The sequence below is a fragment of the Chlorocebus sabaeus genome, chromosome 23 (assembly GCF_047675955.1).
Source record: "Chlorocebus sabaeus isolate Y175 chromosome 23, mChlSab1.0.hap1, whole genome shotgun sequence".
NCBI lineage: Eukaryota > Metazoa > Chordata > Mammalia > Primates > Cercopithecidae > Chlorocebus > Chlorocebus sabaeus.
In genome coordinates, this window is record NC_132926.1 from 81,100,716 (window position 1) to 81,244,894 (window position 144,179).

At 35.3% G+C, this 144,179-nt stretch overlaps 1 protein-coding gene across 1 annotated transcript; it reads left to right on the plus strand.

Annotated features, from left to right (window-relative positions):
- Positions 1 to 5,271: 5,271 nt before the first annotated feature.
- ST8SIA4 (ST8 alpha-N-acetyl-neuraminide alpha-2,8-sialyltransferase 4) lies at positions 5,272 to 107,855 on the plus strand. The gene is made up of 5 exons (XM_008014047.3): positions 5,272 to 5,772; positions 12,883 to 13,014; positions 22,576 to 22,833; positions 56,792 to 57,085; positions 102,858 to 107,855. The coding sequence occupies exons 1-5, from the start codon at positions 5,660 to 5,662 to the stop codon at positions 103,138 to 103,140; spliced, it is 1,080 nt and encodes a 359-aa protein (XP_008012238.1). The 5' UTR covers positions 5,272 to 5,659; the 3' UTR covers positions 103,141 to 107,855.
- The last annotated feature ends 36,324 nt before the right edge of the window (positions 107,856 to 144,179 follow it).

The following is a 144,179-nucleotide window of genomic DNA, read 5'->3' on the forward strand; positions in this document are numbered from 1 at the left end:
AAATATTATTGGTTCTTTTCCTCTGAAAAACAAAACAAAACAGAAAAAACTCTGAAGTATACACTATTTAACATTTCCATTATCAAAATATATATATATATATATATATATATATATATATACCATGAGTTCCTGCAAAGGGCAATTGGAATTTGAAATGAAACACAGTGTCAATTACATTAACTCATCAAACAATAAAATATTCAGGTATAAAACTAATTAAATATGTTAAGATCCACGTGAGGAAAGGTTAAAAAAAAAATCTAGTGAAATAAATTAAAGAACAGCTAAATAAACGGAGAGATAGCCCATACTCACAGCTAGAAATATTCAAACTGTCAAGATATCATTCCTTCCCAACATGATACGTGATTCAGTGAAAGCTCAATGAAAATCCCAATAAAATTTTCTTGGATAACAACGAACTCATTCCAAAGATTATACAGAAAGACAAAAGACCCAGAATAGCTAACACAATATTAAAGGAAAAAATAAAGTTGGAAGACTGATGCTACCCTATTCCAAGACTTACTATAAAGCTTCAGCAGTCAAGAGAGTGTGAGATTGGTGAAAGAATAGACAAATAGATCAATGGAACAAAATAGAAAGTCCAGAATAGACCACCCAATATATTTAACCTTTGTTTCTTTGACAAAGAAACAAAGACAATACAATGGAGAGAAGACAGCTTTTTCAACAAATGGTGCTGAAACAATTAGACATTGACATGATAAAAAATAATAATCTAGACACAAACTTTGCATGATTCACAAAACAACTCAAAACAGATTATAGACCTAAACAGAAAATGATAAAATGCCTAAAAGATAACATATCTGAAAAATCTAGTTTATCTTAGGTTTAGATTTTAAATAAACATCAAAGGAATCATCAATAAAATAAAAATTAATATGTTGGACTTCATTAAAATTAAAACCCTCTGCTCTGTGAAAGAAACTGTCAAGAGAATGAAAAGACAAGCCACAAACTGAGAGAAAATATTTTCAAAAAAGAGATGTGATAAAGAACTGTTATTCACAATATAGAAACAACTCTTAAAACTCAATATTAAGAAAATGAACAACCTGATTAAAACCTGAGCAAAAGTTCTGAACACACAACTTACCAAAGAAGATAAACATGTGTACATTGCTCAACATCATATAATATTAGGAAATTGCAAATTAAGACAACCATAACATAGGTAAGATACAACTACTACATGTTTAATATAATGGTCAAACTCTAAACCAATACAACAGCAAATGTTGGCAAGGATATGAAGCAACAAGGACTCTCATTCATTGCTGATGGGAATGCAAAATGGTGCACCCACCTTGGAAGCCACTTGGGCAGTGTCTTACAAAACTAGACATATTCTTACCATATAATCCAACGATCTTATTTCTTTCTATACACCCAAATGGGTTGAAAGTTTTGCATCTACACAGAAAACTGTACACATATGTTTAGAGCAGCCTTATTCATAATTGCCCAAACTTGAAAGCAATAAAGATGTCCTTCAGTAAGTGAATGGATAAACTTTGGTATATCCATACAGTGAATTTTATTTAGTGCTAAAATAAAATGAAATTTCAAGCCATGAAAAAAAAAAATCTGTTTTTTAAGCCATGAAAAAAAATGGAGCATATTACTAAGTCAAAGAATCCAATCAGAAAAAGCTACATACTGTATGATTCCAACTGTATGACACTTGAAAAGGCAAAACTATGGAGACAGTAAAAATATTAGGGAAGTCAGAGCCTGGGGTGAGGGGCAGTGAGAAAGAAGCATGAATAATCAGATCCCAGGGGATTTTGAGGGCAGTGACACTAATTTGTATTATACTATAATGGTGAATATATGTTCAGTATATATTTGGCAAAACCCATAAAATGTACACCAAAGATGAATCCTAATATGAACCATGTACTATAGGTGATAATATATATACATGTAGGTTCATTGAATGTAAAAAAAATGTACTGCTCTGATGAGGAATGTTGATAGGGAGGCTGTGAGTATGGGGAGAAGGTAGAGTTATATGGGAACTCTCTGTATTTTCTGTTCAATTTTGTTATACACCTTAATGTTTTTTTTTTTTTTTTTTTTTTTTTAAATAGTCTATTAAAAATGTCACGGGTCATTAAAAACTCCACCATGAGACTGCAAGTATCTATTCATTTCTTGCCAACTAGATTTGAGAATACAGCCAGCAATGAAAATATGAATTTACATTAAGTCAAAGGATAAAGTAGAATTTTAAAACCAGCTGCCATTACTCACATTATTTATTTATAGGCTATTGTATAATTGCAGAATTGTGCTGAATAAAGACAAATACATTCTCTTTATTGAAGAACTTACAATCCAAAGATCAAATGAAAATTTAGAAACAACCTTATTTGCTCAGGAACATCAAACTAAGCATTCTAATAGAAGAAGTTAATTCCAAAAGACTTCTTATGTGGACAAGATTTTTTATCCCATATTTATAATTTTTGCACCTACTTACATATTGAGAAAAACCATACTGTTCTCACTTTGGTCTAAGTGTTGGCCTGTATGTCTTCTTTTCAATTGGTAAATTATAATAGCTCTGTATTTAATGAGTCTAACAATATTAAACAAATGGCATTAAATTACACTCCAAACACTAAATAGCTTTAATTTGGGAAGAAGAATTCCTGGAGTCTCGCTGAACAATTATCAGTCATTCAGAATTGCTCAACGTAATATAAAAAGTTCTGTGCTTAAAAAATTCAGAAACAGCAGCATTATACAGTTGGAGAGCTCACTTCTTCTTCTTCTGGGCATTTACATTTGTCTTATGTGTTCCTATAACTAGTTCTTGGTTGCTTTAGTTTCCTTCTTTTCTTTTTCTGTTTGGGCTAAGTAAGTAGTTTCCCCTAATGTAATTTAAAGCTTAATACATAAATTAAACTCACTTTCCTCTTGAAGATTTTCTGTGGGTTTCTGGTTAGAGAATACAGCTCCACGCTCTGGAGCCATAGAATATTACGAGCACACCGAAGCTTTTGGACCAGCACTCTCCCTTACCACTTTCCGTTCTAACAGTACTGAGCCACTTCAAAGTTGCCCCAAAGCACCAGCGTTTTATTCCTCTCTGGAGCTGCGCATACTCTTTTTCCACTTGCAATGTTCTATCCTCCCTCTGCTTGGCTTAATCCCTTGTCAGCTTTGAAAACGGGTCTGTGTGTTCCCTTCGCCGGGAAACTCATCTTCGGGGCTTCAAAAGGCTTAAGCACTCCACGTGCTTCAACCCAGGAGCTTACTCAGATACCATGTATATTTCAAATGATGTTTCTGATTCATGGTGCCATACTGTAAATTATTATTTTAAAAGATGTCCCCCTTTGAGTGAGTAGGATTTGTGTCTGACTAGATGCTACGTTTTGTTCATCTTTGTGCTCCCATCCCCTCACACATTGCCTGCCCCATAACAATTGCGTAAGAAATAATTAGTTTAATGAAATGATACTTATTACTCTATCCCTGACACAGAGTGGTGTTTTACCTATAACCTAAAATATAGTTGTCTACTGTTTACAAATCAAAGTTTATCCTTGATAAATTAGCATCCTCACCACGCATCCCTATCCCACCCGACCCCTGCCCTCAGCCCCTGAACTCTTTGAACTTGAATAAGAAGCTGTTTTATTCTGGCAGTTTTTGCCAGAATAAAAGTGAGTCTAACAGAAGTCAGTCCAACGGAAATGCATTAATGCAGGCTGGATTTGCCTAGACATCAATAAACTCGAAATGCTCCCTGCGGGCCACTTGTAGTGTCAATAAAGGTTCGTAATTACTTGCTCCTTGGAGCATTTTTATTCCCGACCCCCGTTCGCTGTGCTGCGAGGATGAAACTCAAGATCTCACAAGTTCTTAACTTCCTAAACTCTAGAGGAAGTATGGTAAACACTGGAGGGAACTTCAGGTTTCTAAGCAAAGATGCTGGCAGTTTTCGTTGCTATTTTAAGCTGTCAGGCGACAAGCAACTCAGAATTCCCCTTCTTACTTCCGGCAGGAGGGAAGATTGGAATTGGGCCTCATCATTTCTGAGCATGAAAGACCGCTGAAGCTACTGTTTAACCTGAAGGAACGAGGAGTTCAACTGGAGAGAAACTCTGGCGACCAGGGAGCTGGGGATGGGCGCATATAGATGAGGGAAATCCTGGTTCCAATACCTTGTCTCATGCTAGAGGTGCCTCCCAACCTACCAGACCACATTAAAAACCGGGACCAAGGCGTGGTACTAACAGAGTAGCAAGCATCTCCTCCAGTGAGCGCAAGGACCAAAGGATGGAGGAGAGGTACTCAGAGTGAGAGCTCGAACACAGAACTCTTGAAAACTGTCCCTGCCACCCAGTACAAATATGAAAAATGGTAGGACGGAGGAGAGGTGACAATCAGAGGCTGTATATATATGTATATATAATTGAGACTTTTGGAGAGGACTTTGTTCTTCCTTCCTCCCCTCCCTTTTCTTTCCTTTCCTTCTTTCTTTCCTTCGTTTCTTGGTATCCAAATGTGTGTAGGTGTATTTGCGTTTAAAAGAGAGATCTGGTGGCTGCTTTTTTTTTCAGAACCCTGTTTCTTCGCAATGAAGTTTAAGCGGGACTGGAGTTTCCTTGACTTCTGCGTGAGGAGTTTCCAAATGAGAATTAAAGGGAGGAGCATAAATATCCATGAAGTTCCTAATGACACCTCTATCATCACTTGTTTCCTTCAGCATGCTGAACCAGGGTCGTCGTCCACCACCCATGCAGAGTGGGCTGATCGCCTAACAGGTTCATGCGTGTCTTTCCAGATTGAGCTGTTGGTGGAATAATAAAAGTCTTCTTCCTTCCATCCCCACCCCGGCACCCCGTTTCACTCCACCTCGGAGGGCTTGTTTTTGCGTGTGAGGGTGTGTGTTTAGCAAAAGCGATTGAAAGAAGGTACTCCTCTTGCAATCCACCCCTAGCTCTACCCGAAGCATTCCTCGGGCGGGACGCTTTTGTAATCTGTCCCCAGGCGAGGTGCCCTCTCACCTAGATGCGGATAGACTATCTTGGAGCCCCCAGGTCCAGAGAGCTGATGCTTTGATGTCCCAGGAGAGTGTGTGTGGCTCTGTGTGTACATGTGTGTGCGTATGTATGTATGTATATGTGTATGTGCGTGAGCTCGCAGGCGCGTAGCACTGTGAGCTTCCTCTCCCGGCACAGAGCAGGCAGCGCCGGGGACGTTACTCTCCAAGCAGCCTCCGCCCCCTTAGCCTGGTGATTGGCTTTGCGCAGCGTTTATCTCCTAGCAAGAGGGAAGGGCCAGTGACGCCCCCGAACCCAGCTGCAGAAGCTGCCGCCACCTCCAACGCACAAGGTGTCTCATCTGAAAAGAAACCTGAGCCCCAGGGAGGAGGCGCTGAGCGACCCTGGCAGAGCTGGCGCGGACGGGGCGAGAGGTCGCTGGGCAGCGCTCGAGGACAAGAGGGAGCTGGGCCACAGAAGACCCCAGCGATCTGATCCTGGGATCCCGGCTCCAAGCTCTCCTCGCATTTTACAGATTTCAGCCCCGCGACTATCTCCCCAAAACGGAGTCTTTATATCAAGAGAAGGTGCCGGAGCTGGGGCAACCAGGACTTTCCCGGGCACCCAAGATGCGCTCCATTAGGAAGAGGTGGACGATCTGCACAATAAGTCTGCTCCTGATCTTTTATAAGACAAAAGAAATAGCAAGAACTGAGGAGCACCAGGAGACGCAACTAATCGGGTAAATGCAAAGCTTCATTTCAGGATGTGACAAAAAGTCAAGCCATAAATGAAATGTGAATATAGAGGGTAGAGTGGTGGTTAGGATAGCATGTGTGTGTGTTTGAGCTTGCGTGTGGTTAGTGTCATGAATTAAACAACAAAGGCTGTTGTTGAGATGTGCGTGGTTCTCTAAGCTGTTCCCAGTATGAGTTCAACTTGCTCTGTGCGGTTGTGGTGACAGTTGTGTTGGCCCTGGGTGCTCTCACGCCAAAGGAGAAGTCACTGCAGAAGTGTCAACAAAGAACGTGTGCCCTTGTCCTTTTAATCTGTGGACAGAGAGAGATGTCTTTATTCACCAAACGGTTGCCTGTTTTATCTGTCCTATCACCTAAGGAGATACTGGAGATTGATGGTTTCTTGAAGGGCTGAAGCTAAAGCTTAGAAAGCAGGAAATAGGTATACTCTGTTTCTCTATTTTTTTTTTTTTCTTTTTGACGTTGGATAGATTAATGTAGTATAATTTGAGTTAGAAACTCCAGTACCACTAAGGATACTTCCTTATTTGTTCTTCTATGGGTAAAACGCATGGGCGTCATGGTTACAGTTTTAGAAAGAAACTGGGTACTGTAGCTTCACAGAGACGATATTTCTGCTATTTTTTTTTTTAGTTTCTCTAGATGAGTTCAGACTCTCCTCCGCCCCATTAAGTTCTCTAAATATCACACTTCCTTCCACCCGCTGGCCTCTGTGTCTTTGAAGTTTACCCAGGAGGTGGTGCAACTTTGTGTTGCTGACATAGCCTGGAAGCCTTTTTCTGAGGATGTGGACCTGATTGTCAACTCTATTCAAAGTCCTGTTTCGGAAGTCCTCCCTGTTCCGGTTTGGAGGCGTCCTCTATCAGAAACTACACACCAGCAGAGATGCCTGCCCAGTTTATATTTTTATCTGACACTGATTAAAACAAAACAGTCCTTGCGCGCGTGTGTGTGTGTGTTTGTGTGTGTGTGTGTGATGGGACTGCTAACACACACACATGCTCTTAAACTTCCTGCACTCCATTTCTTAATATTCCTGCTCCCTAGGTAATAAGCATTTATTTAAGTGAGCAAGATGCAGGTTTATCCTTACAGAAGGACTTGCTATTCTGTAGAAAACCGGGATAACAGTAGCACAGTCAATGAGGACTGGGAGAATGAAAAAGCTAGCAAGGAATGGACTGGAATGGTCGTTATGCATCAACGAATCTAAACATGGTCTATTCTGAGGGGGTAAAAGAGACCGGTATGAGGTCGTTTACACAAGACTGGGTGGCTTGAATATCCAATCTGGCTCAATTGTTAGAAAAGCAGGACTTTGGGCAGGGGCGTGGGCATCCCTTGCAGACCTGTGCTTGACAGGCAGACAAAGGGGTCTTTAGAAAGGTGATGAATGGGCGCGTGGGGCTCCGATGAGAGGCAGAGACAGAGCGTGAGGGTCGAGGCTCTTTGTTCCCTCCTGGGCGGTGGGCTAAGAAGATAAGCCTGATCTCAGACAAAGCGGCTAAGGCTCACTAGGGCTCCGAGGGTTCGGGCCCTTGGCTCGGACCCTGGAGAGCAGAAGTGGGCGGGGCGAGTGAGGAGAGGGTCGCCAGATACTGCCGAGGTGTCCGTCTCCAAGCCTCCCTAAACCGTGGCCAGGAAAAGGAGCGCGCCTCGAATCCCTGCGGGGGAAGTGGAGCCGGGACACTCCACATTGCACGGGTGTCATTTCTCCTGTGGCCTTTCCTGGACGTCGCCGACTGATGAAAGCAGCCCTAGGCGTTAGGCAGAGGAGGCGGGCACGGGCGCGGCAGTTGAGCTAGCCGGGCTGGGCTTTTGCCCGCATCCTTTTCAAGCTGAGGCAGTTTCCTCCCAGCTTGGCTGAGAAGGCGTTGGGGCAGGCGCTTGAGTTAACCAAACAGGAAGAGAGGCGCGCACCGGGGCTATCCCCCTGCTCCCAGAGCGCTGGCGGCGAGGGGGAAAGAATGAGTGAGAAGACAGGGGCAAGTCTTTATTGCAGGACTCAGGCCCCTTTCCTCCCTCCCCGCCCCCCCCCCCCCCCCCCCCCCCCACACACACACACCAAAGTCACTTTCAACGCTCAGTTCGCAAGTGGCTCCTCCTCCTTAATTAAAACCCGCAATGGCAGTCTGGTGGGGCGAGGCAGAGGGCTGACCGCGAACATCGCGCTTACATCCGTACCCTGTAGCGTCCTGGCTGCTTTGGCTCTTCCTGAGAGACCGAGACTGTGGATGGAGTTGGAGCTCCAGGAACAATGCGAGGACATCTAGGCTCCCTGAGCACTGTTTCCTTTTTCTCCAGGATGAAAGGTTCAGTGGAAAAGCTTGTGACTCGAGCTCGTTATTTCGTTTCAACTCCCAAATAGCACTTCTGGTAGAGGAGTTGACTCATGAAGCGATCTAATCATCTCATTGACTCTCTTTCTACCCAAGCCACGTGGAGAGGCCAGTTTTGAGTAAACTGGAATGGAGGTTCGACTCCAGATCCCAGTCCAGTATTCAAGTGAGGTAACCAAGGCAGTCTCTGGCCTTTGGGGGGCACTGCGAGCCTTGTGGCTTGGCAGCAGTTTCAAAGAATGGCCTTCCTTAGTCCTTGAATCTTGCGTCACCACCCCAGATTCATATTTAGCTTTTCTGCTACCATTTTTGCCATACACAGGCAGTTCCTTTATCCTTTCGACCCTTCCCCCGCAACTGAAGGTCCCATCTATAGTTACTATAGTCCCATCATTCCACGCAGATGGAAAAATAGAGAACCAGCACAACCTTCTCACCAACCATCCACACTCTCATATCTCCAAAGGAATACCTGTGGCATGTTTTGTTTTCTTTTGTTTTGTTTTTAAAATATATATATAAGGAATTGTTCCAGCATAGGTCAAGTAATGATTATTGAACATCTAAAATTCATGTTTCCTTCCACGAAAGCCTATTAGTTAATAAAGTTTAAGTCAAAGAGCAGTGAAGGCATTAAGTGGTGTGTTCTTGAGTAACTTTTCTTTCTTAATAGACCTCACAGTTGGCTTATGACTTAACTAGCTCTTTGTGCTCTTTTGGATATGGCTGGAAATGTGTTAATGTAAGGCTCCCACAGGTAAAATATGTAAGCATCCTCATTTAATGAGATAATATATTTGAAAGTGTAACATAGACTTTAATGTCACATAAATATTTGTTTTGTTAGTCCTTAAATCTTGCTACACACTTGCTACACACTATTTTTCTGGTTGACTACAAATGAGACTAACTAACTTTTCTTATTATCCAGAAATCTCCCTTATAATTTGAGTATGTACTTTAGGTTGTGTTACTAAGTAATCAACAATATTAGTTCTGAAACCTATGATAAAATTGAAAGTGGAAATAAGTATTTTTACTTAGAGTATTACCATTGACAGCAAAGTTAGTTCCAGTTTGTTCTAGGTTGAAACACAACCTCGTGAAATCTAGAATTTGCACTTTACTTCACATTTCACATTTCACAATTCTAATAAAACTCATAAGCAATAAATTAAGGTAGAACTTATCATCTTTATTTTTAGTTGTTTGACACTTAGGTAATAAAAATACAAAATGGCCTGCTGTGTGTGTTCAGGCTTAGTTGCATGCAAATTCTTTTCTTAAAATTTTTATATTAAAGAGGAAGTTTAACCTAGTCCAAAGGGAACAAATACATTCAAAAGCCAAGTCATGAAGAGTTTCAGTGGTGTGGAATACGGGGCTTTTGAGACCTAATGCCATGAAGTGAAATTAATCATATGTCTTACGTATTGCAAATCTATTAGAGTAACTTGTGGTGAAGCCTGGAAATATTTGTAGATACTAGGTTGCCTAAAAAGTGATTAATTCCTGCCACTGGTATCACATGGATGATTATCTTAGTGAATTTTTCTTTGCTCCATATAAGCAGGGATCCTTTGTATTATATTGATTTGTGCAGAGTGATTTCTTTGATGTGTTTTGCTCTTTTCCTTGTAAAAATACGTATTGAATCTTCTTGTAGATGATCCTATGCAATAAATGTTTTCAGTGCAGCTGTTCAAAAGTCATGTCTGATCTGGAATGAGAAATAAGTCGAGGGGTGGCAACATCCTTCGAGCTTCGCATTCATGGGAAGGAAGAGCCTTTTCTGAGACAGAATGCTACCAGGGTCATGAGTGAAACATCCCATGGGACCCATTTAACTTTATACAGAGAAATTTACCCTAGAGCTTCAGATTGTACTAAGTGGCCTTCTCCCACACTGAGTATAAGAAGTGTGACTAGTTGTAGATATTTTCATTCAAAATTCTTTCCAGTGATAAAAGTCTGAAATTTGGCTTATCACCAGCTCAATGAAAGAAATTCAAACAGCAGAGTAAGACGGTAGCATTTTATTCATAGAACACTGATTTAAACTTTTTAAATCTTGGATATTCTGAAAAGGTTTGGAACAACTGAAAACATCATAGCAAACATTCTGCCATGTAAAAATGTATCTGTGTTTACATGTCAATGAAGCAATCATCTATAGATTATCTATTTAATTAATTACTTAGTTTTTAGAGACAGGGACTTGTGATGTTACTCAGACTTGTCTCTTACTCCTAGGATCAAGTAATCCCCTCACCTCAGCCTCCTGAGTAGGCACTGCCCACCATACCCTGATTTTCCACACATCTTAAAGAGTGCAAGTCCATGTATATTTTTATTTCTCCTATGAAAATTTATTGGTGGTGAAAATAATTATTATAATGATATCAATCTGTGGTTAGAAAAAGATGACATTGATACATCAATTAATAAGGTGATGATTAGAAATATTTCTTATCCCCAGAAATAGTGATAGTTTGCACCTGAAACCATGTAGTCATATCTCCCAAAGTGTGAATGTTAGCTTCTGTGTATAGTCACATTTTTATTCATAAGAAGTTATTATCATTAGAAATATAATATAAAAATTGACTTCTAGGCCAATGGTCAGTAAAGCACATCCCGTGTTTCCTGGCATCCTAAATGCCCCCTGTAAAGCAATAATTATTTGCCATGCACAGGCATGCAAATGTATCATTTTCATCAGTAGGATAGTTTAAGATATTAATTTTTATAGAATTCTGAATTTCACAGGGAGTAGCAGCCTATGATGCTTTGAACTGCTTCAAATTTAAACTACATGTTTAAAAAGGAATGCAAACCAAAATACCAAACTATAAGGCTTCAATTACAGAACTCATCCAATAACTGTTACACAGGCAATGTTTCCATTGATACTAGGAGAGGATTGTGAAAAAAAAAAAAAAAAAAAAAAAACCCACAGATTTAGACTTTGTTATGGAGCAAATAGTCATGTTACTTTTTAACTATATTTTGACATTCTAAGAAGTAAAAGGTGATGTAAAGAAATAAATACAAATATTCAAAGGGCTATGGTTACTATTGGTATCCCATAAGAAGTAGTTTTTAGATTTTCTGAGTCTGGGTTTACATTTATAAAGTACAAGAAAATGGTCCATTGAATAATGAATGTATTCAGTTATAAATGTTCTAATGGCATGCATACTATTATAGGTATCTGCCAGCATCATCACTCCCACCACCATCTCAGCTAGTATCATGCCCCATGATATACTAGCTTGACACTATTGGTTGCAGAGAGGTAGTCTTTTTTTTTTTTTTTTTTTTTTTAATGTAAGAGAAAATGCCAGTAACAATGGCTACTGAATGAGTTTTCTGTCTATTATAATCTCTGTCTCTCCACCAACTGTCAGGGAAGTGACTCATTGTTGAGATGTTTTGAAATCGATGCAATTTTTGAAAAATTACTTTTGCATGCAGAGCCTTGCTTGATCCTCACAAAGCCATTGTATATTAGATAAAGTTACTGTAATTTTCAAGGTAAGGTAAGACCACTATGGCTTAGAAAGAGAGTAGAGTCCAGGAACTCAAGCAAGTCATAGAGTCACAAAGATGCCCAGATCACCTGATAGTCCAAGTTATTCTTGCTTCAAAACAGAAGCCCCTTCTATTATGCATATATACCTTCTGTAAAAATGAAATTACAGTCTTAGGAATCACAATTATACAGATGGAGGAGCACTGACAAAACATTCTGTCTCTGTTGTCTAAACAGAGCTAGTGAGTGACTAGTAGGAAACAGAGCTTATTTGTTTTATCATATTTTAATTGCCAAATAATAATTGTATATGTTTATGGGATACAAATGTGAAGTTTCTATACAAGTATACACTGTGTAGTGATAAGATCAGGCTAATTAGCATACCCATCACCTCAAAAGCATGTCATTTATTTGTGGTGTGAACATTTAAAATCTCCTGCAGCTACATAAAAATATACAATACAATATTATTAACTATAGTCACTGTGTTATGCAACAGAACTTATTCCTCCTGTCTAACTGTGAAATTTTGTACCTGTTGACCAATTTCTCCCCATTCCCCACTCCTTCTTCCCTATATTCTGTTCTCTACTTCCATAAGTTCCACTGTTTTAGAATCAACATGTAAGTGATATTAAAAGGTATTTGTCTCTCTGTTTTAGACTTATTCACTTCCCATAATGTCCTCTAGGTTCATTCATGTTGGCAGAAATGGCAGGATTTTTTTCTTTTTAAGGGCTGACTAGTACTCCATTGGTATATATAACCACATTTTCTTTGTCTATTCCTCTGTTAATGGACACATATATTATTTCTACATCTTGGCTATTGTGAAGAATGCTGCAATGAACTTGGGACTGCAAGCATCTCTTTGACATACTGATTTCAATTCCTTTGGGTATATGCCCAGAGGAGAGATTGCTGAATTATGTAATTCTGTCTTTATATTTGGTGATTATTTTTCTTCAAGTACCATATATATCATTTTTTATTCAGAAATTGTTTAATTTCAAAAATATTACCTGTAGATTCTTGTTCTGAGAGTCATATTCACTTAATCCTCATAACACCTTTCATCATGCTTGCATATTTCCTTCTAACTTGTAGGGGAAAAGGTATCTAAAATTCATCACCAGTATTAATTCAAATTGTGTACTGTGCTATATAGACAAAATGTTTCTTACTTTCACAAAGCTGGCAATTTTGTTTTGTTTCAGAGATGGTGAATTGTCTTTGAGTCGGTCACTTGTCAATAGCTCTGATAAAATCATTCGAAAGGCTGGCTCTTCAATCTTCCAGCACAATGTAGAAGGTTGGAAAATCAATTTCTCTTTGGTCCTAGAGATAAGGTGAGTTTCTTTACTAAGGCATAATAAATTTCACATCATGTCCTCAAATATGTTGGACTTAGCAAACTTATATTAAACACCTGATTTATGGTTTAAGTATGAATACTTAAATAAAATAATGAACCAGCTCTATTTAATGTTGTTCACTGAAGAATATGAAATCATAAAACTGAAATCATTACATAGTCAGAGATTTAAGGATGAATATGTGAGTTTTGAATATAGTGTCTTTATACGAGTGGAATACAATATTCATCAGAGTACTAACATTTAACATACTTCACTCAATTACTCAGGATGGACACATATATTAAGAATTATCTTTAACTTCCCTATTGAGTCTTCATTCTGCTTTTGGGTTTTCTCAACTAGTTGAAAATTGAGCCTATTACACTCCTCTTGTGCTGACGATTATAAATAAATTAGTCTTATCCTGTGAATGAGTACTTCTGTGTGGGCTCATGTTTTAAAAATTGGATAAAAATCAGAAAATAAGATTTCTAGATTACTGACTTCTTTGTAAGACTAGTCATTTTAGCTGAAACCCACTCTTGAAATCATACTCCATGCCTACATTTATCCAGTATGTAATTTTCTTCTGATATAAACCTGTTACTAATAAGAAAGGTAGGGTCACACCTTCTCAATTATGGAGGAAACAGGAAGATTGTTTTTTTCTCTATAGTTACATTGCATTACTATATTGGTTGGTACATTTGAATTAAAGCATTTCAGTAAACAAGAACTCACTAAAAGTGTGAAAGAACACATTTGTTATATAATAAAATAATCTCAAAGTCAATGAATAGTTCGCATTAACACAGATTTTATAGGTGTAGCTTAGTGACTAAGATATAAGGGGCTGATTAATTTTTGTGGGTTTCTACCTACTCATTTCTTGGATTATACCCACCTTTAGTGTAGATTATAAGAAACTTGAAGGAAGAGTCTACTAGTCTATTACACTCATCTTTAGAGTATGCACAGAAATTTCACACAATGTTTTGGAGCAAAGATAATTACAGCATGTTGAAATTTACTTGAACGAATGTCTGGAAATTTTAAAAATACGGGCATCAGGGAGATGTAGGAATAGTATTACTACTTTGGTTTAAAGGTTTGAAATTGACTGGAAAGGGAAACAGGAATCAAATCATGGCAATGTCAAGTGGTGTATATTTGTTTGCTTTTAGTTTGGTGGGAGCTTTCTATATTCATGTGCCTCCTACAAGAATGAATAGATAAGTAGAATCTGATGATAGAGCTCATAAATCAATGACTTCTGGGTAAAATATGGCCAGCAAGCAAAATTTATTTCCACTGGATAAAGAAAAAAGAAACCTTAAAGCCAATATTAAAAGCCAGGAGGTTTTTTAATAAAAGTACAGATTTCCATAAACTCTTGAGAAATTGAAAGATTTGAAAACTCTGAATCTGTACTCTTCCTAACATTTAGCTGGTTAAAGCTGACCCTAGCCATGGTCTCTCAAGTTTGACATTTTCATACTTGGAGCTCACATCTTTCATGATACCTGTCAAGTGCATTCTTCTCTGTCTCATATCCCCATCCTCATATTTGAATTTAGAAACCCTGTGAGAGATGAGATAATTATGAGGAAAAAGCCACAAGATGTGAGACGATGTGTGGTTACAAACACAGATATACTTTGGTTTAGAATGGTGTGAAGGTTCATGTTTCTTGAAGGTACATTGGAAAAAGAGAGAGAGAGGTGATTAAATAGCAAAAATTTGATCTGTAAGCAGAAAAATAACTTTCAAATTGGATGGGTTAGCAAGAAAGGGGCCAAATAAGGCTACAGAGATCTGGTAAAGAAATCTGATGGAAGAAAATAAAATAAAATATTGTAATAGTTTAACTAGCATATCTAGCCATGCTAAATAATGTGTCAGATAACAAAAAATCTATTAAGTAAATTAAATAAGTAATTGGCACTAGTTCAATTATTATATCTGGTAATGCCTTTCCTAATAGCTATATAAAAATCAAATACTATAAATATGCATGAGGCTTTATACATTTTGCTATTAATAACATATTCAAGTGAAGGGTAATAAACCTAAGTTGACCCAGAAGATTCATATTACAACTTTACAAACCAATGAGCATTGCATTCAGGTATTTGAGGGTGATCTATTTTCAATTATAATAGCTGATAATATGAATGAAATGTTAGTACTATATTTGTGTGCTTCTCCTTAACAGATTAAAGAAATAAACAATAAAACAATGAACAAATGTTGAATAATACATACAAGGTTGTCACTTTCTTGAAAGGAAAGGATAATTTGAAAAACCATTATTGTACAATGTACAAAGAGTTCATAAAAATTAGAATTGGCTATAGCAGAAATGACTAGTGAGTATTAATCAGTTTGACACCTGCAATAAAAAATTTAGAATATGAAAGTATCTGACTGTTGGCTTAGCTTTTGCAAATATTTTTAAAAGACATATTGAAAACTAATTATGGACCATTTATTACTATTATTATTATTATTATTATTATTTTATTTCTTCCTCACCTTTCTGGCATTTAAGAATTTCCATATCACTTTGGGTCAGTGATTGGCTGTGGGTAAATTTTAAAAATGTTTTCAAAATTCTACTTTTAAATTTTTGTTTATTTTAATTTATTTTCTATTTTACTTTAAGTTCCAGGATGTGTGCAGAACATGCAGGTTTGTTACATAGGTATATATGTGCCATGGTGGTTTGCTGCACCTATCAACCCATCATCTACGCTTTAAACCCTGCATGCATAAAGTATTTGTCCCAATGCTCTCCCTCCCCTTGTCCATCGCCTTACGACAGGCCCAGGTGTGTGATGGTCCCCTCCCTGTGTCCATGTGTTCTCATTGTTCAACTCCCACTTATGAGTGAGAACATAAAGACATTATTTCCAACCAATTTTTATCTTACATGATTCAACTATGATTATAAATCTTTCAAATTTAAAAATCTTATTAAACTTGTAATACTTTTATTATATTCCTAATTTTGTCCACATATTAAAATGTGAAAATAGTTCCTGATATATATTTTTTTACATTTGTAGATATGATTTTCATCCCTATTACTAGCCCCTTCATTCCCATATGCCTTATATTATTTTCATAAGCACACCAAGAATTGGTTCATATGTATTCATCAAACAACTGTACTTCTATGGAGTTGTCTATGAGAGATGGTTCCATGTGTTACTTCACTGTACTTTGAGGATTCAATATATATGGAGTTTATGCATTCTACAGCTAACTTTGCACTCAAAATAATTATCTTAGTTTTAAGGCTTGATATTATTGATAAAAGTTTGTTCTTTATTACTACAAGCTAAGAAATGACATATTTAAGATCCATTAGATGTTGTGAATAAATCTGTGAACATCGTACTGAGAGATTATACAGTCAGGTCCAACACTTGCAACTTGACTTTTTTTCCATATTTGGATTATTTATTTTCTTTTTTTGTTGTTGTTTTTTATATGTTGACTAGAAACCTCAAACAGTGCAAACATGAATTATGGATGTATAGAAACGTACAAATGTACACATCAGGACAGCTTTATCACATCAAAATTAGGAAACAATATTTCAGCTCTTAGTGTCATGATATATCAATGATCTGAAATACATAAAACTTGCAGGTTAACTAAACATAATTGCAAATTTATAGATGCTTAACTGACAAGAAAAATTTCCTTTTGCATATATAGATGTACTTTACAAAAAGGTATACATACAATGTGTATACCATCTTCCACTGGCTTTGATCAATAAGTTACCAGTAGAGTTAATCTCGGGTCACAAAGCTTATTAGTGGCAGTGTCAAGATTCAAGCCCAGACCTCCTGACTGAGGAACCAGGACCTTATAAATATTTTTTTTGTTAATAATATATTTTAGTACCCAAATGTATATTATTAAAATTTATCATTATGGAATAAATGATTCTCTTTGCTCTAAAATAACACAAGATATTTTTCATTCAACATTACCAAATGCTGGGCCAAATATCAAACGGCAGTCTAGGGTGTAAATTAAACTAAAAATGCTCTTCATCAAGTATTGTGGGACAATTTTGCCTTTTCATTTGTTGTGTTTAGGATTTTTTTTTTTTTTTTTTTTTTTTTTTTTTTTTTTGAGGGTACTAAGATGGCTTTCCCATAACTGCTAGGACTTAGAAATCCTAAACAATATACAGTTAAAGGTTTTATTTTTTCAGTGCTTTAAGGCAAGTTTCCTTGCAAAAATAATCTTTTGAAATAAACAAATAAACAAAATGTGTGTTCTCTCTGTTTTTTTGTAGGCATAATGAAACACTTGGCATTTTTTAATTTTACTTTTTATTTTCTTTTAGTGAACTGTGTCAGTACTAACTTAATTTACAGTGATTTTTCTTGTAGTCAGTGTCTAAAGTTTGCAAAAACTGATTCTTAATATATGTATCATAGCCTAATTTGCTTCTCAACTTGTGATACATTCCACCTATAAGATTTGTCACACAGCATTTTCTGATATAGTTAACAATGTCATTTAGATTAAATTATAGTTGCAACTGTGTGCTTATTATTGCCAAGAAACTTACAGAGAAGAGTGGCACTTGGTGATAGCTTAGCTATATTTAACTTTTCACAAGTGAAAACTTGTTACTAAACAATGTTTAGTAAATTCATTTTCTGGGATTCTGCACTTGCTATTTCAAGTGATAGGTGATGTTAAAAGGGAAGTTCCAGTTGAAAATTCAGTTAAAAGTTTCCGTGTAGAACTCTACTTGTTGTCAGTTCAACAGTCCAAACCAACCTCTCAGTTTAAGGCTGATATTGCCTAACAATAAATAATTTCTATGACTAAGATACTTAGTTTCACTGAAAATGAAACACATTTTCAGATTCCTTCAGTTATCTTTAACGTCAAAATAGTTACTCAATTTAGGTGTTTGCTTATCTTATGAAGCTTCAAAAGTTGCATTATGATCACAAAATGACAGTTAAAGACCTGTGAAGGGTCTTTTTTTGGTTTGTCTGTTCTTTTGAGTCATGCACAGAAAACACAACCCCCTGCTTTGAATATCGGGTAATAACTTTACCAGGAAAACTTGTACTGGTAAAGCATGCATATTAAGCATTAGCTTTTGTTGATTCATGTTTCTCTAGATAGAGCATAGATATTAAAGCCAGTTTTCTTTCTACCTCTCTCATTTCTCAAATAATTTTGTTTGACCTGCAGTTAAACAAAAATTTCTATCAATTGTCTTCTTAGCAAAAGCATATGTGTTCTCCTTGGTGACATGGTGTTGTTTCAGTTCAGTGTAAATACAGGAGTTTTCTGTGCTTCCAGTGACATTTAGCTAATTATATTTGAATGCATTTTTTTTTCATATTTATAATCTGAACAACAACTAGACTTAGCAAATTCACAAAGCTTTTAATTCTGCATTACATCTACAGTCTAAAAACTGTTTTCACTAGGAGATAAAAAGCTAACCTTTTCTTACCGTTTCCAGAAATTATTAAGCACTTAAGTCATAATATTATTCACTCATAGTAATTACTTTCAGTCTTTCTTGGAGCCTAGAAAAGGAATCTTAACTCAGATAACTTCCCATATGTAGAAGACCTAAAACAGAAACTAAAAGTTTGGTTCGGGAATAAGAAAAAAAAAATAAAACAAAAACAAAAACAAAAACAAAAAAACCCAGAGTCACTAAAGTTTACCTCTTTTACTTTTTACTTTGTAAAATAGCGAATTCTGAGTTTTGCCTAAACTTTTTGTGTTTTTATATTTTGATTAGTCTATGTGAGTTGGTAGTCATTTTTGTTTTGAAATCACTTTTACTATTTTTACTGCTTCAATTGAAAAAAATACTGGCGAGCCTATAACAACATTGGAAAAACACGTAATTAAAATCTGCATTTAGTAATTATTTATCTTATTAAGCATTAGTTTCTTCTAAGAGTTAGACAATATGATGTCTTTCAAAACTTTGCTTAACTCTTATAGTTCCCCTTTTAAATCATTTTTTCCTAAGAGTAAATAAAGTAAAGAGATTTAATTATACTCAGGAACCTTTTTTTTTTTTTTTTTTTTTTGAGACAGAGTCTCACTCTGCCGCCCAGGCTGGAGTGCAGTGGCGCGATCTCGGCTCACTGCAAGCTCCGCCTCTCGGGTTAACGCCATTCTCCTGCCTCAGCCTCCAGAGTAGCTGGGACTACAGGCACCCACCACTACGCCCGGCTAATTTTTTTGTATTTTTAGTACAGACGGGGTTTCACTGTGTTAGCCAGGATGGTCTCCATCTCCTGACCTCGTGATCTGCCCGCCTCAGCCTCCCAAAGTGCTGGGATTACAGGCGTGAGCCACCGCGCCTGGCTATACTCAGGAACTTAAAAGACATGTTTTACATTATTTTTGCAACTAACTTGTCTGTAACACAGCAAAGGTGCTGCTATTGGAAAGTCCCTTTTGATGTTAGTTGACTAGCACGTAAGTGTTAACTTTTTTGACCAAATAAGATAGATTTTCCCGTTTGGACTTCCAAGCTACAGAGTCTTGGAAATCCAAACCAGGACCACTAATCTACTCACTGTAAGCTTGCAAACATGCCACTTCTTGGGAGTGTACATCTTCAAATAGCTCTACAGCAACCCATTTAAATTATATTCAAAGAAAAACGATAACACCATCTAGCTTGATGATTTAACCACATCCGTGTAGTCCCTATTTTAGAGCCAGCCTTGTCATTTACACAGGAAATGAGAAATTTCTGTTGAAGTACAGGTGTCAGATATTAATTATTCACCAGACAAATAAGTGGTACTCAATAAATATATACAAAAGTCTCTGCATATTGACACTTTTGGTTCTAGTTGTTAACTTTTGTGAAAAATCATTAAGTGCTTGACATAAACACTTTTGCAGTTTCTATAATGCATAAGCCCTAGGGTTTCTTATTTAAAATATAATTATCTTCTTATATAACCTGGACTTTGTTAAGATAAACTGTTATGGTGTGTCAGTGGTATTTCTATCAAATTTTGTGATTTCATTTGTAGAGTATTATATAGGCTTTCCTGTACAAATTCTACTGCTTTTAACCTGATATTCAGAATATTTGGGAAAAAAAATCATAAAATTATTTTTTCAACTAGCTGATGGACATATTTCTTGTTTATAAAATCAGAGCAGAGTTTTTCAATCACTTGGTTTTCTAATTAGAACAAATATTAAACTGGAACCTATTTAGAGCAAATAAAAATAAAGACAACAAAAGAAAAGATATGAGTTACTTTCCTCCCTTCTTTGCTAATCATGCTTATGCCTTCTGAGTTAGAGAATTACTCTTTTGATGGAGTCAAGGGATGAGGTTATATTCTGCTCTCAGTAATAAAATTTACCAATTGTGATGAACTTAAAAAGTAAGAGCACTAGAGGAAAAAATGTGTCCATCATATCTTAAATGTTAAAATAATGTCATTATTGTTATTACTTTGAAAATATAAGCTTGCACTAACAGCATTTTAGTAAATAATATCCAATTTCTAACCTAGGTGTAGAGTTTTCTTAAATTGTTTCTTGCTGTTATTATGTTGTATATCCCCTATTATGTTGGATACCCCTGGAATCAAACAATTCCAGACTTTTGTAGACCAGGTTCATAATTTGAGCTAAACACAGCCCCCTGCTTTGAATATCAGGTAATAACTTGACCACATAGTAGGAAAACTTGTACTGGTAAAGCATGCATATTAAGCATTAGATTTTGTTGATTCATGTTTCTCTAGAGCTGAGATGTTAAAGCCATATATATATATATATATATATATATAATGAATATGTATATATACACATATATACATATATATACACGTGTGTGTGTGTGTATATATATATATACACATTTTTTTTTTCCTTAAAACCTACTAGGGTCCCGGACTCTTCCCTTCTCGTTAGTTCCAGGTATAAATAACCTCATCCAGTGATTTCTTCTGCTCACTGTTCTTAAGCCTTCGAACTCTCCTCTAAGTACTCTGACCTATCCTTCCCTCCTCTCAATTTAATGGCAGCTACCCTTAAGTCATTTGAATCTATGGACTTATATGGGAAGGCAATATCCCTTTTGCTGCCGGGATGGCTCCAATTTATAGTGGTATCTCTTGCTGATTGGGGTTACAGAAACATTTAAAAGGTCCCAATCAATAGACTCTCATACAGTTCAGATTACAGGCACTGCTAGATACGTATTCTCTTTTATCTCAGCCTGCAAGTTAGTTGGCTATTTTATGCCTGACTTCGCCTCTTTCAGTGCCTTGCTAAAAGGAGAAACTAACATAAACCAACATACAGACACATTTTAAACCATTATCCAAGAACAACATATTTATTAGATGTATGGCACAACTTCCCAATTATTGCAGACAGCATTTGTATCAGGTGCTTTTCTATATCATGCCAAGGATCATCAGTTCTCCAGCCAGCCATATATATGTATAGTATAATAATTATACATATATAGTATGTATATATATGTGTGTATATATATAAAAAATCATTTTCCATCATCTACCTAAGCATATGCATATATTTATGTTTATGTAGCTCTCAATCTGTTATCAATTTATATATTAGGTATGGGTTGGCTAAGTATCGACCAAAAAAGTAACTTTAAAATTTAGTGGCCAAACAAGTAGGAAATTTCTTTATTTCTCACATAAACTCACATGATCCACTCATATCCTATTTAATTAAGAAAACTAACTTGCATGACCCAGCTGAGCTCTACTTGGGTTTTGAGACTTGCTGAGCATCCATGTGACCAGGTAAAACTTAGAAGGTTCAAATATTAGAAGGAAAAAGAGAAGAAAGGAAACTAAGGAACAATTAGCTACCTCTGCCACACACAGTCCAATGTTCTATCTATTCATTTTGTCTTTGAAGTATCCATCTTACTTCCTGGACTCTTGATCTTAGAGAAAAAGTTGCATATATATTTATTGCTATAGTTTCAATTCTTCTTTAGATAATTATAATATACATATCATATGTATAAATGTATATAAGTTTGAGTTCATTCCTTTTAATAGCATTAACTGTGATACAATAAAAAACAATCTCAAATTATTTCTCTCCACCTTAACTAGATGATATTAAACAACATTTATGACTATCAAAATAGGCTGAAGCTAGCAGAATAACTATTCAAAGTCAAGTCATGGCAACTGTGTTCTACTTAATATACCAATTTTTCTATATATTTTGATAATTGGAGTACTTTTTATAACTCCACAAATAGATGTATATACTATATCTATGTACACAGTCATGAAGAATCTGTGCAAATTATTTTTTAAATTTTATTTCTTATAGAATCGACTTAATTCATTGGTTTAATCACCACCTAAGATTCATAGCTTGCCGATTTGGTAATCTAAGATTAATAGTTTGCCAATTTGTATTTTTTCTTATGTTACTTTTTAAATGACACCACCAGTTCTTGGATATGCTGATGGTAATATAAAAACTTTGCTTGTATTTCAAACACAGGAAGAACATACTTCGTTTCTTAGATGCAGAACGAGATGTCTCAGTGGTCAAGAGCAGTTTTAAGCCTGGTGATGTCATACACTATGTGCTTGATAGGCGCCGGACACTAAATATTTCTCATGATCTGCACAGCCTCCTACCTGAAGTTTCACCAATGAAGAATCGCAGGTTTAAGACCTGTGCTGTTGTTGGAAATTCTGGCATTTTGCTAGACAGTGAATGTGGAAAGGAGATTGACAGTCACAATTTTGTAATAAGGTGAGTTTTCTTCTGTTTTTTGAGATTGTAAGTTTTTCAAAGACATTTTACTTGGGGATGGAAAACTGTTAGAAAATTTTAAAGTACTACTAAAAGCTCAAACAAATATTTGTCTATGATATCCTTTTCTGTGTAACATTTAAATTACATTTACCCTGGAAGAGAATACTATAATTATTGCATAGTTGAAAGAAAAAGTGATCTCGTCACAGCAACAAGATTCACACAGCTTTTTTTGATGAGGGGGGAGGCAAATGGCAATTTTATTAAATTTAATATTCCACACAAACTTTTTTCTTAGTATCTCTTCTTCATATTCTATAGTTTTGTGTGATTGTATTTGGTGTATAAAGATTATCAATATTACTATGGAATGATGTAATAGATTTATGTTAATGTTACTTTTTATTAATAATTATCTAAGAGATAGTAAGAACATAGTTTAACAAGTTTATATTTGATATCCTGAGCCATATTTCTTTAATTTCTCTTTATATGTGATATTTGTGTATGTTAGTATATTTGAGTTTTATGGTTTTCTTACATAATTAAGCATGCATGTTTGTTTTTCATTAATGGTTAAAATACATTTGATGAATTGTGTGTTTGATTAATCTATTAACTGAAAAAACTCAACAGTAGAAATGGAATTATAATCACACCATAAATGTAAGCAGTTTTTAATGGTCAATTTTTATATCTGTACAGTTTTTTTTATTGTTTTAGTTCCTTAGAAAAATTAGCTAAATGAATGAAACATGGTTATTGAAATATGAAATAGTACAATTTAAAGATGGAAGAAAAGTATGCTGAGTTGACATGTTGAAAAAACCAGTCTCTTGAAGATATGCTGGAATACATTATTTTTGAATATTTTTTGAATATTTTTGAAATAAAGTCTTAAAAGGAAAGATAACTAATTATGTATGTATTAAATCATAAATAGGCAACTACTTTAAAAAAAAAAAGTCATGAAAAATTACACCCAAGCATTATCAAGTGAAGAAAATGCATAACAGCAAATAAAACTGCAAACATTTTTTTCTTATTATCTTCCCTTTTCTCTCTTGGGTGCAGGGTCAGAGATTAATGTGAAATCAATTTAGCCTCTTAAAACTTGAACTCTTACACTAATTAGACTATGAGAGAAACCTTGTGAACAAGTAGATATAAACAAAGACAATTGTATAAATTTGATGAGGGAATGGCAATGGAAGTGGAAATCAGGAGCTTCAAATGTTGAAGTCTATGCAAAGTATAGCTGTGAAAAAATGTAAGGCCTCTAGAATTTCTGATGTGTCTAAATCATAAGGCAGGTAAAATAAAGAAGTAACGATGTCAAGGCATAATAAAAATTATTGCAATGTAAGGATTTCAGCAATCACAATAGGGAATTTTGAAAGGTGATAATACTGAAGGAAAATAGAGTCTAAATGACTTCTTATTTCTGCATCCCTCTAAACTTTGACACTGGGGGCCAAGTTGTTAGATTTAGCCCCAGCTGTGACTCCGAAATGAATACTGCTTTTACATGTGGGTAACGTAATGGCCTGATGCCAGTAGTCCCCAAAGTTTACGTCATTTCCTTATTGCTTCCTGATCTGGCTTTGTTACTCCAGCTTCTATTGACTGGGATTTTGCATTATTCCAATTCCTAAACTACTGAGTTCTTATCTCATGTGGAATTGTGTGTCCAATAAGTAGGTTCCTACACTCTTTCTCTGTCTTAAGAGTGGCTGGTGACCAACCTTGCTTTATACTACCACCTTTCATTTTCACTTTTCCTGCCTTCAATTTCTAGAAGTTATACAGCCTGCCCTATATCTCACTTCCCTGTAATTGGCTATGGCAAGCCTATAGGTTTCCAGATTTCTGGGATGTGGTCAACCTGTGAATAAAATTCTGATCTCAAAAAATCTTTCTGTCCACCCCTCTTATTCTAAAATTGAAGACTATTTTCTCTTTCACTGGCCAAGCAACAACTGGCCACTTGATAGTATTGCTTTCACAATTCTACTACGGACTACTGGGCATTTAGATCACTACTAAGCTACTCCGGTGCTACCTCAGCAAAATGCCTAGAACTTGATATTGTACATATACTTTCTCTTCCTTTTATGTTTTAGGCACGTAATTTCATGCCTACTTTTTAGATTTAAAACCCTATAATCTGCCGTATATTAATGCACTCCAACTTCAATTTGGAATATTCTTTGATCATTCCTATAGTAACTCAACTCCAGTGATGTTCAGTAAACTGGTTTAACTGTTTTTACCCCATATTCTGTGGCTCCTAGATTCTTTATCTACCTTATTACTAACTATCAGATGAATTTGAATGTCTGTTCTTAGTTTCTTGTCTTCTATTATCAATCAACAGGTCTACTTTTCTAGCAGAATATCGTTAGCACTTCCTTAAGTGGTCCGTTTTCATGCTGTTTATAAGGGCATACCTGAGACTGGGAAGAAAAAGAGGTTGAATTGGACTTACAGTTCCACATGGCTGGGAGGCTTCAGAATCATGGTGGGAGGTAAAAGGCACTTCTTACATGGCATCAGCAAGAGAAAATGAGGGAGATGCAAAAGCAGAAACCCCTGATAAAACCATCAGATCTCGTAAGACTTGTTCACTACCATGAGAACAGTATGGGGAAAACTGTCCCCATTATTCAAATTATCTCCCACCAGTCTCTCCTACAATACATGGGGATTATGGGAGTACAATTTGAGACGAGATTTAGGTGGGGACACAGCCAAACCATATAATTCCACCCCAGCCCCTCCAAATCTCATGTCCTCACATTTCAAAACCAGTCATGCCTTCCCAACAGTCCCTCAAAGTCTTGACTGATTTCAGAATTAACCCAAAAGTCCACAGTCCAAAGTTCCATCTGAGACAAGGCAAGTCCCTTATGCCTATGAGCCTGTAAAATCAAAAGCAAGCTAGTTCCTAGATACGATGGGAGCACAGTTATTGGGTAAATACAGCCATTCTAAATGGGAGAAATTGGCCAAAGCAAAAAGGTTACAGGCCCATGCCAGTCCAAAATCCAGTGGGGCAGTCAAATTTTAAAGCTCCAAAATGATCTCCTTTGATGCCAGGTCTCACGTCTAGGTCACGCTGATGCAAGAGAGGGTTTCCCATGGTCTTGGGCAGCTCAGTCCCTGTGACTTTGCAGGATATACCCTCCCATCTAGTTTCTTTCACGTGCTAGCATTGAGTGCAGTTTTTCCAGGCAAAGGGTGCAAGCTGTCTGTGGATCTACAATTCTGGGGTCTGAAGGATGGTGGCCCTCTTCTCACAGCTCTGCTAGGCAGTGCCCCAGTAGGGATTGTGTAGTGGGGTGCTCCAACCTCACATTTCCCTTTCACACTGCCCTTGCAGAGGTTATCTATGAGCACCCCGCCCCTGCAGCAAACTTCTGCCTAGGCATCTAGGCATTTCCATACATTTTCAGAAATCTAGGCCCAGGTTCCCAAACCCGAATTCTTGAGTTCTGTGCACTCACAGGCTCAACATCAAACGGGAGCTGCAAAGGCTTGGGGCTTACACCCTCTGAAGCCACAGCCTGAGCTCTACATTGGCCCCTTTCAGCCATGACTGGAGCAGCTGGGATGCAGTGCACCAAGTCCTTAGGCTGCATACAGGGATCCTGGGCCCAGCCCATGATACCATTTTCTCCTAGGTCTCCAGGTCTGTGACGGGAGGGGCTGCTGTGAAGACCTCTGACATGCCTTGGAGACATTTTCCCCATTGTCTTAGGGATTAACATTCGGCTCCTCATTACTTATGAAAAACTCTGCAGCCAGCTTGAATTTCTCCCCAGAAAATGGGTTTTTCTTTTCCATCACATTGTCAGGCTGCAAATTTTCCAAACTTTTATTTTATTCAGTTTCCCTTATAAAACTGAGTGCCTTTAACACCACCCAAGTCACCTCTTGAATGCTTTACTGCTTAGAAATTTCTTCTGCCAGATACCCTAAATCATTTCTCTCAAGTTCAAAGTTCCACGAATCTCTAGGGCAGGGGCAAAATGCCACCAGTCTTTTTGCTAAAACGTAAAAAGAGTCACCTTTGCTCCAGTTCCCAACAAGTTCCTCATCTCCATCTGAGACCACCTCAGCCTGGACCTTATTATCCATATTGGTATCAGGCTTTTGGTCAATGCCATTCCACAAGTCTCTAGGAAGTTTCAAACTTTCCTACATTTTCCTGTCTTGTTCTGAGCCCTCCAGACTGTTCCAACCTCTGCCTGTTACACAGTTGCAAAGTAGCTTTCACATTTTGGGGTATTTTTTTCAGAAACACCTCACTCTACTGGTACTAATTTACTGTATTAGTTTGCATTCATGCTGCTGATAAAGACATACCCGAGACTGGGAAGAAAAAGAGGTCTAATTGGACTTACAATTCCACATGGCTGGAGAGACCTCAGAATCATGGCGGGAGGTGGAGATAGAAGGCCTTTCTTACATGATGGCGGCAAGAAAACCTGGGGAAGATGCAAAAGCGGAAACCCCTGATAAAACCATCAGATCTCATGAGACTGCTCGCTACCATGAGAACATTGTGGGTGAAACCACCCCCATGATTCAAATTATCTACCACCAGGACCCTCCAACAATACATGGGAATTATGGGAATACAATTCAAGATGAGATTTGGGTGGGGACCCAGCTAAACTATATCAAGTGAGAACCTCGTGGAGTCAACAGTTGTATTTTGACCTTATACTTTTTCTGCGTGCAATGTGTGCTTTACTTTCTTTCAAATTTCATGAGTATTATAAAATATATATACATCCAAACTTTAAAAGGTAAAATTCCTTGCCTAGATAACTAGTAATATTAACTAGTGTGAAAAAAATTCTTTTAAAGCTTTGAGAATAATGTTGAAATAGTTAACAAACTAGAATATTCTCTTATTGGTAGTTTCCAGGTGCTTTCTCTTCCCAGAGAACAGATGACCTCAGATGAACTAAAATGAGAGGTATTATATAAGAATGTACGCCACACAAAATACTAACTTTCTCAATTCAAAGTAGACTTATCTCTGTACTTTGTAATACAAGAGTTCTTTGACAACTCAGAGTTGATAAACTTAAAAAACAAGATAGGCTTGCTGTAGTTTTAATTTATATTTTTGACTTTGGAACATCACCGTGGATTTTTCAAACGCATTTCTGTAAATCTACAACCTACTTCAGTCTACCTCCCACTGTTGGTGACTTTCCTACATGAGTCTTACCTGCATACAAAATCGGAAATTTTAGAGTGGAGCAAGAATCTGCATCTTTGAAAAGCATATATATGGGGAGTTGACACTTAATTCACTGTAAGGTAGAAGTTTAGTGAATGTAGATATATGTGTTTTATGTATATCTAACTCACATAACTAAGTCTTAGAGTGTCAGATTCATATACACACCCACAGGCACATACAAATATCATATTTAATTATTGTATGGTAAACATGAATGAGAAAAATTGAAATTAGTATAAAAGTGCCTTGACCCGTTTTTCTTCTTAGCATTATATCACCAATTAATCAGCAAATTCTATAGATATTACCTTCAAAATATATCAGGAGTCAAATGATTTCTCATAACGTCCACTGCTGTCACCCTGGTAAAAGTCAACATCATCTCTTGATTAGAACTCTCCAATAGTTCATTAACTGATGTGCCTGGTTGCATTCTTGCTTCCTGTCCCCAAAGCCAAAGTCACTCTTTATCATAAAGCAGCTTCTTACCACACTCTATAAAGTACTAATATCTTGCCAGTAACAATAAATGAGGTAATCGGAAGCTTCAGGGACAGACGATGTTCCTGCCAGTCATTTTCCCTGAAACCCTCTTTCCCACATACCTATGGGTGGTTTTACTCCCCATTTGGGGGAAAGGATGACGGTCTATGCTTGTACAGAATATCCTCTGCAAGTCTTCCCTGACTGTAATATCAGAAATACCCCCTACCACTATCACCATCTTTCTCACTATCTCTTTACCCTTCCATTTATGTATTTATTTTTGCATTGTATGTTTATTTCTTTATTGTTTATCTTTTCGACTAGAATATGCAAGACAAGTTTTGCCTGCATTTAATCATTTTTTAATCTCAGACCCTGGCGAAGAGTCTGATATATTTATATATTCCATAAATATTTGCTAGAGGTAAGCAAGAAGGCTTGTAGTAAGAAAGGAAGACAGGGAGGGAAGGAGGAAGGAAGTAAAGGAGAGAGGGAGGGAGAGGAGCGAGAAAAGTGTTCTATCAAGGTCTTCCATCATCCATTCCACCTTGCATGAATGATAATCCCTTATATAAACTTCAGTATTACCATAATAATGTACTTGGTTGTCTGGGATGAGTGGCTGTCACATCATCTCATCCAAAACTACAGCTCATCTAGTCATCATCTCCTCTAAAACCTTAGGCGACCAAGTTTCAGAGCAAGATGCAAATTCTTCCTACAGTAGATGCAGAAGCTATCTTACTCTGTCTTTCATGGAGTAATCTTTCAAATATATATTTGGCATCTGTTGCTTGCCTTTTAGCCCACCATCTCACCAAGCAAAACATGAGGATCTCTGCTTTGCGTGCCTCTTCATTTTCTCATATTAACATATTTTTAAACTTACAGTATATAGTTATAATTCCAAATGTGTAGAATGGATCTTATGAAACAATTGGCATGAAGTTGAATTTACGTAAACTCAGTGTCTTACAACCTAGAGAAATGTTGTAGGGTAGAGGCTACTTTACATGTGCACATCTGAAATCTTTTTGTAACTAGTTTTGTTTTTCTAAATTATTGTCATCTCTATTATATTATTCCTTTAAAGACACAACATCTCTATTATTTCTTTAAAGATAAAACATTCCTTTATATTATATTTAAAGATGATAATAAACTTGAGGGCAAATATATTGGACTATATAAATTCAAAATTTATGAGTTTAATTTTCAAGAAAAAATTCTAAACCTTTCTCTATAAACTTGCAATGTAGAAATGAGTTGAATAGCCATAGAACTTACTGATTTGTGCTTGAAAATTAGTAAATAGCAGAGTACACTTAGAACTAGGAGTTTAGGAGTCTCCTGATATTTTTAGCAGCTATGATTATTTTAAAAAAATTATTTAATAAGAACTAAATAGTGACCAATTCAAGTTCATAATTGTATTCCGGACTTATCAAGAAGTATAGAAAGGTAAAGATAAGCATCTTAATGAAGGCACAGAAATTATCACCATGATCATTTTTGATTTTTTCTATATTTTTACTACTTTCCAAAAATAGAGGTTAGAATGTTGTAGATTGAATTACTTGCTAGGGCTATACTGTCTTTCATGGAGTAAGGGATTACAGATTTGGCATCTGTTGTTTGCATTTTGCCTTACCATCTCACCAAGCAAAACATGTGGTACTGCCTACCACATAATCTAATCTACAATATTCTACAACAAAATTTCTGATTTACCACAAAAAAATCAGATTTTCTAATGAACATTTTCGAATATATCTACATTTTAGAAACAATATCTACAGAAAAATCATCTTTTGTTACTTAATAGCTAGCTGAGAAATTCATTCACTTGAGTTTAATTTTATCATTTTATTATGAAATTGTATGTGATCACTTACTGTATTCTACAGTGTTTAATTGTGGAGATATTTGAAAACTTTTCTCAGTACCTATGAGCTGAAAAATATATTCCTCTATTGTAGGAAGCAATAAGCAAAACACTGATAGTTGGTCATTATTAAGTAGTTGATGTTTGTATCAAAGTTCAATTAGCACTTAAGAGTCATCATTACGAACAAAAAATGAGCAAAAGTAATGCCTGGGAATAAAAACTTTGCAGCCCGGCACAGTGGCTCATGTCTGTAATCCCAGCACTTTGGGAGGCTGAGGCAGGTGGATCACCTGAGGTCAGGAGTTCGAGACCAACCTCAGCCTGACCAACATGGAGAAATCACATCTCTTCTAAAAATACAAAATTAGCTAGGTGTGTTGGTGCATGCCTGTAATCCTAGCCACTTGGGAGGCTGAGGTACGAGAATCTCTTGAACCCGGGAGACTGATGCTGCGATCAGAGATCACTCCCTTGCACCCTTGTACTCCAGCCTAGGTAACAAGAGTGAAACTCCATTAAATAAATAAATAAATAAATAACTTTGTCACTTCTGAATAAAGATTGTCACTTCTTGCCAAGAGGCATGCAACCTCATTTTTCTCATTTTATTTATTAGGCTATTCCTAAGAATATATTCTTCAAACCATCAAGCCGAAAAATGAGGTGCTATATCTGGCAATATTAATGATGAACCAAACTCTCCCAGCGCCTAAACTCCCTGTAAGTTAGATCCTTTTCAAAGGTTCATTAATAGTCATTTGAATATCCGAAATCAAGTCATTATTTGAGGCATAGTAAAGACGGAAGAGTAAAACAGAATCCAATGCCAACCAGTTTTCCCAAAGACAGAAGTTAATTTCAGCTCACAAATGCCAATTTGTAATTGATAGGTGGAGAGTGTGACCGTAAGTAATTTAAATATAGAGTATATGAAACAAAAATCAAAGACTATTTTGGTAATAATTTTAATAATAGAGGCTCTCCAAAATCACTTGTAAGTGTTCAACCAATAGATTTTGGATTATTTCTTCTGGTACTACCTTTTCCCTTAGTATGATATCTATTTTCTATTTTGAAGGTCATATTGTGCTACCTCTTAACATTCTTAGATTTGTAATAACCCTTGAAAATACAAAATTCTAATCTGACCTATGAACATAAACAAACCAGTCACTTCATTGTGGACATGAGATCTTCAATGACCTGTTGTCATACCAGACTTCCATTCTTCCTTACAACTCTTGTTCTTCTTGCTGCCTTCTGATTCATTATTTGTGTAACAAATACATTTCCTCCCCCAAGTGTGTGTGTAGCCCTTTGTTACTACAAATGTGTCTCCTCTACCATAGAAGGTACGGAGAATTTTTGCTTCAAATTTAATCAATCCTCATTATTCTTTCTTGAAATAGTTTCCTAGCCACATTGAACCGGTTAAAATTATTACAAAATTTTAGTAATAATTTTTAGGATTCCTAGAATTTTTTATTATCCTGGAGATGTGTATATATCTGCGTAGCTGTAGACCCAATGGATTCATTGGATGGTTGGTTTTATAGTCTGTGTTTCCAGTTTTTGTTTCTTACTTTTCCTTTAACATAGTAAGTTTGTTGAAAGAGAGAGGGAGAGATAAATTATACCTGGTCTACTTGCAGTGGTCACTAATTAGTGCAGTAACTCCGTAAGGCTAAGATTTACCCAGGTATTATACTCAAGTTGACCTCTAACTTTATAAACCAAGATAGTCTCTTAATGGATGTTTGTATCATTAATTAATCAATTAGGTTAAATAATGGTTTTAGTGGGGTATTTCAAAAAAAGGGAGTCCTGGTCAATATCATTACATGATGCTTACAGTTAAAAAAAAAAAAAAAAAAAAAAAAAAAAAAAAAAAAAAAAAAAAAGATTAAAAATAGGAAAATAAATTAAAACTCAATTTTCATTGCCTACTGAGTGACTCAACATTGAACTAATTTCTAAAATTTAGGTCTCATATACATATATCCCTAAATAACAGAAAAATAATAATAAGAGTAAAATTCTTATTTCTTAACAAAAATGTCTAAAACCAAAATTTATGTAAGAATTTTAAATACACTGCAATCAATGTTTTTATATGTGAAACCCTAGAAACACCGAGTGTTTTTACGAGATTCCTTAAATAGCAAATGCCATGTTTCAAGGAAAGAAGATTGGCTAAGATAGAAAAACAAAGGAAGCCAGTCATTGACTAGGTTAAAGATATCTTCTTGTTCTACAGTCCCCTCTCATAAGAAAGGTTTGTAAAAAATGATAACATCCTTGTAATATTAAGATTTAATCATATGATTACAGACAAGCAAAATTTTGACAAATTTGGTTGGGCATTGATGTGCCATTTAAAATATACCATTTCTCACCTGCTTGAGAAAACAAGCAAATGGGAGCATAAGAGAAAATATTGTTTTGATATTATTCCTTAGACCTATCTCTTCAAAGATTGATAGGAATTCTGAATACTCTCAATGTGCTATCTTAAAACTGCAGAAAATGATGATTTTTCCCTATGGGATTCTGTACAAAAGAATGCTCATTTACATATATAATTCAACCTCTCATATTCTCTTTTTCATCTCTGGGATAATTTCTTTTATCTTTCAAATAACATCTGTATTTCTGGTATTAAGTACAGAGGAGTATAGTTTTAGGCTTTATATATTTGTTTTAATAACCTAATAAGAGAAAAATTCCAAATAATCTGTTGACTAATGCTACACTTCTAGTATCAATAGCAATGATGTGTGCAGAAGAAGGTAAACTATATGTGATTTTAAAATTGTAAAACACTAAAACACTACTTGATACTACTACTTTTAACATTAGTAAATTTAGAAACCTCTAGAACTAGTTCCCTAAAATTTGTCTCAACCAGAGTCCATTTTAGTGAAAAGTCTATCAACTGAAATACATTGGTTGTATATTTTTCTTGTAAACATTTAAAGAGAAAATTACCTGCTAAAAGATAAACATTGAGTTTATTTTATCAAAGGCACTAACACTTGTTACATTATTTTATCTATACAACAAAATTTCATGAGTACCAACCAAGAGCCAGTCATGAACAGTGCCCAATTACAGAAATGAACATCTACATTCATTCTTTTTGTTTTTTGCCATGAGGACTTTTCCCATTTATTTTATCTATTAATTTCAGGGGACTTTTAAGGTATTAATTAACATGTTAAATACGTTCTTCCAGAGGTCATCCTTAATACAAAACAAAACCTCCTAAAAGTTATGAAATTAGCTACATTATCTTGCAAGATACTCATATAATGAGTATTCTAATTCAAAGGATCTAGAATTTTACAACAAACTGATATAAATAAGAATGTAAAACAAAATCTATTATACAAAGTCAAGAGCAAAAAAATCAACTCTAGAGCAACTATAATAGCAATGAGATTTCTTATGTTATGTTGTTCAAGAGTATTACATTTATCCCATCTGTTTATACACCACAGAAGATGTCCATCTACCAATACAATGAATGCATCAAAACATTTGTAAATGACTACACCTTAATAGGGGACAAAGTCAAATACAAGCATCTGTTAAACATACGTTTAGCAGTAGAATATTATCTCTAAAAGAACCACGTTGAAAGATTTTCAGATCGGAATCTTTTAAAAATGGTTTGAAAATATTATCTTAGTTACACTGGAGAGTGTTTCTTTTTTAATTTTTTTTTTTATACATTCATTCTTAAAGGACAGCTGGTGCTGTGTCGGTTGAGGAATAATCACTACAATTCAGAGTCTCCAAAGACACATAATACATTTAAAATATTTGACTATGGCCAGGTTTATTATTTCCAATAATGCAGAGGGACTAATAGAATGTTTGAAAGAGAAGTTAAGGTATGCTTCCAATGCTGAATGAGGTGTTCCCACTCAGAACTTTATCTGAAGTCTCTGAGATATTTCAGGATAACTAATTAGGTTACTAATCTTTAGATATCACACATAATAAATTTTAAGAAGAAATCATTAGTAACTTTAGAGTTTTAATTAAGTGCCATCAGCTGTCTGACATTCTGCTACACACCAACCAGAACACCACCAACATCTACACACCTTATATGACTATAACAGATTATAACTATAAAATAACTATTAACAGATTCAGTCATCATCATAAGGGGCTGAAAAATATTCAACTGACTAAAACCATGGCGGTTTCTACCATACCTGTACTGTAGAATACTTTGACCCACTTTGAGATTTTACATACAGTTCATGGGATAGTCTATTACCATATCTGAGCTGAATTTAACTTAAATAACCCTTTTTAATATCACAAAAAGTGGAATAATAAGAGTAGAATTTTTATTAAGTTAAATAAAAACTGGTAAGCATTAGAAAAATTGTCCAATTGATATAATTTTTTTTAATTTTGTACTTGGATTGTCTAATGTGCTAAATATCATATAAACATAGAGATAGATAGATGATAAACAGAGATAACAGATAGAAGCTGGGCACAGTGGCTCATACCTGTTATCCCAGCACTTTGTGAGGCCTAGGTGGGAAGATTGCTTGATTCCAGGAGTTTGAGACCAGCCTTGGCAACATGATGAAACTCCATCTCTACAAAAAATTTAAAAATTAGCCAGGTGTAGTGGTATGTGCCTGTAGTCTTAGCTACTCGGGAGACTGAAGTGAGAGGATCACTTGACCCCAGGAGGTTGAGGCTACAGTGAGCCATGATGGTGCCCTACAAATTCCTTGCCTCAAGTTTACCCCCACCATGTATACTTATTTATCGAAAAGTGTGCTGTAAAATTTCAAGAACTGAGAGTTTGAAAGATTGCATATATCATTTATATATCACCATAGGTAAAGGAAAACAAGTTTAGAAAGATTCCCTCATACAATCTGTATAAATTGTCTTTTGAAACTTTTCTTAGGTTCTTTCTCTTTGAGTGGTTTTGAAATTAATGTAATAGTGCCTATCTTACATTAAGGAATTTAACGTATTGGTTGTGAAAATTGTTTTGAATTTTGCAAAGCAATCCTTAAAGTGCTTTTAAATTTTTTCTCTAGTTATCTTTCAAGTTTTTACATAATCTACTCTCATGAGTATCTACAAAAAAGCATATTCTAATATTTGTATTAGCTATACTCAATAAATTCACAACAGTGGTTTTCAATAAAAATATTCATATATTTCCTAACAGTGATTTTGAGTGATGACAAAGAGCAAAGTCTCATTTCATCGCTCCTAGTCTCCTCTTTCCCCACCTTTGTTGGAAAAGTGGTGGTAAATTCTTTCCTTTCTCTGGGCTAGCTGTGGATTGTAGAAACTCTCAAGCAGCACTTCAGTACTGGTTCCTCACAGAAAAGAAACCTTGTTTCCCCTTGGTAACAAGACAATCTGGCTCTGCACTGTCTTTGGTGTTACATGGTGGACTCTGAGGGAGGCAATGATTAACAATTGCAATTGGCACCTAATATTCTTTAACCATCAAATACCACTCCTTACTTTGTTTAAACAAAGATGCTAGAGGTAGTGAGTCTTTCTAGAGACAGTTAGTCAGAAATCAATTAAGAGCTACAAAACACTTTCTTTTGCCACTTTTGGCTAATTAGTTGGAATTTCTAACTTAAGTTTATTTACTTATTTCTTTCTGCTTACCTTTTCTCCATTCTGTCTTCTCATTTTCCCTCTAGATTAAATCAATATCTTCTATTTACTCCTTTTTAATTTCTTAACCAACATCTTCAGTCCCTTTCCTGCAACTTTTGCTCTCCTTGACTGCTTTCCTCCTAATTTCTTCTTGGTACATATTTTTTCCTTATAAATGAAAAACAGCAATAAGATATCAATTGAGAGGGCCACTTAAATATGTACGTATTTATGTAAGTAAATCCTTGCTACTCAAAGTGTGGTCTTAGATGACCAGCATTATCACCTGGAAGCTTGTTAGACCTACAGAATGTCAGAACTTGCACCTGGTCTGCTGACTCAGCGTGTGCATTTGATTACAGTGCCCAGGTGATTCTTATGTGCATTAAGGTTTGAGTTGTGCTGGCCTAAACAATATGCCTTAGGCACGTTGGAGCTCCCACTATATCTGATTTTTTTTTAGCCTATATCTTTAGGACCTAGCACCAAGAGTGGTACACTAAGGTTGGTCAACAGGTACAAAATTACAGTTAGACAGTTTAGTCCATTCTCACGTTGCTAATAATTAAATATCCAAGACTGGGTAATTTATAAAGAAAAGAGTCTTGACTCACAATTCCATATGGTTGGCAGGCCTCAGGAAACTTACAGTAATGGTGGAAAGCACCTCTTCACAGGGTGGCAGGAAAGAATGAGTGCCCAGCAAAGAGGGAAGCCCCTTATAAAACCATTAGATCTCTTGAGAAGTCACTCACTATCACAAGAACAGGATGGAGGAAACTCCCTCCATGAATCAACTATCTCTGTCTGGTTCCTCTCATGACACCTGAGGGTTATGAGAACTACAATTCAAGATGAGATTTGAGTTGGGAGACAGCTAAATCCTATCAGACAAAAAGGATAAATTATGGTGTCTATTACACAGTAGGATGACTATAGAAAGTTACAATGTATTGTATATTTCAAGATAGGTACAAGAAAAATTTTTGAATGTTATCACCAGAAAGAAATGGAAAAAATGTTTAAAGTGATGAATATGGTAATTACTTTGATTTGATTGTTATATAACCTACGCATGCATTGAAACATCACACTGCACCCTGTAAATATATAGGATTATTATGTGTCAATTATAAACAAAAAATAAAGAGTGAATACTTTTTTTAAAAAAGGAATATAACTGCCAAGAAAAACCTGATACATTGAGGTATATATAATTTATTTATTGAATGGATAAATGAATGAGAAAATTAATGTAGGAGTTGAGAAAATTTTGGTTTGTATCTGCTGCCAGAGTTTTTAACACACTGAATGTCAACATTAGTACATAAGAGAAAGCATATATAAAGATAATTTAAACCTTTACAAGAAAATACAGAACTATGAAGAGTGGTACAGTGAAATGTTCTAAAGATTAGGAATCAGAAAACCTGGGTTCCTATTAATTACTATAAATGTAATATTAGAAAACCATCAGTATTTTCACTGTTCAGTGAGGTCAATAATAATATGCCTGTTAACAGCAGAGTGATTTTCTCACTTATCAGATGAGAACATAGTAAAGAAAAGCGCAAACTGTAAAATCAAACTGATAATGAGTGATGCTAAAGGACGTCTTGTTTGAGTTCATTGTCATAGGTAAAACTTAAAATTGGCATTGCATTTTCTAACAGCCATGGCTAAAAGGGAAGCCTGATGACTAGAGATGCAAATTATCATTGTCTGATATGAATAAGAAGACAAACTTTCCCTGGTACAATGCTGGTACAATGCATTTTTATAACTCAATCAATTCTTTATTCTCCACTGGTGGATAATTTACAGCAAGCTTTAAATCACCTTCTTGACCTTCTTTGAATGCTAACTCTTTTACAAGAAAATAGACTTTTCTGGAACATAAAAAATATCTTTTCTTTTTCTACATGTTCACAATGAATGACCTTAAGGCTTTTTTTTTTATTTTTTTATTTTTTATTATACTTCAAGTTCTATAGTACATGTGCACCACGTGCAGGTTTGTTACATATGTATACTTGTGCCATGTTGGTGTGCTGTACCCATCAACTCGTCAGCACCCATCAACTCGTCATTTACATCAGGTATAACTCCCAATGCCATCCCTCCCTCCTCCCGCCTCCCCATAATAGGCCCCGGTATGTGATGTTCCCCTTCCAGAGTCCAGGTAATCTCATTGTTCAGTTCCCACCTATGAGTGAGAACATGCGGTGTTTGGTTTTCTGTTCTTGCGATAGTTTGCTGAGAATGATGGCTTCCAGCTGCATCCGTGTCCCCACAAAGGACACGAACTCATCCTTTTTTATGGCTGCATAGTATTCCATGGTGCATATGTGCCATATTTTCTTACTCCAGTCTGTCACTGATGGACATTTGGGATGATTCCAAGTCTTTCCTGTTGTGAATAGTGCCACAATAAACATACGTGTGCATGTGTCTTTATAGCAGCATGATTTATAATCCTTTGGGTATATACCAGGTAATGAGATGGCTGGGTCATACGGTACATCTAGTTCTAGATCCTTGAGAAATCGCCATACTGTTTTAAACAATGGTTGAACCAGCTTACAATCTCACCAACAGTGTAAAAATGTTCCTATTTCTCCACATACTCTCCAGCACCTGTTGTTTCCTGACTTTTTAATGATTGTCATTCTAACTGGTGTGAGATGGTATCTCATTGTGGTTTTGATTTGCATTTCTCTGATGGCCAGTGATGATGAGCAGTTTTTCATGTGTCTGTTGGCTGTATGAATGTCTTCTTTTGAGAAATGTCTGTTCATATCCTTTGCCCACTTTTTGATGGGGTTGTTTTTTTTTTTTTTTTTTCCCCTGGTAAATTTGTTTGAATTATTGGGAGGTTCTGGATATTAGCCCTTTGTCAGATGAGTAGATTGCAAAAATTTTCTCCCATTCTGTAGGTTGCCTGTTCACTCTGATAGTAGTTTCTTTTGCTGTGCAGAAGCTCTTTAGTTTAATTAGATCCCATTTGTCAAATTTTAGCTTTTGTTGTCGTTGCTTTTGGTGTTTTAGACACAAAGTCCTTGCCCAAGCCTATGTCCTGAATGGTATTACCTAGGTTTTATTCCAGGGTTTTTATAGTTTTAGGTCTGACATTTAAGTCTCTAATCCATCTTGAATTAATTTTCGTATAAGGAGTAAAGAAAGCATCCAGTTTCAGCTTTCTACTTATGGCTAGCCAATTTTCACAGCAGCATTTATTAAATAGGGAATCCTTTCCCCATTTCTTGCTTTTCTCAGGTTTGTCAAAGATCAGATGGCTGTAGATGTGTGGTATTATTTCTGAGGGCTCTGTTCTGTTCTATTGGTCTATATCTCTGTTTTGGTACCAGTACCATGCTGTTTTGGTTACTGTAGCCTTGTAGTAGAATTTGAAGTCAGGTAGCATGATGCCTCCAGCTTTGTTCTTTTGGGTTAGGATTGTCTTGGCAATGCAGGGTCTTTCTGGTTCCCTATGAACTTTAAAGCAGTTTTTTCCAATTTTGTGAAGAAAGTCATTGGTAGCTTAGGGGGATCGCATTGAATCTATAAATTACCTTGGGCAGTATGGCCATTTTCACAATATTGATTCTTCCTATCCATGAGCATGGCATGTTCTTCCATTTGTTTGTCCTCTTTTATTTCACTGAGCAGTGGTTTGTAGTTCTCCTTGAAGAGGTCCTTTACATCCCTTGTAAGTTGGATTCCTAGGTATTTTATTCTCTTTGAAGTTATTGTGAATGGAAGTTCATTCATGATTTGGCTCTCTGTTTCTCTGTTACTGGTGTATAAGAATGCTTGTGATTTTTGCACATTGATTTTGTGTCCTGAGACTTTGCTGAAGTTGTTTATCATCTTAAGGAGATTTTGGGCTGAGACAATGGAGTTTTCTAAATATACAATCATGTCATCTGCAAACAGGGACAATTTAACTTTTTTCCTAACTGAATACCCTTGATTTCTTTCTCTTGCCTGATTGCCCTAGCCAGAGCTTCCAACACTATGTTGAATAGGAGTGGTGAGAGAGGGCATCCCTGTCTTGTGCCAGTTTTCAAAGGGAATGCTTCCAGTTTTTGCCCATTCAGTATGATATTGGCTGTGGGTTTGTCATAAATAGCTCTTATGATTTTGAGATACGTTCCATCAATACCGAATTTATTGAGAGTTTTTAGCATGAAGGGCCGTTGAATTTTGTCAAAGGCCTTTTCTGCATCTATTGAGATAATCATGTGGTTTTTGTCTTTGGTTCTGTTTATATGCTGGATTATGTTTATTGATTTGTGTATGTTGAACCAGACTTGCATCCCAGGGATGAAGCCCACTTGATCATGGTGGATAAGCTTTTTGATGTGCTGCTGGATCCGGTTTGCCAGTATTTTATCGAGGATTTTTGCATCGATGTTCAACAGGGATATTGGTCTAAAATTCTCTTTTTTTGTTGTGTTTCTGCCAGGCTTTGGTATCAGGATGATGTTGGCTTCAAAAAATCAGTTAAGGAGGCTTCCCTCTTTTTCTATTGATTGGAATAGTTTCAGAAGGAATGGTACCAGCTCCTCCTTGTACCTCTGGTAGAATTCGGCTGTGAATCCATCTGGTCCCGGACTTTTTTTGGTTGGTAGGCTATTAATTATTGCCTCAATTTCAGAGCCTGCTATTGGTCTATTCAGGGATTCAACTTCTTCCTGGTTTAGTTTTGGGAGAGTGTAAGTGGCCAGGAAATTATCCATTTCTTCCAGGTTTTCTACTTTATTTGCATAGAGGTGTTTATAGTATTCTCTGATGGTAGTTTGTATTTCTGTGGGGTCAGTGGTGATATCCCCTTTATCATTTTTTATTGCATTTATTTGATTCTTCTCTCTTCTTTATTAGTCTTGCTAGCGGTCTATCAATTTTGTTGATCTTTTCAAAAAACCAGCTCCTGGATTCATTGAGTTTTTGGAGGGTTTTTTGTGTCTCTATCTCCTTCAGTTCTGCTCTGATCTTAGAAGGAGAAATAAAATCCTTTACAGACAAGCAAATGCTTAGAGATTTTGCAGCACTAGGCCTGCCCTAGGAGAGATCCTGAAGGAAGCACTAAACAAGCAAAGGAACAACTGGTCCCAGCCATTGCAAAAACATGCCAAAATGTAAAGACCATCGATGCTAGGAAGAAACTGCAACAACTAACAAGCAAAATAACCAGCTTATATCACAATGACAGGATCAAGTTCACACATAACAATATTTAACTTAAATGTAAATGGACTAAATGATCCAATTAAAAGACACAGACTGGCAAATTGGATAAAGAGTCAAGACCCATCAGTTTGCTGTATTTAGGAGACCCATCTCACATGCAGAGACACACATAGGCTCAAAATAAAGGGATGGAGGAAGATCTACCAAGCAAATGGAGAACAAGAAAAAGCAGGAGTTGCAATCCTAGTCTCTGATAAAACAGACTTTAAACCATCAAAGATCAAAAGAGACAAAGAAGGCCATTACATAATGGTAAAGGGATCAATTCAACAGGAAGAGATAACTATCCTAAATATATATGTGCCCAATATAGGAGCACCCGGATTCATAAAGCAAGTCCTTAGAGACTGACAAAGAGACTTAGACTCCCGTACAATAATAATGGAAGACTTTAACACCCCACTGTCAACATTAGACAGATCAACGAGACAGAAAGTTAACAAAGATATCCCGGAATTGAACTCAACTCTGCACCAAGCGGACCTAATAGACATCTACAGAACTCTACCCCAAATCAACGGAATATACATACTTCTCAGCACCACATCGCACCTTTTCTAAAATTGACCACATGGTTGGAAGTAAAGCACTCCTCAGCAAATGTAAAAGAGCAGAAATTATAACAAACTGTCTCTCAGACCACAGTGCAATCAAACTAGAACTCAGGACTAAGAAAATCAATCAAAATCTCTCAACTACATGGAAACTGAACAACCTGCTCCTGAATGACTACTGGGTACATAACGAAATAAAGGCAGAAATAAAGATGTTTTTGAAACCAATGAGAACAAAGATACAACATACCAGAATCTCTGGTACACATTTAAAGCAGTGTGTAGACAGAAATTTATAGCACTAAATGCCCACAAGAGAAAGCTAGAAAGATCTAAAATTGACATCCTAACATCACAATTAAAAGAACTAGAGAAGCAAGAGCAAACACATTCAAAAGCTAGCAGAAGGCAAGAAATAACTAAGATCAGGCCTTAAGGCTTTATCCTTCTATCTCACAGAGGATATGTATTTCCTTAACTCAAACAGCAAATAGCGAACAACTAAGTCCATGATAGAGAGCTAAGTCTAGGGCACTAGAATGATTTTTTAAAAAATTACTACTAAAAAAAATAACGACTTATAGTTTAGGAATAGTAACATTGCTTATCTAATATTTGCTACACACATTTTCTCCAGTAGTTTTGCTTAATACCTTGTTCATGTTTTTGATCTATGAAATTTTATAATTTGTATAAAACTAAATTGTGATTTTTGTTTATTGATTTTAAATGCAAAATTTGTGTTATATGTAGAAATATGATTTATATGTTGTTCTAATTATGATGTTTAAAATTTAACTTAAAACTACACATGAAATATGAAAAATAAATTGTGATGAGAGGTACAGTTCTTTATTTCTAATTATGTCACTCCTCACACAGACATTATTTTATCTACAAGTAAAAATTTTTAAAAATGGAAATGATGACCATAAACTATCTAAAATTTTAAAACGTTTTAAATTTTCACCCATTTTCTAAAGCAAAGATTGTAAACAATTTTTCATATATAAGTCTAACAAAGATTTTTAAAATGTTTACTAGTCAGTGAAAAGTTACATTGATGTTGGCACTCCCATAAAATGCATCTGGAAATGTAAACTGAAAACAGCTTTTCCAAAAATCAAGTTAATGATGTCTTCCAAAGTCTTATAAATAAAATTAAATCATTGTACATCTGAATGATTATTCAAAATGTGAAGAAGAGGAATCTGAGGCAATGGGACCTGTAAGCACACAGACAAATACTTTCCATGATCTTAAGATGAGACTATTCACAATAGCAAAGACTTGGAACCAGCCCAAATGTCCATCAATGATAGAAAGAATTAAGAAAATGTAGCACATATATACCATGGAATATTATGCAGCCATCAAATAGGATGAGTTTATGTCCTTTGTAGGGACATGGATGAAACTGGAAACCATCATTCTGAGCAAACTATCACACGGACAGAAAACCAAACACTGCATGTTCTTACTCATAGGTGGGAATTGAACAATGAGATCACTTGGACACAGGGTGGGGAGCATCACACACCAGGGCCAGTCATCGTGTGGGAGGGGGAGGGAGAGCATTAGGAAAAATACCTAAAGTAAATGACGAGTTGATGGGTGCAGCACACCAACATGGCACATGTATACATATGTAACAAACCTGCATGTTGTGCACGTGTACCCTAGAACTTAAAGTATAATAATAATAAAAAAAGATAAGACAGAATTTGAGACCACCCTCTTGTTAGGTTCATAATGAACGTTCAAGGGGAAATGCCAAGACATGCTGACTTTAAATGATGAAGGATCATTACATCATGTTAAGAATTTGCATGGAATCTTACAGTCCAAGAGGGACCGTTGGAGTTTGTTGTTGTGTTGGTTTGCTTTTTTGTTTGTTTGTTTGAGTTTTGTTGTCATTGTTATAAACAGAAGAGAAAAATACCGAGAAGTATAGAAACATGAGCATATTAACACTTGGAAAAACCATAATAATAAACAGATAAAAAAGTATATGAAAGAGAAGGCACCCTAAATGAGGAAGATATTAGAGGAGGAAAAAAGTGATGACATTCAGATCATAGCAGTAAGTAAGATGATAACACCTAGTGTCGATGGTATGATTGCTATTAATGTGAAATATTATCGTTATCATTCCTCTTTGACATGAAATGGACATTAGCAAATGGTCAGTAGGTCTATCCGTCCGCAGATTTTCAGAATACAGCTACAGTTTTTGGTTTAAAGTACTTGTTATTTTTCAACTATCATATTTATCTGTAAATAAGACATAGGTAAACAAAAAAATGTACTCCAAAGCCAAACACAGATACACTTGTCAGTGCCTATTGTTTCCAGTTATGTGTAATTATAACTTTCACCTTCCTTATAATTGTTCTCCACTTCTCCATGCAGGGCTTTATCAGAAAGTTCAGATACAAATATAAAGAGTAAGTTTTGACTTTTCAGATATCGTACTCTGATGAAGGAAATAAATTGTTACACTAACAATGTCCAAATTGCTTTATTAAAGGTACTCACAGAACTAGCCACTGATGATAAGGCAAAGGCAAGACATAAGCTCTCATTATTATTATGTGTAGCTTTACTAACTTATTAAAGATGTCAATCCCTAGACAAGTAACAAAATATGTCAGACTTTAATACATAGTAGAATATAGATAAGAGTAAGTACTTTTACACCAGAGCAGTGGAAACAATCAATTTGGCCTGGGAAATTAGGTAAAGCATTGAAATGGATATTAATCATTGATTTTTAAGAACAAATACGACTTTTTCAGGCTTAAGGCTAGGGTGTCTTAGGGAGGGAGGTAGTTTCAGGCAGAGACATCAACATAAATAAAGGAATACATATAAACAAAGACATAGGGAGTCTGATAATATTTGAATCTAAGATAGGCAATAGGATGTATAAAACAAAAATTCTGAGTAGGGGAGGGAATAGTTGTGGAAGATCCAATTTGGAATCTTGACTGAAACTAATGAAGATGTTTGGTTAGGTTCATAACATGATTAAATGTACATTGTAAACATCAAAACACTATCTCTGAAACAGAGAATTGATAAAATTGACAGTCCTTGTGGCAAGCAGCTGGTTACAGCAGTGTCTTTTAATATCTTTTCACAAAGATGATTAGTAATAGAATCGATTTTATATCATGATTTACTCCTCGTATTGTTTTCCCGACTGTGGCTACTAACCATGCACACATATATGGAAGTCTTCAACAAATTTTCTTAAAACGATGTTCAAGGAACACTGTCATTTTCTGTTATAATCCATTCTATCCTTTTTTACTCTTTCAAAATTAGCGATTAATGAGCACACAATTAATTCATGATCTACCAATGAATCTAGTTAATTGTTTGAAAAATAATAAGGACATTATTACAATACTAGTTCAAAGAAACATGGTGGTGCCTCAGCTGAGAATGTATCAGTAAGAACATAGAAGAGGAAATATATTCAGGGGAAATTCTGAGAGGAATTTTTAGGGCTTTGTAATGAATCAGATACAGAGGATAAGAACATTATGGGGATCAGGCATTACAACTAAGTCAAAGTATGAACCTGTTAAAATAGAGCTTGAGAATGATCCCCTTATAATAAGTATGGGGTAATAAATGTGAAATTGTCTTGGCATACCTTACGATATCAGAAATTGAAACATTCATTTTTATACACTCATAATATTTTTCCCGATGCTTGATTGGTATTAGAATGCCTACATATTTTGAGCATTAAATCGACTGTCTTTTTGGGACTCAGTATTGAATAAATAATATATAATAAGTTAAAAATAATTTTCAACCTTGGGTTATACTTTCAAAAAGATATTTATAAGAATGACAAGTGAATATGTTATTAAGGTTTTTTGTTTATTTAAACAAGAAAGTCAAATGTCAAAGTGACATTTCTGTGGCAATTTGATGATATAATCACTAAGAGTTAGATATTTTTCCTACAACCCCTCTAATGTACCCATTGTACATACTTTATCAACAGCATGAATTGCAAAGGGAAAAATTATAGTTTTTCTACCTTAGTTTTCTATCATGGGTCATTACAATAGCAACCATAGCAAATGTTGTTTCCTTCTTTTAAGTGTACAACATAATTTTAAAGGACTTAAGTACTATGCTGAATCAGTTCTTTTGTTAAACAGTAGTAACTGCTGCAACCACAGACCAATGGAGTAGTTTTCCTGATTATTTTGGCAAGAATGTGTCATGATACATATATCTTAAGAATTCTCACTTGGTTCCCCAATCCCTAATTTTAAATATTCTAATTAAAAACTTTTCTCAAAATTTTATTTTGTAATACACAGGGAATCTTTCAACAACTCATATTTTTTCCTTGCATTCCTTCAGGCAAATAAAAATTACACCTCTTTTTAATTACAAAGGCAGAATTTTGAGGGTATACCTAGTATTAATTCTATGTGCAATTTTAAGAAACATATTTATGATTCAAATATATTTTAGTCGACTACCATAAATACATTCATATTCACTTTCATGAAAAAAAGAAAATCACATGCTGATTCTTAATGGTCTGTGATAAATGGTGAAATTAATATGTCATATTTAAATTACTTTGACAATTCATGTAGTGTAACAGCAAGTTCCCAACAATGCTCATGAAGTTTAATGATGTATTTTTCACATCTATGTATATGTTTATTTGGCCCAGGTGTTAAAAAAAAGTTTGAGTGTAGAATCACATGTAGACTGCTTAGTTTTGAACCCTAGCTCTAGCTCTTACAAACCAATGACGTTAGTCTGGTCACCCATCCTCTATGTTTGTGCTTCAGGTTACTAATCTGTAAAGTATATGTAATTGTAGTACTATTTCTTTGTGTCCTTATGAGGTTTAAATGTTTAAATTTATGTCTATGTGTGTGTGTGAAATTTAGAAGAGGTCCTGGCATTTTTAAAGTCCTTTTCAAGTGTTAAAACAAAAAGATGTCTTCGTAACATTTCATTGAAGAAATTTTTTTGCATAGTAGTTATTTTTACTTACACAAACATCTTTCAGTTTACTCTTTGAAAGAAAATATGTGTGTTATATGTGATGGAAAAATGTGAACCTTAAATTAAACAGTTAATCAAGATATAGCACGTTTAACTTCAAATATTTCCATTCATTTTAGCAAATATTTTACACATCTTATTTCTTATTTCTCCTATGTTTTGGGCTTTGACTGATAGGCCCTGGAAACGTAAAGAGAAAAGAGATATGTCTAAGGAATCCATATTCTGGTAGAAGAAACTAACATAACTATGTAATTAATCCACAGTGTTACAAATTCAGTGAGAGACAGACAGACACTATGTTAACATTGTGCCAATGAACACAAGGCAGCACTTAGTAAAATCAGTGTTAAAATGACATAATCTAAGGCTTGGTTCTTAATTCTGAAGGCACTGAGAATTACTATTGGCCATGCCCATGTGTCCTCAAGCTTAAGGGACAAGCTTATGCTTTCTAAAGCAGACTGAGATTCCAGAACACTAGATTTTAAATTTCATTCACTGGAAGTCTCAACAAACAGAATTAGCATAATCAGTAAATGTGCAGGTATGATTGGAGGAGTATGAGACTAAAGATTATAAGACCATTTAAATTATAACAAAAATCTAAGCAAGGTATAACTAAAATTGGACAGTGGCAAAAAGCGTAAATAGGAAGTGTCATATTTGGGTGGTAAGAAGAGTATATATAAGGCAGAATTTGGTGACCAAGAAGATATGGGGAATACAATGGGGAGAAAGATATAAAGTCTCTGAGATGCTTGTATTTTGTTAACAGTAGAAGTAATAGTGACATAGTATTAGAAAATAAAGAAAAAACAAGAAGTTTATGGAAGAGAAAAGAGAACACTACAGGTAATGATTTTCATTGTAAACATGATGATTTGAAGTATCGTTGGGATAATAACTGAAGAGTTCAGTAACTGATTGAAACTCAGATAGGTGTTAGAGTTGGAGATAAAGATTTCCTTAACTATGCTAAGTGAAGGATGGGAGTAGTTGCGCTCCTGCAAGAGGTGAGGTATGAATTGAGAGATAATATGGCTAGTAACAAAAATCTAGAAAATGCCAACAAGGAAAAATTAAGAATAAGGAGTGATCAATTGGACATTTTTTGCCTTTTTTTAACTATTCAGTATCTGATAATTTCTTGTTATTTAAGGAGAACCTGTAATTATTTAGAAAGGGGACTTGTTATCCACTACAAAAGCAAAAATTGACCAATATTTTCATTTCTCTCTGCCTAGCAGCATGGGAACAGAAATGTGATCAAAACTAATTTAACCACATTTTCCTAATTATGACTTTGGCTGGTGAAATGTGGGATACGAAAACTGGGTTTATTGGAAGTTCAGAGTTCCCTGATAGTGAGAAATCACGGTGTCCCTGACAGGGACATAACCCATTGTTTGGGGGCTATGATCTTTTTAGTGATTCTGTGGTCTAGCCAGGTTTCCAATAAATCACTTTTTTTCTAAGTTAAGCCAGAATTGGTTTCTGGGAGTTGGGTATGGACAAGATAAGAACAGAAACAAAGGAAATAGACACTATGCAAATGTCACAAGAAGTCATATTAAATAACAAACATTATAATAGTTGGTTGCTTCGTGGGATGCAATTTTTAAAATATAGTATTCAGTTATATGTATGTTATGTCTCACTGATATTGCCATGTGCTTTGTACTTCATTTAATAAATGAGAGAACTTTACAAAATGATTACTGAACAGCTACTATGAGATACTTTGGCAGTGGGAATAAGTAATGAACCAGACAAGATAGCTCCCCGCATTTAGTAGAATCTGAATTTTGTTGCCATTTCAGAATTTGCTGTTGGCTTTTATAAATATATTGTGAAGTCCCAGATAAAGAACAGCAGTTAACACTTTACTCTCCGTTTTGCTTATTACAAGCAACTATGCATTGACAACCAGATGCCATTAGACTTTCTTTTTAATTGATAAAAGTATTTACAAATTGTTGTCTTTATGATGTCTTATCATTTTAATTTATTCTTTTTTGGTTCCTTTTACACTCTGCTCTATTTTTTTATCCTTTCTTGAAAAAAGAAGTGCTAACTTGTAATTAGTCATACCATTCAAGTCTCCAAGGAGAAAGTTGATAAATGCAAAGTTTTAGTTTGATTTAAAATGTGGATTCACAAGGAAGCACTCTGACTATAAGCACCTTTCCTGATTTTACAGATTTTTTTTCTGTTGGTATGCTGGAGTTAATAAACACAGTGTAAGACAGAGCTGTCCTTGCCGTTTGTCCTTAGCTGAAGTCCTGGGATATCTCTCTAATTTTAGGTCTTAGTTTAATCCATTGCTTTATATCAGAGAAGTTAATTGTGATTTTATATTACATTTAAATAAATTAAAGATACTAATAGCATTTTAGCGATCTCATAATATTTTGAGATAATGCTTCCAGTATCCTCTTATTATTTATTTTGAGACTTGAGTTCCAGTGCTAAAGAAGATTTTTTTCTTTCAGCAATAACATTTGTTTAGGTGTAGTTTTTCATACTGGGCACATTTCTTATAAGATGTAAATCTCTTGAAGAGAAAGAAGATACAAATTTACACATTTCAATATATTTATTTTAAAATTAAACTCAATGAGTGGTTTTTACTTCTCATTTTCACATAGAACCACTTTTTATTTTAGGAAAGAGAATATAGGCCACTGGTTTAATTGTAAAGAGTCTTGATTTGAATTCATGTGTTCTGAATTTTAGTACTGTACTTTTAAATGGCATCTCAGAAGTGTGTCATTTTTCTTCTTCCTTGCTTCCTTCTTCCCTCCCTCCTTTAGTGTGTGCACATCTACTATTAATTACTTAACCTTTTTTCCACATTTACATAGTAGGAAATCTCAGAATCAACCTTTTATTTTCCTTCACATTCTTTCCTATATCTGTTTTCTTTGGTGGCTTTTCAGAGGATTACAACCTTCTGTATATTCCTACCAGGCAGTGACTTTCTGCATGCTGGGATTATCGTCGTCTCCCACCCAAGACCCTACCTTTGGGGAGGAGTGTTTACAGAAGACTGAGGAAAGATGAAACCTTCACTTTAACCAATCAGACTTTCAGCCTAAACATAAGGTTCAACAAGGTGATGGTTCAACAAGGTTATCACCTTCACATATACAACTGAACTTGTGACCAAGTTCTTTGTATTTATTTTTTGATTCCTTTCCATTCTTAGGGATTAAGTGGTACACAATATTTAAGAGCACGAGCTTAAAATCTGCCTCTACTACTTACAAACTATGTAATCTTGGACATATTTCTTGCAACTCAGTTTCCTCATCATTGGAAAACAGCAATAGTGACTATCTCATTGGCTTATTGTGACAATCACATGTATTACATGCAAAGCACAGAGAATGCTTCCTGGCACATCACAAATGTTCAATAGAAGTTAGATATTCAGCCAGGTGGGGTGGCTCATGCCTGTAATCCCAGCTACTTGGGAGGCAGAGGCGGGTGGATCACCTGAGGTCAGGAGTTTAAGACCAGCATGACCAACATAGTGAAACCCCGTCTCTACTAAAAATACAAAAAAAATTTAAAAAACATAGCTGGGCGTGGTGGTGGGCACCTGTAATCCCAGCTACTTGGGTGGCTGAAGCAGGAGAATTGCTTGAACTCGGGAGGCGGAGGTTGCCCTGAGCCAATATTGCACCACTGCACTCCAACCGGGGTGACAGTGGGAGACTCCATCTCAAAATAAATAAAGAAATGAAGAAATAAATATTTTAAAAACGTAAGTATTCTTCCTAGAGCAATAATAAAAGATTTTTATTACCTTCTATGTGAATTATGTTGTTATGAAATTCTAACTGGAAGGCCTTATTCTCCTGAATACTTGAGTCATATTCCTCTTTTTAAGTACAATTGACCATGTCTATGGGTTTTAAAGTTTCCACACTGCCTATGGAGTCAAATTTGTTTCATCTAATATTTAAAATGTTTGCAGTCTGGCCCCATCAGTCATTCAAGTCTCAATTCCCAGGGGATCAAAAGTAAATTTCAGCCAAAATGGCTTACTAAATGTGTTATAAATAAAGTCTGGGCTTCCTTATGCTGTTGCTCAGAAAGATCTTATTTGACATGCCTTTAACTTACCTGTGTGCATTTCCAAAGATTTCTGATCATAATACATTGTAAAAGGAAAGAGTATGTGAAAGAAATTAATTAGCATAATCTAATATGTTTTATCCATCCAGGGCAAGAGAATTTTGAGAAGAATTTCAAATATTTTGTTTAATTTAATTTTCCCAGTACAATTTTCTATAAATCAGTTAGCCTGATTTATAGAAAAATTTGAATCTCTGAAATATTTTTGTCACTTATACTTGAATAAAGGAAAAAGTAAAAAAAAAAAAAAAAAAAAAAGTGCTATAAGCTTAGAGAAGTTAAGTAACTTGTTTAATGTGAACTCCATTGCCCACATTTTAGGTCTCCATTGCCCACGTGGTTACTAATGATCAGATAGCTAAGAATAGAAATGAAGCTAAGTATCTTTTATTTCTCAAAGTTTAAGCCAAATTTGGATAAATATGAGGTATATATTTAACATTTTTATTTAAATTAAACAATATATTTTTCCTTGGCATGGTTCCCCTTTCTCTCCCCTCCAAAATCTAAGCTATTCTGTAATATCTGTGCAGTTATAGCAAATTTGACCGATGTTTCCATTTTTGTTTCCACAGAAATGTGGGAATGACACAGTCTAACATATTTCTTGGTGTTCAGATCTTTGTTTGGTAGAAGGAATTTGATTATATTTTCATTCTGTGAATTTCTCTAGAAATTATGACACCGTTCTTCCCACCCTTGCCAGTAATGTTAACGAATCTGGGTTTGTGAAAAATTTCCTCTTCTGTTTAGTCATTTCATTATTTTCATGATGTGTATTGTTTGTATTTCTATCAAGTTAAGAATTTCATCAATTGGCATTGTTAAAAGCATAAAATGTGATATGTGTTTATATGTGTGTATTTTGTGTGCCTGTTCAGCATAATGAAATGCAAATGTTCAAGGTGATATTTCAACTTTATTTCTTATATTTTGTTTACTACATTATGGTATACCACAGGAAAGTCAACTTTTAATCCTATGGTTAATAGTTCAAAAGTCTTATCAATTAGTTATTTAATACTTTCTAGTAACATTTTGAAATCTTGTCTATCAAGAGATCTGAGGTATAGATATTATGCTTATGTTTTAGATGTTTAAAACCTTTTGTTTAATAACTGCTCAAAATTTGGGAAAGGTCCTGGCTGAATGGCCTTGAATAATATACCCGAGTCCTAGGAATCTGAGCTATAAAGCTAGGGCTAAATGATAAAACATTCTTTCTTCTACAGGAAGGTTTGTGTGAAGGATGAATTTATAGACATTTATCATATTTCTGAATGAAATCATATGTACAATAGTGTCAGTTAAAACTCTTGTCCTGGAATGATTACAAATTAGATGGTGCTTTTCCTTTATAACCTATATGCCCTTGGACATGTTTCTCAACCACTTTAGCCTTAGTTTCTCATCTAAAAGTGAAGTTAATACTACTTTTTACCTCAAAGCAAAATGAATGGTTTGAAGTCTATGTGGAGCCCACAACCTTTAAGACAGGAAAGTCAAAGAGACTGACAGGTCCCATGTGCCAGCTTTCCCTAGGAATTTTGATAAAGTAATCAGAAAGTCTAAGAAAAGATAGCTAACAGATTTTTGTTGTTGTTGTTGTTCCATTTGCTCCTCAAGCTGAGAAGCAAGATGGGAGTAAACAGGATCAACAAGCTTCCTCTAGGGGCAGAAAAGAGAAGACATTGGTTCCTATTTCACAGTGGATTGACAAAGGTGTTTCCGTAGGTAATAATGTTTTGGCTGAGGGATGTCAGTTAGCACAGGAAGCAATACACTGGGACTGGCCAAAAAAGACAAAGGATGATAATTATGTATTTGTAATTTGTCTGAATATTTAAAAAGGTGGGGAAAATTTGGTCTGTAATACACCTAGAATTGTTTTCTTCTTAATCTGTTTTGTGTGAAAGGATATAAGTGACAACCTCCAATTATCACAGAACACCATGTTTTACACCATATTTACTCCAGTTTTGAATGATGAGTTCTATACCTAGCACAGATACATAAAACACGTTGTAGAATTAAAAAATATTTTGCTAATGAATGAGCATTAACTTATTAAAACTACTACTAATATCTGTGAAGAATATATTTTGGATAGATTATGTCATTATTAAATAACATAAATAACTAAATAGCTAGAAAAAGATTTCTGAGCTTCTAGAGAAGTGTTTGCAAAACAAACTCTCAATAAATGCCTGTTGAATAAATCAAAGTGGGATCTCCCAGTTGCATATGTTACTGAACTATCATTTAAGGGAACTGCAGAGAATAATGGCCAATCCAAGAGAGATATTTTGCTAGGGAATTCTGTAATCTTGAGGTGCTCATACATGAAATAAATATTTATTCCCTTTGAATCCTAAAATAAATATTTTATATAACTTTTAAATTAACATGAAGGTAACTTCAATTCTGCATATAGGGATGAGAAGCCATCATGGAAGAAAATTCAGAGGCCTAGAATACAGTGGAGTTAGCTGCATTCCTGTAGGTGTTTAATCAATATTGGAGAATAAACACAAATAAATTGAGAACTGGAAAGTTTAGAGTAAATAAAGAGTATTGTTAATATAGCTAATTCTGTGTATATGTTTTCAACATGTCAAATACAAAATGTGCCCCAAAATTTAATTTGGGTAAAGAGAATATTGTTTGACTCTATTAAATGTTTATATGCACTCGACAATTTTGACTCACCAAAATCCACCATTTTAAAATTGGCCACTCTTCTGTTTTATGAGATCAAGAGTAACATGAGTATCATGTATTAGTCATAAATGAGACACATTCTGGCTAATTTTGAATATTATAACCTCTAATGAATTTTTTAAAAAGAAAAATGAAAATTTTGAGATTGCAAATATATATTCATAATCCTGATGAGTCAGCAGTTTTTCTGCTACTAATGTCTGGATGCTCAAAACAAGTCTACTGAATTGGTGAAGTGCATCACAGCTCTTTGGTTATTTTTGATTTTTTAATGCTTTCTTTTAAATATGTGGCATTCAGCTAATTCTATGACTAAAAATCTGACTCAATCACAGAGTTTTTAATTTACCAGCAACATGTGGACATTGTATTACTCTACTTACCGGGGAAAATGGATTCTTCCCCAGGAAAATGAACAAGCTGGATTGCTAAATCCAGAAATGGTTATATTTTATGAAGTGTCTTCTGTCTTGTTATTTTCTATACCTCAGTTACTATCCCGGACAAAGTCTAATTTGGCGCTGCTCAGATCCTCAAGACTCTGCACATGGATTTGTTACTTTTTGATCTCCAGTTGCTCTTTCAGTTAGCACCATACTCATTTAGAATTCATTAATTAAATCAAATATGTTGGTTTGTTTCCTAAATCAATCCTATTCTCCATACATATTCTTATTCCATTAGCTTCTTTTTGCTTTCAAAGTGAAAAGCATTTATCTTTCAACCTTCAGCTTTAATTCATGAGCATCTTACCACCTCGTGAGAAATTCATGGCCAGAAAATCAAGAGTGGGTATTGGAAAATATGGATAGGGGGTGGGATGTTTAAATATGTGACAAGAAAAAGTATAGAGTAATTGAGTGATTTTTTTCCTGAAGGGATAATTTAGCAGAATATATCATTTTTATTCTATTTAATTGGGATGGTTTTTACTAGATTTACTATTATAGTGAAAATAAAGTATAAATATTGATTTTTCTACAATTGGAATCCTCTGAAAAGAAATTACTGAGGGTTTGTTGTAGTGGAAAAAATATCCAAAGCCATTTCCCCAACAGGAACATGTTAATTGTAATGTTACAAGTATTCTCACTATTTTACCTAAAGAAGTGTCAGTAATAATGATGTCCAGAATATAATTTCTCCACAATTTCCAAATTTGTGTTATAACTAGCTTCATTAAGATTTTAGATTACTTTTAATATTTGTGTAGAGCACATTTTAGGACTTTAAAATGATCAAGTCCTTGATCTTCCTTGAGTTCCACAAGAAGGTGTTCACTTTGACAAGTATTCACATCAGCAAATCTTTTTCTGGTCAGTCCTGTTTGTAATATTCTTACCATAATGAGAATGAATAATATCTAATCACAATTAATGGTATGAATCATGAATAGAAACGAATATGTACTCTGTCATATAATATAGTGGATGTAATTAAAGATACCTAAATTGAAAAGATAATAATCTTTAAGCTATACTTTCTAAATAATATTATTGTGTTAATATTTTTCCCTCAGTAGCTAACTCTAAATAACATAGAATTTGAGATGAAATATATTTGTTGTTATAGCTACATATTGTCAGAGATCTAGGAATTAATAATATATGTTAATTAAGAGAGATAAGGAACGATATGTAAGACAGTATTTTTAATATCAGAACACATACTTGACTTTTTAATTAAAATGTTTAATAATTCGATTAATGTGACAAAGTACACAAGGAAAAGAAATGTAAGGAACTTTCATAATGTGACCAAACATTCAAAAATGCAGAAAAAGAAAATCACGTCCCTTGAAAGGCTGATAAAAATATTAAAAATAGTTTCATATTTTCATGAAACGTTTGATTGAATTGATTCAAACAACTTTTTCCCAATACAGTAAACCCTTGTTTATCAAAATCTAGTTTTTCTTTTGACAACTAAAACCTACCTTTTTAAAAGCAAGTTAAAATAATTTTTTTTAATGAAGTTATTTTTAAAATCAAGTATAAAAAGGTCTATGTGACCGATCAAAGAAGCAACAGAAATTGGTTAAAGGCCATATTCAAGGTGCTTTTCAAAGTTTTCTTCTAATATAAGAATGGAATCAGGTTATATGAATAACATCAGGCCCAAGCTCTTTTCAAAACCTTATGGCTCTAGTGGAGAAAACAGTACAACATATTCTGTTCTTTCCCTTCATATGCATTCCCCAGGGATGCATACGTCCAAAAAGAGAAAACAGATATTTTCAGGAGGTCCTAAAATAACAGGAAGGCTGATATTTGATCTTATAGTGAGAGTTTTTCTGTATTACTTAAAACCCCAGAAAATCACATTAAATATGATATCTCCACTCTTATTTTTCTTCCCCATTTAGACCTATAGAAAACAATTGTAAATATGTTTGTGTAAGACACTATAAGGAATTGTACTTTTCCCTTAACCTCAGAGTATAAGTAAAGCCAACTTTATCTCCTTAGACTTACAAAGTTGTTGAAATGACTTAAGTTTTACAAGTGGTGCAGATTAGAATGTCAAGTCCAATGTGTTTTATTTACTTGTAGAGCAGCATGTGGTTTAAATTGCCTACTGAATGGCCAAAGAACCCTTGTGAATTTACCATCATAAATTCTCTGATTACAAATTCAAATTGTGTGGTTTTATGAAGATAATAGCAAAGGGTATTCTTAGACAACAGGTTGAATTCACACAAGTGGCATTTTGAGCCCTGTACTGGGAGTGCACTTTTTTATTGCAAGCAGCATTCCCGCACGTGCGGAGAGTTACTGAAAATGCAATCTTACCAAGTAGATGATCTTTTGGTTTTCTTTTCACATGGTTAAAAAAATGCTCATTTCCCATTCTTCTTTTCATGAACATCATTTTACCAGTGAATATTTCTTTTTTTTTCATTTGTCCCATTAATTTCTTCCTCTTCAGGTGTAATCTAGCTCCTGTGGTGGAGTTTGCTGCAGATGTGGGAACTAAATCAGATTTTATTACCATGAATCCATCAGTTGTACAAAGAGCATTTGGAGGCTTTCGGAATGAGAGTGACAGAGAAAAATTTGTGCATAGACTTTCCATGCTGAATGACAGTGTCCTTTGGATTCCTGCTTTCATGGTCAAAGGAGGAGAGAAGCACGTGGAGTGGGTTAATGCATTAATCCTTAAGAATAAACTGAAAGTGCGAACTGCCTATCCATCATTGAGACTTATTCATGCTGTCAGAGGGTAAGTGACTGGAAAGGATCAGTTTGTCCTTGGCACAGTGGAACACATATAACTAAACATTTTCCCTAGACAAGAGTAAGCTTCAGTAAAATCTTCAAATGGATATAAGCTTCCATTATTTCATAATGGTTACTGTATTTACAAACTTGAAGTTTGTTTACATATGATATGATTTTAATTCATCTTCTTTTTTGAAAAAGCAAATTGTTGAAGCTGTCATTTATGTCTGTTCATGAACAAACTACTATTTTTTTTTTTATTTTTAGCACTAAAAAGTAATAAGAATTCATAGTAAAATTAATGGGTTTTGTGTAAGGAAACTACAACAGAAGTACTGAATGGCTAGTGGGCAATATTATGTAAGCATAAATGTTAGATATATTTAAGGAGCAATTAAGTCCCATCTGTAGCCAAGAGGCCTACTAGTGAGAAAGGAGGCTGGCTGAGATAAAATGCCTTAATGCTTCCCCCCAAAGTCACAGATGCTGTTTTAATGAATTAAGCCAACATTTCCCTTTTATTAACACAAGTTCAGAAAAAAGCATTAAAATATAAACTCTTGCTTAAAAGTGGCAAATGACCAAAAGGCCAAATTCACTGATGCACACATATAAGTATGTAAAGAAGATGAACCACAGATGAGAAATTATGTTTTTTTACTGGAAGTGTACTGAGTGTCAGATACTGTAGCTTCAAAAATGAAGAGCTGACCACTAACTTTAAAAAATGCATAGGCTTTATGGTACAAATAGAGGCATATACAATTCACTAGTGGCCTAATAGGGGAATATATTGTCAGCGGTATATAATTTGTCACTCAGGTTCACAAAGACACTTGGAAAGTAGATCAAACATTTGAACTGAACTTTAAAAACAGAATAGCCTGTAATCCCAGCACTTTGGGAGGCCGAGACGGGCGGATCACGAGGTCAGGAGATCGAGACCATCCTGGCTAACACAGTGAAACCCCGTCTCTACTAAAAAATACAAAAAACTAGCTGTGCGATGTGGCGGACGACTGTAGTCCCAGCTACTCGGGAGGCTGAGGCAGGAGAATGACGTGAACCCAGGAGGCGGAGCTTGCAGTGAGCTGAGATCCGGCCACTGCACTCCAGCCTGGGCAACAAAGTGAGACTCCATCTCAAAAAAAAAAAAAAAAGAAAGAAAGAAAAAAACAGAATAGCAATTGCCAGAGGGATAAAAGAAACAGAATAAGAAAACCAAACAGAAGGAAATGCTGTTACATTATTAGAGGGTACCAGGTCAAGGAAATGATGAAGTGCACAGTAAACATATGGAATAATGGAGCCTGTTGTGGAACACTGGAATACAAAGTTGGAAAGGTAACTTGGGATGTGGTTGAGAAGGGAATTGAGTTTATGCTGTAGGAAGCACAGTTAGATGTCTGAATTTAATAAGAAATCTTGTAACTGCAGACATTTATTTGGCAAGGACAAGAAAAATGCTAGAGGCATAAAAACCAATTAGGCTTTTGATCAATTTACTCATAAGATAATAAGGATGTAAGATAGAAGCAGTGCACTTGGGAAGGAAGGGCAGGTTCAGGGGGCCAATTAAATACAATGGATACAAGTCCTGAAAAAAAACAGGTTTCCAAGCCCAGACTTAAAAATAGTTTCTTATACTGTAACAGGAACTGGGCTAAGGTGTTTTTGTTTTGTTCCTGAGATAATTTCCTGCAAGGATTTACCATTTCCTGTTTAAATCTCTAGAGAGTTTCTTGTATTGTATTATTCTGCACACAATTACATTGCTTTGAGAGGGAATCTCACTCTGTCGCCCAGGCTGGAGTGTAGTGGCGCGATCTCGGCCCATTGCCAGCTCCGCCTCCCGGGTTCACGTCATTCTCCTGCCTCAGCCTAGGGAGTAGCTGGAACTACGCCCAGCTAATTTTTTGTATTTTTAGTAGAGACGGGGTTTCACCATGTTAGCCAGGATGGTCTTGACCTCCTGACCTCGTGATCCGCCCGCCTCAGCCTCCCAAAATGCTGGGATTACAGGCGTGAGCCACCGCGCCCTGCCGAAATTGCATTCTTATAATTACATCATGGTTATTCAACACACATTCTCTTGGTGTTCGACAGGAAGTTTCAACAAAGTAAGATAAAAATACGTGCATTTGGATAAGTAACTGGTTTTTGTTTGTTTGTTTTTTAAGTTACAAATATCCCTGGTAATTACAATTTGACTCTTAAAAAAAAGTACATTTTAAGAAAGTGTAACATTACAGTGCATTGTGTTAAGAACATGTCTGCTTTTGTCTGTTTGGGTATCATGTTATTCTGAAAAACACCTTAAAATGATAACTTTTCCATCTTAAACACACACAAACACACACACACACACACACTCACTCCAGTGATAGCAGATTAAGTTTTAGTAAGAAATACTCTGAAGTAAGCAGACTATGGAAAACTAATGAGAAAACTTAAGATTACTCTGAATTAGTACCTTTGTTTCCTAGATTTTGGTTTATATTTCTCAATCCAATACCAAAACCGAAGCATGAAATAAGAGGAGTGACTGCAATAGTGCATTTTCAATAAGTTAGAATCCAGATAGTGTTATATATGATTAACAGTGAATACACATGGGTTTTTACATATATTTTAAAGGTAAAAATTGCAGTTTCTTTCAGGAATTTAATAAGACTCCTATGTTTTGTCCTATTCACTTTTATAACCATTATAAATATAAACTACTTCACTAATTCCTAAGCATTTTATTCCAAAGAGCAACAAGGCTAAATTTCTTACCACTGGTGAAAGGAATGGTATGCTTTTTTTGGTTACTGTGAATTAGATATATTTTCTAAACTGATTTTGAATTCTGTAGAAATAACTTCTCTCTCCACCTTCCTTATCACAAGTCTACATATACCCTCTTAAAGGGTCAAATTATCACAAGTCTACATATACCCTCTTAAAGGGTCAAGGTATTGAGTTCTAAACTGTGGCCACGGATAATAAAAGGAGCCCTAGAGAGTCTTGTGACTTTTCTAATAGAATGGAAATTTGTACACATGGTGTACATGTGAAAGGCAATTTCATTTATGGATTTTATTGAAACTAGTACATTAATGTATGCAAGATAGTGTTTTGACATAATGTATGTAGTTTCTACTGGAACTGTAAATGAAAATAAGGAAGTATGAGCACTGATGAAACAAAAATGATTTATGTGATATGAAAGCAAAGGCAAACTCCCCAAAGAGCTACTCTTTAAGTAATTGTTTTACATCTCCTTTGACTTACCTCTCTGAAACCCTGTGGTTAATACAGTTCAGCAAAATAAGGAGTTTCATATCCTCTGTTGATTACTGGACTTGGTTGACCCTCATGAGCAATTAAAGCACCCAAGACGCAGAATTTAGGGTGTGTATAGTCATAATGTTAAAATGTGAAGGCTCTTCCAAGTACTGCAATTACAAATAAAAAGTTTAAGTGATTTGTAAAACAAGATTCTTGAACACAATGAGGATCATTTAGATAGTTTTCATACGGTCAGACATCATTACTTAACCATTTTGCCCTCTAAAAACTGTGATTCCTTACTAATTTTAAAATCCTATTTAATTTTAGATTTTTCTATAAGCTCTAAAAATGAAGCCGTCAGTCACAAAATTCAGATACTCTTAAGTATTGTTTTAATGTGTTGTAATTCTTCTGAAACCATATTCAGTAAAACAGAAGGAAAAGTTATATACATAGATTCATAATTTAAAAAGAATCTTGCAAAATAGTAAAAGAGTAATCTAATGGGGACAAATCAGATATATACATTACAAGTTTAAGAGAATGTATGAAAACATAAAATCGGTGTGGGATTGCCACTTTTTTATTGGTATTTCTTCAGAAGCCCCACGTGGTCTGCATTTTTCAAATTAACATTTTGTATATTTTTTTTTTAATAAAGAAAGGAATAATTTTGGGCCCAGTGCAGTGGCTCATGCCTGTGATCCCAATACTTTGGGAGGCCAAGGTGGGTGGATTACCTGAGGTCAGAAGTTCGAGACGAGCCTGGCCAACATGGCAAAACACTGCCTCTACTAAAAATACAAAAATTAGCCAGATATGGTGGCACACACCTGTAGTCCCCGCTACATGGCAGGCTGAGGCAGGAGAATCGCTTGAACCCAGGGAGGCAGAGGTTGCAGTGAGCCAAGCTCATGCTACTGCACTCCAGCCTGGGTGACACAGTGATTCTCCGTCTCAAAAAAAAAAAAAAAAAAGATTGGAGCAAATAAGATAGTAAGCATGAAGAGGGGATTTGGGGTCTTCAAAGTCATTTAAAAATTTGACTACAAAATGTAAAATAAAAGCTTCTTATTTATATCCAGCTAAGAAAATTATTAATATACAACTTAATATCTTAATAACCTGTTTAAATTAATGACAGTTTTATACAATATTTTAAAATATTATCTAAGACATAGCTCAAAATACATTTTTATAAAATGCTTAGAGACAGGTAAAAATTCCTATTTTACAGTTGCTTTAATTTGACTAGTAATAACCAAATGTAGTTTTTACATTGGTGGGATGATTATACTTAATTTTCTTACATTTAATATGGGAAAAAAACAAACATTACAGAAAGTGTATCCTCAGTTTCACTATCGAACTATGACAAATAATTTCATAAGAATCTTTCCAAAAAACATATAGATAGACAGATAGAGAAACATATTTTAAAATTATGTTTTATATGCACAAGCCTAAATATGTATTTATTGTAGTAGCTCTACAACTCGAATCATATGTACTCTTTTGCACTTTATTTTTTAAATTAACATGACATTTTCTTAACAACACATAAATACAGCTTTTTTTTTAAATAGCAAAGTATATTCCATCATATACTTTTCTATAATGTATTTAACCAATCTTGTTTGATGGACATTTGTATTCTCATTTGTTCTTGTTATATATAATTTTATTTTGTTATTAAAAATAAATTATAGGAAAAACGAGAGATAGGGAAAGGAAAGTAAATATACAATTCTGATTAGCTAATTTTATAAGCTAATAGTATATTTTAAAATATAAAATTAATATATGCTCACAATAGGCCAGGCATGGTGGCTCATGCCTGTAATCCCAGAACTTTGGAAGGCCAAGGCAGGTGGATCACTTGAGGTCAGAAGTTTGAGACCAGCCTGGCCAACATGGAGAAGCCCCATCTCTAATAAAAAATACAAAAATTAGCCAGGCCTGGTGGCACATGCCTGTAATCCCAGCTACTAGGGAAGCTGGGGCAAAAGAATCGCTTAAGGCCAGGAGAATCGCTTAAGGCCAGGAGGCAGAAGTTGCAATGAGTTGAGATATGCCACTGCACTCCACCCTGGGCAACAGTGTGAGATTCCATCTCAAAAAAAAAAAAAGTATGCTTACAATAATAATTCTGAACAAATAATTATATATAAACTAGTCTTATATTACCTTTTCAATTATAATATCCTGAAGTAACAACATTCAGAGAATGTATGAAAACATAAAATTGGTGTGGGATTGCCACTTTTTTATTGATATTTCTTCAGAAGCCCCATATAGTCTGCATTTTTCAAATTAACATTTTGTATTTTTTTTTTAAATAAAGAGTGGAGCATTTTGGGCCCAAAATTGCTCTTATTGATCTACTCTTTTTGTCTGTGTGTGTGTATATATACACACACACACACACATCTTATATATATACATCATACATGTATATACATCTACACAATATGCATTCATTTAGAATGTGTTTTTTTCCCACAAAAAAAGGGAATTTTAATAAACACAGACGTATGGATGGGTTTAAACCTAGTGAATACTGTATAATATGTTCCCTTCTGAAAATGTTATCTGTATTCAGATATTTTAATTTTAAACATTAATTGGTTTAAGCTTTTGATCTGTTGATATTCGAGTCTGGGAAAAAAAATGTTAAAATATTTACATTTGAATCCTTTGGCCCCTGCTAATTATTATGAACTATTATTAAAAGATTTAAACCAAAAATGAGATTTTTAATTCAATTACCTTAAAAATTTTGATGGCCCCTTAGTTTTTTTTTAATTTTTACTTTTTTTAAATTACTATAACAAAAGTAATATAGATATATTATTTTGCCACCACATTATAAGTACTAATTTGTTTTAATATGATGGGGGTTATCCTCTTATTAAATTAATAAGCTTCTACTTTGTATTAATCAAGATAAACACTTGGATTGAGTACTCACAGAAGATACTGATAAATGTATATAATATTCTGTGATGTCACCATCATAATAAATAATTCCAAAGTTATTTACCATTTTTAAGCTTACATCTTTCTCAAAAAAATTTTTAAAGATAATTCATTTCATATAGATTTTTAAAATTTTGATTCAATGAGTAGTATAGTTCAGTGCAAAAGTAGTTGTGGGTTTTGCTATTGAAAATAATGGCAAAAACCATGATTACTTTTGCACCAGCCTAACGCTTTTGGTTTTTGTTATTTATCTTTTAGTGGAGAATACATAACATACCTGTATACTTAAGAAAAAATAGAGTCTTTTGTAGTGATTGCAAAGCACTTGAGTATGTGTAAGATAAATGGGCTACATAAACTGCCTTAGATTTGCCTGGAATTAAAAATTGTTATTTTTATTTGAAATACTTGGTAAACATCTCATACCCTACAACAATGTTTTTTTGTTTGTTTTTTGTTTATCTTTGTTTTTTTGGTTTCTTTTTTGAGACAGAGTCTAGCTCTGATGCCCAGGCTGGAGTGCAGTGGTACAATATCGGCTCACTGCAACCTCTGCCTCTTGGCTGGGTTCACGCAATTCTTCTGCCTCAGCCTCCCTAGTTGCTGCTACTACAGGCATGCGACATCACGCCCGACTAATGTTCTTTTTTTTTTTTTTTTTTTTTTTTTTTAGTAGGGATGGGGTTTCACCATGTTGGCCAGGCTGCTCTCGAACTCCTAACCTCAGGCGATCCATCCACCTTGGCCTCCCAAAGTGCGAGGGTTACAGGCATGAGCCACTGAGCCCAGCCAGCAGTGTTTCTTAAATTCAAGCTCACATATGTATTTTGGAGGTTCTGTGAAAATGTTCTTGATTTTAAAGAGGATTTGAACAATTCTAAGAACACTGACTTAGAGAATTTTAAAGAATTTTGCAGAAATTTGATTTCCAAGGAAGACGAAAACAAACCTTTCCTATTCTGACTTTAGACAAGACTGTTTAATTCCTTTAGTGTCAGATTTATAACCATTAAAATATAGGTATTGATGTATATAATCGTATAGATTCCTTTGGGCTCTAAGAATCACTGGTTCTGAACTTTGATTGTCCTTACACATGGGAATATTCAAACTGTCACCAAAAAACCTCTTGTCCTTAATTAAACATTCTCAGGAATGTCTTCTCCATAACTTCCTAAAGAAGTTCATTAAATTTTTGATAATCATGATAATAAAGAGAGCTTTCTAAAATATTTCTTCTTTAGTCATTTTCTCTTGATATTTATTCTTTACATGTTTCAACACCACAATTAAGTTAACCCACCATCATCTAAATGTTTACTTGACAGCAAAAGAAATATGTTTAAGAAATATATATATTTGAAATATATAAGAAATATATATACACACATAGGCACACATAGATACACATTCATATATATATAAGCATGTATATATACCTAGGTAAATATTATATAAAAAGAACAGACAGACATTTTTATTGCTGAATTTGCCCTTTGTTTTATTTCTGCAATTATTAATTTTTTAAAAAATTCATAATTTTTTTGATAAATGTCAATTGTGGAAAACCTATTTCTGAACTAGTATTTATATATATGAAAAATAAAATTAGTATACATACATATTTACTATTATATCTATATACACACACTGTACAGACTTTACATATATAGTCTATATGTATTCTCGATATACTTTGTAAACACACACAAAACATATATCAATATATTATATATAATTCTATATATTTTCTTGCTATTTCTCTGTCTCTCTATATGCTATACAGAGTGTATATACTCTGTGTGTAGCTATGTTTATATTCTTTGTATATATACACACGGCATAAATAGATAGATATACTGTATATAATTGACACATACTAACAAAGTATAAAATATACAAATATATGTTTTATATAATTATATAATATGTAATAGTATACTCATAGTATATATGTTTATTATTCTATGCAAGTTACTTTGTTAGACATTTTGTATGTCAAACCTAGTGCCAATAATATATTGATTTTCTTGTAATAATGGTACATTACTAAATTTTATTCAACTGTAGTCACTTAGGATTTTCAGAAATCAGTTTTTCCATGCTTAATATATAGTAAAAATCCTCCCTTTTATATTTCTGTTGTTGATGTTTGACATGCCATCTTGAATTTATTTCTAGTAATTTCATCTTTTGTTTTTAAGTAGGTATTTTACATTATTACTTTAAGTGACTAAATAACTCTTTATTTCCTCATTCAGAATATAAGATAATAGTCTAATTGATTTACGTACTATATATGCAGTATCTTTTTTGCTTCATTAATTTTATTAAATAAAATTAAGGTGAACAAGAGGAAATCACTTAATGTACCCTCCCAGGGTTCCCAGGGTTTTGCTAGAACATTGATATTTTATTTTGGCATACCTTCCTAAACTACCTGTGCTCGCACTTTACGGCACGATGACCAACACCATAATTCTTAGCTAAATATAAGAGGGAAAAAATATGTCTTACAGATATCAAGTGACATATCTCTCTAACTTCTCATCTGGGTAGTTTTCACTCTGTTGAAAAATATTCAATGGTTATTAAAAGAATGAAAGCACACATTAGTTGCTTTGATAGAATATTTTTATGGTTTCTAACAAATAAACAGATTATATTTTCACACATCATCCATCAACTTTTTTTCAGCATTAAGACTAACAAAAATATCGTTTCTCAAATGTTAGTTGCTGCACTCATCTTTCAGATGCAAATATTCATTTTAAATGAATGTAAGGGTTAAAGTCTATATAAAATGAAGATGATCTTCTGCAGGATAACTTCATGTGAATGTCATGGGTTTGTAGAAGAATGTGAATCAGACCAGGCTCCCAATAGTCTTTAGCAAAACTATAGGCTAAAATACATCATCAATAGACCTCAGGAAATTGAGTTTATTAGTCATTCTAATGGATTGTTTTGGAGTATTCAAGCAACTCAAGTCACATAAGGAAAAGCAATTTTAAAAAACAGCTTTGAAAAGAGAATATTCACTCCATGTGCTTTCTGAAAATGGCTTACTTGTTTTAAAATTAGTCTTAGGCTAAAAATATTTCCATATGGTTTCTATTTTGACCTATGAGCAACACAGCTGTAATATTTCTTTATAAAACATGTGTCCTAGTTTAATGTTTTTGAGTAGCTAGATGCTGCATATTAGGTATTTTAAACCAAAGGAGATTTCCATGAAAGGATATTTCTTTCCTTACTGGTGGACTCTGATATGCACACTTCCGGAACTTCAGTGTTTCCTGATATTTTAATTTGGTTACCCTTCAGTCACAATGTTATTTCCTAGCAGGTCCTATTATTCATATTGCATTGTGTAATGTGGAAGTAAAAATAGTTTATGTCTGAGAAGATATTCCCAAGTGTGTGGCTCAAATTGGAACCTATGGAAAACAGCTTTCATTCTGCAGCTGACCAATATGCTTCCCAGTTCTGGTTATCTCTCATTGAGACTAAAAGGCTTTGCAAAATACCTAGAATTTCTGTGGAAGAGTAGTTAAGGTTTCATAGCACCCCTGTGACATTGGCATATTTTGGCTTTCCTTCTTGTTGTGTATTTTTCTCTCTTCTTCATATAGATCATTTTTTATTCCTTCAAGTCTCAATTTAAAGGTAAGTTTCAATTGGGCATCATTTCTCACTCTTGTTCCTTTTGGTGAGATTGACCTGGGTTTCTGCTCTCTGTATTCTCTTCTCTTTTGGAACATTCTTCAAAATGTATGAGTATTGTTTATTTTCAACTTTGTAGGTTTATTTTAAAGTTTTTCATAGCAAATATTGACTTATTCATCTCTGTAACTAAAAGAAACATGAATTCCCAGTATATGTTACGGTGGAGGTTGGGGCGCATGTGCAAAGGGGTGGAGAATAAAAATGGGCAAAGTTGTGCTGAAGTTAGACGTTGCAATTCGGTTCAGTTAGTTCTCTAGAGCAATTCAAATAAGCAGGGAACCAAACAGAATTGAAGAAGAGGTTTTTTTCATCAATCTGGGTAGCACTAGAAATTATTTTCACCAGGCAGTATTATGATGAAGAAGAGGGAAACTTTCAAGAAGGAAGGTTTGAATTCTAAATAGTGAGGACATAATCTGGATAGTTTGTTTTCCTGCAATTTATTATTAATCAAACTATGTATCAACTTGTGCCCTGAATCTACTAAATTATGAAATTAATGCTTACTAAATTTTACCTGCCTGTGGTGTTTGTTAGGGTAAAAATAGAAGAGCAAGTTCTGATAAGAAAAGTAGATGAATCATAATAATGAGGCATGACGTATGAAAGCATCCAGGCTGACCATCTATAAATTCATCCTGGCCACCTGAGAAAAGTACCCTAGATCTATAATTTAGTAACAGTTTTCTCTTGGGTGTTATCTTTCAAAATCTGCATAAATAAATCAGTCCATTAATTTTTAATATTAATTTATCATGGTGCTCTATAGAGGAAAAATGGTTACTCAAACATTTTAGCTGGGGAAATAAATTAATTGTCATTATTTTATAAATTCTAGGACTGAAATTTCATAATCAGAACAAAGCGCTATACTGCTATATTCACAAACTGCAGGGAAAGCTCAGTAATTTGTTCTATTACCTTTTACTTTCAAGGCTCAATCTTTTAATAAGTGATAGAAGGTGCACAAATAACCTCAGAAATTCCCTTGTTTCTTTGACTCTTCAGAAGAAAAGAACATTGATCAATATGCAAAATATACACTGAGTTAATTTGCATTAAGCTATTCTAATTTAAGTCAAGATGACTGGTCAATTATTGCATTCAGAGATTTCTTATATATAGTAAAATAATTAATATATTTTAACTATTAAATATTAAATACTTGGGAATTTAAAGTTAAATGCAAATATAAATTTTTAGACAGTGAACTAACTACTTCCTGAGTTTGTGGATAAAAGTTATCTAATCAAGTTTCCCATAAATCTTTGAAAACGTTACAGGTTCTTATCTTCTTGAAATGATACAAGTGTACTTTAGCTTGAGTGTAATAGTTTAGATTAGGTCTTTTGTTTTTATGTGATTGATCATGGTCAGTTAACTAACTCTAGTGTCTCATGTGGTTGATCATATAATCACAGCCTCAGCCCACAACTTCCAAATTATGGCTATTGCCATCGGTCAAGCCAGCTCAACATACAAGAAATAAGTTAGAGAATAAGGCAAAAGACTTGGGGCTTGACCACTAGAATTGCCATGTAGGAAACAAGATACTGGTACATTCTGCCAACCTTTTCAGAGACTAGTGTGCCACACCAGGTTCCTATTGGTAAGAGATCAAAGAAAGAGTCATTTCTGCTTCTTTTTCTCTTTGCTCTAAAACCTTACCCCCCAACCTGGATGAGTACATACATTGTAGCAGAATAAGTTTAAAGACTTTAGCTATAAAAATATTTTTAAAGTGGCTTTAACAATCATTTTCAGTGACTTGATTACATAAAGCCAAGTATTGGAGCCACATTCACCAGAGGCAAGCTGGAAGTTTTGTTTCTTAGTTTCCAGTTTGAGCCTAACACCTATGAGTGACTTCTCAGAAATAAGCCATTTACTTTTTCACATTCCATGGATAACATAAGTCAAAAAGAATATTCAGACCTACAAGAGAAGAATCACAAAATACAGCCCTAGTGAAGACCAGTATCCAGTGCAGGAAGTAAAATCAAAATGCAGTGGCCTGATTCTCATACCTCTGGCAGCCTCCCCACATCAATGTGCATCCCAAATAGCCAGGGTTATTCTGTGTTCCCCACTACTCTGTTGAATGAGATTTCTTGTTTATGTGTTAGTAGGTGAATGTGCTCTCCCTTCAAGATAGCACATTTATGATTGAGTATGGTTTTTTGAAGATTATATTTAAACATAATACATGGTGGTTGACATATGTGGGAAATATTGTTCAATAGTTTCTTTCAAGATCAATCAAATCACATTATATAAGATGCAAATTCTTACACACTACTTCCTCCAGATGGTCTTATGCTAGGGCTGTCACCTGGGGAGCATAAGTGAAAGCAAAGCTATAAAATGTTTCCTCAGTTCTTAAGGAAGGATACTTGCCATCATATCTTAGGAACTCTGGCCTTCTAGTGCAACATTGTGCCTATTTGTTGGCAAATTAGGGAGCCATCCAGATGGTACCATTTTTGTACATTCCATGAAGAATTCCTGTCCCTCTTAAGACCTTACTTCACTATAACTTGAAAGGCTTTACATCTCAGTGAGCACCACCTAAACTTCAAATACTGGAGAGAGAAAATAAAATGCTTAAATACCAAGTAAGGTGTAAATAACCGATAGCTAATTCATTCTTAGGGGCAAATAAGTTGTTGAGATTAAAAGAAGGGATTTATAAGGGCCCTGTGAACACACTTTGGGAATTTGCAGAGTAAGCAGTGGAAAATACGTTGGAGCAGCAGTATGGCTGACTTCCATTCCTCATGATAACGCATACACTGCATCTTCATTCAGGTGGATCATGGTTAGGCATCATAGTTAAGCTTGGTAACAAAAAATTGTAGGTGACAAATCATTGCACTGCATTGTGTAAATGCCTGCTGCTTTTTTTATTTTTACATGAGTTTTCAACACCAGACTTCATTTCTTCAGCAATGATATTGTTTAGCTATATCCTCTGGTTAAGTTTTCCTGGTGAGAATACAAGTCAAATGCTAGCATCTTAAGAACTCAATTATAAACACTCAGTTCTTACCTGCTTCCACTTTTAGCCTCCAAACCATCTTCCAGTGACCATGTTGATAGTTGAATGGAATATGTTACAGAGGGAGATTGTGCTGGCAGTTGCTACCTTTTTTCTAACTAAGAATAAACTGATTTTGTTTCAGACAGTATAAACTTTGATTGTCAACATCAAATTATTTTCATAATGAAAGTATGGTCTATATTGCTTGCCCTATTCTCTAATTCATCATTTAAAGTACACTCCTTTATGTACCTTTTGATGTCACTCTAGAGATGGTAAAATCAGTGGAAAACTATTTCTTTAAAAAATAAACAAAATAATAAAGTGATGATATAATAAAGTAATGAGGAATTCTTAGGTAAATAGCTTATATGGATTTCCCTTAAAAGTTATTGGCCTTTATAATAGGAGTTTCCTTGGCCTTTATACAAATTTCAGCAAACTTTGCCAATGTTCATTAAGCTAAGCTACAGCATCAAGCAACTGAGTTCAGCGTTAAAGCTCCCTTGTTTTAGATACTCAATAATATTTGCACCAGTTACAAACTTGGATGAAATTAAGTGCTAAAAGAATCATGTGACTGGATGTATCATAACATAATCTAGCATGGCACGGATTCTACTTTACACTTAATATATTTGATAATTTCATCTAATATAAACTAATTTTTTTTTCTTTTCACTGGTGAATCTTAAAGTAAAATCATTAGTTGCAGCTTAAGTTCTGATTCTGCATTTTATTCAAATGATGACCTTATTCCTCTCAGTAGAATTCAGTGAACTTTTTGCAAAAACTGTTTTATAGGCACATATAAAATCTACAATATGGCAAGCTAATCTTACACCAAAATATATGTTTCTCAATACTGCTTGAAAGAATTGTGCAGTCATTATAAATGTTAATAGTCCATAACTGAAAATAGTAAAAACGGGATGGTGTTGAGGGGGGATGTGGGCACGTTATCAAAATTTTCATCTTTGTTTTTGCTTAATAGTCAACATTTTTTTTTTTAAGGAACTTGATACTTTGTGGAATCCATCTGTGCTATAATCAAATAATCCATCAGCAGGTCTCCATTAATAAACGTCACTACCAGGAAGAATCAATGCTGCTAAAATTTTGTTGTTTGCTCAGATCACAATTATTTCTTCTCTTTCTGTTTTCTGTGGAACAGATGCATACACCAGAATTGCTGTCAGTTTCAAAATTAATAAGCTAATTATTTTATGAGAAATAACACAGAATATATAAATACAAATATTTTAGGAATGTACAAATTACAAATTCCTATCAGACGGAATAAGAGTGAAATACAGATATTTTTCATTAAAATAGTCTATTGAAGCAGTAAAATATTTGAAATCACACAATTCCACAACATTTTGAAAATATGAATAGAAGTATTCCTGCTATATCACTAAATTCCTTCTGTAAACACGTATAGAGTGCTGTACTGGGCTAGGTCTGAAGCTGCAAAAAAGAAAACAAAGTAGGGGCTTCCTCAAGCAACAAAACCAGCTTGGTAGCCAACAAGGTTACATAGGGAAGTGACAAGGTAGTTTTGGAATGCTAGGTCAAGGGATTTGGCAAATGCTTGGATGGGACATGTAATTAGTCACTGATTAGAGATTCACAGAAGAGATTCCAAACAGTATTAAAGATCAGCTAAAAGTATAGACTAAGAGTTTACAGAAATGTCTATCCACAAATTGTGTCAGAACTGTGTCATCAGTGGAGGGCGTCTAGGATTTTGATATCTTGAACAAATAATTGGACAAAACACACAAACAAAGCAAGGAATGAATGAAGCAACAAAAGCAGAGAATTATTGAAAATGAAAGTGCACTCCACAGGATGAGAGCGGGCCCAAGCGTAGGCGCTCAATAACTGGGTTACCAAATTTTCTAGTGTTTAAATACCCTCTAGAGGTTTCCATTGGTTACTTGTTGTATGCCGTGTGTAAATGAAGAGGATATTTCTTGTCATAGCTAAAGTGTTTCCATTTGATTTAGTTCTAAGGAGTCAATTGGAATGTGAATTGACCTTACGTTCCCTGCCTCCAGACCCTATCCTGCTGCCTCAGCTATATACTGCATAATCGACCTCTTTTGAAAGAAATAAACATAATGACTCCAATACCTACGGCTTGAATAAAAATTTCTATTGATCCCAATTTACAAAAGTTCCAGTTTACACAAAGCATCAGGTTCCCAACCATAATTTTACATACTCAACTTTATTCTAGAAGGGCATGGAAGGTAATAAGAGTAAACAGCTATGCAACTATTGAAATCAGTAACCTGTTTAGAAATTACCAACATGACAACAAAAATAAGTTCCAAATAGATTTGTGAACCTCTCTTCTTTCTTTGTTATGATGTACAGTAGGTTTTGCATTTCCCTTATTTTGGCTTTCTCATTTAACTTGGTGTGCACAGGAAATAAGCTTTTGGATGTCTTACTGTGACACTGAGTGTGATAATGAGGAGCCATACTGTGATTGCAAATGAATTAGGTGGGGGCCAGGGAAAGGGGTACTTACTAGAGAATAAAACACACAGAAACATTTTTTTTTTTGAAAAAACAAACTATTTTCATTTGTTTTTATTGTTTGGAATACATGTAATAAGAAAACTTTGGGGACTTTTTTTTTCTTACATTCTTAAGTAACCTAGAGACAAGAAAGTTATGAGAGAGAATGTAGGCTGAACTGGAAAAGACTCTATGGAAGACAAAAAGCTCCAAAAATGTTATGTTGCCCAAGCTAGTCAGCAGATAGTATAGGCATTCGCCTTCCTCTACAGTAACTTGTGTGTTAAGAAATGACTTTTCTTTATTCAAGCATTGTGAGTCATGAGGAAATCAACTTCTTGGGGGAATTTTGCAACTCGCTCAATGTTCTGACCCTTTTAATATTTAGGTATGATTGGGGATTTTCTAACCAAGCTGATGATGATATTAGGGAACATTTTCATAGCTTGTTTTTTAGTCCATTAGAACAACACGTTGAAAACTAGTTTCATGGTCTCCTTGAAAATTCCCCAACTTGTACCCTAAAGAAAACTCTAAAATAGCCATGTGCATATGTATGTATATACACGCATATGTATATACACACACACAGACACACACAAATATTTCATCAAACAACTGTATGTATTCTCTGCTCTGGATTTCTTTAAAATAGCACTACAATCTTCCTTAAAATAAGTAGAAAATACTCTAAAATGTTAAAAGGAAAGGGTGACAGGAAATTTATAATAACTTGGAAAAATCTAAACACATTTGAAAATTCTCCTTTCAGGTATTCGACAATGTTGCTGTGTCTCACTGATAAGACCAAAGAAGATATGACATAATATAAAAGTTTGGGATCAGGAATAGTTTTAAAAATACTCTGTATGAATTGAAAATATTAAAAGTATGTATTTTTATTTAAATATATGCATTTATTATATGTAGCTAATGCTTACATATGGAAAATATTTTCATGATTTTTTGACATAATCCAGTTAAATTCCTTATTTTATAAAGGAGACTGTTACAGCTCAGAGTCTCATTTGCTCAAAAATGGGCACTCAGTTTGTGGCACAGTTAGAGTTGCTAATTCGCTAATTCCAGGAGCAGCTCTCTTTCGACCAATCTCACTATCGAACAGTTTATCTTTATAATAGCATGGCAATATTTGTGCCATTTTATCATTTCTTTTTGATGTATGTTTTTTCAATATAATAACACCTATTGACCATTGTATGTATTGCCAAAATATTATTCAGAAAGTCAGTGCTTTCTATTTATATAAGTTATCACAGATCTTGAGCTGTTCTGTCTTGTGTTTCCTGGCCAGAGATAAAGAGAAGATTATTTTTCATAGACAAGAAGAGGAAACAACTAAATTAACTGCCTTTGTAGCTAAGGATTCAAAGCTCAAACTTCAGACCCAAGTTTTCAAATAATTCTAAAATAGAATTTCAATGGTTATTTTTTCAATTTAACAAAGCATAAATTTTATAGCTGAGCTTTGAAGCATTTCATTAAATTTAAGTTCATTTATCTGCTCAGGCTTTCAGCTGACATCTGCAGAGCAAAATCAAGATCTTTTCTGGCAAATTGATTGATGGTGTGCCGTATTATTTATAAGGCTCAAACTATGTACATTTGAAATATTTTAGTTTAAATGAAATTTGAAACAAGATATGAAACCTTGCAATATGCAGTTACCCAGAAAACAAGTGAAATTCATTTCATAACTAAATATAATTTTTTACATATTGTAAGTTGGCGAAAGTTTATAGAAAAATTTTTTAAAAGGCGGGTGTGGTGGCTCATGCCTGTAATTCCATCTCTTTGGGAGGCTAAGGTAGGAGGATTGCTTGAGGCCAGGAGTTTGAAATCAGACTTTTCATCATAGCAATCCCTCATCTCTACAAAAAAGAAAAAAAAAAATGTTCTGTTTTTAGTGCAAGTTTTGTCACTATGGCTTAAATAATTTTGCTAGGAAGTTTATAATGTGGATGTCATAGTGTCGGAAACTGAATGCCACCATTTTATGATTTGCTGAAATTACCCAATAGCAATTTTATTTTCTCTTGCACATATTTGCTAGTCTATTCAAAGCAAATATTCATGAAGCTATAGCAGAAGAAACTGCCAGAGAATAGCTTTTAAGTATCTACAGTGTTGATGACTTACAGTGAGTCTCTGGAATTCACAGAAACATTTTCATTATAAATTCAGATTAAATTAATTATATTCTTATAGATAAATAAGTAAATACTTGTAATACAGTGACTTTTAATTTGATTTTTAATTTAATAGGCTTTTTTTTCTCTAGTGCTCCAAATTTAATCAGTTCCTAATGTTTTGACTGGAATGAAAAAAATATACAATTTACATGCTACTTCTGGCCAAGATGTATTTTGGTTATGTTATTTGATGTGTATTTGTTAGCAATCTAAGTAATGTAACATTGGCCTTCATTAAAATCTCTGATTTCTTTCATTTATCTTATAAGAAGCACCATAGTGTAATTTCTGTTCCTTCTTCTGGTTGTAGAAGAGAGGTAGCAGACTCATGACTCACAATTTGACTTGGCCTACTGACCTGCTTAATAACACAGATATTTAAAAATGAAATTAACTGTCAACATCAATTATCATGAGATTTTTCAAAATACCTTTCAATATCTGGTGATTCTTTTAAAAGTCAGAATATCTGTCTGTCCTAGATCTCTATTTCTTCATGATTATGGTGAGGCAGAGCTAAATTGTGCTGTCTTCTATACTCTAGGCACTGATACCCTGTCCTTCACAGTCCCATGTACCGCTTTGTCTCATTCATCCCGATAACAAGCCTGATTCACTCATCCTAGTTGCTGGCTTTATCCAGCTCTCTAACCATTTGCTTCATTATTCTGCCTTTTGAGGGGAGAATGCGGTATGAACATATATGGTAATTGATTCAGACACTCTTAGAAGTGAAGACTGCATATTTCCCAATGAATATCTCATTTAAAAATAATGACATTAAGACATTCTTGGACAGATCAAGTGACTTACTAAGAGGACATATGCAATAGGTTGTTCTCAAATATACATCTTTCGGCATGAGTTTAAGAAACCAAATCTGAAATAGTTGCATAAAAGGAGGCAACATCTCACCAGTAGAGATTCCTTTCAGGCAGTGTGTGTTAGTAAATGTTTAACAACTAACTCTCCGGGAAAACAAACTGGATTTATAGCATTTGCTGATTTTCATAATGTAAATACTCCCACCATGTCCAATTTCAGACTAATGAGAAGATGACAAACAGCTCACAAAATTAAAAAAAAAAAAAAAAATTCACTGTGGCTCTGTGAATCAATAAGGGCCAGCTCCAGAATCCAGTAAGTCCAGAATGGACTTATGATTCAAGGAGATTCTTGTGTAAATTGAGTGAAGAAAACTACAGCTATTAACATTCAGGCTTATTAAATGAAATCATTTCTATCACATTGGCAACTCTATCAGAAATGTCTATCTCATGTATTAGAATATTTTATTTAAATTTTAACTGTCATCATAGTTTAGATTGGCCAATGCAATTGCACTGGCAACAGTGATATCTGTAAACACAAAGTCAATAGCTTTTATAGACTTCATCACTTCTGGTTTATTATACTAATCAAATATCAACATGTGTAATGGATACTTTATATAATAATACCTAAAGTGGAGTCTCTAAATGTTTTGGACAAAGAAAAAGTATTTAAGTTCTTCATCCTGCTATTGAGTTTGGACCGGCTAAATGCTTTTGAATAGCATTCAGATTTTATGGTGTGTGTCAGAAATGGATATTTACTCTAAATCTATTATTATTTTTCTAAATTTTCATTCTTTGTCTAAAACGTAAAAAAAATCCAGTAGTAATGACATAGCACAGTATATATATTCTAATTTCTCTATTATATATGCTTAAAAGCATTTTGACTTTACTTAAATGTTTTCATTTTATTCTGGAAACTTGGTAGTTATGACATTGGTTCTCACAGGTAAGAAATATGTTTACTTACATAATTGGAAAAAATTGATTTCTTAACTACTTAGCCTGAAAATGAGATGATATTAGTAAAGTGATTGCTGCTTATCTGAGGAAGTAAAATTATATCATTTCCTTTAGAATTTGTGATATAAGTTTTATACAAGAAACAGAAATAAGATTTAATTCTTGATAATACATGATTAAAATATGACAAATATTACATATACATGTATATATATGCACATTTGAGTATGTGTGTGTATATATATGTATGTGTATATTTGTGTGTGTATACATATTTCAGTTAGTATGTATATTCAGCTTATTATGCATTCAATTCTATTCCTAATTCCAGAACTGTAATGCAGGATTTTATTAAACTATTAATACAGATTATGATTAATTTTTAAATAGAAATAAGGTGTTTGGGTGTAAAGTATGCTCAACTTTTTAGGGGGAAAAACTCCTTTCACCTATGATGTTTTACTGTACTTCTCAGTGATTGACTTATAGAGCGTTTAAATTAAGAATTGAAATATAATGTCTCCCTCATTCCATAAATAAAGGAATCTCACCACTAAAGAGAATTACAACCAAATATTTTGCAACAGTACCTAAGAATATATAGGTTATCTTAATTTCTAGTTTTCTTAATTTAATATTGAGCATAATGGTTTTCTCAAAAGACTGATTTTGTGCTACTACATGAGCAAAATAAAACGGCAGATGTTTCATTTAAAACCTCTTAAATTCATTCTTATGGTTGAATGTCATTCTATTGCAACCACTGCATCTAAAATATTTCACCCTTTTTGCTGGAAGAAGACTTGCCCAGTGGTGCAGAACTATTAAATGTTACAGATAGAGAATCTGCATCATTTGTTTCCATTAACTGTCCTGTCTGGATGAAAAAAAAAAAAAATCCATAAAATGACAGATAAATGTAACATTTGACTTAAAGAAAGCAAAGAAAGATAAAATTTGCTGAAAAATATTCAAATAGTATTAAACACTAGTAAAAGATTTCTGCTGCTCACAGAACTTATACACCCCAATGACTTTACTTATTGTCTATGAAAAGACTGGCAAAATGGCTAAGTGTGTGTGCGTGTGTGAGTGTGTGTGTGTGTTGGGAAATTCACTTGGAACAGTTGTTGAAATCTGTCCTCTGCTGTTTATAGTTCCTCACCTATAATGTAAAGGAAACCATCCTTTTGCCCAACGATTTGGAGAGAGGACTTTGAATTTGAAGTGAACAGTGTATGAAAATAGAAAAGGGCATAAGAGAAAAGTAAAATAGTCTGTGCTCAAGTATTCTAGAATTATTCTTGAGAAAGAATTTGGAGCGGAAATGATGACATGAGACTGAGATTTAAAATGTCCTATTATTTTCTTCTATGTTCTTTCACAAATTTAGCGAGAGAGTATGGGTATGGAAAATAAAGCTGCAGTAGACAATCAATTCTAGATCTCTCTACTATTTAGCTACCTACCCATCTATCTACTATCTATTCTCTCATCTCTCTCTCTCTCTCTCTCTCCCCCCCTCTCTCTGTCTCTCTCTCTCTCTCTCTCTCTCTGTCTCAGAAACCAGTTCAATACTGGCTCCCTAAAGCACTTGTGACACTTATTGATGACTCAGGTTTTGCAAGTGGAAAGTAGAGCTAATGATCAGAATGTATCTTATTTCCCTTAGGTATTATGGTCTGTGTGTGTGTGTGTGTGTGTGTGTTTTAGCACTAATGAGAAAATTCCCTAGACTTCCTTTAGAGTTCCTATGAGTAAAGTCAATAGTGATAAGTGACGTGGGAGTATTTTAACCTGGAAATTGGAAAGTAAGTCTCCAAAGTATTATATTTTAACGTCAGTACCGAACAGTAGCAATTTTCTCTGATGGATTTTATTTTTTTCCAAGTTTCAGTCTGTGTTTTCTACCAAATCTAAATAAAAAATTGAATCTGGAAATGATAAAATAATGCTTTTAGAATTTAAAAATTATGAATAATTCAAGTTTATTGTTTAAATTTTGTTTTATTTAAAAAATATTTGTCCACCTGGAAGTTTTGAAATGATAACTTTAATTTGCCAAGTTGGAGAAGTCAACGTGGGATTTAACATTTGCTGTAGAAAAGTGAAAGTTAATTATTTCTAGGTTATACTTAGTAAGGAGTAGCATATATTTAGCTGAGAAAGCATGTGAACCTTCCTTTCTACATTCAATTTTAGGTTTCTTCTTTTTTATGTACTTTTATCCATTAGTAGTCTACCAAACCTAATGACAAATCTCAGAACAATGCAAAAAAAAAAAAAAAAAAAAAGAATTCTGCATTCAACCCTCTATCACATCTTATGATTTTAGCAATTTAATTTTAATATTTGAAATTAATTTAATCCATGTAAAAATGGAATGGCCAAATTAATAGTAATACTAGAGATCCAGCTCAACATGGTCTTTAGGGGCGCAGACTCTGGAGCCAGATTACTTTGTAATTCCCAGTTTCACATTTTACTAGTTCCATGACTTTGTGCCAATTAGTTATTATCATTCCTCATCTGTAAAATAAGATTATTAACAGTGCCTACTCAGGGCTACTGAGAAATCATTTGAGTTATATGCAAAGCGCTTAGAACAGTGCCTGGCACATTTTAAGTGCTAAACAAGGCTTATCTCTAATTAATGCATCACTGAAAAATAGATTCAGTAAATTCTCCTTTGGGTAATTAAGCAAAGTTCATTTCTCTCTCAAGGTATTTCTCTCTTTCCAGACAACTCTTCCCTTTCTGCAGGTTTATTTAAATTAATCACAGTTGTTCTAATAAAGTGTCTTGAAATACATACATGAATTTTGGTTAGAAAAACAAGTAGGAGACCTAGTGATCACATCTTATTATGCCTTACTTTGATTTCAGAAAATACTCTACTCAAAATATCTGCGTTTAGCTTCCTTTTTACTTCTATATCTCTCTCAATTTAGAATGAAGTCAACTGATGGTTATCTTTCTATTCTGGTGAATATTAATATTGAATGAATATGTCCAATGTATCCCCCAAAGTGGGGATGGGTCCATTCCAAACTTGGCAGTTGAAATAGCTGTATATTAATTATTGGTAAATATCTGTTGACTTCACTATGCTATTTCTGAAACAATAATTGGCAACCACAGCACCTATAATGATGTTTTTATATTTTAAACTTCATCTTAAGCTTTTCGCAGGAGTGACAAGTACAATCTCAGATGAAAAATTTGGTATGAATGAATATGAATTAGTGGAGAACCTTATTTTAACCATCAGTAATAGCAGTACTGTAAGAAGTTAACTTGCCAATGTTTATCTTTAATAGCATTGCATATTTTCAAATTTCAAGTAGCCACATTTACTTGGGCTGAAAAAAAAGGTTTTTAAAAATTGAATGGTTTTTCTCATGCATTTTCCTACTCATTTACCTACTTTCATGTGAGTATAACTTAATTTGTTTGTGTTAGAAAAAATGACAACCTCTTTCAAAATAAGTAGAGAATCATTCCTGGCTGTCAGAATGTCTCACAATTCCATGAAAAATTGATTAACTCTCCATATGATAATTCAAGGGAGAAGTGTCACTGTATAGCTAATCATGTGCCATTTACTAATAGATCTAAACTCATGGGTAGCTTTAGCATTTGTGATTGAAAATTTTGTTTACAAACAGAGAAAGAACAAATTAACATATTTTCTGGGATATAAAAATGCCACATCTATAATAACAAGAATATAAGCTGGAAGACATCTCAGCCCTAGTTCCTTGTTTATTTTTCATTTCACACATGTTTTATATTTCGAAAAAACAATAATCCAAGAAGGCTGGATGTGTTAGGCCATTCTTATGTTGCCATAAAAAGATAACTGAGGCTGGGTTATTTATTTATTTATTTATTTTTTTACGTTTTTTTGAGACGGAGTCTCGCTCTGTCGCCCAGGCTGGAGTGCAGTGGCCGGATCTCAGCTCACTGCAAGCTCCGCCTCCCGGGTTTACGCCATTCTCCTGCCTCAGCCTCCCGAGTAGCTGGGACTACAGGCGCCCGCCACCTCGCCCGGCTAGTTTTTTGTATTTTTTAGTAGAGACGGGTTTTCACCGTGTTAGCCAGGATGGTCTCGATCTCCTGACCTCGTGATCCGCCCGTCTCGGCCTCCCAAAGTGCTGGGATTACAGGCTTGAGCCACCGCGCCCGGCCGAGGCTGGGTAATTTAAAAATAAAAGAGATTTAATTGGTTCATGGTTCTGCAGGCTGTATAAGAATCACAGCACCAGCATCTGCTTGGCTTCTGGGGAGGTATCAGCAAGCTTACAATCATGACAAAAGGCAAAGTGGGGCAGGCTCTCACATGGCGAGAGCCGGAGCAAGAGAAAAGAGCTGGGAGATGGTACACGCTTTTAAACAATCATATCTTGCGAGAACCGACTCACCATTGCGCGGACAGCACCAAGCCATAAAAGATCCACCCACACGATCCAATCACTGCTCACAAGGCCCCACATCCAATATTGAGGATGACATCTCAACATGATATTTCCTAGGGACATAGATCCAAATTATATCGCTGAATCAATTTGATCAGTAGTGACAAGGGAAAAAATAATAAGCAATATTAAAGCTTTAGAAACTCAAAACTGTCAACATAAAATAAATACCATAATAATACGTTTTAGCAATTATATTTTAATGTCCCCATTCGATACCAAATTATAGGCATTATCATAGCTGAAAACATTTCTTTTTAATATGAGTTAAATCGTTATGAGATCACTGTATTTAATATTTAAAGTTTTACTAAATGCTAATTTCTAATTTCTAAGCATTCTGCTCTCTATACCCTACAACTCCTTTTGTCACTAAAGCGTTCTATGTTTTATTATTCTTTTATTCTTCTACCTGTCTAATTCTATTTAAAACGATCTCAGTAGTACATATCCATATATATTATATGTGTGTATATATAAGTGCATCTATTTTTAGATGGAATTTTATAGAAATAATGTCTTTTGATTATTATATTAGCACTCATTTGATTAAGATGATAACCCAATCTCTTCAATATCCTTTAATTCTTTCATTTACTTATTCAACAAATATTTATTGAACATATTCTAAGTGCCAGGCATTTTGCCATATCTGGGGTGCACATTTGGATTAAATAGATACAGTTGTTACCTCACTTGGATAATTAAATCATTACTAGGAAATTACAGTACAGTATGATAAGTGCAAGATGAGTGAGGAGTGGATGCTCTTGGAGAATCCCTTCTAGCAAAACTGAGTTAGGGGACTAATTAAAAGAAAAAGACCTGCTGATGAAATTGATATGTTTCAGGCAGAGAAAATTACATGTGCAAAACCAGATGCTTTTTTGTTGTGTAATATTAGTTAACACGCATGTAACACTGTGTGCCAATCATTATTGCAAGTGATTTTCACACTATGTAAACAGCCCTTTTAACATAGGTTTGTTATTACTCCTATTTTCCCCTTAAGAAAACTGAGGAATAAATTAGTTAAATAACTTGCCCAAGTTAACATAACCAGTAAAATTCAAGGCTGGGATCCAAGTAGCTTGGTTCCATCATCTGTACGTTTCCTGCTTCCTCTCAATTCCATACTGCTTTGTACAATAAAAATGCACAAAAAAAATTTGATTTATTATGCTAGGTATTCATTTTACAGCCGAATCAATTGCGTAAAATAATTTTAGAGACCAACTTACAATCGTTGAAATAATACAAAAACCCTGTGTGTCATCAATCATGAATTTGAACTCAGCAAGAAGGTTAGGAATTTACTTCACTTTAACGAAGATTTATTGTCTTCCTCTACATGCAGAACTCTGTGCTAGTTACCAGGCATGTAAAGATCAGTTAGTTTAATCTCTGCCCTCAAAGAGTTCACAATGTTTCCTGCAAAATAACATGTTAACCAATAAGAATTTATAAAACTTATGCCAAATGCAACCTACATGTGATATGAGGGTACAGAGTTTGCCTGATTCACCTTTGAATTTATAACACAATATCTATTACTTGACTAAAGACAGAATGAATGAATGAATGAACACAACAACATGCTGTAAAGGGAAGAATTACTTTTCTCGGGGTCAATCATGAGATACTTCATTAAAAGGAGGCATTTAGGGCCTGTAAGAGTGGATTGGATTTTCTCAATGGAAGGTGGTACAGTAGTAAAGTAGATGAAACTTGACACATAGAGGGGAAGAGGAGCAAAAGCAATAGAATAGACAAGTTAGAGCCCAGTAAGAACAACGAGAGAATGTCCTGAAGAGTTGGGTTGGCGTAAGTTTCTAGATAGTCTCGAATGATGTAACAGGAGCCTATAAGAACATTTTAGAGGTTAACTTGTTACACTTTGTGCAAACTAATGATGATCTAAGGCAGATTAATGAAAACAAGAAGATAAAGAAAGAGATATAGGTGGAAGTTAGCTAGGGTTGTATTAAGATTATGTTTTTAGAATGCTGCAATACATTTTAGTGCAGTAACCTACATTAACTGAAAAAGGGAGAGTCATACTTTGAAAATAAGAACAATCTCCTTCATTTCATTTATGGGCATAGCAAATTTCTCTTCTTATCATTGCAGTTTCTGTGGTCCAAAGCATGTTTGAAAATGAAACATCTGTGATACTGAAATATCTTCAATAAAAAAACATCTGTGATACAAAAATATCTTCAATTTTTTTTTAGAAATTGAGAAGGCTTCCCTCAGGCATATGTCCCAGATATACAGTATCACATCTTAGTTATAATTGCAAGCACTGTGGTGCCCCAATAGAACCTCCAAAAGAAAAACTAACCCATATGAATTTAACTAAAATAAATATAAATAATTAAATAAAACCTAAAGCATGAACTGATTTGTATCAAAGCTCCTGCTTTAACTGTCAATGAGCGGAGCACACTTAATCCATCCAAATATGAACTTTTTGTTACTGATATTTAGTATCTATGTAGAGAAAGATTAAAAATAGCATTTAAACTAAACTAGATTCTCTTTAGAATTCATAGGTAAGTTCCTTCCTTCTAAATATTTCCTAGAACCAATATTTTAAATAAAGTTATAGTTCTAGATTCTGGGAATATACTCAAGTATTTTTGACTTGCATACAATATGTAGATTCCCATCATTTCTCAATTCCTGTGTCACCTTTCCAGCCCCTCTCCCCATAACGCAAACCAACTGTGGAAAAGTTAGTTCAAGAGTTAGATAAGGAAAATTTAAAAAATAAATATTTTTGTTTTGAGCCCTCTGACCCTCAGAGATAATCAGACCAACTCATATAGGGGCATTTTAGCTCTATGCATTGGGCCTGATGGACAACATTTCAGTGGAGCAGAGACAGTGGAGAATGAAAGAAAAATTAATATCATGAAACAGGATGGAGATGAGAAAGTACTCTGAAGAAGAGTTGTGTCTCTGCATGAAAGAAAAACAATGGTCGTCATAATAATTCCATTTATTGAACATTTATTTTATCATTGAATCATCAGAAGTAGGTTTTATAAGTCTTTTTTTAAATGAAAAGAACTGTGCCTCCAAAAGAATTTTAAAAGATCTTGTTAAGAATCCAGATGGGAAGTTTTAGAATTGATAAATGTTTTATGTCTCAAGGTATAATTTTAGAATTTTTTATAGTTACATTTTGGAGATTATCTTGCTGTGGCACCTGCAAGGCATTTTATACAGTCCTTTTGTGGTCCGGTAAACGGGACCCTGGGCCTTAGTTACGGGATAGAGACTGTCAGTCATCCCAGGGTAAGGACTATGTTTTTTCTTGTCTGGGCTTGTTCACGAGTCAAGTACCTGGAGAACAGTAGTTCCTCAAAATTAAGTGGTCAATGGAGAACAGAACCAATAATGAAAAAAGAAATAATTCCAAAAGTTAATTTAGGTAAATAAATATAATTATATAATGTAACTAATTACCTCTTGCAAACCAGTTATTTCAATTTCAATTAATATTTTTGAAGAGAGTTGTCACTGGACATTTATTATAAGTCCTATACGTAGGTGTAATAGGATTTATTTTGAGAAGCTATAGGTCTAATTTTAAGAATGCACTGGTTATACTGTGCTTTACCAATTCTAAGTAAACATAATAAAACATAATATTTATATCTGAAGTCATATGCCAGTATAGTTACATAAATAGATATGATTACTGAATCTCCTATAGAAATTATTTGCTTGTATCCTTTAAAAATTAAGTTGAGTTGTACTTGCACACGTTTCTTGTGTATTTGTACATTTATGCACACACATACATGCACACACATAGACAAATATAATGCAACCATTCGAAAGAATATCTTTAAGTTATGCAATAATCAGTTGTCGTACCATTCTTGATGATGTGTCCTTGACTGCTTGCCTGAACTCATAAAGTTATTACGATATATTACCACCCAGAAATATTATAAGACATAAAATAAGTCTGTCGAGGGTTTATAGAGGTATTTTGAATTCAGAAGAATAAAATATTTGATGTATACGGATATTTGCTGCATATGGCAGTTTCTAACTTAGAAATGGATTGGGCTTTAAAAATTTGAAATCCAAATAGGAAACTATTGACTGTTTTATTCAACAATAAATACTACAGGACTAATTATGTGCTAGGCATTACTTAAAGCACTTTACAAATTTAACTTTATTTGGTCTCCATAACAGCTCTATAAGGTAAATATTATTTCCATTTTATTGACTATGAAATAAAGCACAATGAAGTCAAATAACTTACACAAGCTCACATAGTAAGTGGTAGCACTGGGCTTTGAAACTCATCAGTCTGGTTCCAGAGTCTGCACCTATAATTATTGCACAGAATGTCTTGTAAGTATTCCCTTTCACTTACTTGTCCCTTGTAACAGGTCTTCAACAGTTTTATAAGCGATTCCTAAAGTCTTAGAGTGAGCCACGTAAGTATTTTATCTTCAGTGTGGCCCATTTGTGATCAATGATTGCAAAAATAACATGACTATACTCTTAAAAATGAAACATAAATAATACATAAAGACTTCTTATCTCTTTATGTTGTTTAATTGTGCTTTGGAAAGATCCTTTCTCCTTACAGAAGAATATGTTGCTAGGTAGAAACGTTGTAGTAATTCTAAAGGATCTGAACATGTTCGAGGATTTCAGAGATTATACACAACAAGTAATTTATTATGTCTACTTTCTCTTTAATTTATGACTTTCCTTTCCCCATTATAGATATATCACTGTCAATATCCTATTTTTTCAACCTTTACTTTATTACTCTAAAACAGAATTCAGACAAAGGAAAAAAGTTCAAGTAAATGAAAAGATTTATCAAAGCATTTAGATAATAGTTGGGAAGAGTGAAGGGAAAAAACAGATCAAAGAATATATAGGTGCTTGTGTTTGAAAAAGGGTTGAATTTAAATTTCTAATCCATGAGAGACCAAAAGACAAAGAATCTTTAGTGATCAAACCAATAGATAATTATTTTGAAGGGAGAGAGAGTGCTGGGGAAGACTGCATGGCTCACACAGTTCTGTAGGGGCTCACGGGGTACTGTTCACTGGGATTCTCTTGGCAATTAGCCCAAGAGAGCAGAGCATGCCAGTGAGGTGAGAGCAAGCGTGAATACACACTGATGCTCCTATGCGCAGGATATTCATAGCTTATAGGTAATTGCCTGCGTCAGAATTCATAGTTATTTCATAGTGAGTCATTTGACAAGGTTTTGTTCTTTTCCTGGCTGTAGTAATTAAGCTAATGAAAATTCTTCTCAGTCTCAGACCTGCTAAGAAAATTTCCCAGGAATGTGGGCCATTGAAGAAAACAGAACTCTTCCCTTGTTTAATTAAGGAATAGTAGTTTACCTCTTTTGACTTGAACCAATGCTTGTTCAAGACTAAAGATTTTCCACATCCCACACAATCTTCTGATCCTCTTCTAGAATTCTAAGGCCTTTCTAACTAAATTTTCTAGAGGCGAAGTGCAGGTTTAGGCAAGGGAAGTAGCCCTAGAGATGTCTATGGGGTCCCACGAGTGAGGAATCTAGGGCAAAATCAACTTTTGGCCTGAGAGGAGACTTTTAGCAAAGACGTGATTAGAAATCTTAAATCCAACCTATGTTTCCATCTAACGGAAAAGCTTTTGATCCATAATGAGCCACTTGCAGGGATTTTCAAAGAGGTATTGCTTTTTGAGGTCTCAGAGAAGGAAAAGCGGAGCTTGGAGCCTGCAAAAAGCACATTGACCGTAAGGAATACTGGAAAGTTGCTTTCTCAGGCTGCTGTGAGTGAACGTTTTGGAAAGCTCTTGACTGGCACAAAAGAGGAACTCTGAAAGGCTGACAGAAATGTTCCTCATTTCAGCACGTATCAATTTATTGCTCATCAGCTCATTAGGGTTTTACACGGTGGTTGGTTTATGTGGGCCCCAGTGTGTAATGAACCCAAGAAGTGAAAACTCCCCCAGAACCCCAGGCTCTCCCAGGACAGGTAATTTACTTTTCCAGTGAATGGTAGTGGACTCATGTTTTGTAGTTGCAATCACAGGTTTGCTCTGATTAGTGAGATGTCCCAGAACTGTAAATTAGAGTGTTTTATTTTTGCTTCAGTACATACATTCTGTATATGCATAGATAAATGGATACAGAGATAGATTTCAGTTTGAAATTTGAATTACCTAACCAGTATTTATCAACAGTGTACAGTACTGATGTTGCACATGGCATCAGGGCAAAGTCCGACAAGAAAACATAGGAAATCCGTGATCTTAAAATGCACTTTGCCCTGTTCTTGTAGAGCTGCAGATTGTTGCTGTGAATGTCAATGCTCTTTAGGGAGGAACTAGCGTGACAAAGGTAAATCCTGGATTTCTTTGAGTTGCCTATGGCCACACGTGCTGCTTGTCTCTGAAGTCAGGGAGGGCCTGATTAAATACAGGGCCCACCCACTGTGAGAAAACACTCTGCCATCCCAGCTGCCATTCAGAATGTGAAATCCAGGATATGACCTGTCAAGATGAGCCACTTCAGCATATTGTGGCAATGCAGCTGTCACTGAGATACATAAGTCTCCAGAGAAAAGCATTCAAACTGTTTCCATGGTGGAATGAATACAAATGCATAGCAGCTCTAGTCGTATTTGAATGTGAGTTTTATCAGCAGGATGGTCCATAGTAAATACGCAGATGTATGCAAGTGACCCCAGTACCTCTTCTCATCTCTGATTGCTGAGCCTTTTCTGAAGTCATAATTCTCTTAGTTTATATCTGAGAGGGGCAGGGAACATTTGTAAGCCATACAGAGTTAAGATATACAGTTGTTGTTCCTTTTCCTCAATGAAGACAAAATTGTTATAGATTATCCAAGCTACTTCAATGACTCATCTGAAAAAGAGATGCTTTTACAACATAGATTTAAGTTATTTTATATTTATTTATTGATATTGAACTTATTCTCTTCAACATTCTGTCAAATGTATAGTGCTAGCAACACATTTATAATATCACTTCAAAACTTCTAACTTGTACCATTAGTATCAGGAGAAGCCCAGTAAATATAATTAGTTACTTTATAAGTATTTTTCTAATAAGGAACTAACGTATATCACCCCACAGGTGTGCCCAAATAGGTGGTAATAAAAACTTGGAGAGGAAATTTCCTTCCTATGGGATGTGTGTGTGTGTGTGTGTACATATATATATATATATCTGAATAGCAGACTGAATATATATATTTACATATGTGTTATATATGTTTACAGATATGATTTGATGTATTAATGTATTATATATAATTGTTTGTATAAATATAACATACAACACCTAACTTAGATGTTATATAACTATTTTGAATAGGACACTCATATGGATATTTACTTTATTTATTATAATTAAATGATATATTACCTAATGATACCCTGTAACAATTTGTTTCACTTGTTTTTTTCAGAAACTCTTGATTTTAATAATTCATTAATTTAACAAGTATATTCAAACTTGTTATGTGAAAATGTTAAGTATATAAGATTTCTAGTTTGTTTACATATAAATTTAGAACTTGCATATCCCAAAATACCCGAAAGCCATAACTGGACTACAGGATAAACTTCAGACCTTCACATTTGTCACTTCTTCACTGCACTGTGTGTTTTTTTTTTTGGCCCCAAGTACCTATCATATTCCCCAGATGGCTTAGCCATCATCACTGGCAGATTATGAATAATGTTTTACATCGAACAGATGTAAGCAATTTGTAATTTTTCCCCTTTCTGAACCAGCTTTGTTTTGATGAATCAAGTGGAAATTGAAACTTAAGTAGAACTTCTGTTTGAAAAGGAGCAATGTTTTCCCACATTGGCATATGTAGTCAGCTCTTAAATATAGACAAGAAACAACGAATAGGGGAACTGGCCAGGGTGTGTGGCAAGAAAAACTAGAAGATCATTACTTAGCATTGCTACATAGTTACAATTTCTTTATTCTATAGAACCACATCATTAAAAAAAAAAAAATTAAGTTGTTCCAAACCAACCAAAAGTTCATCAGGTTGCCTGTGTTTCTATCCAGTAAGAATATTCTTCAAAAGAACAGGAATTCTGGAAATACAGTAAGTGCTGGTGAAATGTTAAAAGAGAAAGAAATGAGCTATGCCCTTGACAAGGATGTGTTTGCTCTGCTGAATTTTATTTTATGTCATTATATAAATTATAGCTATATTTTTTGACCCTAATATAAGCAAGTCAAATTAAGCATTACTGGCAATTCAGTGTTAGGTTAAGCTCTCTACAGGCTACAAATTAGGTGAATAATCTCTCTACAAGCTACAGGTTAGGTAAATAATGACAAAAATATCTACCTAAGACAGACCTTAATTATATGGCTAGAAAAGGTACATTTATTTATGCATTGATATCCTATTCATAAATAATATATATTTTCCTTACAATAGCCAGTGGCGAGACCTAAAATGCCACTTAATGTCCAGAGTTCAGTCATGGTCCTGCGCTTTCAGAGCCTGTTTCTGACCTGATAATTCTTGCAGTAGAAAGAACGATCATACTGAGTATCCTTCGCTTTCTTTAAAGTCTATGAGAACAATCTGATTGGCAGTTTGTCTGGAATAAATCTGAATTATTGAATATTTGCAAATTTGAAAACTTCATATGTTACAGACAGAATTTGATGACAAAAATGGGAACTATCCAAGACAGACACTAATGCACTTCTTATTTCTGTGTTCATTACTTAATTTCAACATCACTGATATAGAAAGCTTAATGTTAATATATAAAATATAATTCAGTAGAATCATAGACCATCCTCAAAGTTTCTTTAACCCTTGCCTCCAAAATAAATAAATAAATAAATAAACATGAAATCTCATGTCTATCTTTAGTAATATTTGGAATTGCAAAATAAATTAAATAATATGATTTGAACCCAATCAAAACAACTGTATTTATTATACTTCTACTTATATCCCACTCTAGGAATCTGTATGTTTCTCTGACAGTGAATAATCACTGGTTCTAATAATCTGATAAAATCTCTTATTTTTATTGCTTTTCTTAGAGACAGAGTCTCATACTGTCACCCAAGCTGGAGTGCAGTGGCATGATAATAACTCACTGTAACCCCAATTTCCTGGGCCCAAGTTATCCTCCCACCTCTACCTCTCTAATAACTAAGACTTCAGATGTATGCCACTACTGCTGGTAACGTTTTTTTTTGTAAAGACAGGGTCTTTCTATGTTGCCCAGGCTGGTCTCACACCTTTGGCCTCCAGGACCCTCCCACTTCGACCTTCCAAAGTGATGTGATTGCAGGCATGAGCCACTGCGCCTGGCCTGAAGATCTTATTTACTAAGTCTTTTGTGTAGGCAGCCGTTGGAGGAACTCATTAGATGTATTTTCTTATTTGGTTAAGGAACTGAATGGGATGTCTTACCTTGCCCCTCACCCTTTTTTTTTCCTTTTTAGATACTGTTATTTAAAATTCCTTAGATATATAACAGAGTTCCTTAGTTCCTGAGTTTGCTTTGATACACAGTTGTTAGACCAAAAATAAAAAGCCTTTTTTTTTTTTTTTTCATGTCTGTTCAAAATGTAGGATCCTCTGGATATCCCTTAAAGAGTTCCCATAAATTTTATGGATTTGTAGCCTTCTTCCAAAGAATGAATTAAGATAGCAACTGAGATATCTCAGTTTTCTTTTTGTTAAGTAACCCCACTAGAGATTCAATGTGAAGTTTCTTAATATTTTAAAACTAATCTTTCCTCAATATTTTAATGCAGTTTATACTCTAGTACTCTATACATTCTTTATGAACGTGTATATACCCTAGATTCTTCTCTTGCCTTCTGCACTCTATATGTATTACATGCATTCTAGAAGTTTATACATGAAATTTGAGTCGTTATACAAAACAATATCATGTGAATGTACTAAAAGAGAAACAGATGGTCAAGAACACTGTACACTTCTTCGTAAACCAACTCCCACAGATTGCGTTTCTTCAGATTTTTTGCCCAAGTAGACCCAATCATCAATCAAACAAGTGATTTGAGAGGCTTTATTATGGAAATATTCCTCTTGAACAATAACAACAAAAAAAAGCCATTTCAATCACATTTTCATTGTAAAGAAAGTTATATTTAACTCTCTTTAAGTTTATTGTTATAGAGTCTCAGTTAATTATCTCTATCAACTTATATTCTTATTCAAAGTGTCGGTAAAAAAACTTTGTGACTCTCATTCTTGAATTTCTATTATACCAGTGTAACAGAAAGAAAACAAATTGTATGGGATAAATGTTTGTCTTAGGCAGTGCCTCTAAATTTAAATGAATTTCGTGATTGCTATATTGAGTTGAATTGCATAGTCCACATTCTAGATAGATACCACATGATCATTTTTCACTGCTTTCTAAAATTTATCAAATCCAAAAAAGTAACTATTAAAGTGTTTTGTTTCTTCATTTGTTTTGTTTTGTTTTACCGGATAATTTTCAAGTCCTGGTTGTATAATTCAGGCACTAATTCGTTAAATTATTTAAACAAAAATAAGAGTTAAATGAAACTGAACTTACATTTGTTAGTTGAGTGTTATATGAGCATGTATTACTGGAAAGAGACCCCATCTAGACCCCAAGAGAGGGTTCTTGGATCTCACATAAGAAAGATTCATGGCATGTCCGTAAAGTGAAAGCAAGTTTATTAAGAAAGTAAAGCAATATAAGAATGGCTGCTTCATAGGCAGAGCTGGTTGCCCTTTTTTAATTTTGTTTCTTGATTATATGCTAAATAAGGGGTGGATTATTCATATCTTCCCTTTTTAGACCATATAGGGTAACTTCCTGACATTGTCACGGCATTTGTAAACTGCCATGGCCCTTGTGGGAGTGTAGCAGTGAGAATGACCAGAGGTCACTTTCATCACCATCCTGGTTTTGGTGTTTTGTTTTGTTTTGTTTTCTCGCTCTTTTCGCCCCAGGCTGGAGTGCAGTGGTGCCATCTCGGCTCATTACAAGCTCCTCCTCCCGGGTTCACGCCATTCTCCCGCCTCAGCCTCCCCAGTAGCTGGGACTACAGGTGCCCGCCACCACGTCCAGCTAATGTTTTGTATTTTTAATAGAGACAGGGTTTCACATGTTAGCCAGGATAATACGCCCGCTTCGGCCTCCCAAAGTGCTGGGATTACAGGTTTTGGTGGGTTTTACCTGGTTTCTTTACTGCAAACTGTTTTATCAGCAAGGTTTTTATGATCTGTGTCTTGTGTTGACTTTCTGTCTCATCCTGTGACTTAGAATGCCTAATTGTCTAGGAATGTAGCCCAGTAGGTCTCAGTCTTATTTCACCGAACTCCTATTCAAGATGGAGTTGCTCTGGTTCTAACACTTGTACATAGGTAATGTGACCTGACTTTGTTAATGTGATTGCTTTGACATAATATATTACATTTCATTTACATATTGATACGTAATTTACAGTGAACTATTATTTGTATGGTATCATTCAATTCTTTCAGCATTCCTAAAGGGAAGAGGTTCTTGCCCAAATTTAGAGATCAGGAATCTGAAACACAGACATGACAAGGACTAGCCAAGGCTTAGAGCTTACACTCTGACGGCTGACTCCAATCTAAGTCCTAGGATTTTTCACTGTACCGAAGTTGTTCAATAGGAACATTAACATTATTTTAGAAACTTTCTCTATATTAATATTCTTGATTTTGGCAATCATTTTATAAATGCAGTTTATAAACTAAGTGATTCTGCCTAAAATGTGTTGAAGGTATCACCGTTGACTCAAACATAGTAAAGGAAGGAAAATTAACAATGGTTTGAATAGATTGACATTTCACCAAATAGGGATTAACATGTGGAGGGGAAAAACAATCCAGGTATTTATTGATATCTAACAAATGAAGCATATTTCATAGCATCTTATAGCCCTTTAAAGTTTCAGGGCTAAAAGTTGAAAGTTTTTCTCTAATTTTGTGGAGCAGAATTAAAACAGTGGCTTTGTAATATAATTCAAAACCCAAAGCCTGCCACCTTGACATTGTCTTAACATTATTCCTTCATGGAGGTTTTCCTCAGCTGGGAAGTTCCCTTTCTTATATGCTCATGGAAAGCCCTTATTTGAGTGTTCAGTTTATGCCAGGGACAAGGCAATTGTCTAAATGGGCAGTTCCTACAGTATCTGCCCTTTATGGCAGGAATAAAAATAGAGAATAAAGATTTATATTTGACTAACCTCCCCAAATGCTATTAGTTTGATACTTGCTGAGAATATTTTTAGGAACCACTTCAAATTTGCTTATGGCTATCTTAATTCTATTCATTTGCTGGGATTTGAGAACTCTGATCTTTGACTGATGTTTAGTTAGTGTACGTTGATAGCTGTTACATTATTCAATGGAATATAGATCACATTTGTTGGTCCTTACTTTTCTTGAAATTGATTTTAGCACAACTATCTGAGAGGTTAATTTAACCTGACTTATTGATGTAAACTGAGCATATCCACTTGTAAACAGTCCAAATCAAGCTAAAATAAGATCATCAGATCATTAGAAGAGTTGTTTATATTTTGTTGTCATAGTAAAATTAACTTTTATTGGGAAACTAACCTCACATAAGCTGGGGAATATGGAAGTATATTCTCTAAGTACCTCCTTGGACTCCATGTTAATGTAAAGAAAAAATGTGCATGGATAAACACCTAGATCATTATCGTCTCCCCTATCTAACCTGTTTTTACTGAGCTTTAGGATTACCTACACAACTACCACTCCTTGTATTTTAATGTTTTTTTTTTTTCTTGTAGGATTATATGTCCTGTGATTAATTATTGCACTGTTTCCTTTCAATCTTAGTAAGAAAAATGTACAGTTTCCATGGTTTTTGATTTTCAAACAGTAACCTGATCTCATAAGAGCACTTAAATGTTAACCTAATTTAACTCCTTCATCATGCTTCAGAAAACCATCCCTTTTCTATTTTTCTAGTATTTCACTTTTTGTACGTCACCACTTCTTCATTCTGGAAGTTTAGGTTATGAGTTTCAGTTTTTTCTCAGAAGGATTTAAAGTGAAGGTCATTGAAATAGTAATGGATTTAAAGAAAAGGCCATTAACATCTGTGGTTTGACATCTGTTTCATATTTTACTCTACCTCCAATTTGCCAGCTCAAGATTTTAGGCATTATCTTTGACAACTCCCCAAATATATTTTACTAATGCAGTTATAATCCATCTATTATATGATGTTTATTTTTAAAATTCTTCTTCACCAAAATCTAGCCCACATATGATTAGTTGAATCATATATGTAGTTTGGGAGACATATATTTTAATTCCATTCAACAATCTGACATGGTAAATAAAGTCTAGAATCTTCTCTATGGTTATTTTTGTTTAATTTTTCTCAATTTTCAGCAAGATTCCATTTTCCTGTGACTTAATTCTCTTACATTAGCTTTAGCTTTTAAATTGTAATGGGTCATTTTATAACTTTCAGATAATCAAACATTATCAAAACATCATGTTTTATAAAATGAATACAATTTTATATGTCAATTAAAATGAATAAATAAATTTGAAAGAAACATTACTTATGAATTTGTTAGGAGAAAAGATTATATGACCCTTAATTACGAGTATTACAGGAAAGTGGAAATTATATTGTAAGTTTTTCAGTAGGGATGATCTAATCAAATAGCTCCATGATGCGGTTGAAGAGAAATGCCGCATGTTATGTCAGATAAAGTATGGGTAGTTAGTATCTGCCAGCAAGATGTAAAGGCTAGACTTCTGCTATAGTTGAATGAGCTCTCTTGTTCCTTATTGTGAATTTCATACTGCTTTTGATCATATAGAAGTGAAAGTTTTAGATACAGTGAAACCATATTAAGATCCTCATTTTGTTGGTGAGTAAACTGAGTCCAAACATGTTTAAATGGTTTGCTCAAGATCACATCATTAACAAAGGTACATCAAAGCCGGGCTTCAGTTTTTCCAATATTTTCAAACTATTGAATATTGTAACTCAGGGATTAGCAAGTCATGAGAATGCTGTTTTATTAACACTACAATTCTCTAAAATACCAGCAAGAATAAATTAAATAAGCATGCACTAAGTACCAACTGTGTTTCCAGTATTGTGTTGAATATGAGTTTAAAATAAAAACATCATTTATCTCTTCTGTTTCTATTTTTATTAGATAAAGGTAAACATTTATATTAATAGGTAATGAAGCTATCTTTACAAAGATAGCTTCCTTACTCCACTTTCTCTCTTAATAAATGGTTTACTCTATTTTCTTTCTTCACAAATGGAATAAACAACTAATACCTGGAAATGTTTCTAAGTAATTTTTTAAATTGAATTTTGTTGGTTAAAACTCATGAAGCTGCAGGTCAGAAGGAATATTTTCTCTCTCTTCTGCAGTCTGCAGCATGCTGGAGCTTGCTTGTACTGGCTTGTAAGATCTCATTGCACCATCTCTTCCCAATTTAGTGTTCACTGATGTCAGGTTGGTAGCTTGAAATCAGCCATGATGGTAATATTTACACCACAGAAACTGACAAATGCTATATATCATTGAACTGTCTCCCGACACCCAGTGTCTGCTTTAAACATTCACCAAAATACCAATGTACAGCTTGTTGGCTGAGCAAAACTGGATAAGCTATTTTACTTATTGAGCCACAATTGCATCCTCTATGAAGTAGGGATGATAATATATTCTATTGCATATATTGTAACATTTTATGAGGATCATGTGAAAGTGGTTTGAAACTATATGGAGTAAAATTACTACTATCACAATAATGGGAGTTGTGTATTCATTAAATATGAGACAGTTGGCTGAACCAACATAATATAGGTAGATCTAGAATTTCTTAACATTGTATCTATACTTGATGTGACAATGTGCATAGACAGATAAAAAGAAGAGGGGTGAAATTCAGAGCTAAGGGCAAAGCCTTGTTTCTCTGATAGATGTCAGATAACATACATTGGTACTGAATAGAATTTAGTGATCATTGAGCATAAAGTAGTATCCCCATTCCTTTCCTCATGCCATGAGTCGTTTATGCCTCTGATGAGTTAAACTTATAAAGTGTGATAAAGTATTCTCTGTATGTATACTGTGAAGAGCTTCTGTAGAAAATATTTTCCACTTTCTCTTTCTCAGCTACTTGACACAGAGCTCTGAATACAAAGGGCACGTAGAAAAAAAATATTAACAATTGACCTCTTAAAGCTACAGACTTCTGCTTTCATTTTAATGATACTTCAAAATACCTTCAGAAGCATCATAAAACTCTGCAAGGAAATTCTTACCCTTTGGTACAATGTCGTTGCCTTTGTCATTTGCAATGTGGTTAAGTAAAATATATCGTGAAAGTACAAAATCGTCTTCTGACTTCAAGCACTTTTGAGAGTGTACATGGGAAAAGTGGGTCCTTTATACTAGTCCTCTTTTATTTACCTTTGAAAAAATATTTCCAAAAAGCTTCATACATAGAAAAAAATCACTATTGATACTGGCCTGTTAATCACCATAACACCATACAGATCATTATTTACTTTTTCCACCAATTAACTCCGTGTTGGAAATGATCCTAAGAACTTGCTATTCCAAGCTGAATGCTCTTAAGTAGCTAAAGAAAACAATTTTTTAAAGTTAAAATTAAAATAGTTATAGCCAGGTATATGTGAGCTTAAATTTTGGTCCTGTCATCTACACCTGATTATTTAGCCTTTCTCTCCCATCACCACCAAACCTCAGTGTCCTCATATATGACATAACATCTACTCACAGGTTTTTGGCAAGGATTAAATGAAAAAGGACCATATATAGAGCTCTTTACACTGTTTCTGGCCCATTATATACTCTCAATAAATTATTCTTATTGCTGCCTCTTAATAATTGCTTATCTTGTTACCCCAGGTTTACTCTTAGCTTGCCAAATCATGTTAAATATGTCTGTCTGTCCCTTTATTTACACACATTAGAACAAGATCTAAGATCTATCACTTATTGTCTGTCTGGCATACTATAAGGATTACTTCATGGCAGAGTGAATTATTTTCAGCAAGTTCAGTGCTGGAAGTTCTACTTTTATTTAAAGAATTTACTATCAACCCTGCTTTATCTGACAGCACAAGCCATTTCATAATCTTAAAAGGTATCAGGAACTGTGCCAAAATAATTTCAAAACAAAATTAACTTGCTTGTGCTTTACTGCAGACTAGAATACAATGAAAGGACTATTTTAACAGTAGGGAAGAAAACAGCAGATATTCCATTTCAATATGTCCAGGGATGACTGCTTTAAGTTCCATGTTATATAGTTGACACACATATACTCCTCATAAGAATGAATGGAAATATTGACACATGTGAATGATGGAATCTCAAAAAAACATACATTTATTTATTGTTCCATACATGATTTTTGATGGGAAAATTAATATCATCATAAATGGTCTCTGTTAGCTTTCTGGCGTGACTCTAGAGTTGAGAATGTGCAGATATGTTCTGCAAAGATTACTAATAGAAAGCCAATTATTTGGAGGGGCACGGTGGCTCATGCCTGTAATCCCAGCACTTTGGAATGCTGAGGCAGGCAGATCATGAGATCAGGAATTTGAGACCAGCCTGGCTAACATGATGAAACCCAGTCTCTACTAAAAATACAAAAAATAAAAATAAAAAAATAAAAAATAAATTAAAAAAAAAATTAGCTGGGTGTGGTAGTGGGTGTCTGTTATCCCAGCTACTTGGGAGACTAAGGCAGGAGAATCATTTGAACCCGAGAGGCGGAGATTGCAGTGAGCCAAGATCGCGCCATTGCACTCCAGCCTGGGTGACAGAGAGAGACTCTGTCTCAAAAAAACAAAACAAAACAAAAAGCCAATTATTTTATAATATCTCAAATTACTGTAGACTAGAAGAACCAAAAACCATTTTTTTAACCTGTGACATAGTCTTCCGGTGGAATCAAGCACAAATCTCAGTTATTGGAAGATAAATATGAGAGGAGAAATAGAAGAGCTCCTGAATTAAGAATATAAAGGTATATTTTGTTATACACTTCATCTCACATTCCAGATAGAAGAATTTCTGGGCTCATTAATGGAAACTTTGTTTATAATATAACATTAAATTACAACTGTTGGCACAGTGAAATTCCATCCTTGATATTCAAATTCTTCTAGAAATTATCACATTTGATTTTTTGAAGAAGACTAACATTTTAAGAGGGAAAAAACTATCATTATTAGGTTGGTATAAAATTAACTGCAGTTTTTACCATTACTTTCAATAGCAAAAACCACAATTACTTTTGCACCAATGTTATACTTCTAAAAATTTAGACTTCTTTATTTAAATATAAACACAAACTAATTTTCTTTGTCTGTCAATATACTGAATGTGAGCTCTCCTTAGTATCAATGTTGTTAATTATAGCATTGTTGTTCTAGAACTGTGGTTGCTTGAAATAATCAGGTATTTTGACTCATCAGGTGATTATTATCTGCTATTATTATGAGATACAATCTAAAATATTACTGGATTTAAAATCAGTAAGCATTTATTAGGTACCTTCTTTTCTCTGCAATGTACTACAACCTGAAGGAACGAGAGGGAACAAAATTGTGACGAGAAAGGAGACAAGGAATAAGAATGTTTCACACAATTTCATGGAGAGAGAAGATTTGAAACTACAATCGAATTTTATAGAGGAAACCCCAAAGCCATAAATTAAATGTTTGTTTCACAATTAAGGAAATATGTCCATTGAGGTTAAACGAGGTGACCACAATTGTCCAGCCAATAAGTAGTCACAGAAGTTTCCAAGAGAGAAGTGGGATTTGTGAGTGGGACTGAAGAATGATTGTTTTGGGATATGTTGAGAGCTAAGTAGTATCACTTATTAAATGTCAAGCTTTATATTCTTTTACCTTTACTGTCTCTTTTACAGCATCACCACATTTTATGTTAAATATTGTTAACTGGGCTCCAAGGAAGGGAAGCAGTTTTCTCAAGTACTTATAAACATATCACAGATTCAAAGCTGCATCTACTGACTATAAATATAGCCTTCTATAGCACACTGATTTGGTCAGTAGAAACATTACAAATTTTGAGTTTCTTTGATGTAAGAAATGGAACTACCATGTTGGAACAAGAGTATATAAGACACCTCACTTAGCCAAAACAGAGCTTTCATGCTCTGTTTTGTATGTGAGAGAGTAGTGAGATCTACAGAGGCTACAAAATTTATTAAAAAGTTATAAATGTTCTATGTACACATAAAGTCCAGAGTGAATGTTTCATACAACAGAAGAAAGTATAATCATAAAACAAAAGGGAAGGAAAGAAAGAAGAAAGGAGGGAAGGAAGGAAAGAAGTAAGAAAGGAAGAATGAAAGGAAATTAATAATATTAAAAATAAAGCCTCTCTGATGAAAAATAACTTGTATATGTCTATATATGAATGTAACATACATTAAGATCCAAATCAACCAGAGAAGCAAAAGAATGTCGCATATTATAGCAGTAATTATCTTTATGTGTATGGATTATAGGTAATATTTTTCTTACTCAGATTTTTTTTCCTTCAAATTTTCTATAAGGAGCTTACATTGATTCGGTAACACACAAAAAAATCAATTTACATAGAAAGAAATACATGTATGCAAACTAAATTATTGGTTGAATTTAAAATTTTGCTAAATTTTAAACTATAACATGTATATTTGGGATAAAAATTAGAACATGTTATACTGAAACAGTGTGACTATTCCATTATTTTATAATGTATTATTTTCAATTTATTATTTTTCCTAATGAGGATGAAACACAAGTTAATATTCTATCTCTTTTTGATAGACTCCATAAGAATTTGCAGTTTTCAAATATCAAATTGTATATAGGTGTATACATTCAGGTATAGATTTCAAAATTGTAGTCTGGGCTCTAGCTTTTAATGCTGATAATTATTATCTAACCAAATATGCTAACAGAATTTAAAAGAATATCTATTTTTGTTCTTTTCACATGTGGAATTTGTTACTGGTTTAATACTGAATTACTATAATTTAGATTGGCCTATATAATTTCAAACACAACATTAGGTTGATAATGAACACAAAATACAGTCTTATTGACTGTATTTGATCAGTTCTGTGTTTTTAAATTTTTAGAAAGTTATTACTTATTGCCTGACTTAAGGTATTTTTCAACTTTTCTGTTACATATTGATGTCATTTATTAAGGTGCATTTTTCTGTGATACTTTTTAGAAATCAATATGGTAAGTGGCATTTATTTTATGTTTTTTCTTCAAAAATGTCCTGAAATATTAATGGTATATTTTTCTTTGAAATTATTCAAAGTGTTGCAAATGAAATATCGCAAAGTTTATTTTTCTGTTAGCTGAATTAAAGCTAAATTAATTCAGTATTTTAACTGCATAGATTAATTTATCTAGAACAAGACCACAGAAAGGTTTTAAAGCCACTCTACCCATTATTTTCAAATTATTTTCAAATAAGATGCTTCGCAATCACAGTTTCATTTTCAAGACACTTCAGTGATATTCTATTTGTGGTATCTCATAAGATGTGCTGAATCAAAAAAGGTTGAGTGATTGCTCATCTCTGACACCATTTTAAAGAAAATAATTTTGCCTTCAGCATTTCTAACATTGTAGTTACTTATTTGTATTGCATGTAGAAATTGCTTTGGTATTTGTCAATGAGCAACCATAGTTACATGAACCTTGAGGAAATCTCTCCAGAATTAGGAAATGGAAAGCATTCATTGATAGTAAGAAGTTTGGAGTTTCATACAAGTAATATAGCAGCATTTTTCTCACTTTAGAAATAATTCACCATGAACCTCATACTATCAAATTATTCCTAATCATTGACTTTGCCTAATGGAAATACTCTTTTCTTTTTGACTGAATTTGAATTTGCTTGGCTTACTTTAAAATTTATAAATAGATAGATTTTTTTTTTTAACTAACCAACTGCATCATCTAACCTCTGTAACCATACACGTTCACAATGCTTTCACATAAGATCACATTCACAATACTTTCCAATAATCATTATTTCATGTTAAAATACACTTGTTTTCTCAGAGCCCAGTGAGCTTCAGGCCATATCATAGTTTCTTCAAAGTCTTCAAAGAAGTTTGACTATGCTCCTTGCATAGAATCACTCTCTATGGTTTCTTCATTATGTTAATAGTGTATAAGTTATGGTTTTGCTCATTAAGTTACTCTGAGTTATGAGAAAATTCCTAGATGTTCTTCTCTGAAAATTTCTTATAAAATCTTCTTTACTGATTATAGACGTTCTCAAAACAATTGTGATAATAAATGGTTCATAACACATTTCATACAGCTCAAAATATTTAGCCCACGGCCTTCAGTAAATGACAAAAATAGAATATGTGTAAGGCCATTCCTGATTCAGAGAAGTGAGAAAATGAAAGACAAAATACAAAATTATTATGGTGAGGTATATTTTCCCTGTTTTGGATGTTTCCCGTGAAGTTTGAAAGTATAAATTTATTTAAGGAAATGAAGTAACATATCACTTTAAGTTTTTTTCAGACTCAGTAATCTAGATATATTTTATCTCACCTGGAAAGTTTTATAAAAGTTTTAGAGAAAAAGAAAATAATATGTGAAATCTAAAGCAAGTTTATTAAATACAGCAACAAATGGGATCTAACGTATTTCCCTTACATCTGGATGGCAGAGTACATATCTCTCCAAATAGAAGACAATAGCAAAAACAAAATAATTTTTAAACTTATTAAGTTTTTGTGTTTATAATTGGACAACTTTGAAAGTAAGAGAAAAATCCACACTCAGCTGTTTTCAAAAAACATCATTGTCCTTAAGGAAATGAATATGCCAAGAAATATTGGAAATCTCCTTTCTTCCAGAGATGTGAGTTTGCGTGCTTTTCACACGAATGTTTGACAGCAATTATGGATTTAAACATTTTGAAGTACTTTATTGCCTGTAAAGTACTTATCAGCATTGATTAACAAAATGTTGAATTGTGTATGTGGAAAACTATCAATTATTCTACAACTTTTTTATTTATGAGTGGAACTAAAGCTTCTAATTTGCTGTAGTAAATTGTGACTTGGAAAATTAGAGCTGAGTAAATCAGTTGATATAACATAGATAAAGCATTTATTTCTTTGGAATTTTAATTGCAATATCATACATTTTGAAAATCTATAGGCATAGTTTCAAACTATTTTTTTCTAGGAAGATTATTTAATCTCTACCCAGTTAGCATGACTTCTGCAGTCATATTTAGTCCCTTTTGAGAAGATTTTACTCTGCATATTATATAAATGTTTGCTATTGATTCATTTCAAAGGTGAGGTTCTACAGTAATATTCACCTACATTCCAGGTCCCCTGGGTATTTATATGACCTCAAGAATAAGAAAGAAAATAAAGATTAAAGAAAAAATAAAATAAGAGCATCAAATTTTCTAAATGCTTAGAAATATTTCTTCAGTAATTCTTTAAAATATTATTCATAAAGATACTTTTTAAGTTTTCTGCATTGTATGCTTGCTATAGGATATGCTCTGTTTCTCTAAATTCTTCTTTTCTTGATTTTGTTTTGTGTTTTTCCAGTTACTGGCTGACCAACAAAGTTCCTATCAAAAGACCCAGCACAGGTCTCCTCATGTATACACTTGCCACAAGATTCTGTGATGAAATTCACCTGTATGGATTCTGGCCATTCCCTAAGGATTTAAATGGAAAAGCGGTCAAATATCATTATTATGATGACTTAAAATATAGGTACTTTTCCAATGCAAGCCCTCACAGAATGCCATTGGAATTCAAAACATTAAATGTGCTACATAATAGAGGAGCTCTAAAACTGACAACAGGGAAGTGTGTAAAGCAATAAAGCACATTTTGAAACAAACAATATGCACTTCTTTTCTGAAGATGCTTCCGGAGATTTGAAAATAGGATCCAAAACACGGCTGGGTTTCAGCATCCACCAATTAACTGAAAGGTGAATAAAGGACGTTCATGAGAAATCGACTACCAGCTGATGAAATACCTGCAAAGTGCTCTAAAAATTAAATATTTTGACTTCAAGGGTCCTAGTAAGTGCCACTTCCACTAAGAATACAGTTTGAATGTATAATCAGTAGTGTTTACAAGATCCAACAGTGCACTCATCATTAGTTAACAAAGCAAATATGTTTATCACTGTCAGGCTGCCCACAGCAATGCCAAGCACATTAGAAGAGGAACCCCAGGAACATAACTCAGACCTTGGGAAATTAAACCATCTTTGTCAGCAGAAACCAAGATGGAAGCAGTTTGAGCAATGAAATCCATAAGATTAAACAACTCAAGTAAATGCCTTCAGTCAGGACACTGAGTCTGATCATGAATTTTATGTTTTAATTTATGTTTTTGTTTGTCTTCTGGAATCTCTTCTGTTTTGGGTATTAGGGTGCTTAGAAATCCTTTCTGAGACACATATGAATGAGGAAAGAAACTTTAAGTAATTATTTTTAAAGTTCTTATACTTTTTAAAAGCTATCACACAAACTTTTTTTGTTTGTTTTTGTTTTTGTTTTTGTTTTTGTTTTGTTTTGTTTTGTTTTTTTTGAGATGGAGTCTTCCTCTGTCGCCCAGGCTGGAGTGCAGTGGTGTGATCTCAGCACACTGCAAGCTCCGCCTCCCAAGTTCACGCCTTTCTCCGGCCTCGGCTTCCTGAGTAGCTGGGACTACAGGCGCCTGCCACCACGCCCGGCTAATTTTTTGTATTTTTAGTAGAGATGAGGTTTCACTATGTTAGCCAGGATTGTCTCTAGATCTCCTGACCTCGTGATCTGCCCACCTCGGCTTTCCAAAGTGCTGGGATTACAGGCGTGAGTCACTGCACCTGGCCGACTTTCTAAAAAGTTTTATTTTGCACAACTCTAAACCTGCATATTATTTTCCAATGCTGTAGAAGGTACCAGCTAAAGTGAACCACTATGTAATATTAGGCCATTCTAAAGGAAAGATGTTCTATGTCATCAGAGATGGTAAAATAGGCAGAATAAAAAAAAAAAAGAAAAAAAAAGAAAAAAAGATCTTTGGTACCAAAGATTACGCTTGCATTTCTACACAGCAAACCATTTTTCTTTCATGAAAATAATATATTATTAACATGAATATATTATTTTGCTATTAATGTGAAAGTTGTCTCTAAATATTTTTAAATTTCCAAACTCATGCTTTATTTTCATTTGAAATGTTTTTCACACCTTTTGCATTACATAATAATTTTGTGGAAGCATTTTGCCCTTTAGAATAAATATTAGATTGATATAGCTGAAATGTGACGTCCAGTTCTTTGATATTCCCCTTGTTATTCAAATAGAAATATGGAAATGCTTCATATACTACTGTTAAATTTCTTAGTGCAGAAATAACATTATTAATAGAGTATTGTTTTCAAAACAGAGATGATTAATTTCCAGAAGTTTAACAATGAAATTGTGTGTCAATATTTTGCATTTAAAATGAATTTAATTGACCAATATTTTCTGTAGTTAAATTTAGTCACAATATCACATGTGTTCTTCAAGAAACACGTGAAATTATTAATAAAGTAATTTAAAATTTTTTAATGTATAACACAATTGACCGGTAGGCCAGTTTTCTGGTAACTTATGATAGTGGAGTGTTTCTTTAGAAAGCAGAAGCACTGCATTCTCACTTCTACTTTGATTTCTTATTTCTTGGGGAGGCAATTTGAGGAAAGAAGAAATGCACGGGGAATATATATGTTTTGTTTCTTAGGGAAAACAGTCTGAGAAATGAATAAAAAGCATGAAGTGTGTGTGTGTGTGTTACCATGGAAAAGGATATTCACAGTAGTACAGTTCTCAATATTTTTAATGAGATGCCATCTTTTAAAAATATAGTAAAACCTTGGGATATAGAATGTTACATCTTTTGAGAATGTATGTGTCTCTAAGTAAGTGAAATCTAATGCGTATAGGAGACTGATAGCTAAAAATGAATGGAACATTAATGTACTTTTATAATTAAACCTCTTATCTATTGGAAATTGTAAGAGAATAGATACATGTTTTGAATGTAAAGTTGAAAAGTCTGGTTTACTTAACAAATTGAAAGTGATTTATAAAATCTAAATTTGGACTACTTGCAAATGATAAGCTGTTCAAGTAGCCTTTAATTTAAATCCAACAGAAATCTAGAAGTCACAAGCAAATATCTTATAGGTAAAATCCATCTGGGCACTTAAAGTATGTCTTTAAAAAGCAGCAGCATGGTACTTTGCCATTTTTAGTATATTTTCTTCCTTTTTTCTTTCTTTCTTTCTTTTTTTTTTGGAAATGGAGTCTCACTCTGTCACACAGGCTGGAGTGCAGTGATGCCATCTCAGCTCACTGCAGCGTCCACCTCCCAGGTTCAAGTGATTCTCGTGCCTCAGCCTCCCGAGTAGCTGGGATTACAGGCGCCCATAACCACACTTGGCTAATTTTGTATAGTAGAGACGAAGTTTCACCATGTTGTCCAGGCTGGTCTTGAACTCCTGACTGCAAGTGATCCACCCACCTCAGCCTCCCAAAGTGCTGGGATTACAGGTGTGAGCCACCGCAGCCGGACCATTTTTAGTATATTTTCAATAAATACATTTAAACAATATTAAGGCCACAGCACACATATCTCAGCCATTAATTGTTCTGTGCATTGATGTTTATCTCACAGATGTATTGAGTAGTGCCTTTTTAGCTTTTTCACATTGCTTTGTTACTACTGTATCCTGTATCCTTTGTGTTCCCTAAATACATTGCCCACTTCCAAAAATGTTCAGCATGAAAAAAGGGCTTCAGTATCAACTGAGACTACTTTTGTTCATCTCAGGGAACTTTCAATAGTCAAGAATGAATTCAGTTAAAGGTATTTAGGGTTCAAAGAAGACAAACTGTACAAGCCCATTTCATTCCTTGTTATATACCTTTCCATCTGCCCTCCCACTTTCACTGTCTACTGTGGCCTTTTTATAGGAACAGAGCAAGATCAATGAAGGCTAATGGCAAGAATAAGAAAAAGAGTTGAGATTTAACCAATAGCAGAGCATAAAGGATCATAACAAAATCAAATTATAAAAGCATACTTGAAATAAGTGGAATTTTTTTATTTTGAAAATATCATATATTCACAATTTTAATATTTTAATTTATTTTTTACTATTTAACCCTGTACCTGGCAATGCTCAGGCAGCTGATTGTGAAATACTCCTGTCCTTTACAGACCATGGTTGTTATTGAGTTGTTGACATGAATAGACCATGGAAACATTTTCATCATTATTACTCAGCCTGTGCTGTAATTAATGTTAAGTTGCTGAAATAAAAAGTGAGCAAGTAATAGATTTTCTGGGCAAATCTAATGATTCAGCCCACAGGACTGATGAAACTACTGCGGAAGATTTTCTATCTGAAAGAAGGTGCTGGGCATTCAAATGTCTTCATGTATTGTATATCATATGAATTGTATATCAATGACTAATGGGAATTTCTACATATATGCTTACAAAAGCAATTTATTTAAGTAATGCTAGGGGTAGTGTACATACCAATTAGTTATTCAGCTACTATACAGAAAAAGGATGAACAAACTAATTTATTTCTAATTGAGTCAGTTAGACATAATGCATATAATGTGATACTTGGTTCATAAAAGAGTTGTTTTCATGTGGTTTTTGTAGGGAGTATATGTAATTGTGGAACAGGTATGGGAAGAGTTGTGTATAGTTAGTTGTTATCTCTACAAGTTTGAAAGTTTTCTTATCAAACATTATCAATATCCCAACGTTTTAAAAATTGAGTGAGGGTTATTATTTGTATTTGATGAAAGAAAATCCAAATAAAACCCCCCTAGAAATAGATATTTTATTATATATGTGCTATAGATATACCTATATAGTACAAATAGACATGTGTGATGCATATATACAATGTTATATATGTGTATATGTGTTTATACACACTGAGTCTGTAATATGTACACACTAGATTTGTTTTATGCTAACATCTTCAGGGTCTGCACTGTGAACTACCCTGGAGATAAGTAAGGCCACTTTAGAATAAAGAAGTTCTTTTGAGACTTCAGTTACTAACCTGCTTTAAGAGGTATCTACTTTATAACTGAATTCTATGTCGTTCATATGTAGAGTTACAGTAAGGGTCTAGTATGTCCACACCTTAAAAATAATAATAAAGAAGAAAAGTAAAGCCTTCAAGCTAGCGATGTATTCGAATTACAGTTTTCAGACTGTGGCTCTAGGCCTTGTGTTTTTCATTTAAGTAGCACCTTTTAATAAAAACCGTTTCTTTGTGTAGGCAAAAGCACAAGTGTTTCAAATGTAAATAGCAGGAAAAAAAAGAGTTTACAGAGATAGCATTGCTGCACACAATAATTGCTACTGAGTATTTCTTATAGAATTTGTGGAATTGAAAGATGAGGTTTATTCTGTCAAGTTCATTCTGTTCAACACTGTTTTCTTATTGTTTGTGTATAGCAACCGGGTGTTATTGTTTTATCATTTGTAAAATTGTAAAATAAATTAAATCCCTTTTTTTCACTGCTTTTCTTATCTCATATATCCAAGCCCTTGGTTATACTTTGTACGTTAATGTTAAGTGATCATTTTTAACAAGCTTTGGTTAGTGCTTTGATTCTCCACTCCCCTTAGCCCTAGTGGTTGGCAATTAGGCAAACCATTTATTTTTAAGTGTATACATGGGAATATGAGCAATGCCAAAAACTCCATGACTATTAGGAAATCCTTAACAATATTTTGTGTAGTACATTCTGTTTGTGGTTGAGGGAATAAAGTATTTCACAAGTGACAGTCATTTATATCCAATTCACACTCCCACTGACTAATGTTAGTGAGTTATTTTAGCTACAATGGGTTCGTACACACTGCACATTCTATGACAGATTTTTGATTTAGTATTTCGACTGCTATTTGAGCCACTTAATATTGTTTGCAATTTGCCTTCCAGGAGATGATTCCGAAAAACTACATGCTTAAATCTTCTTCCATGGCTTTCTATAACTTGCAAGTCTGTTTTCAGACTCTGTATTGATTTCCGCAGAAACATTTAACAGAAATGTTAAGAAGCCACTGTAGCATTCTGCAATTTTGAAACATTTACTGGAGACCAGTAATGAAGCACTGACAATAATTAATACATATAGATGTTATTTATATTTGCGTTATTACCTTGTTTTTCAAAGATTCATATACAATGGGTTATTCTTAGCTACTTTGGGGGGTATAATCAGACCTCATCATGTGGAACTCCATTTTTGATGTTATGGAAGAGCTTTCAGGATTGTAGTATGAGTTTTGATGCCTGAAGCAATTTTCTAAAAGGCAGTATTTACAAATAATTTATTCCTAGTCTCAAATATTATTTTTAAATGCTTATGATTTAAAAATAGGTTTGGGTATGGTTTTGCCTGAAATGGTGGATGATTTTTTACACTTATTATTTTATATTACAGCCCAGGCCTTTTCAAAATGTATTCTGAGAAACATTGCTGTTCAACATGCTCTGCAAAGGAATGATGTGTTCTCACATAATTCCACAATACTCTCAGGAATTAATAAGCGATGGTAGTATATTACAAACCAAGAAGTCTCCAAATAAAGAAAATGATTTAAATTTGCCTAACCAAGAATATTAAAATGTATCAAATTTTTGCATATTTAATACTTATTTTAAGAAATTCCAAAATATACTATTTTTACAAACCTTTTCCCAGAATTAAAAACTGAGCATACATTTTTATTTGCCTTATAATTAAGTATCTATAATGTTCTACACCATTTATGATATAAATATAGATTACCATATTCACACCTTTCCTTATATTACATGCTACAATGTAAAACACAGGTGTCAAGATGAACATTTGGATATGTACGGGCTTTCCATATACTTTATTAAAATATACATTCCTCTAAGTTTTTGAACAAGCTTTATTAGCTATGGATTACTGAATCAAATCAATCCAATTCACCAAGGCCTATAATGTTAGTGTAAAATAGATTGAATATGCACTCATAGTAATCCAAAAAATGTATCAGCCATTTGAAACTCCCCCTTCATATGTTATCAAGACTTAAATTGTCCTTACTCTGGGCCAAACAGTTTTTAATGCTTAATGTGTATTAACTGATTTAATCCTAGTAACAAGTCTATGAAATGGATTCTGCAAATATTATAATTTCATAGATAAGATTAAGGGAGAGGTCATGTGATGTGCTCAAGATTACATAGCTCAAAAATGAGAGAACAAGGACTTGAAACCACTAACTTCAACATCCACCTCCCTAACCATCACGTTTTGATGCTGCCGTTCCTTAGCTGCCAAGAAGTTCTTTGGGAAACAGTTTGCAAAATAGATGACTATTTAACAAGTACAGATCCAAAACATAGGTAAGTATGTAGAAATAATACATAATTTAGACTTTGGGAAGGTCTAATTACTGATTCCTGCCCCCAATAGGACAATCATTTCTAATAATAAGAGTATCTTGATTTCCAGGTCAGTGTTTTTCCCCTGAATGGTGCTGGATAAAAACTGCAAATTCTTGCTTCTGACTCTTCTTGTTATGTTTTTTTCATGCAAGCTGGACTACCTTTATGTTCAAATCTGACTTTATGTATCACAGAATTTGTTACATTACAGTTATTTTAAAATCTAAATATGAACTTCTTATGTAAACATTTTGATTGAATTTAAATGTTTTATTCATCTCCATTAGCAACTGTTTATAAAAATCTCTTAAAGTTGAACTTCTGCATATAGCTACAGATAGCTAAACTAACCTATTTGATATTGTTTTTGTTGTGTTTTGTTTTGTTTACTAATTTATCTCTCTTCCTGGGGATAGGAGTAACTTAATCTCCAAATTAAGGTGCCAGCTTAATTACTTGCTCTATAAACTAGCTTCATTGTGCATGAGCCCATGAGAAGAAAAAAAAATAATATCGGACATAATAATAAAATCCTGGCTAACACGGTGAAACCCCGTCTCTACTAAAAATACAAAAAAAAAAAAAAATTAGCCGGGCTGGTGGCTGGTGCCTGTAGTCCCAGCTACTCGGGAGGCTGAGGCAGGAGAATGGCGTGAACCCTGGAGGCGGAGCTTGCAGTGAGCCGAAATAACCCACTGCACTCCAGCCTGGGCAACTGAGCGATACTCTGTCAAAAAAAAAAAAAAAACAAAAAAACAAAAGAAGACGAATAAAACTAGTGGCCGGGCGCGGTGGCTCACGTCTGTAATCCCAGCACTTTGGGAGGCCGAGGCCGACGGATCACGAGGTAAGCAGATTTTGACCATCCTAACACGGTGAAACCCCGTCTCTACAAAACAAAAACAAAAACAAAAAAAGAATTAGCCTGGTGTGGCGGCGGGCGCCTGTAGTCCCAGCTACTTGGGAGGCTGAGGCAGGAGAATGACGTGAACCCGGGAGGCGGAGCTTGCAGTGAGTCGAGATCACACCACTGCACTCCAGCCTGGGCGACAGAGGGAGACTCCGTCTCAAAAAAAAAAAAAAAAAGAGAGAAATAAAACTAATTTAACGCATTTTTAAAAGATAAAATATTTCAGTCACTTAGTTGCTTAATTTCTAGAATCTCAATAAAGAAATTATGTAAAAAATGAATACCAAAATGAAAATAACTCTTATTTACTTTTTGCTTCCAGATTGCTGATTTCTGATTCAATTACCAAAGTAGAATTACTCAAATAAACACAAAAGAATTCTAGTCCAGAATGTGTTCCACAAAAATATGTTCAGTAAAAGACAACTCCATAGATTCCCTAGTTGGAGACTGAGAATATAATTTAACATCATAAAAGACCTGAGAACCTGCAATATAGAAATTTTATTGTTTTAAAAGCCATATATCCTTTTATAAGTACTTCTATTGGCTATGAAATTATTTTCTGAAGAACATACTTTGGATAACACTTCTGAATGTAACAAATGTAATAAACAATACAAGAAGAGAGAACAAATAAGAGTTTCACAGTAGAAGTTTTTACTTATTCAGTGTTTTCCCACCTACTACATATTTTTAATATTTTCAAATATGAAAAATGTTTAAATTTATATATTTATTTATTCTCTAAACATTTCTTAAATTATTTTTCACAGAAATGATTACTCTCTTTTCTAAAATATTGATCACACGCCTACGTGATTACATTCCTAAGGGCAGTCGGACAACTAAAAGCTGTTGCTCATTCTAGGCCATACGTACAAATCAGTTAACTTTCAGGCCTTTTTTGTAGAACAGGAAGAAACGAAGTGCTATGAGGCACTAATTTGCATTTTCTAGAACAAGTCAGGATATTATAGTAAGCTCATTCTCTGTTGTCTGTCCAGCCCAGCTTCCTTGGCTCCAGCCTCTGGGCACCACACAGATGGGCTGACTATGAGCACATCTGCCAATGCTGCCAAAATGTAAACACACTCAGCTGGCAGCAGATGTTTTTCAGGAAAGATCACTACCACTGGAGTTGTTCTGCTTTGGATTTTGTTAGCTGATCTTTATGGTTGGATATAAGGCTATTCTGTTCAAATAGATCATTTGTCTCCCAGGCATAGAGCAATAACACAGTAGATTAAGGCTCAACTGTTTTATATTTACCATGTTCATATACGTAGAAATGTTGTTAAAGGCTCTCCTAATGGGTCAAGATTTTTCTTCTTATATAAATGGGACTTATTTTACTTTAGGATCTCATTTACTGAGCTCTTCAACAGTAAAATATAAAGTTTAGAGGAAGAAAAATAAGCATCCTTTCTGCTTTTCTATGATCATTGGTATAATTTGATTTAGTGTTCTCTTGTGCAGTTCTCATCATTATCTGCATTAATTGCTCTGGTCCTGCTTTTTTATTGAAATACTCAGCATTCATTTGTGGTAAATTTATTTAATACTGTAGATCTTAAAAGTACATTTTTATATGAGTTTATAAACTCATTTAATATGTATGTATTTGTAAATCTTGATGGCATATAAAAATCTCGAAATACTTCATTGTATAAAATGGTTACATTTATTCAGCATTTATAAAGTAATAGTAACTACTTGTCACTCTGTTAAACATGGAGGAATACCTTTCTCCGTGGTTATCAAGATTTAAATGGAATCAGCATAGAAGAAAATAAATGATATCATTTGTTGTCGAGTATTCTACTCATAGTGTGCCCAAAGAGATAGGGGAGCCTCAAGGAGGTTTGTGGATGGGGGACATTGATCTTGGCCTATAGAAATGGATCATCAAGAAAGCGTCTTCTGACCAGTGGCTATTAAGCTGAGTTTTAAAGAACATCTTTCATTCAGTTTGACAACCGTTTTTCAGTGTTGACAATGTGCACCTATGAAGAGCTAGTAATTTTTACATCTGTGCAGCTTTATTTCAGTTATTTGAATGACAAGTCATATAGTTTGGCTGTGTCTGTACCTGAATCTCATCTTGAATTATAGTTCTGAAAATCCCCACGTGTTGTGGGAGGGACCTGGTGGGAGATAATTGAATTAAGGGGGTGGTTTTCCCCATGCCATTCTCATGATAGTGATTAAGTTCTCACAAGTTATGATGCTTTTATAAGAAACTTTCCCATTTGCTCAGCTCCCATATGTCTCCTTGCTGCTGCCATGTGAAGAAGGACATGTCTGCTTCCCCTTCCACCAATGACTATAAGTTTCTTGAGGCCTCCCTCTCCCTGGACATGCTGAACCATGAATCAAATCTCTCTCCTTTATAAGTTACCCAGTCTCAGGTATGTCCTTATAGCAGTATGAGAACACACTAATACGACAAGCAACACAGGAACTCTGATCATCTATGAGAGCAGCAGTTGATTAGGCAGAACATGGAGCAGGAGCAGAAGAATTTCAGGAAAGAATGGAGCCTGGTGGAAGAACACCACTCTTTTTAAATAAATTGTCTTTGCACATCCTCTGCAAACTTGAAATGTCCTGAGCACAGGACATGGGCAGAGTTGGACATGGTTTGTAGTCAGAGGTAAAATCAAGACAAGGGATATTTAATTAATAAAATAAACAATATTCATTTAAGACAGAACACCAAAATAACAAAAGGCAGCTATTTTTCTTGTTTGTTTGTTTTTAGTAATCTAAACAGTAGAGTTTGATAGAAGCTAACTATTGTCCTAGAAAATTGAAATACCTAACAATACTTGCATATGGAAGTTATAAAATTCTCTGAGTTCCCCACATCCTGATCATACTTCTCCAGGTTAACTTTTGAACTACAAGTTTAAATAAAATTAAAGCATACCATAAAGCATGCACTTACTACGAATGCCAAGTAACTGTAGACTGCCTGAAATTATTTACTTTATGAAATCCTTCACTTTCAAATATTACTCTTAATACTTTGTCTATGTTTCCAGCTTGAGTGAATGCATCATAAAAGAAAATGTCTCAGACTTGATTCTAAATAATGAATTAAAAGTGATTTTAGTTACTTTAATATATGTTTCCAAATTATCCTAATTTTAAAGTTTGATTTTTAGTGATCTCAGAATCTGAAAATCCACCTGCCAAAATTTTCATGATATACAATTTGAAACTTTTAATATTACTTTTCACTCAATGACTAGGCTCCTCCATAGACTCCTCTGTTATGTCCTCCTCTAAAATACTATGTTTGGGGGAAGATATTTTAGCCTTGTTTTTAAATCTCCACACCTCTAGAGGTCATATCTATTCTGATGCTTTTGAAAGATGTAGAGACACCCTGGAGATAATAATAAAAACAAGGAGTCTAGTCATACAACAACATGCATATGCATGTCTAAGTCTAGGTCCCCTTAAATCATGGCTCAAGGGAATTTTAACGTAAATAGTTTATTGGGCAAATGTTCCTAGGAAGCAGAATGAAGAATCAGAAAAGTATGACAGAAAAGGAGTGAAAGCCTATATAAAGATATGTTTTAAATTGTCCATTTCTGTGAATAATGGGAGCTCAATCTCACTTGAACTATCTGAGGGGCCTTAAGATAAGGGTCTCAGGATTCAAGAGGTGAAAGAAAGAAGTTATTCTCCATCAGACCCCATTCGCTATGCAGAGTTTCCCTGTGAGTCATTAGCTCCCTGAACTCCTGGGATGTGCTTGTGAATTATAAGCTAGCTCCCACAAGTTACTCATAGCATATGCCAGAAAAGCACTTGCAGTATCAAGAAAGGCAGTGGTTAACATGAGGCATTGTATGCAAAATATTGTTTGCTGAATTTGTGACTGGAATCATGGGTGAAGCAGAGAGGAAGTGAGGTAGTGTGTTAGATGTTTAACACAGTCTTCCTAGTGCGTCACTTGGATAGGCTCATGTACTCCATTAATTCCAGTTCATAGCCAACTCTCCAAATTGTTAGAAGGCTGCCAAATTTATGGAAGACTGTATATAAAAGGGTTAGTTTGGAAACTATAGCCCCTCTATCTGTAAATCATTCCAGGAGGATTGATATTTATCAACTCCTCCCATTACTCATTTTAGGGCCCCCTCACTTCAGCTAGTATGGGTTTGTTAACTAAGGGACGACCCAAACTTTTACTCCAAGGAGTGTGAGCACTCAATTGACTTTTATGTGGTGAACTTGATTGCTGAAATTGTCCATTCAGATTTATTTCTGGGCATTGAAGCACTAAAAGACACTTGATGACTTTTCTGGGTCCCAAACTTAGCCTCCTTTACCTGCATTGTGTAGCATAAACTCTAACTCTTTGTCATAATCAATGTCAATCACTCCTGCCAGCATAGTAACCCTTTTCCTTGCCTATTGGTTCACTGTGATGAGGAGCCCAATTTAATAACGTAGTTGTTTAGCTTCAAGTTGAGTGGGAACTTCATTGTGTCTCTTGGAAGAAACATTCCTCCATTAGAAACCAGAACTTCTGATGTACCACTTCCTGAATTATGAATAAAGGAAATTCAAAGTTCCAAAGTGGATTAACAGGAGTAATTGTACTTTTACTTCCTGGTTATGGAACTGGGATTCTAGATATTGGGGACACAGTGTCATATATTAGCTATTAGTTTAATGTCTATAACCCATTTTAAAGGACAGCCTCCCAAACGTGCATGGTGTCTTGCCCCTGACCTGTCATTCTGCAAAACAATTACAGGTCATTCCATTGTATTATGTTGGCGCTTTGTGGTAATAAGCTATGTACTGAGAGAAGTGGATTCCATGGTAATGCACTTAATGCCTCACCTTGTTTGCTAGGAAATTGTTAGTCTGGGAAAAAAAAAAAAAAAAAATTGTTCAGCATCCCATTCCAATGAATTAGTGATTTTGTAAGAGCCTGGATGACAAGGTTGGAAGAAGTACTGTATATAAGAAAGCAAATCCATATCCAGACTGAATTATATCAAGTTAGTAAGACTAAATTACTGCCTTCTCCAGGGTTTAAAGAGTCCAATAGAATTGCACCTGTCTCATTTCAACATGCCTCCAAATTATTCAACTTGAACTGGTAACATTTTAGGGGTCCACACTGGTTACTGTCTTTGACATTGTGTCCAATTAGCAATGGCAGTAGCTAATCAGCCTTAGTGAGAAGGAACCCATACTATTGGGCCCCTACATAGTTCCATTTCTGCCACCATAAATGGCCCATTGTACAAACACCGTGGCAGCTGAGAAACAAGTAAAATGACATCGGCAGGACAAGCCATTCCATTCACCTACTGGTTGAGATTCTCCTCTGTGATAGAAGCTCTCTTTTAGATATCAATGAAACACACAGTAATTCACAAACTTTGAACCCTGTCCCCATAATCAACTGCTTATAATATTCCCAACTTTCTTTTATTTCCATTTTCTGTCTGTTTAGGTCCCAATTCAACTAGTAGAAATCATTTGCCATTTTGATACCCAAAGTGAATGATCAAAGATATTACTCCTAACTCTGCTCCCTGGAAGGATATCCCCTCACCGCTGTCCTATAGGAACACACCTGGGATGGGCCTAAGTTCAGTAGCAGTACATATTTAGGTCACATCATCTATTGAGCTGACTCCTCTGAGAACTAGACCCAAATTTTCATCTCTACCACTTGGTTATAGGGAGCTCCCTAGAAGACCACAGAAGTGAACTAAGATAAACAATGGTTCACTAGAAGTAGTTTACATGGGATTTTAGGCCACTTATTTGTATAACTTAGGTATATACCCTAAACGAAATAAGGTCCTGCTATAATCTGAGTATTTGTGTTCCTCAAAAATCATAGTTTAAAAATTCTAACCTTTCAGGTGATGTTATTATAAGGTGGGCTATTTTGGAAGTATTTGGGTTATGAGGACAATGGCCATGAATGGGATCAGTGCCCTTAAAAAAGAAGCCAAAGAGGGTTTGTTCACTTCTTATGAGTACATAGCAAAAAGAGGCTGTCCATGAACCAGTAAGTGGACTCTTACCACACCAATTTTACTAGCACCTTAATCTTGGACTTCTGAGTCTCAGAACTGTGAGAAATAAATTTCTCTTTTTCATAAGCTACCAAGTTTATGGCATTTTGTTACAACAACCCAAATTGACTAACAGGGGTTCTATACTGGTTTTCATCCTACCTATGATTGCAGTTGTATGATCTTATTACTCAGAGTATCTGATAGTCCCCAGCTCGTGGTGGGCAGTGTTAGCTGCATAATCCCTTGAAATCCCAAGCACAGCCATTCAGTCTTTACCAGAGTCCATCAGTATTCCCAGAGTTGCTTCTCAAACTGCAAGTAGTTGTCTCCCCAATAAGACATGACTCTGACTCCAAAACACTAGGGATTTATGGTGTGGCATTCCAACTGGAGTATTTCAGAAAATCGACACAGAATACATAGTTACTACAAAAATGTCAAGCATCATCTTATCTAATCATAAGGCCAAAGCGGTAGGGTCAGCTTCTACTGAAGCCTATACCTGCCACAGAATCCTCTGTCTTCTGTCATATGAGTCAGAGTAATTTTTCCAAGTCCATTGTAGGCTGCCTTCAAAATCCAGTGGCCCTCTGAGTAATATGCCTCTTTCTATGTCTGAGGAAACAGACAATGAAAATAAACATAATCAATGAGGAACTCTATACATTCTAGAGTCCCTGCCCGGATGCTTCTGGGGCTGTCTGAGGGTCTGCAGTAGAGTTTGACTTTTTCCCTTGTCAAAACATTCTTTCTCTCTCCCTAGTTCACAGATATTCACACCTGATAAATACTCAACTTACAAAATTCCATCTCAATGTCTGCTCCAAGAGAATTCAACCTATGACGATTGGTGTTAGAGGTGGCAGAGGAATCAAGCAATGAGATGCCACCTAGTTGAAAATTAGGAATTCATTTCATCACTGTTGGTAGGTAGAGCACAGGTATCTACTTGCATGCATTGTTGTTTAATTGTTACAACTCTCATCCAGTGAATTTAGATGATATTAGTGGTATCATGTAACAGGTACAGGGAAAATAGTGATTATACGAACAATAGGATTGAATGACTCTTGTTAAGCACAATAATTGATGCTCTAGGAAAAGGTACTTCCAATTAATAGGTAGTTTAAAAGTCATAGGAATGATAAAAAAAATTCTTTGAGAGCTCACACAAACACATTCTTCTTCTGCAGTGGGAAGGCATAGACAGCTGAGGACCAGGACTAAAACCTAATTTTAAGAATGACAGAGTAGCCCACCTCCAAAGAAGGTAAAATCCTTAACCAAAGGAGCTTGTTATGTCAAAATCAGGACCCTGGTTGGGAAAAAAAATATGAATCTGACACATGGGCTGATGTTTCTCAACTTATTGAATTCCTGGATTCTCCTGAGCCACATTTAATGTGTTCAAGAGCAACATAGGACTAATGAGTATTGACTTGGACAGGACAGCCCAAAACATTCCTTCTTTGATAAATTCTGGAGGGACCGTCACAGTCAACAATCAGGTTACATCTATACGGGAAAGAGCCCCAGGGCTACAGGCCTGGTCTGGTCCTAGCTCCTTTACTCATTTGCTGTGAAATTTCTGATTTTCATCATCTGTTACCTGGAGAGAGTAATAATGCCCTCATAGAGTCTGACACTTAGATATGATAAGATACCACGATTAATAGAAAATAATCTTAGCAGTGAGAAGAATTGTGTGATGTGCTGAGTGGACTAGATACTGGGAATGATGTAAAGGAACTAGTTTCTCATAACAAATAGAATACAGAAAACTTAACATATACATTAACATTTCTTCATAACAAAATAGAATATATAATCCTTGGTTTTCTGTAATAATTTTACCACATGTTTACATTATTAAATGATATGTAGCTCATTTTGCATGACTTTAAGCTCAACAAAAGTGGATTTTTGTAGGCCATATTGATGTTGATACAAGTAGCACTATTTCATACATTTTCACTACTATTTTGTATTTCATTTTATGAATATAAATTTTAAAATTATTTTGGTTGGGATACTTAAATGAAAGAATCATTAGACAATATCCTGCTCTCAGCTTTCTAGATGTAAAGTCAGTTTCTCTGCATGTGTCAAGACGCATTCCAGTGCACACCTGTATGTATCAGGTCAAAAAGTTCTATTACAGGTTGATTCTCTAGGTAAACATTTTCTCTCACCACAAACATGTAATTCCATTTTCTCCAAAGGAAGCAGGGTATCACAGGGAGAAGGTGCACTCAGGGTGATTTGGACTCTTAGTGTATTAAATGATAGCTATTATGGATCTAAATGTACTTTTCTGTTAATCTTTGCTCATCAACACTTCAAGAACTTATTTTTTTGTCTCTTTAATTACATTTATTGATGCTTAAACCTCATAGGCTGTAGGGAAAAGAAAGAATTATTTTTCTCACCCATTATTAGGTCATGGCTGAGATCCCTTTAACAAAAGGCAAATAAATAAGGGAAAAGCATATTAACTTCTTTAATATACTTTCCACATGACATAGGAGGCTTCATAAGAAAATGAAGCCAGAAAGAAACAGGGAAACCTGTGTGTTTTATGCTTAGGTTTGATAAAGAGTGGGCAGTGACGGGGAACTATGATTGGACAAATGGGGCATGAACCAATAGTGTTAAACTGGGGAGATTTTAGAAATACCTGTTTGGATCCTTATCTGTGTTTTTCTGTGTCTTCAGACATAAGAATGTTCCTTATTTCTAGGTATAGGAGGGTACCTTTTAAATAAGGGTTTTTATAACCTGCCACAGGGAAAATGGTAAGAGAAAGTCACAGAATGGTCTTCCTAGATTTTGTGGTCAGCTTCAGGGAAGAAGTACAAGAGGAAGGTGACAGTGACTTTCCTTCTGCTTCTATATTGTCAAATACCAATATGCCATAGTTTGGGGTAGCATGTCCTGGGCCCCATTAGGGCTAAACAGTGTATTCTGGCCATAGTATATTTTGTTAGTTTCCTATGTGCAGTGTCCTCTTGCTGTTATCTCTGGTTTATTACTTTCAGTTAGAGTATATGATATCCCATTTTCACTACATATTATCTGGGTAGTATCTATATCACTTGGTTCTCAGCTCAATCATCAGTCTACATTCCCTCATCACAGCACCATCCAAATTTTATTATTATTACTTGTTTGTCTATTGATTTCATAAAATTATTAAAATAATAGAGACAAATTTTATTTCTCAGTTCAACCTGTTATTAATAGAGGCCTCTCACCATACCTAGCACATAGTAGGTCCTTTATAGTATTAAATGAATGAATTATTTAATTACTGTGTTTTAATCAATTTCAAAGCACATATATTTTAACGTCTCTGAAATTAGAGTGCTGCTTGTGTCTCAGGATCCTTAGGGCATCACTTTTCCAGGTGGAAAACCTCTGTGGCCCGTGGTGCCTATGCCCAAGTTTTGCTCAGGCCCACTGGACTCATCCTACCCACTTGGTCTTGCAGGCTGCACTTGGCTTGCCTATCAGCCTGGACCCCACACCTGCCAAGGGCTAGCCAGGTGCAGAGTGGTGAGGGGTGGGTGAATGAATGCAGGGTCTGGCCACTGTGCACAGCCAGGCACACTGGATGTGGTGGGGCAGGCAGCTCCAGGTGCTGGCACAGCTGTTGGTTCTGTGCGAGACTGAAGCTAGAGTAGACATACTCTACACAAGCATACACAAGAGGCTTCTTTGTGGGTACCAGCATCTGGTTAAAGGGAACACAATGGTGCCTGAAATCTCAGAGATGCCAGGAAATGCAGAGCCCCAAAGAGGGTGTTACACTGTGTCACAGACTGAGGTCGGGGAGCCCAGAATTATGGGCTCCCAGAAAGGCCTCAGCTCTTCTCTCCTTTTCATTCCCTGAAGCATAGAAAATCGGGGTGGGAGGGGGTGTTTCAGCCCTGTTTGTGTTACAGCTCTTTCAGTCCCACCATTAGGTAGGTCCCAAATCCTTATCCTATGTCCAGGAAAAATTAAGTATGTGGACACCTGCAGGATGAGCAAGGTAGAGAGAAGCTTTATTGAGCGACAGAACAACTCTCAGAAGACCCACATCAGGTAGCAACTTTCTACAGGCAGGTCATCCTGATGAGTCCAGGAGACTTGAAGTGGGTAGCGTTTTCCCACAGCTGATAGTCCCAACATTTGTTGGAGTCTGGCTGAGTCTGGGGTTTTTATGGGCTCAGAAAGGAGGAAGTGCCTGCTGATTGTTCCATGGGCAGCCATGTGTGGGCCTGGTAAAACACCACAAGTTCTCACTCTGGGCCGTGGTGGACTCCACCCACAACTGACAGCCTGGCCCCCAGGCTTTGGGTCGTCCCTGGCTTGACCATGGGGTTTCATCTGGGACCCATCCCTTTCAGCCCAAGATACTGTCTTCCTCCTGCTGCTATCAACATGCCATCCATGGTGCCCAGGCTGTTCATGACAAGGGGTGCCTATAGACCCATGAGAAGCTGCCCTCAGTGTCCCCTTGGCCTCCCTTCTGTGCTCATTGGCACCCAAAGTCCAGAGCAGGCTGAAGCAGCAGGGCCATGGAGTGTCAGGGCACCCTGAATGTGTCAGGGCACACATCTGGCTGGGTTGCAACAGCACCTGGGCTCGGCCTCCACTTTGCTCTGAAATTGGAGCAGGAGGAGGGAGGAGTGGGAGCAGGCACTTCCAAGACGATTGGGGAAGTAGGGCTTCCCAGGACCCCAAAAGTGCAGGGATGCCCAGGTCCACAGCTGCTTCTGGGTGGCTGCAGCTGCACTAGGAAATGTAGAGCTCCCACCCCACCAACTCAGTAGGGGGTGAGGCTCCTGCCCCATTGACTCCATGGAGCACACAGCCCTGGCTGTGACTCCCCAACTGCAACTGACTGCTCCTGAGGGGCCACCGCCATCACTTGTCTATACGGACCTTGTAACTGCATCAGTACACACAGAGGCCCCAGCAGTGCCTAGTTATAAAATCCAGACTTCTAGGGCTCAGAGGGCAGGAAGTGCTGGTCTTCTTGTTCTGAGCTGTTGCTGCTCAGTTAGTGCTCCCTCTCCTTGGTCTCTAGATTTTCCTCAAGGGTCAGACTCCAGTTGGCAAACCCCAGTTCTGGCTGTGGGAAAATAATACCTGGATGGTCACATAGATATTGGCCTTCACACTCCTCTTTACCCCACTCTTGTCATCAGCCTACTGCACAAATTAGCCCACCTTGAGATTTTCAAAATGATTGTCAAGGTGAGAAAAACATTTAGGTCTTCTGAGTCCAATTTAGACCTCACGTACATTGTTTTCATTCACATGCTCTTCACGACATGTTCATACTCCTCAATGCATTTTGACAATATGGACAGTTATGTGACAAAATACAATAAAACCCCTCTTTCTTGGCTCGGGGAGGAAGCTGACGTTACAGGGATTAGACTTGTTTTGAAATGCTCAAAAGAGTAGCTGTCAAATGAATCTTAATATTAAGAGAAAATGTATATAGTAAAGTAGTGAAAATTTTTAAGGTAATATACCCCCTTTGTCATCTCACTCAGACATAAATTCAGTCCTAAGAATGGCCCAGCAGAATTTGCAGCACTCTGACGCGCTCACATGCTGCTTTTTCTCCTTCCCCTCCAGTCCACTGGTTTCCCTGCTGTTGTAACATGTCAATCATGGATCTGCCTCAGAGCCTTTGTTCTGATGAACTCTCTCCTCAGTGTTCCTTCTACTCGTGGATATCTCAGGGCTCACTTCTTCTTCATCTTCCTCCCTCATACTTCACATTCTCAGTGGGCTTTCCTAGATACATTATATTAAAGTTAAACACACCTCCCTTTCTTGCTTGATTTTTTCTCCTAACACTCATCACTATTGGGTATCTATACATTACTTACTTCTTATTCATTGGCTATTTTCCTTTACTAGAATGTTAGCTTTGAGAAGGCAGGAAGTCTTGATCTTAGTCTCTGCATTATCCTTGGCATTTTAAACATTATCTGATATCTAATAGGTGCTCAAAAACTAGTTTTTGAGAGAAAGAAAGATTTTCAAAACATTTGAAGACTCAGGACAAGCGTGATATTCAGGTCCATAATTTTGATAGTTGATAAAGGGATTAAAGTGGAAAACATATCTAATTCAACAAGTCCATTCTCCATGACTAAACTTATTAATTTTATACATTGAAATTCAGGGCAACATTCATTCCAAAAGTATCTAAGGCTTTCAATTAAAACATGTTGGATTCATCCATTGTATTTTCAAAAATGTCTGACACTGTGATCATAACCATAAATTAAATTCAAAGAATCATTCATTTATTCACTTATTCATTATTTTAATGTAGGGTTATAAAATGGCTCATCTGTGTTAAAGATTCTTAACGGCCTCATGGTACCAACTAGTCAGTTTGACTTATCATGAGTCACCTTAGCAAACAAAACAATAAACAACAAATACAGACTTTCTGGTCTTAGCTTCCAGAACTTCAGCACACAAACAAGACAAATCAATTTTGGTTATCTGAGCAGAGTCTATTTTGTCTTCTTTCATACTGTCAGATATGCTTCTCTAAGGACCTTTTCGACATAGGAGTCTTCTAACTTTTTTACCAGGCATTCTACTAAAGGATAGAAGAGAAGTATGTCTCTTAGATTGGCAGAAAGTGTGCTGTGCTTCACAGCTTACACATGTATACAAGCCAGTGTCCACACTGATGGTTTTGGCTAGTTCCTTTTCTAACTTTAATTATATTATTATGATTCTTAAGTTTTTACTATGGAAGCTCTCCCTGCGTTTTCAAGTAACATGGATACATGTAAACATTTTCAATCAGGTCCAGTTATGAACATAATCTCCATAGCACAACCGAATTTAAGTTAGAGTGGTGTCTTGGAGTAAGGAAAAATAAAAGGTAAGAAAGATAAATGAAAATTTCTTTTTAATGTTTTCTGAGAAACTTTTTGTTCAGACAGGATTCACTTTCAGGGAGGCTCCAGTAGGTTTTGAGGGAGGGTCTGACAAAGTTTCTGGTGAGTGAAGAACAGTTAAAATTTAATCAAGCATATTCAGACATCCCTGGCTGGATACTAAGTGGTTGTGTAAATCATTAAAAGAAGGAAGGCAGCAGTAGAGATAGTGGGTAGATTTTAGTACAATAAGTAAGTGCTAGATGAGCATATCTATATTGCAGATATATCTGTTTCACCAATTTACAAAAATCTTAAAAAAACTAAGCAGCATACAATTTCATTAAGACTTTCCCTTAAGAGTATGGATAAAAAGTGGCCGGGAGCGGAGGCTCACGCCTGTAATCCCAGCACTTTAGTAGGCCGAGGCGGGTGGATCACGAGGTCAGGAGATCGACACCATCCTGGCTAACAAGGTGAAACCTCGTCTCTACTGAAAACACAATAATTAGCCGGGCGTGGTGGCCGGTACCTGTAGCCCCAGCTACTCGGGAGGCTGAGAATGGCGTGAACCCAGGAGGCGGAGCTTGCAGTGAGCGGAGATCATCCCGCCACTGCACTCCAGGCTGGGCGACAGAGTGAGACTCTATCTCAGAAAAAAAAAAAAAATATGGATAAAAAGCACTTAGACAAATCAGTTCTTTAAGCTTACTTTTCCATTTGCACATGGAATTCATTCACCGTAAGGTTATTATACAATGATACACATAAAAAGTAAAATCTTCCATTCCAGTAGATGGAATTTTAATTACTACCAGCTAGACTGAGATGCTGCTCTAGTTCAGGAGGTTAAGAAAGCAGTGCAATGCTGTTTATGTTCTCCACAACATATGATGCAGCAGTCGTGTCTTTCTATTATCTATTGTTTTGTAAAGTGATTATGCCAGGAGCTATGCAGCTTGGGGGAAAAGACTGAAATGCCCCCATCTATTTCTAATGAAGATTAAGAGAATCTTCTGTCATGTTGACTCCGTTTAGGCATAAAATTGCAATTATTTTGACATTAAATTCTCATTATTATATTTCCCTTGTGTGATCTTTTTACAGATATTTGTGGAAATGCTGACTGACAACAATCTTTTGTTAAATACTATTCCCTTGTCTACTTTTCTTTCTTACCTCAATATTCATTCCTCCCAACACTAACTCCACCCTCTTATCTGTTATGACCTTTGAAATTTCTTTTTTTTAAATTATACTTTAAGTTCTAGGGTACATGTGCACAACGTGCAAGTTTGTTACATATGTATACATGTGCCATGTTGGTGTGCTACACCCGTTAACTCGTCATTTACACTAGGTATATCTCCTAATGCTATCCCTCCCCCCTCCCCCCACCCCATGACAGTCCCCAGTGTGTGATGTTCCCCTTCCTGTGTCCAAGTGTTCTCATTGTTCAATTCTCACCTATGAATGAGAACATGCAGTGTTTGGTTTTTCTGCTCTTGCGATAGTTTGCTCAGAGTGATGGTTTCCAGCTTCATCCATGTCCCTACAGAGGACATGAACTCATCCTTTTTTATGGCCGCATAGTATTCCATGGTCTATATGTGCCATATTTTCTTAATTCAATCTATCATTGATGGGCATTTGGGTTGGTTCCAAGTCTTTGCCATTGTGAATAGTGCCACAATAAACATACATGTGTATGTGTCTTTACAGCAGCATGATTTATAACCCTTTGGGTATATCCCAGTAAGGGGATGACTGGGTCAAATGGTATTTCTAGTTCTAGATCCATGAGGAATCGTCACACTGTCTTCCACAGTGGTTGAACTAGTTTACAGTCTCACCAACAGTGTAAAAGTGTTCCTATTTCTCCACATCCTCTCCAGCACTTGTTGTTTCCTGACTTTTTAATGATCACCATTCTAACTGGTGTGAGTTGGTGTCTCATTGTGGTTTTGATTTGCATTTCTCTGATGCAGCCAACAGACACATGAAAAATTACTCATCATCACTGACCTTTGAAATTTCTGTAGGAAAGAACTAAAAATGAAAAGAAGCATACAAGTATTATTTCCCCACTGGTTTATGTAAGAAGAAAAACAAAGATAAGAAGCAATTGGTAAAATTATTCTCACACTAAATAGGGAGCCCATTTCAGATGCGGGGAGGCTGCAGCGACAGCAGGAAGAAGCATTCACAGTGCTCTGTAATACTGAGCCCTGGCAGCTGCAGCATCAGGGTTCTGTTCAGTGCCCTGGCAGCTGCAACGTGGTCTGAGGTCTCAGATACAGACAGACCAACCCAACCTCTAACCTTCAGTTAACATAACCTCTGAAGCCACCACCTAAGTGCTACAGGTGGCCCCTGGAGCAGTTCAGGTCACCTTTCTAATAATGTCCTGAGAGCTTGCTCTTTTCTGCTGCAGACAATCCCCCTGAACTTTTCTGTCCTTTCCTCTGCGGAAAATCTGACAGGCACAACCTTGGACAATGGCACCTTAAAGGAGGCATGCTGACTTCATTGTCTCTTTTAAGTGTCCCTTTTGAAGTGAAGGAAGTCAGTCCATAGTAATCATTATAGCTCCCTCTAGGATGGCACTGCCAGGTCAGCTCTGCACAGCAGTCCTGCACTGGAGCACGAGAATAAGATAAGAATATCTGACTTCAAACCTCCTGGCGATTTTCATTAAAAGATGAATCTCCCTCAATCTATTTTGAGACTGGGTTTTTTATAATACAATAATAAAAGGGTCAGTGTAAAAAAGACTTCATTTCATCTACCATATTTTTTCTGCTGCTCGATCTACTCTATAAATGCATTTAGCAAGTCTAAAGGCAATTGGAAAGTGTGTAGAATGTGGTAGCTTTGCAGCCAGGTGAAATATTGCTCAATCAGGTTAGAAAATTCAAGATCTGACTCTCCCAGAGTGAGTGTCTTTGTTCATTTCTGAGAACACAGCAAAAGTCATCGTACTCTCTATCTGAGTCCGTTCGTGTGAAGTGACAACATGATCGAGGGTTGCATTGTGTGAAAACACAATGAGCAGCAGCATGTCACCTACTATTTCAAAACTATACTTCAGAGCACCTGAGAGTCTGAGAGATACTGACGAGGTGATTTTAGTGATTGCCTTCAGTGGGCAACGTGTCTTAGAACACACTGCTTATCCATGCTCTAGGGTTAGAGTGTTTCTTGCAGAAGGTCTTCTGCTGCATAGAGTCAAGTCAGAAAAGATACAGTCATATAGGAAGGGTGCGATTATCCCTGATGGGATAACCAAGAGGCCACACATTTCCTGGAATGACATATAAAACGTGACAGCATTTTAAAAAGGATTAATTTCTAATATTTTAAAATACTTCAATCTGTAGGAAATACAATTGTGATTAAAATTATTGTACGATGAAGCACTGGATTTGAACTAAAGAAAGATTTGTTGTTATGATAATGTTATCAATAACACTAGAAGATGAATAGCCTCAAATGCAATCATTAACATTTATTTCAGGTCTAAGGGACCGTTTACCTTTTCATCTCTGTCTCACATAATTTAATTTTCTTCTATTTTCATGAATTTTTGAATTATTTCTTCTTTCTACTTTTCTTCTATATGAATTCCAGTATTCAAAAAATATGTTTTCTCATGCATCCATATGTTCCTTAAACTCCTATAAAGGTTTATAATAAGTCAATTATAAGCTTATTACAGGCATATCTGATTTTGTTGCACTTCATTTTATTGCATTGTGTGATACTGAATTATTTTATAAATTGAAGGTGAGTGACAACCCTGTATGGAATGAAACCGTGGACACCATTTTTCCAATAGCATATACTCACTTCATGTTTCTATGTCAAATTTTGGCAATTCTTGCACTATTTCAAACTTATCATTATATTTGTTATGGTGATTTGTGATCAGTGATCTTTGATGTAACTATTATAATTGTTTTGGGGCACCAAACACTGCACCATGTAAGAAAGCAAGTTTAGTTGATAAATGTTGTGATGCATTTATATATATTCTCACTGCTCCACTTAATGGTTGTTCCCCAGCTTTTCTCTCTCTCCTCTGGCTTCACTATTCCCTGAGACACAATAATATTGAAATTAGGCCAATTAATAACCCTACAATAGGCCGGGTGTGGTGGCTCACGCCTGTAATCCCAACACTTTGGGAGGCCGAGGCGGGAATATCACAAGGTCAGAAGATCGAGACCATTCTGGCTAACGTGGTGAAACCCCGTCTCTACTAAAAAATACAAAAAACTAGCCGGGCGGAGGTGGCGGGCACCTGTAGTCCCAGCTACTCGGGAGACCGAGGCAGGAGAATGGCGTGAACCCGGGAGGCAGAGTTTGCAGTGAGCCGAGATCGTGCCACTGCACTCCAACCTGGGTGACACAGCGAGACTCCATCTCAAATAAATAAATAAATAAATAAATAAATAAATAAATAAATAATAACCCTACAATGACTTCCGAGTGTTGAAGTGAAAAGAAGAGTTTCAGATGTTTCACTCTAAGTCAAAAGCCACAAATGATTAAACTGAGTGAGGAAGGCATGTCAAAAGCCGAGATAAGCTGAAAGCTATGTCTCACAAACCAAACAATTAGCCAAGTTGTGAATGCAAAGGAAAAATTATTGAAGGAAATTAAAAGTGCTACTCCAGTGAACACATAAATGATAAGAAAGCAAAACAGCTTTATTGAGTATAGGGAGAAAGTTTGTGTGGTCTGGATAGAAGATCAAACCAGCCACAACATTCTCTTAAGTCAAAGCCTAATCCAACCCAAGGCCCTAACTCTCTTCAACTCTGTAAAAGATGTGAGGAAGTTGCAGAAGGAAAGATGGAAGATAGCAGAGGTTGGTTTAGGAAAAAAGCCATCTCTATAATACACAAGTGCAAGATGAAGTAACAAGTATGGACATATAAGCTGCAGCAAGTTATCCAGAAACTCTTACTAAGATAATTGATGAAGGTAGCTATACTAAACAACAGCTTTACAATGTAGATATAATAGTATTCTATTGATAGAAGTTGCTATCTAGGACTTCAATCGCTAGAGAGGAGAAATCAATGCCTGGCTTTAAGGTTTGTAAAAACAGGCTTTCTTGTTAGGATCAAATACAGCTGGTGACTTAAAGTTGAAGCCAGTGCTCATTTACCATTCTAAAAATCCTACAGCCCTTGAGAATGATGCTAAATCTACTCTGCCTGTGCTCTATAAATGGAGCACTGAAGTCTGGTTGCCAGCACATCTGTTTACAGCATGGTTCACTAATTCTTTTTTCTTTCTTTCTTTTTTTTTTTTTTTTTTTTTTTTTTTGAGACAAGGTCTTGCTCTGTTGCCCAGGCCAGGTGTGAAATTGGCTCACTGCAACCTCTGTGTCCCAGGCTGAAGCAATCCTCCTACCTCAGCCTTCAGAATAGCTGGGACTACAGTCACATGTCACCATACTCAGCTAATTTTTGTTTTTTTTTTTTAGAAATGAGGTTTTACCATGTTGCCCAGGCTCGAACTCCTGGGCTCAAGCAATCTGCCTGCCTCAGCCTTTTCCCAAAGGACTGGGATTACAGATATGAGCCACTGTGCCCAGCCAGTTTGCTAAATATATATATTTTTAATTTTTATTATACTTTAACTTCTGGGATACATGTAGAGAACGTGTACGTTTGTTATACAGGTATACACGTGCCATGGTGGTTTGCTGCACCCATCAACCCGTCACCTACATTAGGTATTTCTCCTAATGCTATCCTTTCCCTAGCCCCCGACCCCCTGACCAGTCCTGGTGTGTGATGTTCACCTCTCTGCGTCCATGTGTTCTCATTGTTCAACTTCCACTTATGAGTGAGAACATGCAGTGTTTGGCTTTCTATTCTTGTGTTAGTTTGCTGAGAATGATGGTTTCCAGCTTCATCCATCTCCCGGCAATGGACATGAATGCATCCTTTTTTATGGCTGCATAGTACTCCATGGTATACAGGTGCCACATTTTCTTTACCCACTCTATCATTCATGGGCATTTGGGTTGGTTCCAAGTCTTTGCTATTGTGAACAGTGCTGCAATAAACATATGTGTGCTTGTGTCTTTATAGTAGAATGATTTATAATCCTTTGGGTATATACCCAGTAATGGGATTGCTGGGTCAAATGGTATTTCTGGTTCTAGATCCTTGAGGAATCACCACACTGTCTTCCACAATGGTTGAGCTAATTTACACTCCCACTAACAGTGTAAAAGTGTTCCTATTTTTCCACATCTGTTGTTTCCTGACTTTTTAATGATTGCCATTCTAACTGGCATCAGAAGGTATCTCATTGTGGCTTTAATTTGCATTTCTGTGATGGCCAGTGATGATGAGCTTTTCTTCATATGTTCGTTGGCCACATAAATGTCTTCTTTTGAGAAGTGTCTGTTCATATCCTTCGCCCACTTTTTGATGGGGTTGTTTGTTTTTTTCTTGTAAATTTGTTTAAGTTCCTCGTAGATGCTAGTTACTAGCCCTTTGGCAGATGGGTAGATTGCAGAAACGTTCTCCCATTCTGTAAGTTGCTTGTTCACTCTGATGATAGTTTCTTTTGTTGTGAAGAAGCTCTTTGGTTTAATTAGATCCCATTTGTCAATTTTGGCTTTTGTTGCCATTGCTTTTTGTGTTTTAGTCATGAAGTCTTTGGCTATGCCTATGTCCTGAATGGTATTGTCTTGGTTTTCTTCTTGGGAGTTTATGGCTTTAGGTCTTACATTTAAGTCTGTAATCCATCTTGAGTTAATTTTTATATAAGGTGTAAGGAAGGGGTCCAATTTCAGTTTTCTGTGTATGACTAGCCTGTTTTCCCAACACCGTTTATTAAATAGGGAATCATTTCCCCATTTCTTGTTTTTGTCAGGTTTGTCAAAGGTCAGATGGTTGCAGATGTGTGGTGTTTTTTCTGAGGCCTCTGTTCTGTTTCATTGGTCTATATATCTGTATTGGTACCAGTACTGTTTTGGTTACTATAGCTTTGTAGTATAGTTTGAAGTCAGGTAGTGTGATGCATCCAGCTTTGTTATTTTTGCTTAGGATTTTCTTGGTTATGTGGGCTCTTTTTTGGTTCCATATGAAATTTAAAGAAGTTTTTTCTAATTCTGTGAAGAAAGTTAACAGTAACTTGAGGGGATAGCATTGAATCTATAAATTACTTTGGGCAGTATGGCCATTTTCACGATATTGAGTCTTCCTATCCATGAACATGGAATGTTTTTCCATTTGTTTGTGTCCTCTCTTATTTCCTTGAGCAGTGCTTTGTAGTTCTCCTTGAAGAGGTCCTTCACATCCCTTGTAAGTTGGATTCCTAGGTATCTTATTCTCTTTGTAGCAATTGTGAATGGGAGTTCCCTCATGATTTGACTCTCTATTATTGGTTAATAGAAATGCTTGTGATTTTCACACATTGATTTTGTATCCTGAGACTTTGCTGAAGTTGCTTATCAGCTTAAGGAGATTTTGGGCCGAGACAATGGGTTTTCTAAATATACAATCATGTCATCTGCAAACAGAGACAATTTGACTTCCTCTCTTCCTATTTGAATACACTTTATTTCTTTCTCTTGCCTGATTGCCCTAGCCAGAACTTCCAATACTATGTTGAATAGGAGTGGTGAGTGAGGGCATCCCTGTCTTGTGCCAGTTTTCAAAGGGAATGCTTCCAGTTTTTGCTCATTCAGTATGATATTGGCTGTGGGTTTGTCATAAATAGCTCTTATTATTTTGAGATACGTTCCATCAATACCTAGTTTATTGAGAGTTTTGAGCATGAAGGGGTGTTGAATTTTGTCAAAGACCTTTTCTGTATCTACTGAGATAATTGTGTGGTTTTTGTCGTTGGTTCTGTTTATGTGATGGATTACGTTTATTGATTTGTGTATGTGGAACCAGTCTTGCATCCCTGGGATGAAGCCCATTTGATCATGTTGGATAAGCTTTTTGATATACTGCTGGGTTTGGTTTACTAGCAATTTTTTAGCCCACTATTGAGACCTACTGCTCAGGGGGAAAATTATTTAAAAATATCATTGCTCACACCTATAATCCTAGCATTTTAGGAGGCTGACTGGGAGGATCATTTGAGCCCGGGAGTTCAAGATCAGCCTGAGCAACATAATGAGACTCCTTCCCTAGAAGAAAAATTTAAAAAATCAGCCAGGCATGGTGGCACATGCCTGTAGTCCCAACTACTTGGCAGGATGAGACAAGAGGATGGGTTGAACTCAGGAGTTCGAGGCTAGAATAAGTTGTGATCATGTCGTACTCCAACCTGGGCAGCAGAGCAAGACCTTGTCTCAAAAATCATACATATTACTGCTTGTTAAAAATTAATCTTGTCACCAAAGAGCTCTGATGGAGATATACAAGATTAATGTTTTTATGCTGCCAACACAACCGCTGTTCCACAGCCTGTGAATCAAACGGTAATTTTGACTTTCAAGTTTTATTAGTTAAGTAATACATTTTGTAAACCTGTAGCTTCCATAGACAGTGACTCCTCTAATGGCTTTGGGCAGAGCAAATTGAAAACTTTCTGGAAAGGATTCACCATTCTAGATGTCGTTAAGAACACTCATGATTCATAGGAAGTCAAATTATCAGCATTAATAGGGGTTTGAAAGAAGTTGATTTAAAATTTCATGAATAATTTTGAGGGGTTCAAGACTTCAGTGGAGGAAGTAAGTGCAAATTTGATGAAAATAGCAAGAGAAATAGAACTAAAAGTGGGACCTGAAGATATGACTGAATTGCTACAATCTCCTGATAATATATTAACAGAAGAGAAGTTGTTTCTTACGGATGAGCAAAGAAAGCAAAGATGCAGTCTACTCCCAGTGAAGATGCTGGGAACATTGTTGAAATGACAACAAAGGATTTGGATTATCATTTAAATGTAGCCAATAAAGCAGTGGCAGGTTTACAGAGGATATTCTCTAAATTTCAAATTTAGAAGTTCTACTGTTGGATAACATGCTATCAAGCAAAATAACATGCTAATGAGAAATATTTCATGAAAGGAAGAGTCAAATGTGGCTTTATTGTCACCTTATTTTAAGAAATTGCCTCAGCCACACCAACCTTCAGGACCCATCACTCTGATTAATCAGAAGTCATTAACAGAGAGAAAAGACCTCCCCTGGACCCCACACCAAGTAAAAGATTAGGACTCGCAGAAGGCTCAGATAATCATTAGCATTTTTAGTACAGTATTTTTAAAGTAAGGTATACACATTTTTAAAGACATAATGCTATTTCACACATAATAGACTACAGCAGTGGTCTCCAACCTTTTTGGCACCAGGGACTAGTTTCATGTAAGAAATTTTTTTCATGGACGGGGTGGGGAGTGGCTGATGGTAGGGTGGCGATGAAACTGTTTCACTTCAGAATATGAGGCGTTGGAATATCATAAGGAGCGAACAACCTAGATCCCTCGAATGCACAGTTCACAATAGGTTTATGCTCCTATGAGAATCTAATGCTGTTACTGATCTGACGGGAGGCAGAGCCCAGATGATAATGCTTGCTTGCCTGCTGCTCACCTCCTGATGTGCAGCCCAGTTCCTAACAGGCCACTGACCGATACCAGTCCCAGGCCCAGGGATTGGGGCACCCCAGACAACAGGATAGTCTATCAAGTAAAAGTAGTGTACACATAACTTTTATATGCACTAGAAAACCAGAAAATTTGTGTGACTCACTTTATTGTGGTGATTTGAAGCCACACCTGCAACATCTCCAAGGTAAGTCTATATTTTTAACAGGACATTTTTTTTCTCTGAGTGACAACTTCTAGTGGTATCTGCTGTCGGAATCTTGTGGCCCAATTTACAAGGAACGTCTCACAGTGCGCTTCCCTTAAAGCCATCGCAAGGAGACAGGCCATCATGAGAATTGCTACACTGCAGGTATAGACCAAATCAGATCAGATGCTGACACCAAACTAAACATTTTAATATACAAAACTCCATCTTTGCTCTGAGAAGACCCCTAAAATCGAAAAGATTTATTCATTTTTTATCAAAGTTTAATTTTGGACTTGATGAATATCAACCACATACAGGATTCACTGCTAGGCACTAAATCCGCGTAAGCTACTCTCTTTCACCTCTTCTCATGCTATATATTCTCTATGGGCAATCTCTTCCATTTGTGTGGTTTTAGTGGTGGCCTCTTTATACCTATACCTTTACAATCTGATGGTTCAGCGCAAACCAGTCTCCTCACTGAAGACTCATAGGAACAACTGCCTATTGGCAAATGTAACATATTCAAAGCTAAATATTTTACCCCATTTCTATCCCTTTCCCTCTTTTAATGTTTCCATCTTAAATGGCATAATCATCCACCCAACCGAAATATAGAGCCATCTATTTTCTTCAGTCCTTCCAGATAATGAAATACCGTTCACTAAAACTTTTAATACCTCCTAAATATATAGATTTTTCTTTAGTCACTTTGCCACTGTTATAGTTCATGATACTATAATTTTTCTCCAAATAATGACAAGATTTTTTATGATGGTCTTGCTGACTCCACAATCCGTTCTCGCATAAAGGCAGATACAAAGACAAAGCGGATTATACCTATGCTTTGCTTTTAACAACCATCAACCTTCTGAAAAATTCAGCCCTACTTGATTTGCCTTGAAAAATTCTACATTATCTGACTCCCAACTGAGATGGGGCAATATCTTTCCCATCTCAGTTTGTTCTTTCACTCATAAATCTATTCCTACATTTCTAAGATTTAGTTCCTAGACAGAACCAAATTCACTGTTACTTCTGTATACTATTTATTATTTTTCTATGTTTCTGCCTTATCTCTTAATACTGTTTATTATTTTTCTATGTTCTTGACCTATCTCTTTAATTTGACATACCCTTGTTCATCACTCAAGACTCAGTCTAAACATCACCCTCCGTGTGATACATTCCATTCCCTCCTAGAGTACTTTGTAAACCTCTAGGGTGTTTTTTAGCTAGATGATGGACAGGAAATGGTCACAAAATCCTCTTTTTGTGTCAAAATCATGCCCAAATCATACTTTCAAATCACCTTAAAGATTTCTTGTAAGTAACAAAAAGAACATAATTTCTTTCAATTACCGGAAGCTAACTTTCTTCTATGTGTAATGCTAAGTGCTTTGCATGCACTTTAATTAGTCCTTACAGCATGTACTAGTATCATCTCATTTTACTTCTGAAAGATCTGAGGCTACATTAGTGAAAAGTGAAACAGGAACTTAAAGGCAGGAAGTTTGACTTGTAAGGTTACACTAGGCTCACAAGTTAGCTGTGCTCACTCACAGTCTGTCTACAAAATAGCGCAAACATGAGAGAGAATAGCTGTTGTGATCGCAAAAGTCAGGAGTCACTCAGAAAAAGGAAGAGTTGTAGGAAATTGGGAGTCTGCGAAAATAACAAAGAAGACAGTGAAGATGAACCCCTCACTCACTAGATCACCAAAAGCTCAGAGTGAATCCAGCCTGAGAGAACTTCTATGGTAGCTAATCCCTGAGGTGGCCCTCACCTCTCGTTTTTACCTTCAGATATTCTGGGATAGAGATTGGCTGTTAAGTGTGCAGATCCCGTTTTTGTCACAGAAATTGAGCAATTTCTCAACATGACCGGAGTGGCACAGTGGGAAGGGACATTGCTTATGTGGTAAAAATAGATCCCTAGTAGACACAAGCAAGAGCACTCACCCTCACCTCCATCCTGACATGCACTTTCAATCAGGAAATGGCCTCCCTTGAGCTACCTCTCCCAACAACAACAAAATACAAAGGCATAAACAACACCAGGGGCCAAGCCAGAACTTACTGATGACTCCAGGCAAAACCTCTCCCAAACACCCTGACTAATTTAGGTATATATACATTATGGTCTAACACATATGTCACCATCAATTCACTCTTGTGGCCTATGCAGGCAGATCGCTCCTAGACAGGCTGCCCACTAATGACAGAGCAACAGCATGGAAACACTAACACCTCTGAATGTACTGACTACTTTTTTAACATAATGAAAATTCATGAAACATGTATGATTTGGCCATTGAGAATACACTGAACTTCCCAGACATATTCACAGTCCCAGAAATATCAACTAGTCTGGACTCATTTACAGCCCTTACTGCAGCCTAATACTTAGATCCATTCCATCTGTTCTGTCCCAGCATCCCATGGGCAATGAGTTAAGGAGGAGGCGCTTAGGTCATTCAGAATTCCCAGCAGGCCATATTACACCTTCATGGTTTTACTAGATTTAACAGTAGTGGTTTTTATTGAACATTTCAGTCATTGAACCCACTACCCACCTATTAATCACAAGAAAGCTATGCCTTATGTCACAAATACTGATATCTATTTAATGACTTCTGAACGCAGTCTGTGAATTTCTATAATATGTACTGTTAAACATGTCATCTATGTTGAACCTTACATAATACACTAAATGATACATAAAAATTGACTGTACCTCCGAGTATTTCATTAGGGTATTTTTTTTTTTTTTGAAGATTTTTTTTTTAATTTATTTATTATTATTAAACTTCAAGTTGTAGGGTACATGTGCACAACGTGCAGGTTTGCTACATATGTATACTTGTGCCATGTTGGTGTGCTGCACCCATCAACTCGTCATTTACATCAGGTATAACTCCCAATGCAATCCCTCCCCCCTCCCCCCTCAATAGGGTATTTTTAAAAGAATTTATTTATATCTTCCACTTCAGAATTTTATCCCAAACAACTTTTTCAAGATTTCTATAACTGGATTTATAAAAATCTATATCTGATGCAGATTTTTAATAGTCAACATTAAAATAGAGCATATTAGGGGTTTATTAGTAGTTATTTAGACCTGCCAAGCAGTATCTTTTATCCTGGAGACAATTAGTTATTGTTAAATTTGACATGTTAGTTCTGCATTTCTAGTGTAATATCAGGTATATAATAGCTGAAAGCATTTGTTAAATGATTAAATGAAGCAATGGTTCCTCTGTCTGGCAGTTTCTACTCCAGAAACTAGGGGACTTCAGGCATATAGCATCTCTTTTTGAGCCTTAAATTTCTCATCTGTTAAATGCGTATATATGAAAGCACATTAGCGTTCCAAGATATTGCTACTTTATAAATTAAATTCTACTCCAGATGAGAATATGAAACAATGGAAACACAAAAACACTACCATAGTAATAACACTAAAACGTTAGAGAGAAGATTGAACATTGTGGGAGGTAATATTGCAGACAAGACTGAATTTTAAGAGGCATGAACTTGTTTTCAAACCCCTGCTCTGTTACTGAGTAGCTAGGGGACTTCAAGCATATGGCATCTCTTTTTGAGCCTTAAATTTCTCATCTGTAAAATGGGTATATATGAAAGCACATTAGCTTTCCAAGATATTGCTACTTTATAAATTAAAAGTTGAGGGCCAGTAGAAATCACGAAAATGTTTGAAGAATTGGACCATAAACTGAGATTTTAAGAATGAGTAGAATTTCAGATAAATGAAGAGAAAGGAAATGGAGACTCAGTGTAGTTGCAATAAAGAGAGCAGAGTAGAGAAGAAAAAAAGTGCTTATATGAAGAGAATTGTCAAGCTTTGTGATCATATGGGGAAACATTAAAGTAGCTTTGATTAAATCAGTGGTGATGGTTGTATTGTGTTGTGCGTGTGGATAAGTCAAAGATAACGTCCATGTTTCTAATTTGTGAAACAATAGAGAGAGTGATATAATTCACTGAGGCAAAGGACACCAGAAGAGAATCAGTTTGAAGAGTGATAAATCAAGAACCCTGTGTGTGGTAAGTTGAACTTCTGTAACTTTTTTGTGTTAATGTTTAATTATTAAAGAATCAGTTGAATATTGAATGTAGTGATCTGGAGCGTAGAGGTTTGAATTAGAGAGGTGGTTGCTATTCAAGGGGGAGAGTCTGGAAGCAAATTCACCAAGGCAAAGATACTCTCCAAGACCAACATGATCAGAATAGGCTGGAAGCCAGAAATGTTACACAGGATATACATGTAAAGCTTACAGATGGGGAGCTGAAATTTTAACCGGAACCAAGAGAGATCTGCTGCCAAATAAATGCACTGAGAACTGTTTAACTTAGTAGCAACATTTAAAGCCATAGGAGTATATACAATGTATAAGAGAGAAAGCATAGAAGGGGAACAGAAAGTTGACAGAGGGCCCCATTTATGGAGCGGACCGCAGAAGAGAAGCTGAAACAGGAAATGAAGACAGCGTGAGTCATTGGGGAGCAAAACTTTAAAATGCAACTTCAGAAGAATCAAAGGAAGATAGTTTTAAGATACACCCAATGAACATTTAAAAAGTCCTTCAGAGAAACCAAAGAAAAGAGCTTAGATATAACCCATGAAATTAACAATTTTATCACACTTGAAGGCAGTGATGGAGTCTATAGTCAATTTGTAAATAATGTGGGAAGTCTATAGATATTTCTCAAAATCTTTACTGGTTGTTTTCCCAAGGATCCAAATTCTTCCTACTAAACAGTATGTCTTTATCTCTGGGATCAACATGAGAATATCAGAAAAACAAAATATTCTCTTTTAACGTTTGTCATAATAATGTATATGCATGACAAGATGTTATAAGCATGTACATTAGTTATACATGTTACCAGTTATTTGAATTACATTAAATTTATCACCTCCATTTCCAGGTGGATATTTTAAGGCCAAGGAAATGTCAAATGACTTGTCTTTTGTTCTGGTAAATCAGAGAAAATGGGCCTATCACTTAATATTAACAGCACTTGGAATGCCTTCCAATTTATTTAAATGAAGGTCTTCATTTTCTGTGTATTTTTATATAATTTATTTTAAAATAACTTATAGCAAGGGAAAATTGTGATTTATTAAGAATAATCAGGACTGAATTCAGGCTGATATAACAGAATACTATAGACTGGGAAATTTTTTTTTTTTTTTTTGAGATGGCGTCTTACTCTATTACCCAGGCTGGAGTGCAGTGATGTGATCTCAGCTCACCACAACCCCCGCCTCCTAGGTTCAAGCCATTCTCCTGCCTCAGCCTCCTGAGTAGCTGGGATTGCAGGTATGTGCCACCATGCCCAGCTAATTTTGTGTTTTGAGTAGAGACAGGGTTTCAGTATGTTGGCCAGGCTGGTCTTGAACTCCTGACCTCGTGATCCACCCGCCTCAGTCTCACAAAGTGCTGGGATTACAGGCTTGAGCCACCACACCCTGCCAAACAACAAACGTTTATTTCTCACCATCCAGAGGCTGGGAGGTCCAAGATCAAGGTGCTAGCAAATTCAGTGTCTAGTGAAGGCCTTCTTCCTGATTTTCAGATGACTGATTTCCTGCAGTATCCTCACACAGTGAAGACAGTGGGAGAGAGTGCTCAAAGTCTCTTCTATAAGGGCACAAGTCCCATTTATGAGGGTTCCACCCTTATGGCCCAATCACCTTCCAAAGGCCTCATCTCCTAATTCCATCACATTGTGGGTTAGATTTTAACATGTAAATTTGGGGGTGATACAAACATTTAAGCCACAAATAAATAAATGCTTCCAAACCTATTAAGAGCATTCCTCTCTCCTTTAAATTAATGTGAACATTAGAATTCATTAGAGGAGACCAAATTTTTTTTGTATTCTGCTGTTATGTAACTCAACAATACACACTTCTTCAATCGGCCTCTCTTACGAGCCTTATGTTTCACAAACAATGGTTTGTGAAGGAAGTGTATATAATGTATATATAACTAATATAACTATAGCAAAGAAACATTGTGATTTGTTAAAAATAATCATGTCTTAGTTCAGGCTGCTGTTACAGAATACCATAGACTAGGTGGCTTAAAATATAAATAATACATATTTTTAAATAAATGCATCAGAGACATTTAAAAATACTTTAAGCTTTAGGGTAGAGTCGTGGTAGGGAACAGTTTGTATTTCTTTATCTATGCCACTGCATCTTCAAAAAAAAAAAAAAAGGAACTAAGTTATGTATGTTAAAGGAAATGTGTCACCTTAGTAGACCTAATTTCCTTCTTCTTGTTGCTTATTATCGGAATGGATTATTGCTTAATGAAAATTGAAAAAAAAGGGACCTCCTTCCACCCTGGGAATTTTTGCAACATTTTGAAGAACAAAGCTTAGTTTAAAAAGAATTTTCTTTGAATTTAAAAGTTGTTGTAAACATTAAGCATGTGCATTTTTATATGCATTTGTAGGCAAATATCACACTTTCAGGCTTTAGCACCCTCTGGCCTCTACCCACAGTGTCACTCTGCATGCCTCAGAAAACAAAAAGAAGTAATGCCACTGGATAAATAGCTTGAAGTGAGAGACCCTGTTCATTGCTATGAGAAGCCAACAATTTGTTTGACTCCTTGCTTTAGCAATAACATTTCTCTTGTCACCAAGCATCAGTAACATGTAAGGTCTATCAGTAAAATATAATATGATGTTTGCTGCAAAAATGTAGCAATTTTTATATCACATTTTTGGATCATCTTCATTTTATCATTCTCTTAAACCTCCTACTCACTTTCCTTCCTTGAAATTCAGTAATTTTATTTTTTATTATCCATTTTGGATATTGATTTTTTTAGATCTTCTTTTCTTCTGTAATCAGCTGCCATTTTGACCCTTCATCCCACTCCCACATGAACCTTCTAAAATTTGATGAGCTGCGCCCTGTGTACCATCCTCAGAAAGTTTCCTTCATTATGCCTAGTATCTAAGAAAGAAAGTAGATCATAATATTTAAAAACATGTTTTTCAGATGTTCCACCTTTTTGTGGTAAAATGGTTTAATAATGATTTTTAACATTTTCTTGCAAAGATAAAGGACAGTCTTTAATCACAATGGTACAAATTGCTTATATTCAAGAACAGAATTTACAGCATCTAGAGTAGAACTTGAGGAATCTCTGTTCCCACTTACACTCCATCCTCTCATCTACCTTGTCCCCAGAAGGCCCAGCTAATATTGCCTGATGAGTAAACTATGAAAACAAAAGTGAGTGACTCAATATATCTCATTAAGATTCCACTCAAACGCCTGGGCACAGTGACTCACGTCTGTAATCCCAGCACTTTGGAAGGCTGAGGTGGGCAGATCATGAGGTCAGGAGATCGAAACCATCCTGACTAACACGGTGAAACCCCCTCTCTACTAAAAATACAAAAAATTAGCCAGGCGTGGTGGCGGGCGCCTGTAGTCCCAGCTACTCGGGAGGCTGAGGTGTGAACCCAGGAGGCGGAGCTTGCAGTGAGCCGAGATGGTGCCACTGCACTCCAGCTTGGGTGACAGAGTGAGACTCATCTCAAAAAAAAAGAAAAAAAAAAAGATTCCACTCAAAGGTAATTTCTACCTTGGGCCAGTGTAGTTCAAGGTTGGGCTGATGATCGTATGCTAATTTCCAGTTTTCTCTCCATCTATGTGTACTTTATACCCTTTAAAATGCATGAGACGTAAAGTGTAGGGGAAATAAAAAGAAATTATTTTTCACACAGATGGCAATACATATAAATGTACCATCACCACCCAAGACATAGTCCTAGCATAAATAGATCCCAGAGGTCTGGACACTTTTGTAAATGATGAAGTCATAAACGGTAGTGAATAGAGCGTGCAAGTGAGTATTGTGCCATATCTTCAAGTTTGATTTCAGGCAAGCAAATACAACCTCCATGCTATGAGCCCCAGAATTCCTTTTGGAAGCAGAATTCCGAGCAAGATTAGAGATAAAAATGACTCTCCATTGGCTACCCAGCGTCACTGTAGTGCCTTGGTTAAAATAGGCTTGCCAAATCACTTCAGGAGAGTTGTTTAATTCCATCCTGATCAAATTTTACAGGTCTGTGATTCAAATTATTCCACGTTGTCGGTTGCAAGATTTCATCAGGAATGAATTTGTTCTGCTTGGAGTCCTTAGTTAGTGTTTGAGAAAGACCTCTGTGATTAGCCAAATCAAAACCTTTCAGCGGCGGCAGCAGCCACATTCAGACTGAATTTCTGCAGCTGACTTATCTAACAAAACATTATCCTCTCTTTAATCAAGGGCCTAAACACATGATTTTGTTACCCACTTTCAGTAAATAATTGAACTGCGAGCACTCTGGAAGAGCTATGAAGAGACACGCCCTGTCCCCATCCCCAGGTGGGGGTATCTCTTCAATGCCACTCCACATAAATCCTCTCAAATCCTCTAAGTCCTCTCAACCCAGCTACTCATTCAGGGTGACAGAAGTGAGGCCTTTAGAATACTTCTGCCAAGGGAGCAGCTGAACACAGGCAATTCAAATATGTGTGAAAAATCTTAACTGGAGCACATCAGGGAAGTCTCTGCCTGACCAAACAAAGGCATTTCTCCCACATTCACCAGCCAGAATCTTCTTTAGGTTAATTGTTCTTCATATTGCAGGTAGCTTATTTTCTGGGGCTTCCAGGAGCCACAGCTTCTTTCCACTATCTGCAGAATCTGGGGAGCTGGGAAGACACCGGGTACATTTTCCTAGGCCTTGAAGGAGATTCTAAATAGCCATCTTGTTTTTGCCGCAGACTTTTTTTTTAAAGAAAACTCAATGACTGGCATCTCTCCTAGCTTAAGCATGCACACAGGTATAAAATTCTGATTTCTTGTTTCATGCATGGTTAGTTGTTTATTGTTATCATTTGCTGGTTGGCTAAGCTCATTGATGACTTTAGAAGGCAAGTAAGTACCTCCAGTTTACCGTTGAGTACCTTGGCTGGTGTGGAGCTATACTGGATGGGAGCTTATTTGGATGTCTGGTGTTTGTTCACGGTTATATGATGCTCTTACTTCTGCTTCAAAAACGGCAATCAATCAAGATGTCTGACAAGTACTCTAGGATTGCTTTAGAACATCTGGCCGCCCAGCATCACCTGCAACCTTTCCACAGCCCCTAAGAGAGTAATGTTTCACTAATATTGCGGAAAATGCATCTTGACGATAATCCTGTGGCAACTCATAACTGATATTTTTCTTCCTAAACATGCATATTCTCTGCTCTATTCTTTTTGTGACAAACAGCAATTGGTTGACTTGATGTTAAAGGTGAAGTCTATGACATTTAGATAAGATAAAAATGAGAATACTTAATGAGTATTGTATTGTTATTTAATCTGTATAATAACATGAACGATGAGTACAGTTATATTCATTATTGAAGAAGTAAAGCACAAAGAGGTTAAAATACTGCCAAAAAGAACATTGTATTATTAGCAGAAGTGTTTTATCCTGTTATTTCTACCTTAATTTTCCAAACCAAGCAGCATATTCATCACTGTTGTAGGATGAGATTTTAGTAAAGTAAAGAAATAGCCAATCTCTGGCTTTTGCATGCCCAAGCCTAAATTTATTAATACAATGTTTGCGGCAAATATTACAATAGAAATAGTGACTTTTAGGGAAAGAAAAAATATAAAAAGTTAAAAGAAGGAAAATACCTTTCCATCTGCCACCTTCTAACTCCAACCCCTGGCTAAAGGAAAATTCTCCCAATTTAGATATTTGTGCTTATGTGATGAGTAAGAAATAAAGCTAAAGGGGAAAAAAGATGAAAGTGGTCCTGAGTTGAGACTATTGCTTCCTTAGAAAAACCAAAGTGATAATTAATAGACCTGAGTTGTGCTTGGGACTACAAATAGCCTAGGAGAGAGTTTCACATCAGAGGTGACAAAGAGAGATGACTCAAATTCATTTAAATGTGAGTAACAAGATGAATGATTTTGCATGAAGATGTATGTTAGGTGTCCCTTATGTATTTGTAGAACTAGTGATGAAGTTTTGGAAGAAAGTTAAGTTTTAATTTAGAAATACTGAGTTTGTGTGATAGCAACTCCTCCAGGATAAGATATCGAAGAAGGAAGTTGAAATGTAGTACTAGGAATTAGGAGAGAGAGCCAGACTAAGGACATTATTTTAAGAGTTAAACATAAAGAGTATGGTTAAAGTAATGAAAAATGATAACTGAAAAGGCACTTAATATAAGCAGCGGTCATGTTCCAGTTACTTTTGTATTCCCAATTTCTTTAACAATACCTGGTACTTCACTGTACCTGGTACTTTGTCCAATATTGGACTCCAATGAGTCCAATATTGGACAAATGTGTGAAAAGAGTGGCTAGAGAGAGAGTAGAGGAAGTCAGAAACATTTGAGAAGAACTAGAAGCATAACCGGTCAAGAAACGAAAACCTCTCAAAGGTATCAAAATCTCACTGAATTTCAGGATAATCTTCAAATTAAAGGGTATAGATTATTTTAGAGGATTCCAACCTGGCTACATTTTCACATGACTTGGGGAACTTAAAAACAAACACACAAGCAAATCAAATCAAATGAAATAAAGAATATCTGGCCAGGCCACTTAAATCTGCACCTCATGCAACTGATTACAGATATCAGTATTTTTAAAATATTGCTCCTCAGTTGTTTCTAATGTTCAGCCAG

Coding starts and splice junctions, on each gene's coding strand:
- ST8SIA4 (XM_008014047.3), top strand. CDS start 5,660: ATGCGCTCCATTAGGAAGAGGTGGACGATCTGCACAATAAGTCTGCTC. Junction 5,773..12,882: donor CAGGAGACGCAACTAATCGG/GTAAATGCAAAG, acceptor GTTTTGTTTCAG/AGATGGTGAATTGTCTTTGA. Junction 13,015..22,575: donor TCTTTGGTCCTAGAGATAAG/GTGAGTTTCTTT, acceptor TTTCAAACACAG/GAAGAACATACTTCGTTTCT.